The following is a 142,885-nucleotide window of genomic DNA, read 5'->3' on the forward strand; positions in this document are numbered from 1 at the left end:
CGTAAAGAGCATTAATTATCACAGACTCATTTAGTCCTTGGCATCTCGCTTTTGCCAGTAAAACCGCTTGTTGCTGCCTGTTGTGGGAGGACAGGGGTTGGAGAGTCTTCTGTGCTGTCAGGTTGTGCATACTCTGTGCTCTGAATTGCTCTCAGACAGTACAGCTCTTAGTCACTGCTGCCTTAGGTAGTTTCATGCCACCGGCCGTGTGTTTATAGTGTCAGCCCACGGGGCTCTTGAAGCCCTACCCTGAATAGAGCAGCTGCATGCCACTCTCTTTTCCTGCCCAGTCGCTGTAGTATCTGTATTGCTAGAAATAGTCATGGGCACCTTTTCCGGGTGTGGAGAGCACATGGTAGTATTGTCAGAGACATTCTGTGCTTCTCCTGCCTCAGAAAATGTTGGAAGGCAGTGCCAGTTTGAAGTCTTGGTAGTGCTGTGAAGTGCCAGCTGTAGTTTGCTGTGCATGTAGATGGGTCCCAAAGGAGAAACGAGGTTCGTAGCTCAAGTAGTTTTCACAACAAAAGCCATAGCAGTTGGTGAACTTGTAAAACATTTGGCTGTGGCTTGGCTAGGGACCCTACTAGAGGGTGGGGTGGGGGTGGTTTCTGGGTGGTTCTTTTAAATCCATGCTGAATTTCTTGTGAAGGATTAATCAACTGAAAGATTCTTGTTAGGACAGCAGTGGTGTGTATGTATTATCTGTATCACCTCATGTACTGTGTTCATTGTGTGCGTGTATTATACCATTAAATGAGAAAGGAGCCTGAGGCAGAGTCGGATGAAGTAGCTGGTCTTCACTGGGCTTGTCTGCATCTTAGAGCAGTACACTATGAATGTCTTAAGTTGCTGCTGAACAAGCTAATTCTGGTCATGTATTACAGGTGACTACACCAGACAGCATAATGTCATAGGAACAGGTTTGTGCTGCCCCTGAGATTTGGGTTGTATCTGCACAATGTTATGCTGCTTTATACATCTGCTAGCTTATTCAGTGTGTGTAGGGGCTATCTGAACCCTTCGTTGTGCAAGACGGACATGTCCACTGTATCTGAGGTGGCAGCAAGATTAATCCCAGACCTGGATTTCAGGTTTTCCTTGCTTGAGTACTGGGTAGCAACTGCTACTGAGGAAGCTGGGGGAAGAACCGATGAGCCTTATCTCCCAGCCAGCTGCTCAGCTGGCAAACTACAGATGTCCGCTAAGAGGAATGCTCTTGGAAATTTCGTATACAAACAATAATTAAAGCAATAAGCATTCTGAATACAAATTCTATTTAGAGATGGCTTTTTTTCTGCTGGGGGGGGGGGGAATGATGRGGAAGGGAAAATAATGAAAACTAAAACCATCTTTTCATTGAAAATGCTTCGTGAATACTTCTGTGGCTCTTTTAAAGGAATAAAGTGAGTCCGAAAGCCTAAATGCGAAGTGCTTTAATTTTTAAGTGAAATTATTTGATGCTCTTAATAAATATGAACAGGATGGCTTACTGGATTGGAGGAGAGCATTGGGAAGGGATTTTGGTTACAAAAGTCTTTCTCCTTTAGAAACTGTTCTTTACCTAATACAATTCTAACTCAAGCTTTTTGGAGTTGGAGCAACAGTAAGAAACAAGCAGATGATTCTTACAGTGTTTATGAAAATTGGTCAAGCATTTTCTAGGTAAGCTGGACAGCTTATAGCAAGTACAGCTGTTTGAGTGGCTGATAGTTCTTCCTGTAAGAAATCGGCTGCTGTGATGTGCAAAATGAGGTAAGGGTTGAGGAGCACATGGGAGAAGCAGTCAGCTTTTACTTAGGTTCGCTTTCTTGGCTGAGAAACACTGAAGAGAGGTTTTCTTTAAAGAAGTAAGGGCTCAGATCCTTCCATTCCTACTTGTGATAAGTAAGAAAAGCTAGAAGAGTTTAAAAAAGTCAGTATTCAGGTCTGTTGTATGTCTTAAAGAGTTTAGAGTGATCCTGATGTAGGAAAGGAATTCATTATACTGTGGTTTGATGGAAGCTCTGATAATCAAATTTTAAGTCACCTGCATGATCCCCTACAGGTGAAACTTTATTGTGTTTTAGGTCAGGTAAGGAACCCCCACCCCAGCAATCTCCTTGCATTTTCTAATGTGCAAGCTGGTGGAAGCCAACTAACAGCAAGTTGAAAGATAAAAGCCAATAGCCAAAATGTTCTCACAGGCAAGATTTAGAGCTGTAAGATGGGAATGGCAAAACTGCAATAAGGGGCTAATGTAAGAAGAATGGGAAGGAATTCAGACAAAAGACAAATTTGAAAACAAACAGGATGAGGAGAGCTTAGAAATCCAAACCAGGTTGTGATACCTAGGCAAATAAAGGAACTCCAGGGTTAAACCCTGCCACAATACTGAAGGATACAAAATCAAGTGCGACCCCCGTCCCTCTTCATCCAAGAAACAGCATTCATCGAGCTTGAAGGGGCTTTGGTTCTCTGTTTGGATGGGCTTTTTCTTAAAGCAACTCAAGAACGTAGATGAGAGTGAAACAGGTACTTAATTTTGCCTTTTACTACAGATGTAAAAATAAAAGGACAGAAATCAAGCAATTTTTTTTTTAACAAACGAACGGAAAAGACATTTGAAACTGTCTTGTTTTGCTTTTATGTTACCTCCTGGTCGTTCTGAGATGCACGTAGGCACAGTGTTTCCCCTCTAGTCTAGTGCCCCTCTATGGGCAGTGCTGTAATTGTATTCATGTATGTTGTTAGTCTAGTTCTGATGAGCATTGGATAACTACATTAGTGCGAGTAGTCCCAACTGTAGCCCAAGGGAGAATTGAAGCCTTCTTGAAAATCTACAAGATTTTGTTTTAATGCCTGTGAGCAGGACTTGGTATAAAGCCCTTTGGAGTCGGTGGAAGTTTTGCCGCTGATGTCAGTTGCCCAGGATTTGGCTGCTTAAATTTCTGCAGATAGTTTTGGCACAGCAGAGGTGCTGTGTGAGTATCTGTGTTCCTGTGCCAGACAAAAACTACTATTAGGCACAAAAGACCTCCATGGTTTTGGATTTTAAGTCTGAAGAGTAGGCATGTCACTCTTACTTCATGAACTGGCAACTTTTATATAAAAGACGAGTAGGTTCATAGATTCTCATGGCTAGAAGTGACCACTAGAACATCTAATCAGATGGACCTTTATATTTCAGTTAGGTTTGAGTCCAGTGAGTTGTGACTGGAAGTGAAGCTCATGGGAACACATCTACCTCCATTTTGAACACACTGAGGTGAGGAATCTATTACTTCTCTAGTAATTTGTTCTTGCATTTATTTTTAAGACCATTTTTCCTTAATTTAAAAAAGTCTAGTTTTACGTTTCATCGATTCCTGTTATGCCTTTGTCAATTAGATTGAGATCTGTTAGTACCGTGTAGCTTCATCCCATGAAGCTATTAACAATATAATCACATCGCTACTTGCGTTCTGCTTAAGGAGCTTACCAAGTTCAGTTCTTCAGCTCTGACTGCAAGGCATGTTCTCCAGTTGAAAAACTGTCTTGTGTATAGTGTCTTCAAAGTTGTAAGACTGTAGTTTAGACAGTGGAACTGCTTTCCATGCTGTGTTGTTCCTTACTAATTCTGTCTGCACAGGGCTTTGTTGCCTGCCCCAGAACTGAGGGACAAAATTGGACTTTAAGTGGATGTCGGTGAAGAAAATGGACTGCGGCTTCTAGTATGAGATGTGAAGTCAACTGGCCCCTGTGTTCTAGTCCTTGTGTGCTTTAGCACCTGATCACTAGATATAATGCATTTGTCCTGTGAGGGTAGACGGCCTGTGCTGTGCATATAGCGTAAGAACTGTTCACATACTGCAGCTATAAAACAAGCTGCCTTCTGACAGTCAGCTGGCAGTCGTTCCTCCGTGTGTGCTAGCCTGCCTGTTTTGTTTCAGATAAACCTATCTCAGAAAAGGCATGAAATGGTAAGAGGCAATGTAGCAGGCGGGAGATGCTAAAGGGCAGGCGTCTGACACTGCTGTAACGACACTGCTGATAACGGGGGAAGCTGCAGTTCAGCATAGTCTTCCCAAATGTTGCAAATTACCCAGCCAGGAGGAGAAGCTGCAGCAAAATTAATTGTAACCTGGAAAACAATTTCATGCTAGGCTAAACGGAGGGATTAAAAAAGAAAAAAGCTTTCTGTGGGCAAGTTCACAACCTGGACCTTGGTTTAAAATAGGAGGGCAGCAGGGGGAGGGAGAGAAGAAGAAAGTAAGGGGGAAAACAATTTATCCCAAAGTGTGATTGAAATCTATAAATAAGGCAAACATTTTGGGGGAGGTTGAACTAAGTTAACGTCTCCGAGATGGCTGCCTACAGATATAAATGTATTGGAGAAGCTTGCTGCGGTGGTTTGCTGGGGACATGTAGAACCTGGCTGCATTTGAGTGAGCTGTGAGAAAGGAGGGATTATGGAAGAGTATCGGAAGGGTGTGAATGGGAGGATATTCTAGTACCTTGCAGGTAATGCTGGAGTGTGAAAGACCCAGATGTGTATATGGGCATTTAAAATAACAATAACTTACCTTCTGGCTCTCCTAAGGGCTGTGCAGACCAATTCAGCCTGTGGCAGAGAACCTTTTTTATGTGCCTGGCATTTAAAGAAGTACACAGACGGAAGAAAAAGCTTTTTGAAATGTAACATATTCTGTCTATTAAAAGTTCATGGAATAGTGTTGGTTCTGGGGCTGTTCTCATGCTTACTGGATGGAAATAACCTTTTAAAAGATTTAGTAGGCTAATCTATGCTTTAATCCCATGCCACGGTCAGTTACTATAGCATGCTAGGTTAGGAACCAAACTGGCTGTCTGCAGAAATGTTTTGTTCTTGAAGATGAGGTCCTGAGTTATGGAATTACTTTGTGACACCGGACATGAGTTAAATTCCTACTGTGCTGTGTATATTTGTGATCTTAAAGCACTAGCAGAAAGGTCTACAGAAGCATTTAGTGTTGTATTTTGGAAGTGTAACGACTGAGTGTACTAGGAGTGTTGCTTCTATCTGGGGGGAGCGGGGGAGAGAATTCTTTTTTTTTTTTTTTTTTTTTTTTTTTAATCATACTCCAGAAGTGATGTGAACTGTTTGGTTTGCATGTCTGTCTGCACAGAATTTTCTGGACCCAACTTGCCCCATTAAAAATGCTGCCAATTAGATTTGTGTTCTTCCTCTTTAAATATGTAAAAGATACCTTTGAGAAATAAAATCCCAAGGCACTCGCCAGTGCTGCTTCCTGAATGGCAGCGACTCAGCACAACAGAAGGAACGCGGCTGTGAGAGTCAGCGCGATCTTTATTCAAAGGAATAGAATTGTTACCAGTAACTTTAGAGCTGTCTCTGAGGCAAGCAAAGAAGTTGCATTGCTTCAGTTGCTGATAACCAGACTAGATGTAGCCCTGGAAACTGGTGCATTGCCACAGAAATGCAATTTGAATTCCAGAAGGCAATGCCAAGAGCTAGCAGCAGGAGCTGTTGCAATGGAGAAGCGGGATGAATTCAAGTACTTTAAAATAACACTTAGAATTTGCTCAACTCTACCTGAAGGTCTCAAAGTACTTTTGTAATCAGTAAAGCTATTCAATGCATTGGTAGAAAGTAGAGCTAGAGAAGAAGGTAAAGGGAAATAACTATCTGTGATTTAAGCTTAGCTGTAATGATGATTTTGAACTATTTTAGTAATGTTATTTTGGAGGATCCATCACTACTATATCTACAACTAGTATTGCTGTCTTCTTCCCCTTAAAGAACAGTCCCAGCTGATGCAAATCACCTCTTCAGCTGCAACTCTACCTACATAATTTGGGTGGTATAAAGCTTTTGGAGATAAGTACTTGAGCATCTTTGTCCAGAGCTGCATGAAGAGTCAAAGCCAGAGTGAAAAGACAGGAGCCAGTGATAAAGGGGTTGAAGGCAGCATTTGCTGATGTGGGTATAGTTAGCCTTTGTGAATGTTCTTTTGTCCTAGTCCCTGGCTATGTGGTCTGATAGAGTATGAAAGCAAAAAGACTCTTTAATGAGATAGCATTAGTTGCTCACAGTCAAGCCCTTTGCACAGTAAGTCCAGTGTAATTAGAGGTAAGCACTTTACTGCTGTGGCAGGAAGGAGCACGTAACTAGACAGCTGAATAGCTGGCATGGAGCAGTTGAGTTGCACAGAACTCTCCGTGTTAAACTGCTTCCTAACCTGTTAATGTGTCCAGAAGGTTCTGTTCCAGTTCACTTCTCATCTGTGGAGGAGTGTATAAATCACAACCTTACATGAATTCCAACAATTCCGTATGTGAAGGAACAGTTCTCGGACATAGCTGAATGGTGGTTCCGTGACTATTTCTGACAGGTTCTGTGCTGCCTGCTGGGTTATGGTATGTTCCATCTCTGCAGTGGGTCAATATTTCACACTGAGTGTGTATATTGAATATATTTTTTTTTGCGTTTCAGTTAAATTCCCGGATGAAATAGATCTGGATTGAAGTTTCTCCCCCTGGCTGGATGGACCCTTCAGTTTAATCTGTCCTGTAAGAAGTCATTCAACACTTTTATGGGATCCTCAGATATTAGAAGCTTCTAATTTTTTGATACTCTAGCATGAAAAGAAAGAGTAATTGTTGCAAGTGCCATTGACAAGTTATGTGAGGTCCCTTAATATAACATTTGCAGTCTTTGATTAAATCATCAGCCTAATGGTGTTTTGAAAGGCTGGCTTTTTCTCCCCCTTATCCAAATTTCTCTTCAGTCTTTTTGAATTCTGTGGCTGGTGCTTTGTTTGGCCTTTATCTTTCTAAGCTTTGTCACCTTAGCTGCTGGTTTGGCCTTGGAAATCTCTGCCTGTGGCCAGTTTCCTGATGTAAGACCTTTTGTATGCTCTTGGCAGGCTTCAAAAAGGGTGTTTCTTTCACTTCAGGATGACAGGCTGAGTCAAGATTTCAAGGGGATACAATAGCTCCTTTAAGCTTTTCTGTCTTCTGAAAGAAAACAAAGAAAAACCACCACCCCCTTTATAACAGAGGCCTACCACATTTTTTGAGCCTTTAAGTTTTTTAAGGTATAATGATTATAGTGTGGCTTTTGTTTTAGTGGCTAATGCATGATAAACTGATTTTTGCTAATGAAGAACACATGCAGAACAATCTTAGGGGACTGGGAGCGCTTTCTAATAAAACTTCAGAAGTGTTTTTTCAAGTCAACAGCTAGTGGTGCGTTTCCTACCGTAGCAATCTTAGTTTCCAATAAAACATACGATTTGGTCTTCAAAAGAAAAGATGAGCTGGTGGTGTTGTGAGTCACTGAAGTTAATGACCCTCTCAGGACTGAGTGGCCCTTTCTGCACATACAGAAAGTAAGAATTTCAGATTGCCTGGACACCTTTCCTAGTTCTAGTGCAGTTCACTATTCTCTTTCCAACCTCCAGGCCTTCACACATGCACAGGAAGGAGGAGAAGCCACATCTCAAGCTGGCGTGCTTGACTGATAGCTGGATTTTCTTTCCCTGTCTACTCTATTGATTCCTTTGCACCTCGCACACAGTAACCCTGTTTTTCCCTGTAATGACATATTTCTTGTAAGATGCTTTGTAACAGTTTACTTCTGTCTTGTATAAAAAGGGAAACTTGGATACAAAAGTTGAAACCCATTTACACTGCTTGGGGTAGTGCTGCCTGCAGTGCAGCACTCTGTTTATTGGACTATGTTGTTATTGAATAGTCTCTGTAGAGGTGCCCTTCCTTCTTGACCACAGCGCACTCAAGCATGCTTGCCTGCAGGTTTACGTGTTCACAGGCTACTGTTAATCGATGGTTCCAATAGATCTATCTTTGCTTCCACCTCAGCTTTATTTTGCCCAGTGAGCATTGTACTCTATTCACCTATTAATACCTCGACCAATTTAGTCACCAACTGATGCAAACAGACATCAAATGTATGGAATCCTGCAGTGCTGGAAGTGTGTTTATTGGTCTCATTGTTTGTGTTCAGCAGAAGAATTTATCAAGGGATGGTTTTGGAGATGCTTCATTTAAGGTTCTGCCAATGTTTTCTATATAAACTTGCCTACTTCAGCTGTTCTATTGTGCTACTAGTATTAAAAGAAGAAAAAGTATGCCATGCCCACAGCAGCAAGGGGGGGGGGGAGCCTTATTGTCACACCATTCAGTAACAAGATTTTAAGAGGCTTCTGCTGTTTACAAAATAAAAACGTTCTAGTTAAAGGATATCAAGTTAAGATGAGGGGCAAAATGAATAGAACGAATGCTCATTCAGCACTGAATAAAGCTCTATTCTTGTATCAAAATGAAGACTTCAATCACTGAAAGAATCCTTCAGTCCTGCGATGAAGGAGGAAGCAGCATGTGGAAGTCTAGAAATACCAGCATTAAGAGCTTTATTAAGAGTTTGGGGCAGAGCTCATGTCTATGCCTGGGGCTGACACCGGATACTGGCAGTGCTTCAATCAGTGCTGCACCCTCCTGCTCCTAACCCGTCCCAGCAAGTTCTTCACCACTGCTCCTTCTGTTGTGTTCTCTGTGACTCAGTGATGCTGTGTCAACTTTGGGGGTGGGGGGGGTCCCTGTCTGACAAAAACCTGCTGCTCACGGGCGGAGAGCGCCTAGGCAACTTTGTCTAACCTAGATGAGAGCAAGTAGAGGATTGGGACGCTTGGAACTTTCTCCGGAGAAGCCAGCTGAGTGTTCTAGATCACAACGTGCAACCTGAGCTATTTTGCCTGCTTTTGCGCGAAGTTACAGAATCCCTGTGTTGCTTTTAAGGAGCGCAGGATTGACCTGGTGAACGATGCGGAAGTAGCCAATCCTGTTTATTATTCTGTACCCTCAAAAATATCTCTGTTAGTCTCTGCCAAGTTCTCTGTACGTTTGTCCCGCTTTCTCTAGCTAATTTCAGCACGAGGTTGGTTTGGCACCTAAGCATTAGCCCCGGGTCCTCTACGTTCATTTTCAGAAGTCAGCCTTTGTTCCCTGGGTTTGCGATGCAATCGTTCTGCTGAAGCAATAGGCAGCAGCAGTAAGTCAACATCCCTGATTACATTTTCATCTATTTATTTACTTTTCAGCAATGCACAAAACATTTATTAATTCCTCCCCTCAAGCGCCCCAGGTCCTATTTAATATTGCAGCAAGAGAATCTTCAGAAGGCAGCATTGTCAGCGTGATTTCAAATATTCCCCCTGACACCAAAGTTGTGTTTGATGTTAATCAGACTCAGGAACTGCAAGAGATACCAGAGCTGCCTTTGCTGGTTGGCAAAACAGAAAATGAAGTGCTATGGCCAAAGGAGAACAAAAGGGATTTGGGGATTTTGTATTTCTAGTCTCCTTTTCAGTAAGGAGAAGACAAAGAAATGCGAGGTTCTTGGCAATGTCTCACCAGACATGCTTTCATTGCGGCTTTCATTAACTGCCATGCAATTACGTAATCACTTAAAGGGTGCCGAAGTCTTCTCAGGGTGCAAATATTGGAGAAGGTGTCGGTGGAAGTATATCAGAAATGTAATGGGTTTCATGCACTTTTGGAAGCCTCGTCTTCACTATTGCAATACTGTGGGAGAGCCCTGTGCTACGTTTCCTAGTGATCTGCTTACCCAAAGAAAAGCTGTGGGAGAGTGTTTCACGAGAGGGATCAGTCTGTTCCTTTCTCGTTTCTTTGGCACATCTCACGATCTGAACGTTTTCTGGCAACCCTTGTCAAAGACAAGGATGTGCGATACGTGTTCTCACCTGATGCTAGAGGTACTAAAGTGTTTCGAGTTTGCGTTGGGTGTAGGACAGGAGATGGAACCAGTTACTTAATAGTGCACAGGAGTGGAACAGATCAAGCATGTTTTACATTTTGGGGCAGAAAGGAGTAAAGGTGTTTTTGTCAGCTTTCTTCACATAAGCTGGGAACAGCTATGGTTAGGACAGCTGTTTCCAGCTGAGCCTTTTTGGATGAATCCCTTCCTCTACCTTTGCTGATTCTGAATTTCCACGTGAATGCTGTAAGGATGTTGGACGGTGGCTTTTTGTTCTTCTTGTAAATCCTACTGTTCTTTTTCTAAGTTGAATTTGAATGCTGCTATTTTCTATAGCAGACTTGCGCAGTGTGAAATTTTAGCCCTACAGAAATCCAAGGGTGTGCTGCCTATGATTTCTGTGGAGTTAGGATTCCACCCTTGCTTTCTGCCCTCCTGCCGGTTCCCGTTGTTGCTTTATGCTGCCCTAATCCATTGGTCACCTATGTTATGTCTGTTAGAGCTTATTTTGGAAGCTGTAGTGCATCTTAATCCAGCTTTATCTGAAGGTCTTTCTCTTCTATGTCATATCGTGTAACTTCACTCTCCCTCAAAGTTTATTGCCTTTGTAAATTCAGCACTTTATTCCTACAGAGCTTACAAAATTAAGTTTAGCACGTAAAACAACATGCAAAGTAAAGCTATGGTATAATTTTACGCTGCTGTTTCACTGCTGTTGTGTCTTACAAAGGAGGAAGAACTTTCAGTTACCTGGAAGGGGAGACGAAATGTTGTCTGTATGTTTGCGTCCTGGCTGAGATGGTGCTTGCATGTATTTAACATGTCACTGAACTCAGTTGTTCCCTTTTGTCTCATGTGGTACAGCTTTAGGGCTGTGCGACAGGAAGACAGCATCTCTGTCGTTTCAGCATCTCTTAGTGTATCTGTAGGTTCTATACTGGAAAATATCGTTATCTTGTCACATTCAGCCCTGCCTCTTCCTCTTCACGAAGGATTAACAGATCCGTGGGATGCCTATGCAGCAGGGCACCATTGCAGCCCATAACTTGGTATGAATTACGCATATAGTTTATGAGTATCATTAGAAGGGACTTGCAGAGCTTCTTTTGACGGTGTTTGTGCGTGTGTGTGCGCATGCATATTTATGCGTGCATGCAAGAAAGAGGTAGCACTGACTGCAGCTCTGAAGGTGGAATTTTAATGTGTTAATCCACAGAGCTTCTGAGCAGCACTATCTGCATAATAACAAGGGAGAAAAGAGAGGGGGAAGCAAATCAGAGTAGACTCCATGCTTAGCCATCGTTGTCAGTCCTGCCGTTCTATGAGCCAACGTGCTCATTTTAGGTTGAAATTTACTTGCCGTTATGTACAAAATCTTTTGCATTTTTTGTTTAAAGTGACAGATCTTTTCCTTTTGTATTGAAGAGAATTGTCTATAAGCTCTTGGCAGTATTAAAAGTAATATGTATGCAAATAAATTATCTGAAATAAGTAATGAAACTACTCCAAATGTGTTCCTCCTCCCCAATTTTGAGTTCTTTGTGGCCTACACCCCTTGAAAGGACTTGCTTTGGGTGAAATGGGATTTGAAAATACAAGTGCTTGCATATTTTTCATTTAGAAAATGGTCATTTGAACAAGTTTGATGGCTGAGCAAAATTGCCTAAATTGAAACAGTAACTAATTTCAATATGATTGATCATAGTTTCTGCAATGTTAGCTGGCTTTCCTTTCACTTTTGGTTGTGAACATGTAGCCACAAGAAGGTATTTTTCCTGCTATAAGGTAGGTAGTGCTGGTTCTTATGTGCCTAGCAGTTGACTGCTGTTGGCAGTGAACCAAGCAGGACAGGTTTTTGTTGTTGAAATCGAGAAAAACGTTACCTTTCTGTTTTGTGTAGGACCACATAGTATTACGGGGATGACTGGTTTCTTCAGGACTGACCAAATAGTTCAAGAAATACAGGAACCTTCTCAAACTGTAATTGGGTCAGCTGAAGTGACAGTCAAGTCGCTGGTGGTAAGAGGGATGCATATGTCAGTTGTGGAAACCGGACTGTTTTGTTTTCCAGAGGAATGAATACATTGATACTTCGTAGTCATCAAACAGCTGCAACACCAAGAATTTAGCTGCGTATTTTCCTTGCTGGAGTTGTCCTTGTGTTTCTGTGCATTGCTTCCAGCATCCCAGACTTACAGTCTGATCTAGGTCTATTTGCTTCTTGACAGAAGAGGCTGAAACAATAGTAAGACCTTGTTTTTTTATGGATGGGAATAGGTAGCTGTGATTTACTATCAGTGTGAACTGTACAGTGTTTAGTTATGCTTTGCAGGAAGGATACTACTGTAAGTTTTCCTCATTTCTTAGAATTTTGTTTATGTAGCATGACTCTCCAAGAGAGGTACATTTTTTTTAAAAGAGTTACTGTTGGAAAGATAGTGGAGGTGAACTGGTGCAAAATTGCTGCAAATCCCATGGATATTGGAACCTGCATTGAGGGTTTATCACACACCTGTGAGTTATCTGTGTGTAGATCTGAGAATTCCATAGTTCATCAGGGAACAGAAAACAAGACAAAGTAAATCTAACCCCTTTTCTTATCTGTTCCTGCCTTGTATTGTCTCTTCCATCTCTTCTGAACCTTCTGAGGTACAAGGGGCAAGCAGGTCGAAATGGAAAGAAAATTAGAAGCAAGGCACTTGGCCTGGTGCCTGGCTTTACACTGTGTTGATTAAGTTTTAATTGGCAATTCTTGTCTGTAATATAAGATAATTGCAGAGATTTCCAGGAATTGTAGAATAGGAGGAAACAGACACATCTGAGTTCTACTGGAGGAGTTTAATTAAAGACTTCATACATAAAGTGCAACAGATGGTGCTTTGCTAGTTAGCAAGACAGGCGTGGGGCCTGTTGGTAGGAATTCAACCACAGTGGTTAGCGTTTCTGTTCCCCCCGGCTAGAAATATTCTGGTATAATCCTCGATAAAGGAGACTTGAACAGTTTAAGGATAAAATGCACTTTATGTTCTGGTCCAAGCTTTGAAGACATAGGGAATTTCACTCCTTAAGGTTGTCTATGTGCGTAGTGGGACTACCCTTCCTAAACTGAGCTTTGCTTTCACAGACCTCTGTACTTGTCCTCAACTCCTTTCTGAAAGTGAGGGAGCAAGTGAATAGCTACACGGGTTTCTTTGTAGAAACTTCAGTGCCGTGGGCGGAGGAGGAAGGTCTGTTTGTTTGCTGGACAGTGGCATTTGGTCCCAGTAATTCTTTGTGGGTCAGTGACCAACCTTGGATTGGCTTTTGCATCCTGATGGAATTGTGTCAGAGTGAAATACTGGCTAAACCGGGCAGTTCGCAATTACATCAGCCTGCTCTGTTATGTTCCACAACCGAGGAGGCCTGAACAGGGCTCCCTTAAGAGACTTCTACATGGTTCATTTTTACTGTGCAAAATGAATGGTGACTTGAGCTGATTCATACTTTGACAATAGAAAATACTGGCATGAAAGAATATTTTTCTAATCACGACATTTCCAAAGCCCTCAGCAGTCTGGGGCATCTGGGAAGTTCCAGAGAAAGTAGAGCAAAAAGAGGACATTGAAACTTAAAGAGGAAAAGAACGTCTTTTCTTTGCAGCCTTCATTGGAACAGGTGCCAAATCTTGAATTCTTCATGTTGTTTCTAAACGTAGGAGAATGTGATTTGTTTTTGTTTTTTTAAGTCATCTAATGTGAAACAGTATGTTCACGGTATCCAGGATATTATCTGCTTGTTTTGCTCTTGCGGTAGAACTGTGACTTCAATTTACTCCTCAGTGCTGTCTTAGCTTTGATGAAATTTTGCTAGGTGCATCATGAAAGAATTGTCTTAAAATAGGAAAACTTAGTTAGGAGGTAATGGATGTTAGAGGGGACAATCTTGCTTTGGCTTTAATGTTCTGGGAAGAACCTGAGGTTGCACACCAATTATCCTGCAAACAGTGAACATACCACCCGTGTTACAAAAAAAAATGTTTGTGACCTTACGGAGTAATCATGGCAAGATCACCTGGCTCGGCAGTCAGGGAGATTTGCAGGATGATGACAAACACACCTTCAAGCTCCTTGCCCAGTGAACGCTTGAAGGTACTCATTATCTCATGTTTAAGTACCTTCGCTCACCCTTCAGCCCTGTTAAGGCTACTGGGGAGTTTGCATGGGATTATCTCATTGGCTGTCTTTCCTTTCTGCTGCGTGGTGTTCGTTTCACTGCAGGCTGTATTGGAGAGCAGTTACCCAGGAGAGATTTGGTTACCTTTGGCTTCAACAAAGGCAATACCAGATGCTCAAGAAACAGTCGGAGATATACATATATATATATATGTTTTTTTAAACCTGTTTACTAGCCTCCATGGCTAATGCTTTGAGCTGGCTGAGCTTGTTTGGTAGCCTTGGGATCTTTCTGACAGGTGAGTTGATAACTCTCTTGCCTTATTGTTCTGTCTGTGTCTCCCTCGCTCGCTCTTTTTTTTTTTTTTTTGGATGGTGCTGTTGTCATTACCTTTGGAAAACTTTAAGGTGTTTAAGGTGATAGGTGCTTAACTAATTGTGATCATAAGCTGCACTTCTTCGAAAGGCACAACTTTTTTGGAGTTCATTGGAGGAGAAGACAGGCAGAGGAAGAAGAGGATGTGCTTTTCACCAGGTCATCTTAATTTTCTGTGTTTCTGTTTAAGAGAGAAAAATCAGCATGGCAGTGTTTTCATGTAATAATAACAAGAAGGTGCTTCTCGAGTGTGGGACATCAGATTGCTGATGCATCAGATTTGCTCTGCAAATCAGAGAAAAGAAAAGCTTGAATTTACAATGGATAAGGTATTCTATGAAGTTTTAAACTGAAACTCTTCTCCCCACCTTGTACGTTGTTTTTTTCAGTTCTTCAGACGTGGACACACAAGAAAAACTCTTTGTGAGGAGCTTTATGTGAAATCTTTGTAGTTGTTAGAGGGAAGCTCACTTTTCAAAACAGGATTTTGTTAGGGCAGTGGCACATTAGAATCTAAATCTGATAGACTTGCAAAACAAAGCTAAGAAATCTGAAAAGGGAAATAATAACTTAGTGCTGATTCCTTCCTTTAAGCTCAAGTTTCAGATATCTTATTACTCATGGAGCTGTTTATCACCTTACCCTTACAGAACGTTCTGTCGATTGACATCAGAAAAGGGGTGGGTAAAGTTGCCTTTGCTTTGTAGACTGGATAATTGATAGAGAAAGAGATGAAGTGTCCTGGTTGAGATTACACAGCAATACTGTCCTCCCTGTTCTTCCTGTTTTGACTGTTTGCATCAGATTGTGTTGTTTGTCCTCTATTGAAAACTCAGATTCTGACCTTCTGGCAAACAAAATGTGACCTTTTGGAAAGCCAATAAAGACATGCAAAAGTGTGGGTTTTTTTGTTGTTGTTTTTGTTTTCCAGCTCAGAGTGGTTTGGTTTTGTTTGATAATGCATCTGAAATTAGAATGAGTATCTAAAGGCTATTGGAATTTCCCCCAGAATTTGATGCTCAGAATATTTACTTAGAAACCTTAGTGGAACAGATTTTAGTACTGAAAGAGAAATGTTTGCTTAATTTTAACCACCACAACTCGAGAGTGAATGGGAGTATGGACAGGGAAGTAATGTTGTTCATTGGCAGAATCAGGAAGTTGTTTTATTTCTAGCTTTGGTGTGCTCTGTGGGACTTTGGGAGGTCACCTAATTTGTGTAGGTATAATAATAATGAGGTGATTATTTCAATGTGGAACATGAGACTCTGTGATTCAGAGTGTTGAAAAAAGATTCTTTTTAACAAGACACATTTTTTCTGTTTTTTTCTAATCGTTTCTAGTGGAGTTGTCACTACACTACCTGCGATGCTGTGATCTGTTTGTGAAGAGTGCTTCTCTATAAAGGCAAAGCATTGTAGCTAATAACAAAAGTTGTTGTATTAGTAGTATTAGCAGCGTTAACATCAATGATAAAATTATATAGACGTTCCATTAGGGCATTAATAACTGACAGTTCAGCTGGAGTCTTGAATCTTCATTGCCACCTTAGATTTCTTTCTTCTGCTTTCTCATAGGAACCTCTTCCCTCTCACCAGAGTGCAGCATAGACTGCCAGACCCGCTGTGTCATAGATTGCACACAGGGACATTACTACACAGCCGGCAACTGCTTGGAATGTCCAACTGGCTTTTAGTAAGTCTCCTTCCTTCCTTAAACATTAGGGCATTTGGGAAGTCATGCTTATGTTGAGAAAATACCGAGAGACATCTTGTAATGCAGTTTAGGAGGTGGAGCGCTAGTCCTTGACAGATGAATGATCAGCTGGCTAGGAGAGCATCCATCCCTGGCTTAATGAATCCATCCATCCTTGGGGCTTTCTGCACTGATTGGTGCTCACAACTCCACTTCAAGTCAGTGGGAGTGATTATGCTTCAGCATATTAATACCATAGTCTCATTAAAATATAGGACAGACTCTACCTTCCTGGGGAACATAAGCTTGACAAAGCCAGCTTCCCTCTGAGACTGCTTAGGGCAGGTTTTGTGTATTCAGCTTAGGAGAGGCAGGAATATTATCACCTGCTTCTGTAGCAGCAGCGAAGATTAGGTTGAGTTTCAGCTTACAAGGAGCACACAAGATGTCTGGCCCTCAATGCAGGGAATCCTCTATCCTGCGTTCTGGTTTGGCATTTGTCAATATGCCAGTGGAAAAATGTGACGTTAGCTAGGAGAGTCTGAGTGCAAAGAGCAGTGAGAAGTGTTACAGCGGTGGGTGGTTGCTTTCCAGAGGTGCTGAATCAGAGAACGAGGCTATCAGCCGACCCGAGCTGCATTCCGAGCAAGCCCTTGTTGAGTCACGTCCAGCTCTGGTGTTTCATCTGCAACTTGTTGTAGAACATGTTTGGCCTTCCTCAGGAAGGAGCTGTTTGGACTGCATTCTCTTGACACACATAGCTCATTTTAAATGAAAGTGGTAGTAGTCATCTCATTGTGTTCAGACACAATCTCAAAGCAAGATTAGGAAGACAGGTTTTGTACAGATTGTCTTGAACCCAAAGTTCAGGTTCCCAAACCTCCTATAGCAAATTCTGTCCTTGTACGTGCAATCTAAGCATTATGCGTTGACACTCTGAAAAACTAAAAATGTGTTAGATCCCACTGAGATTCTGGGGGGAACTGACTGAAAGCACCCTTCCTTGGCTAAAAGAGCATTTGTTTCAGCAGCTGATGATGGGATCGTTACTGTATCTGCACAACACGTGTACTGGTTGTTAGGGAATGGAATCCCAAAGAAATAGAAGAATTTATTTTTAAATCTTTTCGTATTTTGAATCCAGTTGTCCAGGGGGTCAAGCAGCTCCAAGGAAATGCCCGGTGGGAACAGCCAATGAACTTACTGCTCAAGCAGACATCACAGCCTGCCGGGTAAGCTGAAGGATGGGGACAGAAAGCAAGCAAATAGAAGCAAGACTTTCTATCTCTGCTCACATATATTTTGAATCATCTGATTTCAGCCTGCTTCTCAGATTTTGCAGTCTAACTTGAAATTTGTCAGGAAATTCTTCTGCTGTTTTTGACTTTGATTTGGCTCAGAGGAAACAGTGTTTCTGTTTTCCAGGTCCACCTCTGGGTGGACACCAAGCAGCGCTCTCTTGATTCATTATTTATGCTGCTGACGACAAGAAATAAGTATTAGGAGCTTTCAAGAGTACACAGGCCATATTTTGAAAACATTCCAAGATCCTTTCTTTTCTCACATTTGAGCTAGTGATGTGTAGAACTTTGCTGTTCTACGTTATTTATGCAAAGAATACATTTCTTTGGATCTGACGCTTAGTGATCTCGCTATAGGTTTGTCCCAATGGCTATCTCAGCCTGGGGAGTGGAGCTGGGTGCCACGCGTGTCCAAATGGCTATTCATGTGAGCCACGCAGTGGTGTGCAGCGGAGCTGCAGTCCTGGTCAGTATTCTCCAGAGGGAGAGTTGGAGTGTTGGGAATGTCCAGAGGGATACGTTTGTCCAGACGGACGGAACAGGCAGGTACAGCATAAGCGTGTTACTCTTCAGGCAGATTTTCCTTCTTTCTGACAGACAGGGCCTGAACATGAATGTATTGTCAAGACAGGACAGGTCTCCCTGGTTTAATAGCTGGATATAGGCCTTTCTCCAGCAAAAACAGCAGTTCAAAACAGTTTAGTGATATAGTAAATCTGCGAGAGTCTACAAGTGGCTTGTGTTAAGAGAAGTAGATACTATCCAAGTTCCAAGAGTGTTTGTGTTCAGAAGACCTGCCCCCATTAAAACCCTCAGCTGAGAACCTGAAGGAGTTCAGAGTTTGAGGCACCTTTTTGCTTCCTGAAATAGTCCCTAGGGAACAGAGCTGAAGCAGTGCGGGGAAGGGAGGGGAGTGCACCAAAGGAGGAAAGTCTGTGCTTTGTTTCTTGTACAGATTTCAGAGTCTTGCCAGTTTTCACCTAGCACTTGCTAGAACACTTTACTAGGCTTTATCCTGACTCAGGTCTCTCTGGGACAGAGGTTGGAGCAGCAGTGGTCCATTTGGTGGTATGATGAGAATCTGTTTCCTCCCTTTAGCGTTGTTTGGCAGGTCAGGAGCCAAATCCAAGCAGCACTCATTGTGTAACCTGCGCTCTTGGTTCTTTCTCAACTGAAGACACTCTGATCTGCCAGCCCTGCCCACCAGGTAAGTGCATTTCATGAGCATCACCGTCTTCAATTGTCAGAACCTGGAACTTAAAGGAAAAGACCATAATGACACTTTGCTCTGGTAAACTTAGTGCACAGTATGGGAACAGAGGTCAGCTCCTTTTGTCGCAACAAAATTTTGGAGATGAAAAAATAGTTCCTGAAAAAACAGATGCTGCTCAGAAGTGTTCTCATGAAAAGCAGAGAATAAAAAAAGAGCACTGGGAACAAAACAGCTGGTTTTGATTGTTACCTGTTGCACTGAGTTTATGGGAGATCCTGGTGTTGCAGCTTTGGGACATAAGACAGGATGTCTGAAGGTGTTGCAGGGCAGCAAGGGAAGCTTTTACTTTCTCATTCCACACTAAGAACAGTTTTCTTGCTCTGTGATTTTAACTGATCATCTGTAAAATTACTTCACACTTGGACATAGCTCTTTCTGCCTCAGGGTCTTCATTCACTGGCCAGCACAAATACCTGTTTATTGTTGCTGTATTCCAAGGTGACAACTGTAGACAATAAGGATCAAATGACTGAATAAGGGAACACTGTCAATCAATAGCAAAGTTGGGATTGGTAAAGGGTCTTAACTTTTGGATTGCTCCCTGAAGCCGTATGCAGTTACTCACAAAATTGGATATAGAGTTATTTCCTTGGGTGGTTTTTAAATTGGAGTAGAGAGTCCGCTTACTAACGGACTTGCTTTGACAGTAAATCAGTGAATTCTCCTTTCTCTTCTTTTTTACCCAGTTTCTCATTCGGCTTGATAATTCAATGAAATTCTAGTAATTCTATCATCAGGACATTGCAATGTGTCATTGTTGGAGGTGTCATGAATCCCTTAGTGAGATATTGATGCAGCATCAAGCAGGAGAACAGGCTAGGAGAGACTCCGTTTTTTGTTGTCAAATAATTGCCTATCAAAATTAAGAAAGGCGTAGGATGCTATCTCCCATGAATAATTAGCCAAAAACATCCTCTGAAGAAAATAATGGAGTTATTCAGGATGCCAACTTAAGTTGCATTTTATGGATATTTTCCCTTTGGGAATAGGCCAGACACAAAACCGGCAAACTTTATATTTGCCCAGGCTGGTAGCCTGCCACTCTTCAGTTAGAGTGCAGGTGATACCATTCCACTGCTGACTAGCCTCTTCGTGCACTTACCACGCAAGGGAGCAGAGGGAATTTTCTGCTGCATTAAATACCTGGGATGTCCCCTGGGCATGCTAGCAAATGAGCACAAGCCTACTGAGGATTCGGTAGCTAAAGGTTAGCTTTGTGTTCTGCTTGTTTCCAAGGCTCCCCAAGTAAGATCTGCTCCGCTATTCTATACACTGCTTGGCAGTTGGAAATGTCTCGTGCTGCAGGTGGCATTAATATCACTGATCTCTCTTCCACATGCTGTCAGACCATAATGCTTTTTCTATTTGATACAATGTACATTTGCTAGCCCAACAGAAATGTAGCAACACGCCCTTATTAGGATGGCATGAGAATGGTGCAAATGTGAATTTGCGGAAGTGAGTATGTAATGTCACTATAGGGCTGCAGTTTGCAACTTTGGTTCTGCCAAGCTTCTCTTTCCTCCAAGGCTTGTACTGCATATGAAGTGAAGTATTCAATAAGCAGCTCCAGGTGCCTCCTGCAGAGTCACTGAACCCAGTAACTTGATTCTTAGGTCTATAATTAGAATCCCTCTTATTAAATAACAAAGTGTTCCTTTATTTTGATTTCCTTCTGTGCTGCCAGCTAGAAGGAGAAATGGAGTAGTGAAAGAGATCGTGGTGTAGACCTCAACCTCCATAGTTTAGATGCAAGTATAACACACAGATGAGAGACTAGCTAATGGAGTTCCCCTTACCACAGAACCTGGAGAGAGAAAGTGAAAATCTCTTGTGCGGACAGTCAACAAGTTAAAGATTTGCAGAGTACCTCATGCTGAAATTCAATATTTCAGTGTTAAAATTTGTCCCTCCTGTGTTCTGATGGGTAGATTGCACGTGTTCTGTATCAGTTTCACTAAATCTGATTAAATCATCCAGCCCAATTGTAAAGATCACAGACATTAAGGAGTTTGAATACCATCAGAAGTAGGAGAGGCGCTAGGATTCACTGCCTTCTTTTCCACTGTTTGGCTGATTTTTTTAAAATATATAACCCAACTACTGAGTATTGAAAATATGTGAATAAAGTCATTGCTATGCTGATATATAGGAATTTATTTCAAGGAAGCAGTGGCTCTTCCATGCCACAGTTAAATCACTTTTTTCCCCACTCTTCAAATATTGATCTGGAGTTCAGTAAGGTGTTTGATATCGAGTCCTGCAAAATCTCGCTTGGAAACAGTAATTGATTCTAGCTAGATATGAGCATTGCATCACTAAATGTAAAACTGGCAGAAGGATCACAAGTGAGATGGGGTATTAAATTGAGAAGAGGAATGCGGTCCTCACAGGGGGCAGCAGGAAAACTTCAGCTGGTCTTCAGTTCCCATGATATTGGAGAAAGCAGAAGAATGGGAGTAGAGGGAGAGAATAGTTAAGTAGCACTAACTCAAATAAAATTAACTCTAATAATTACTCATTTTCCAAAACATGAAAGGTTTTGGGTGTCTATAATATGTTGCTTTTAAATTAAAGTAAGTGACCAGCTGCTTTCCTCAATTTGTTATATCTATGTGTGTCTGCTTATATTGCAGAAAGGAGCAATTTGTAGCCTTCAGGAGCAGATCTGTTGGTATTTCTGAAATGAGTATGCTCTTGGATAAAAGAACAGCCAATCATGTAAATGGCAGCCTTCAACAAACAAGAGCTGACTGAAATGTCATTGAAATTCAAGATCTCAACATATTCATTCAAATTTAAACAAATCCAGAAAAAATGCCGAAGAAAATCCATAGCCGCCTTTTCTTGTTTTTACAAGTCGCCACAGATGCTCAAAATGATTAATATTTTTAAATATTACTGAGGTGGAAAGCTTTCTTTTCAAAAATTTTTTTTTGGTTAGCTTAAATAGAAAGCTGTGCTCCTGGATTTCTACCCTATGCGGTTTCTGCTTTGTCTTCTCTAAATACAAGTACAGGAAAATGTTTGATTCCTGCCTTCCTCTGCCTGCGCCTCCAGCTTCGTATTAAGGTTTTGGAAGTTCAAGTGCATTAAAGCTCTTATAATGCCTTTTCTGGAGCAGCTGCCATTGCTTCCTCCAGATCGCCCTTGTCCCGACACGAAACAGTTTAGCTGCTGACATGTATTGATGCTGTGAGTAAAAGAGAGAGAAACAGAGTAAAAAGAGAGATGAATGGGCAAGACAAATCCATCTTTGACCTCAAATACTGCTTGAGTTCGCTCACTCCTACGAAACAATTTTAGAAGCACAGGCTATTGCAATGGCCTCCTTTCCTTTCCTTTAAGTGAATCTAGCATCTCATTGCCATTGGTTCTAAAACTCTTCTAATGTGTAAGATATCAGAGCCTGAAGAAGGTGCACTTACTGGCCAGCCATCCTGTGCAGGTTTTAGGCTAATTTCATCAGTCATGTACCACCTCACTCCATTCTCAGGGGTCGTCCTGGATTTAGCTGCTGCTTTTGAGCGCACAAAGCCTAAATAGCCTCTGGGATACTGTGTGCTGTTCTGTCACTCCTATACTCCTTGTAAGTTCTCACTCTGTAACTCCTCTGTTCTGTTTTAGGACACTACTGTCCTCATGTTGGTACTGTCCAGCCTCTGCCTTGCCCACCTGGTTCATGTACTAGTGCCCTGGGGCAGAGTGAGTGCCGAAGGTGCAGTGGAAGCTCTTGCTGCTCGGATGTGGTGGGTCCAGTCCAGCAGGAACGTGATCCCTCTGGGTCACCGGGAGTCCCACAGTGCCAGCACTGCCCTTCAGGTGAGCTGTGTGCTTTCAGTTCCATGTATCTCTCAGGTAAAAGTGAGTGCTCATAAAATATGTCATCCAGAATCAGCTAAAGCAACTCCTGCAGACTTCAGCAGGCTTCAATTCAGCTCCTAGGAGACCTTACTTGATAACATCCTCATGTCGTTTCTCCAGCATTTCAGTATGCTTCCATGTCTTTTCTTGGATTCCAAACTCCACTTGATCTTTATATGCTGTGCTCTGCAAGTAGAGAATAAAAACATGCATGATAGGTGAATGCTTTAGCAGTCCTATATATCACATTGTCCTGTCAGCTTGGTCAGTCACCACCCACCTTAGGAATGGAAAACAATCATAGGAGCATAATATCTCTTAACCTCACTTCTGTTATAGCACATTTTGATTTATCCTGTCACATCCTGTTCCTAAGGCTGGAGCTATGAATGGTCTTCCTGGAAAAAAATTGGTAGTCAAGTTGTAAAGGTCATTGGCAGCATCTTACTCTCATCTCCTAAACGTCACTCTGAAGCTCAGCACTTGAACTTCTCACCAGTATTTTGGAGTGGGATGGATGAGATGTTTCCAAACCATGCTCTGAGCTGACCAAAAGCTGTATGATTGCTTTAGCTTGACCTTGAGCTTGTGCCAGTAAGACCTTTTTAATTAGACAGTATATTAGCTCAGACTGAAGATCATGCTGACGCAATCAGTTATCTGAGTTTTTTTTAAAGTGGAGTTAGTTTTTATGCCACTAGATCAAAGCTTGTTCATATCTCCATTCAGGATGCAACATTAATGTACCCTGACTGGATTTAGCAAGCACATGCTTTTGTATTTCGATTGTTATCCCACCGACACACAGCAGCATGCAAGAAACCCATTACCTCCCTACTCAGAGTTGTCCCAAATGTAGTTTGTGAACCATATGTGTTGTTCTTTCCTTTAGGTCACTTTTGTGCAGAAGCCCTTATGGTCCCTCCTTGCCCAGCAGGGAGCTTCAAGCCCAGAGAGGGACTTCACATACCCAGCAGCAGTGCATCTTGCTTGTCAGGTCTGTGTCGTAATAGATCTTCATTTTGCACTATAGGGGGGAATAATTCTTGCTATAGATCACACTGTAAATTAGGTGTGCGTGCAGGGACTTACAGTTATCATGCTTATTTACTGTCCTGTGGCTAAGGCAATACTGGAGCTTGATGAGGGGAACACCTGTGGAATGTCCTCTGAATTGCCAGATCTATGATGAAGCATTCAGCAATTATTAGAATTTTTCAAGGTTAAATGTACTTGGGTTATAATTTCTCTGAAAGACATTTAAAATGAGATAAAAAAGGAGACTTAACTGAATCTCTAACTGTAAGTCTTAGGAATCGACATATTTTACTGAACTGCCTGACCATGGTGCATCAGAGCAGTGGAAAGGTCAGGAGGGCTTTGGATGCCAGACCTTCTGCGTATAACTGTCCCCTTTGTCCTGCAGCCAAGAAACAAGACCCAGGCTGGTGGCAACTGACATACTACCCTTTTCTGAAGTTTGGGGTGCAGGAGACTGAGAATCCAGCCTAATGTTAGTATCTGTTCAAGGCAGCTGAGTTAGAAGAGTGGTTACCAGAGGCTAGAGGCCTCTCCAGACAGTGGAGAGAAATGAATGTCTCATCAGGAGGTGGGCTTGTTTGTTCTCTGGATGTACCTGTCTCTTTCCCTTGGCAATAGTGGGAGCCAGCGTGCCAAACTGAACTCCACATCTGTCTCATTTAAGTGGAGTCACCTTTATATATAAGGCAAGAAGGTTATCTGCTGAAACTCGCTGTCTAACGTGCTGGGCTTTGAATTAGGAGTGTAAACCAATTACTGCTAGTTTTATCTATTGACTGGCAGGGACTCAGATTTCAGATTGCATTTCCAGAGTTTTTCTGCAACTATTCAGTACTTCCAGCTCAGAATTTCCTGGAAATGATACCACAGATGCTGATGTAACCAGTGGAGAAGCCACTGCCTTCTAGCACTGAAGTCATTTTTTGAGAATACATTTTTCCTGAAGCTCCAGCCACTCCTGCCACTTCACCACAGAGATTCTGATTAGTCCCTTTCCAGGTCCCCAGACTGCCTACACTGTTACAGATTTTCAAAGGAATGACATGGTCACTTCACTAAAACATTCTCAGCAAAAAAATCTGAGCTAGAAGTGGGTTCATCAGTGCAGGATACTTGCATCACCTAAGTATCAGTTTACAGGCTTCCAAATTGGGGACTGTGGAGAGAGGCTTTTAGAGTAAAGTGGCTCTTAGGTGTGGTCTGCTCCTGTCACTCAGCTGACTGGGTCTTCCGGGATATCTGATGGCAATGAATGCAGCAGAGCATGCATATTTCTGCAGAAAGGCTCTTAATGAGCTAAGGTCATAACCATGGAAGGCTGCGGAAACCCTGTCCTTAAGAGTTTAAGTGCCACTTTGGCTAACTTGCATGGAGGAACCTAGATTCTGATATGTATTATATGCAAGGAGGTAGGCACGAGGTTTCCACAGATTTCCAGCCCTATTTTCTGTGACATTTTATTCCAAATGGTTTATTTTTCTTTTTGGTTTCATTTTTTTCTAAATCAGCATGACTTTATGTTGCATACAGTAGGATGAGGTCATGCTAATGATTGGGAAAGCTGCTGAAAGTAACTGAATTTTGCAACTTAAAAAGTGAAGGGTAAATTCTCCCTCTCAAAGGATAGAATTAATGTATGGCAAACTGTGGTTGATTGATTTATTTTGATAATGGCTGTGTGATTTTAATTATTTTTTATAGTGTACCAGTGACTAAAATGTATTTTGGTGAAGATATTCCTTCAAAGTAATAGAGAGCTTTCCTGAAGTCTTTTCTGTTACAAAATCTTTGCTGAGACTATGGAAAGGGAGACCTGACATTCTACTGCAATGATCGCGTATTGCTCATGCCAACCTTGCCTGACTTTGAACGTTTCGGGGCACTTCACAGTGCCATCCAAAATACCTCTTTCACCTAAACAGTGCTGTACAATTGAGATGATGGAGTCAGAGAGATTAAGGGGATGAACTCAATTCACTAAAGTAAGCTTTGATTCAAGTCCAAATTGTTTTGTCCAGGCTCACAAACCACTAGATGCATTACCAGAAACAGAGCCCTAGAGTTCAGTTTCTCAGTCTCCTGTTACAACAGCTGGGTTCTTCACCTCACAGAGATGTGTATGCTAAGAAAATAATTAGCTCCTTCAAATCAAGTCTTATATTATTCTATTCATTCATTTCTTTTCTAGCAAGTAACTCAGCTGCTAAAGCATCTTGACTGATGAGTGATTTTTTTCCTTGCCAGCTAAGACTAGGATATTGCTGTTTTCTGCTCAATTCTGAAATTAAAACCAGGAATGCAATTACATGGTGCAGCAAGAAACAAACCTTGAATCTCATCAAGACAGCAGAATCTAAGAGGCAGGGCCAGAAGTACCTGACAAACAGGGTAAAAGCTACAAAGTAAATTAGAGTTAAAAACACTTTCAGTTTAATCGTGTAAGTGTTTCCTTGAGCTTTACTGCCTTACCTAGTGGTCCTGTCACCTATTCTAAGGAAAACATGGCAAGGGTAGGACAGTACTCAATGCGAAATAGTCAAGGGATGTAAAAATACCCTCTGGCAAGCCAGAGAGAATTTCATATACATTACTGTGAGGTAGATGATGATGCAGATGGTGTCAGCCTGTGTCTACCACCTGCACTACAGTACAGTGAATGTGCCATACTTACACTCAGTGAAACTGGCTTTGGAGGCATTGTATTTATAGCACGGCTGGTATATGGGCATAGCCTTGTTCTGCAGAATGCAGATAGTGTGCTGTAAATCCATATCCTGATTTATCTTGTATAAAGTCTCGAGGTAACCAGGCTCTTAAGTCTGTTCTATGCCTGGGTGAACGCTACCGTAAGAGGAGCCTCATGCCCCTTGAGTCAGGCCAGAAATTGAAACTTTATGTCCCCTCAGTCAGCTGGAATGGATTCTGATTATAAAATAGCAGTCCCACAGGGTTTGCCAAGGGGTGCAGATCCACATCATGAAACATTTGGCAGCCAGGGCAGATTTTGACAGTTTCTGCAGCTCCTTGAGGTTGCAGCCCACTGCAGGAGTGATTCAGCTCTTCCTGTGCCTGTGCTTTAAATCGGTTATGGAACGCTATCGTTTTGAGAAATCTAAATCCTGTACTACTGAGGTTTTTGAACCTTGTGTTTACCCATGCCATGTGGAATAAGCGCAAGGGAGAAGCGGATTTTTCTGAGAGGTGGGAATGAGTAAATGGGGGATAAAGCAGAGGGAGAGAAGTCCCTTAAACTGGCTTTGCAGCATGGCGGATCATAATCTGCACGTGCTTCTTCAGTCTGTGGAGGGAAAAGTCTAGATTTTAATAAATCCAGATCATTCACTTTGAGAATGCTACAAGGCTCCTTCCAGCATGCGGAGGCAAGTATACACTAGTGTATGCTTGCATCTAGCCGATAAGCATTTGGGAAGCAGCTGGGGTTCAGCCTGGAAGTACTCCTGGGAGCCATGATCTAATTAGCCAGTGTTTTTCCTTCCCATCCCAAATTGCTCTGTTTGCTTTCTGCTGCTAAAAATCCTGACTCAGGAGGACAGCAGCTATTCCTGTGCTGGATTTGTTTCCTTTTCACTAAGTAAAGCATTTTGGGATGCTTTGAAATGAAATGTGCTTTCTGAATGTAATAAAGCCAGTAAGGGATTATTGTTTTATTATGTGTTGATCATGCCAGTCCTCCTTTAAACTAGAATTCAAGCATCTTTTGTTTAGCATACGGAGTTTTAGAGGTGATCGCGGCTGGAATGTTTGTCATTCAAGCGGTATCCATGTGTTCACACTGAGTGTATCTCCAGTCTGTAAAAACCCGTTCTTCTCTCTCTGTATTCAGAACACAAACATGGAAACAGCTCAGCTTTTGTATAAACCACAGATTCTCTTTAAGACTGAGGCGCGGGCATTCTGGATATAAAATACACTGGGCTAGCCTGCATCACAGTATGTTTTCAGACTGAAGTGTTTATTTGTTCCTGATGTATTTTATTTCTCATATTATCAGCTCAGAACGCAATCCAGATGGTTTTATTGCTTCCAGGAGCCACTCTACTGCGGTAAAATTCAGCTAATCCAATACTACCACCTCCTGGCTTTGCAGTGACTTTGTTGCTATTATGTATGAACCTCCATCCTATTTTCTTGCTGTAGGTGAAAGCGACGGGATTGGATTTTGAAGGACCTTCTGTTTTTTTAGTAGTTCATGATCCCTTTGAGACTTCGAATGTCTTCTCTCTCTTTAGGAATTGGATTGTGTTTGAAATGCCCTGCTGGGTATTTCTGCCCTGCTGGAGCAAGTTTCCCAATCCCATGTCAGCCAGGTACATACAATCCTCTCCAAGGACAGGATGAAGCCACTGACTGCAGAGCTTGCCTAGCAGGGAGAGCTTGTACTCAGGCTGGCTTAGCCCAGCCTGACTCGGAGTGTGTACCAGGGTAAGCCTCAACTGTTTTCTGCCCTTGTTTTTTGCTTGTGTGTTTTGCCTCCATTGCTTTGGTTGTGTGTGGGGGGGGAGTGTCAGAGGGCACCATCTGGAGTGTCAAGATTTTATTACAGTTTCCAGTAAATCAGAGTGTAACCTAAACTGTTTTGACAGAAGAATGTCCTTAAATGCAGCAGGCATCACGGCCTGCTATTACCATAAAACGGAAAGTAAAAAAATAGTGAAACAGGCGAGACTGAAGCCCTGACAAACATTCCATGATTACAAGCAACGCAGCCTGGCTGAAAAAACCCACTTCTACTTTGGTGGAAAATGGTGTTACAGAAACAGTCCATTCAGTATTTCAGTATTCCGGCATTCCAAACTTATGTGGTTGTTAGACACAGGATTGAGTGTTTCAGCTTTCTGCCAGATGCAGGATTCATCCTAATATTTGGGGAGCACATGGAGTTTGTTTCCCCTTTGCATCAATGCATTTGCCTGAGCTAGCCTGTTGTATTTTATTAGGTATGTGTGCCCAGTGGGGTCATCCAGCCCTCATTCTCCGAGCAATGCCTGCCCTCCAGGAACAGTTGGCAATCAGTTCAACCTCTTTGATAAGTCCCAGTGTGAAATATGCCCTGCTGGATTTGTCTGTGTGAGAGGTGGGTGTCTTTATAATGAAGTAAACTGTGTTTGTTGGTACCCCTTACCACGGAGCCCTCCAGAAAGGACCAGAGCAAGTCAGTGAGGTATCATGGTGATGGTAAATGGGGGAGTTGCCATGGTGGGTTTAGTCTGCTGTGGAGAGAACTTTGTCTACTGGAGAAGTTGATTTTAATCTTAACCTGAGGTTTCCCCCTTATTTCACTCAGAGTTACAGTTGTCACTTCATGACCTGAAAGGAGACAATTTTTTCCATCCCCAAATCTTTTAGCTTATTGGTGGCATCTTCACCTTGATGTCCATGCCAGCTTTGGGCAGAGGCAGGCACCTTGAAAGATTCTTGAGTTGAAAAATAATTCCATCAGTAATCACTTCTGTGATAGAGCCTCTCATTAACAGGGTGGGAAGGCATTATTGTTATCCCAGTTTAAATATAGGGGAAAGGAACAGACTGAGGATGTGACTTATTCAAGGTCATCCAGCAGAGCTGAAAACAGACTAAGGGAATGGGATTGTCTGCAGCCAGAGTGCTATCTATTAGGCCACTCTACTTCGGGGGCAGGTTTAGCTCAGTTGGTTAGAGCATGGTGCTGCTGCTAATGCCAAGGTTGTGGGTTCAGTCCCTGTATGGGCTATGCTGAGGGTTGGACTAGATGATCTCTGGAGATCCCTTCCAACCTTACCATTCTGTGATTCTCTTAAAATTTTCCTTTGCATTTTCAGGAACGGGGGGGAGACGGAAGCCTCCTGCTCCATGTCCAGTTGGTCACTACTGCCCACCAGGCACAAAGCATCCAATGCAGCACAAGTGTGCCCCAGGAACCTGGAGCAATAGGACAGGCCTGGTCTCTGAAGAGGAGTGTTTGCTGTGTCCTTCAGGCTGGTTTTGCATAGGAGGAGCTCGTGTGCCTTCTGGGAGGTGCAGCTCAGGGCATTACTGCCCACAAGGTAGGCAGCTTTTCTCAGAATAGGGAAGAGTTTGTTCATTTCTATTTGGAAATGTTGTGCACTACGATTCATTCATGCTCTGACTTCATCAGCGTATGTTTTGCACTAAAGTATTTCAGCAAGGAGGTAGATAGCCAATTGTCTTTTTTAGAGAGTGGATACTTGAAATCTGTGCTGTTTGGATTGAACATGTTGGTGTCATGCTTTCCTTTACCTTAATTTGCAGAGGATTAAAATGCAAAATCAAGGGTCTGGTGCAAACATTTGCAATTTTAAATTTGAAACTTCCAGCAAAGATTCTGCAGTATTTGTCAAATGATGACCTTTTTATTATTTTAGTTTCTCGTTGCAGAATGGACTAGTGTAAATATTTATTGGCAGTGAAGAACAGAGGGCATTACTCCCTTTCTCTTTAAGGTTATAGTTAGAATTAGGATGATTTTCTGATCTGTTTTTTTCCCTTTTTCTTTCTTTCTTTCTCTTTCTCTCTCTCTCTCTCTCTCTTTTTTTTTTTTTTTTTTTTGGAAAGGTACACAGAGGGGCACCCAGTACCCCTGCCCTGCAGGAACATATAGTACCAGGCTGGGAAATGGCAGGGTGGAAGAGTGTACTGCCTGCCCTGCAGGGACTTTCTGCACCAGTGGGACCTCCAAGCCAGTTTTGTGCCCAGTGTAAGTACAATACATGGGCTACAATAGTTGTCAGTCTTGGACCCACATAAGCGCAAAAGATACCATTTCTGTGTGGCATTTCAGAGCACTTTTTATTGTAAGAAACACTTTTTCTGCACCAGAAGTGTTTGCAAATGAGGCTTCATTTCTGGACGCTCCAGGCAAGTTTTCTCTGAATCAGGCAGTTTCCACTTGGCTCCAGAAGTGGTGTATTTCCTCCACCCATTGTCTTAACGATGCAAGCCAGAGAAATTGTCCTGTTCTTGGTCACTTTGCTGCCCTTGGTGACTCTCCCTCCTGTTGTCTTTGCACCTGCAGAGGAACCTATCGTATGGAACGTGGTGCAAAGTTGCCTGCAGAGTGCATCCCTTGTCCTGGAGGCTATTACTGCCCTGAGCTTGGCACTGTTACTCCTCGAGCATGTGGTGCTGGCAACTTCTCAGTAAGTAGCAATGATTTTATCCTGACAACTGTTCAGTATAAGGACTGGATTTTGGCAGAAGGGGCAGCTACAGGATAAACCCCTGAAAGGAGGCACTGGAATGAACCAATCTCCATGCATGATGACGCTAGGGTGCTTGGGGTGCTTTTATACAGTACTTTAAAAAATTTGTACTTGTTTTGCTTGTACTGGCACCACAAGTAATGTGAGAAAGTGCTGGTCTAGTGAATCACAGAATCACAGAAACTGAGGTTGGAAGGGACCTCTGGAGATAATCTGGTCCAACCTAGAAAGGTACCTAGAATGCTTCAGAAGGTATTAGAAAGGTCTGGAGAGGCACAGCAGATCTGTCCATCTTTGGCTATCATTTTTTGCTCATTTAGTATTTTCACTTGTGTTTCTTGTGCAGGTGCAGATTTAGAAGTGGGATGAGGAGGCTTTAGTCTAGTGTGGGTGAATTACCACGTGCGTAGTTGGGCAGCCTCTTACTGCCACATAGATCAGGGCTGTGTCTGTCCTTTTTTACAAGTGGTACAAGGAGATATTCAGATAACGCAAGGGATATCTGTTGTATTTGGGCTGCTTCGGGAACTTCATTTTGTAGCAGGGGGGATCTCTGGGAGTTGGCAGAACATATGCAAAGTTTATTCACTCACACTGTAAGCAGTAATAATCCGTATCTGCCACATTCTTTCTGTGTTCTTTCTTTAGGGCCATGGTCAATCCCTTTGTAGGAACTGTCCAGAAGGTATGTTCTGCAATGAGACAGGCCTTGCTGAACCCAGGGTGTGTCCCAAAGGGCATTTTTGCTTGGCTGGAAGTTCCCTGCCTCTCCCATGTCCTGTGGTAAGAATCAAATGTGGTTATTTTTCATGTACTAACTCTCACCAGGCTTCCAGTGCCTTGGTAGGGATGATTCCTTGTTTCTCTGTGTTTGTGTAGGGAACTTACACAGACGTAGCCAGGGCAGGTTCCTGCAAGCCCTGCCCAGCAGGCATGTACTGCAGTGTAGCTGGTCTGACTGAGCCGGAAGGACACTGCCAGCCAGGGTATTACTGTGTTCAAGGGTCCATCAGCCCCTCACCTGTGAGTGCTGAACATTTTTCGTGGCGCCAGACGTTTTGGCACTGAAAAAGCTTTCATAAACCATATTTACCATCTTTTCTTTGCTTCAGGTGGGACTTCCATTTGGAGATTTTTGCCCACCAGGACATTATTGCCCTGCTGGCACAACACAGCCAAAAGAGATGCCATGCCCTGTTGGCACCTGGAACAAACAGAGAGGAGCCCGGGATGCCACTTGGTGTCTGCCTTGTGCTCCTGGGTTTTTCTGTAATATGTCAGGCCAAGATGCTCCCGTAGGACTTTGTGCAGAAGGTGAGACAAAGCCAGAACTTGTTTAGCCACTCAGAAATGCAGTGTCTTCTGTATCTTCTGCTAAGGGTTTTCCCTCTCCTCACATTCCTGTAAGTAAGTTTGCTGACAGAAAGGACTCAAATCTTTTCTGCTTTCAGGCTATTACTGCACAGGAAGGACAAAGACTGCAAAGCCTGAGGATGGTGTCACCGGAGGTATCTGTCCTCAAGGACATTTCTGCCCTCTGGGCTCTGCAGCACCTTCTCCTTGCCCTAGTGGAGAATACAGTAATGCAACAGGTCAGAAACTAGATCATTCCAGCTTCAGTGGGGCTTGGGGGAGCTAGAAATGCAGGTCATAGTTTATGCACATGACCAAGAATATCTTGGTAGGTGCTGTCCATTACGAGCATTCTGCAGTTTCACAGGATCTTCTTTTTTTAATGATATCACATGGAGAATATATTGCCCGCCTGCAGTGGATCCGATCGTAGGATTGTAGCAGTGAAGTGAAACTCTGTGCGCTGAAAGCTAGTGAGAAGTTAACCAGATTTCCGTGTTGTTTTGCCTGCCACCTAATGGTGAGATGTGGAGGCTAGCGGGACTCCTCCAGGCTGGTAGAATGGAGTTGAGAAGCTTACTGGGTCAGAATGCTTCTGGGAGAATGTGCCTGTTTGAAGAACAGTTATTCCAGGAGGAGTTGCAAAGCCAACTTGTTGTTTTGACGCTTTCTGCTTTAAGTGCACAGCCAGGCAGAGAGAAGTTGCACACACAGTATTTTTCTTTCAGTCCGTTATATTTTAATTCTTAAATTTCCTTCACAGGTCAAGACAAATGCTTTCCTTGTCCTGCTGGGTTTCATTGTCCAAAAGGGCTAAGACGCCGCTGTCCTCCTGGTTTCTATTGCCCTCAGAAAACTGGAGTCAATGTTCGTCCTTGTCCACCTGGAACTTACAACCCCTCCCATGGACTCAGCCAGGCTGAGAGGTGTCAGCAGTGCCCTGCAGGTAAGGAAATGACTGTGAACTGTGAGCATCTATGTGGAGCAGTGTGTGAGAGGGTGATTCCTTTGCATATCTCATCTTTTTAACCCACTGACACATATTTTACCCTTAGGAAACCCAAGCATAACAGTACAGTCAGAAGAGCGTCCTTGTACTGCTGTTAGTGCTCTACAATGAGCCATGTTTTTTTAATGCCCTGTAAGAGAGGAGCTTGATTTTATGCTCAGGGTTTCTCAGAGGAGTGCAGTTTGGACTGGAATGCTGTTTTGTCTCAGTTGTGATGTTGAGAGATGGGCTCTCTTACAGTCTCACCCTTTGCATTCCAAGCAGTGCATGCAGTGCATCAGCTCTCCTAATTCTACTCCCAAGAGAATGATACTCTTTTCCCTCTGTGGTCTTCCAGGAATGTTCTGTGGAGACTGGGGTTTATCCTCTCCGAATGGCCTCTGCTGGCCAGGATTCTTCTGCACAGCAGGTATTGAATGTAGCACTCACCAGGGGTAAAAAAGCAGTGAAAAGGGAGGAAGTTGTGGCCATTAGGAGTTGGGTTTTATACACAGTCCTTCCCTGGCCTCTGTTCCAGAGTGCCAGGGTAACCTTGAGGAATGAAGCTGTGTAATAAGTTTATACTCAATCACAACAGAAGTTTCTGTAGGCATATAACTGCTTTTTGAGGCCCATAGAATGACTTAAGAAAAAACATAAGAAGCAGACCCAGGCAATCCTTGTGCTATATTCTTCTAACTTCAGCAACCAGTGGTTCTAGAATATTTTGAGCCATGGTTTGCAGCTGGGATTGTCATATACAGTAATCCTCAATGAAACTACTAGTTAAAGCTGGTGTCTTTTTGAGTGCGTTTCTGCTTTTGGTCTCCATAGTGTCCTGTCGCTTTGAATACCATCAGTGAATTACAGAGTTTGTGGATTTGGCCATGGGAGGGTCCTACACCATGTAACTGAGAACACCCAGCCACATGACCAGGTTGCTGGTTGGGGTTTTCCTTCCTAAATTAGACAAGGAACAGGATCCTTTTAGGCCATTGGCGTTTATTTGGCTAGTTAGAGAGCTGTGGAAAGTGCATTATCAGCCTTTGGCAAATGAAATGGAAATTATCTGGGAGTTACCAGAGAAATTTGACTGTAGCGTGTAAGCAGGATTCTTGGCAATTTTCAGCTGGCATTCATACAAAATAGGGGGTGATGTTTGTAGGGACAGCAGACTGCAGATAGGCAGGTAACAGCAGTATTGCTCGATCCTTCTGCACAGTACTCAGTAGCACTGAATTTTCTGTGTGCTTTGTCTGTACTGCTGAGTGTTATAGTGTTTGATATTTTGATATGTTTCATAGACCTCAGACCCGAGCTTACGTGATTTAATGAGAATCCTAATATTTACTTTAATTTGAAATAAGTTTCTGTCCTTGAGTTTATTAAGGAAGGCCTGAAATGGCAGGCAGCTGCAGGAACTGAAGTACAAACGAGAGAGGCCCATGCACACGGACACACAAACACATATGTAGGTCTTGGGTTTTGACTGGATTTCACCCATAGAGATTACTTTCAGATCTTCCAACAATTTCTGGGCTCTCTGGAGGGCAGTTGTCATGAATGTTTTATTGAGAACAAGTCCAAAGCTAAGATATTTTTGGATGCAGTCCAGCTTAAAGAAGGTGCTTACAGCAAACTTCCCGTGCTGTTTACCACACCAGGGTGAGGATAGCTCGCATCAAAACCAGGAAGTCTTTTTGTTTCTGGCTTTCTGTTTGCCAGCTAGCGGAGACTGCTCTGAAACAGAGCAGTCAGCTCTGGGCTGATCGTTATTCAGGTCCGTGCTTTGCAGGGTGGGTGACGGCCCTTTGAACTTCATGGCTACTCCTGATTTTCACGTAAACAAAGTCGCTTCTGTATGTGCTGCCCCCTTCAATAGCCAAATGATTCAGGGTTTAGCACAGGGATGGGCGTTTGGGATTGATTACTTTTAGTCCTTGCTGCAGCAGTGGAAACTCGGGCAAGCTGTTCTCTTCTTGGTAACCATTTTCCTGGCTATACATTTGAGATAATGATGCACACCAGAGAAGGATTTTGTGAGCTATAGTTAAAGGTCACATCCTTCTAGGACGTGATAGCGTAACATGTGTCATCATCTCCTTCCTCCTTACGGTCAAGGCTCTTAGGTCTTCAACGGAAGAAAGTAAAAAGGCAAAGCATCCAAATGATTCTAGTTCCACATGGTGCTAGCTGTTAGCTCTTCCCTTCCGTTCTGCATTTTTTGCCTTACTGTCTTAAGTAGCAATCAGCCATTCTCATCTTCCTGGTATGAAAACTGTACTTTAGGCATGGGGGACAGACTGGTCTATGAATAGGAATCTCTGTCATTCGGGATACCTTTGGTCTATCTTTCTGATGCAGGAGCAAGTGTCCCAAACCCTAATGGAGCCACAAACACAAGCACTGGTGGCCCTTGCCCACCTGGACACTTTTGCCCAGCTGGCACAAGTATACCACAGGCATGCCCTGTGGGCACTTACTCGAACAGGTGAGCTCCTTGGTTCTGCTGCTGATTTCTTAGCTTTCTTCTCTTCTCCACTTCCACTGCTGCTTAGTATCTTCCTTTCTTGGATGTGCAGTCCTTTCACAACAGAGTGCGGTTCAGTAAGGCTCACGGGCGTATCTTTGTATCGATCATAAAAGCCTTATAGTTCTCACTTGGCAGGAGGTGTAGGCATTAAGGGTCTACCTGTGAAGCGCTTGCCCGCAGAAAGCCTGCTTATGTTTCTCTCCAGGCTGAATGTGTGGCAGGACTCCAGCTGTACTGTGTGCCCACCTGGCTCTTACTGCAGCTCTGCTGGCCTCACAGCACCCTCAGGACCCTGTTCAGCTGGGTACTACTGTCTGCCTGGAGCTTCCTCACCATCTCCGGCTGGTGAGTTGCACTGGGTGAACATCAATTTCTTCACCTGCCTGTGCCTAATAATTGGCAGTCTTGGCAACAGTTGTTTTTAAAACATGCTGCCCTTTTCCCTAGTATTCCTGCCTTGCCTCCTCTCAGTCATTCAAGCCCCCATATTAACTTTGTCTGGGCTATTTGTACCAATATATTCATGCTGAAGTTGCAAAAGCAGTCAGTTCAGTGATCTGTGTTATTGAAGGAGACACTTGTATTGAACATTGGGAAAGTTACGGGTACCTGCTAGTAAAAGACATAACCTTAGTCTTTTTTCCCAATTTATTCTGTCTCAGAAAGAATTATTTCCAGGGAAGTTTTAGTTCACCAGTAGACAATTCCATATTTTCCAGAATTCCTGGCTGCACGTGAGGCAGAGCACTTAGAAAACTTATCTACTGCAAGTGGTTTGCTATGGCTTTGCTTGTGAAGCATGGAGTGAATTGCAAACAATTCACTGTTTGCAGTGACACAGCAGTGAATATTTCCAGAGCTGAGATCCTGTGGTCACTGTATTTTTTGTTGTGCATCTTCTCGATCTCTCTTCTGGCATCCAAGAAACCTTAACCAAGAAGAGATGCTCATCAGTGGGGTCTTACCACCTCCCTTTGTTGGCTTTGTCTTTTACTTTCTGTGTTCTAGGTGTGTGGGAGAAAGGAGGCCCTTGTCCCACGAGCCATTTCTGTCCGGAAGGGACTGGCTTTCCGCTACCCTGCCTTGCAGGGACTTACAACAACCTCACCGGACAAGCTGCATGCTTCCCTTGTGCTGCAGGCTACTACTGCCCAGAAAATACCACCAGCTACAGCGTGAATCCTTGCCCAGCTGGCTTTTACTGCCCCAAAGGTGAGGTAGACTCAAAGAGCACTCATGTAGGATGTGCCAGGCCCTGCCCACTGGCCAGGCTGAGACATCCTTATTTTAAAGATAAGAAACAGTCTTTGTGAAGGAAACCTTGGAGTGTCCATCTGGTTCTTTTAGACCATAGACATGTTTTTAAACCATAGGCGGGCAAACTAAGCTGAGCCCAGAGGCTTGGCTCTGAAGCACAAGCTGTGCGTTATAGAGTTCAGCACTCAGATAAATGGACAAAGACAACGTTAAGTGATAGTGCAGGATTAATAGCCAAGAGAGTATTTACCATTCATGAAAAATTCTTGCTCTGTGTTTTCCACAGGAACCAAGTTTGCTACTGAGTTTCCCTGTCCTCGGGGCTACTATAACCCTGATCCCATGACACAGAGCTTGGATAGCTGCTTGCCCTGTCCCCCTGGGCACTACTGTGGGAAGGAGAACTTGACAGGTGTATCAGGCAAATGTGATGCAGGTGAGTCTGGCTCTGTTTGACTGCTGTATTGCACAGCACCAAGGTGGACAGTGTTTGGGAATTTTTGTGTTTACTTACTGTAGCTCTTGTCATGGCCTTTCTGGTCTGTTTGCTTGATTCTCTTGCCTGACTGTAGGCATCTAGTACCATTGAAGGCACCCTGGGCATACACTGACTTCCAGCTGCTGGTTCAGATGGGCACAGACTTCATGTAGGATGTGTCTGTCAGCCCTAGGCAGCTGTCTCCATGCTTGCCATTCTGAACCTGTTGAGGCAGCTGATTTGAGCCTCTGCTATCCTAGACCAAAGTGTTAAACTTAAGTTTGTAAGATCTCTTACCATCTTTACTGAGATGGTACTGTATAGATGCATCATTGCACGTACTGTTGCAGGCATATTGCGTGGTCTGTGACACCATGGTGGTGTTAAACTTGAGTGATATTAGCCTGTCCCATATTCCGCATGGTTATGACTGTGCTGTGCAGGTGTTACCTGCAAAAGCCATCACATCTGTTTTATTTGTAATAACCTCTGGGCTTCTGTGGTTGTCAGAGCTTCTCAGTCACGTTTTCTGTCCTCAGGTTGGTTCTGTGTCTCAGCTGCTTGGACCTCACAGCCTTTTGATCTGGATAACTACACCAGTGCCAACTGCCTCTGTCCAGCCACTGCCACTGGAGGGAAGTGTCTGGCTGGTTTCTATTGCCCCAGAGGAAGCCCAGAGCCCCTTCCCTGCCCTCCAGGGTTTTACTGCAATGCCTCAGGTTAGCATCTACTTTGGAGAACAAGAGTGATGGGAGTGATGTGGTTCAAGGAGAGTTGAAATGAAGGAATTTGGGGGACAAATAAATATTGCTATTCAAGAACACATTAGAGGACCCTAAAGCTAAGTTCTGCTTCTGAGTGGTAAACCTGACTTTGCCCAGAATTTGTTGCATGACCTTAAGTGAGTTCCTTGACTTCTTTGTCCACGTTCTCATCTTCAGAGGACTAGTATGAACATGCATCATTCTCTCCTCTTAGATGTGGAGGATTAGAGTCTCGTGTCAGACTCCTGTTGTACTCTACTTCTGCACAGCCTGCTGATACTGAGATACTGACTGCTACTTCATTTTCTCCCACTCCTTTTCTGTCTTTTCAGTACTGTTCCAGTATGCTAAACAGGAGCTGTTCTTAATCTGATAAATTCATAGGGCTGTGATGGTGCTTCCAAGATAACTTAGGTGTCTCCCTGGACTAGCAGAGAAGGGGGTTCGTGTGTTACCTTGTGATGTTAGCCCAGAGCAAAATCATGAGTGGTTGGTTTTTCTGCTTTTCTCTCACTATCTTGGCACTTTTGAGTGCTGTTATCCCCTCTGTCTTCCAGGTCTGTCTGTCCCCAGTGGGCAGTGTACTGCTGGGTTTTACTGCAAAGGTGGTGCAGCCCTCCCTCAGCCAACTAATGGTGCAACTGGGAATATCTGCCCTGTGGGGACATACTGTAGTGAGTATTTGGTGTCGACCAGAAGCAAAAATTACTAGTCGCATAATACCTGAAATACTGATGGGTGATTTTAACAGTGTAGTGACCAACTTGCTAAAGTCTCGCCAGTGTCCTGATTCCCAGATTCTTCCTCTATTCTTCTCTTGGCCTGTTCACTGAAAGTGCTAAGTGACTTCTGCATCTCAGTGGCCAGGTTGTCTGTCTTCAAAATGTAATTAGCTTCGCCTCTCTTTCCTTTTGCAGAATAGATTTGTTAGTATTGGTTCTCTCTAATACAGCACTGTGTGATCTGTGAATGAAAAATAAGACTTCAGAGATGCTGTTTCCATGCCACTCTGTGCTTAATCCAAGCCCTGAGTGCAGCAGTCTCAAGGACCTCTGTCTTGCTTCTATTCTCACAGCTGCAGGATCAGCAGTACCCAAGCTGTGCCCAGCTGGCACCTTTTCTAGACTGCCAGGGCGGAGGATGCTTTCTGAGTGCCAGCCTTGCCCCTCTGGGTTTTTTTGCAAGGTACCTGGTCTCAGTGCCCCCACTGGAGAGTGCTGGGAAGGTAAGCTGTGGCTGAACTGACTGCAAGGCTTTAGGGACGCGCTCAAAGTAATATGCTGCGTATTGGACAAGATGAAAATAAGGTCTGGCTGTGAATTGCTATTTGAGAGTGGAAAAGCCGAAGAGGGATCCATTTACCTGTTGGGAGTTGTGGCAGGATCAGAGAGCTTGTGTGAACTGTACAGGCAAACAAAATGGGAGTTAAATTTTTCACAATATCCATGGTTTATTCTGTGCGCCTGTCCTATAAGAAATGCCTGCTCATTATTGGCTCTTAAGCCTTCCTGGGACTGAAAGCCTTGAGACTTACTGCCATCTTGATGGTGGTTTGTTTTCCTTTCCTTATGGGGAGATCCTTTTCTGGCTCTGTGTGAAAAGGCTACATGAAAGCAGAAATGCTTACGTCTGCATAATTCTGAGTGGTTAAAACACAGGGAGGGGAAAACTCTGATGTTTAGGTGTTGTTCTGGAAACAAACAAATGAGTCTAATCCAAAACAAGTTCTGTGTGCCTAGGGATTGTTCTTGCTTCCTATTATCAGAAGGTTTGGGGGCTAGCAGTTTGCAGAGAAGATTCTTCTGCTCTGGGCTCCCAAATCTTTGGAAATATGATGTTTCTGAAGTATTCAGAATGCTCCCTAGCCTACTAGCTCTGCTGTTCCCCTTGGATGTAGCCACGTAAGCTGTAGGCCCAAGAGAGCCATTTGCTCCTTGATAGGTGGGAGATGCTGATGTCGAAGGTTTAGCTTGCTTACTTGCTAGGGGGATATGGGATACTCCCCCAGTCTTGGTGAAGTCTGGCAATCCATGCAGTTCCTGCAGTTTCCTTCACTGATGGTGAAAGAACAGATGACATGACATAACTGTCCATTTTAAATAATGGTGTGTGCTCCCGTGACATGGTCCAGGGGCACTTTGGTCTTACTGTCATAAACCTCTCCTCCACTGGCATCACATAGCACTATGTTAGGAACTGTAGTAATGATATTTTACGAAGAGAGTAGGAAAGTTTTCTTTGAAGGGATTTAGTAACTGGATGCAAGTAGGGAGATTGGTGCTACATCCCTGACTGCTTTCATACACCACCAAGTTTTGTCCTCTGGTCAGGGGACCATTGGGTGGTAAATTTCCTTCTTATGAGCGTGACAACTGGAAAGCTATTATGTGTATTTGTCCCAGTAGGGATGTCATTTAAATCAGAAGGAATGTAAGGTCAGCAGAAGATTTATTTCTTGAGTGACCAGTGAGATGCTTTGTATGCTTGAGGCAATCTGCTAGGAATCCTCTCAGTTAATGAGATGCAGCTCAGTAGCTAATATCTCTCAGTGACTAATTCGGCTTTCTTTCCTCTCTCTTCACTGCAGGCTATTACTGTGACAGCCAACAAGGACCGGTCATTGATTTTACCCTTTACCCATGCCCGCAAGGTTTTTACTGCCCACCAGGGACCCGCCACAGCACTCAGTACAGCTGCCCTGCAGGAACCTTTGGGCCAAGACAGAAACTGAAAACTATCAAGGAATGTCAGAGATGCCCACCAGGAAAATACTGTGAATTCTCTGGACTTGCTACCCCAACAGGTGTATTGCTCTTTTTCTGAACGTATTTGCTACTGCTAGAGAGTCATGTTGTTGACTGATAGCTAGTGCTTAGGATTGAAGTTAGGACTTTGAGGTTCTGATCTCAAGAAAGGTGAACTGTCCCATTTTATTTGTCAAGAATTTTTTGAGAAGGAATAAAGGTTCCTTCTTCTAAGCAGAAATAGTTGAATGGGTGAGAATGGAACTGCAGAAACATGCATCTAGTAAAGTATGTCTTTGAAAACCTTCCAAATGGCGAGATTTCCAGTGTCAGATCTGTTTGGCATCCTTTTTAGAACTTGTTTCAACCTTGCTCTTGAGGAATTAACCATTCATGTAATAGGTACATGGGTGACTAGGCTCAGCAGAGAGAGAGGGTAAAATACTCAGCACCGATTGATCTGCCTCTGGTTTGTTCAGGACTCTTTTTTTCAGACAGCACTGATGATTTTTCATTGCTCCTTGTCCTGTAGATAAAGGCCCAAATTCAACAAAGCACTTTCAAATATGTTTAGTGTTCAGCAAAGTATTTGAGCAACTTAAGGCTTCACTAAAGGATGTGTTAAATATGTACCTAAAGCAAAGCAGGTACTTAAGTACTTGCCTAGATATCCAGGCAGTGCTGAGTCAGAGCCACTCGAAGCACTTTTCTCTCTAGGAACTGTTGTTTTGGCATCTGCCATCAGCACTCCATTTCTTATGGTCAGAAGCAACTCTTCCACTGAAATATTGATGACCATTATATTGTTGATATGTAGACTGGCAGAGGCTCTGCATAGCATAGCAAGTGATTGTATTTCTGTCTGTATTCTGGAATTTGCATTTATGTGCCTATTGTTTTAATAGGTTGTGTATTTACTATATGTTATGCCGTTTTCTAGGAGACTGTGCTGAGGGATTCTGGTGCAAAAGTGGTGCCCAGGTAAGAAACCCCCAAGATGGAGAATCAGGACTGCCTTGTCCTCCTGGTCATTACTGTCCTGAAGGTACAGTTATTTGCTAAGCATAATTTTTTTCTTAATTCATGTGAAGCATGCGATGAGATTTCCTCACTCTGATGTAATCGATATTGCCAGGTGCACCACTTCCGTTACCGTGCCCTCGTGGCACTTGGTCTGACAGTGAAGGTGGTAGGAACTTGCAGGAGTGCCAGCCTTGCCCTGGGGGATATTACTGTAACAGCTCTGGACTGAGGGCCCCCTCGGGACACTGCAGCCCAGGGTGAGTAGAATACTGAACATGATGCTGTATTTTACATAAAGAGCGGGATTCTACAACAGCTAGAATCTTTATTTCTTTATTTATCTTGAAATAAGGAGAATACATTCCTGTGTTCACTGCTGCAGATATTACTGTGTTACTAAGGCCCAGACCCCAACACCCACTGACGGCCTCTCAGGAGCTCCGTGTCCTGTCAGACACTTCTGCCCCCTTGGATCCAGGATACCAGCTCCATGCCCCCCTGGCTCCTACATGCCACAGACCCTTGGAGAAGAGTGCCTCACTTGCCCAGAGGGTGAATACTGTGTCCCTGGTGAGAAGCCACAGCCGTGTCCCCAAGGTGAGTTAAGGATTGGAACCACTTCCATGCCAGGCACACTTCAGATTTTCCAAAGAATTTCCTGAAACCCTAGCATGTGAGAGACCGTTATGGCCTGTAAGCTCAGCAACAACTTACTCCTCTCCGAAGTCCTTCAGTGTCACACTCGGTCTAGACAGCTCAGATCACTGGCTGTACAGAGTCTATAAAGCTATGTGCATCCCATCACGAAGATACTGGCTGGTAGTTATTTGTCTCTGAAGCTTTTGTCCCATCATTAATGTATAAAGTATGAGTTTGTTCTTCTTTCAGGTTTCTACTGCCCGAGAGGAACAGGTTTAGACTGGCAGCCCTGCCCGCCAGGTACTTACAGCCCTGAGCAAGGACAGGGGAGCAGAAGCAGCTGCAGAGCTTGTGACGGAGGGAAGTTCTGCCAGTATCACAATGCAACTGCTGCGACTGGAGAGTGTTGGGAAGGTTACTATTGTGCTCAAGGATCTTACAGGCCTAACCCAGATGCCATGATTCAAGGTACCACTTCTCTTTTGCTAATGCAGTGTGAGTTTCTGCGGCTATTAAAGCTGGTGCCTTAATGGTAGCAACCACATCTGCAGAGAGCTGGACTTTGTTCCTGTGGTGGCTGTGTGGCTAGTTCATTGGCAGTGAGTTGCAGGTCAGCACCTTAACTGTTTTGTCCTAGGCACAGCAAAAGCAGTACTTAGAGTGGAAGGAAAGAACTCTTGAATTGCTGAGTGTTAAGTAATGGCTATATTTCCTGCTGCTACTGTTTCTAAGAGCCTTTGCGCAGCAGCTTGAGTTCTAACTTCATCTTAGACAGAAGTGAGTTAAAGACTGAGCAGTCTGCAGAGAAATCATTTCACGGCGTGAATAAATAAATCACAGCTATTAAATACCCAGTGCAGGTGATGAATGCCTTCACTTTTTCATACTGCTTTTGATTAATTGTGATCTTCCCTTTTAGGCCAAGCTGGTCCCTGTCCTGCAGGCCATTACTGTCCCCGAGGCTCTTCTGTCCCCATACCATGTCCTGTAGGAACTTTCAGCACAAGGAGCAGGTTGAGCTCAGAGGTGGGATGAGCTTGTGCAGTTTTGTGTAAAAGCTTTCTGGTGCAGTTAGGTCCTCTCTGCAGCCTTGTGGGGTGGTATTGTCACTGATCTGAGGTGAAAGGAAGGACTGAGTCCCAAGACAGGGTGGATGGGAGACCTCTCATCCAATTATGGATGTCCAGCAGTCAGTTCTGTGTAAATCTAAGGAAGCTACATAAATTCTTGACAACTTCAGAGGGCAGGTCATCTTTTTCTTGAACAGATACTGAAGATCAGCTGAATCACCCTCTACCGATGTCTCTCTCTCCATTAACTCTAGAAGTTGCTCAGATACTTAGCTTCAACTTAAGGGATTCTAATTATTAGCAAAGGTACAACTGGCCAGTCAGTAGTGGAGCCAGTCCTGAAGTCAACTTCAGTTTGTTGTCTCCTTGATCTATCGCAGACCCAGTGTTCCCCATGTCTGCCTGGGCATTACTGTGATGCTGCTGGCCTTCCAGCCCCTACAGGACAGTGTGAAGAAGGATTCTACTGCACACTGGGATCCATTCTTCCCAAAATCCCGGTTGTAGACAAGACTGGAGGCCCGTGTCCCAGAGGTAGGCTGTCATGGGCGCTTACCAAACTTGGTCAATTCGCTGAATGAGGATTTAAACTCCCAGCAGACTTCAGGCAGCTCTGAGACATTATGGCTCTTGAAATTTGTCAGGGCCTCAGGGAGCTGCAGTGTGGTCTATTTTAGGAGGCATGGAAGTGTCAGGCAAAATTGTCATCCTGCCCTGACCACTGGAAATACTGCTGATTCTGATCTGTTCTTTCTTTTTCAGGGTATTTCTGTCCCAAGGGCACAGCTGTTCCAATGGCTTGTCCAGCAGGGTCATACAATCCTTCAGAAAGGCAAGCCAGCTGTCTGCCCTGTGCTAAAGGGTAAGACTGAGACAATGAGCTTACTATTGTGTGAGTTAAGGACTGTTGGAAATGCTGGTGTAATCAGTGTGGAGCAGTGTGTGGTAGGAAAAATGACTTAGTTCACCACTGAAGAGTACTTGTCTCTGTACAGAAGCAGAGCAACAGTTGAACTCTGCTTAGCAACGCTGTACGATTGATTATGGGACATGGCAAAGGCCTAAACCGACGTGTGACTGCCTGGAAGGGAATATAGATCAGAAGGGTGTTCAGAGTCAGCATAGCAGGAAACTGCCAGCACCAGTGGCTTTTTTCATGTCTGAAGTAGCAGATGCTTCCCTTGACAACAGGTTGCTGAAGTCCTGAAGAAGGGGAAGGGGTCTTGTATGTCACCTGATGCTGAGTCTGGTTTTTCCTTAGGGGATTCATTTCCAATTACTAACCAGATTTGGCCTTGATTAGCTTCTGCGAGTTGATGAATCTCAATCTGAATATGTTATGACTCAAGTTAAAGGAAATTATGTCTCTGTGGCTTTTGCAATTATGCCATCAATTTGGCATATGAGGAAACAACTAAGAGAATATACTAATACACATAAGTAGGTTTCTTTTGTGGTCAATGCAGAACAGTGCAATAGCCCCCTTAGACTAGCCATTCCCACCACTGAGTCGTTGTTTAAGTATTCATGGACAGAATATTGCTAGAAAATCCCAGTTTGTTTTTATCTCTTATTTATTCTCTCTGTGAACCAGGTTCTTCTGCCCAGTAAATTCCTCTTCCTTTTTGGAGAATGAATGTTCAACTGGCCACTACTGCCCTGCTGGTACTGCTTCTGCAACTCAGTTTCCATGTCCAAGAGGGACTTACAACCCACAGATTAGAAGCAGCCTAATGTCTCACTGCACCCCTTGTGATCCAGGTAAGCAGCAAATAAATGTATCTTAGAATGATGACAGGAATATCAGTGAAAATGATTTTTGAATGTTCGTGAACATCAATGGTGCAATTTGCATGGCTCAGTGGGTAGATGACAGTCTGTAGTGTCTCACACCGAATTTTTTGTGTGAAGATGAACACAGAGCCCCATGACCTGCGTGGAGATCTGGTGGGTGCTGAAGCCATATTCTGAACTGGAGACAGAAAAGCTTGGCAGTTGCCTTGCGCCTTTCCATGATAATGATCTGGGTCAAGCACTTGAGCAGAAGGAGTTACTCCTTGACTCCACAGTGCACTGTAATGAGCTAAAATATGGAGAAATGTGGCAAAAGGAACTTGTCCAGGACATTGTCATCTCTGTGCTTTACTGATATATTACATAATGGTTTATGAACATAAAAAATAACAATGATCCATATAAAAGAATTTTACAAAGCAGTATTTAACACTGTGCAGAGGTACTCAAGTGAGACCGAAAACCAGAAGTAATATAGGCATGGTATCATGCTGTGCTGAAAAGATATGAAAAAACTACCCTAGAGTTCATTAAATCTGCTGTCACCAGAAACCTGCTGGTTGTTTTTTTTTTTTTTTTTTTTTTTTTTTTTTTTTTTTTTTTTTTTTTTTTTTTTTTTTTTTTTTTTTTTTTTTTTTNNAATCATGGAAATGAATATCCTTCTGCTTGCCACTACAGGTGTTTTCATGTTCTTCTAAGTGTGTAGCTTGTTCTCTGAAGTTTCTGTTTTCTTCTGTTAGAACTAATGACAGTACATTACTTTCTCAGGGCACTACTGTGCGTTTGAAGGGCAGTCGCGTGTTACGGGGCCCTGTTTGGCTGGATTCTACTGCAGTGGAGGAGTTTCTAGTCCAACACCCACTGATGGTCTTCTGGGAAACAAATGCCCTAAGGGAACTTACTGCCCTATGGGCGCTGCCTTTCCTCAGCCATGTCCTCCTGGTTATTATAGCAACTCAACTGGGAACACTGGGATTGAGGACTGTCTCCTATGTGATGCAGGTACAATACTGAAAGAACAGACTAGGAGATTCGAGCTGGATACCAGCATTTCTAGAGATCCTGAGAAACTGCACGTAGGAAATCATGAATAGCTGTTTTCATGGAGAGAGGTATTAAGCAGACTTTGGAAAGATTAATCTGTCCACTTTCCTGACTAAGAGGATATTCACAGTCAGGAGCAAGCTTCTGCAATGTGAATTTGCCTTTTCACTCTTTCTTTGCATGATTTTATACATAGAGATGGCACAGGGGATTGCTGCTTGTTTAGGTGGGTAAGCTCTGTATTGAAACTGTTCTGAAGGAAAATAGATGTGAGTGACATCAAAATTGGTGCTTCACTGATTATTTCCCAGCTTTATACTTGCTGTTTTCCATCTCATCTTTCACTTTCAGGGTATTTCTGCAATGGAACTGGACTTCTGTCTCCGTCTGGACTATGTGAAGCTGGATTCTACTGTAGTGGAGGCACTGTTTCTCCTAAACCCCCCAGGGTAAGCTGTACTTGTGATACAAATATTGCAAAACATGGTATCTGTGGAGTTGAAGACCATAAGGTCACCTTAGTTCTTTTGCGCCACATCAAAATTTTGCCCCTTCCTTACTGTGTTATCTTCTTTGTCAGCTATATCTAGATCATTAATACTGAGAGTAGTTAGAATTGCAAAATAGACCTGGCCTTCTTTCAGTTTTGCACCTAAAGGCTTCTCAATAATAGTTCTGCCTGTGTATATTGATACTACAAAGCAGAGTGGAACACCATATTGAATTAAAAGAGGTCAAGGGTGCGTAAGTTTGATTGGAATGCTGCATCTGTCCACCCTCCTCTTAGGCAAAATACAAGAGGAGTTTTTAAAGACTATAACTCAAGAAGGTGCTGTTTTATGCCACAGCTCTCTGCTGACTTTGAAGGAAGAAGGGGTGGTGCCTTCTGCCAGATTCCCAGCCAGAGCAGATTTGTCATGGGCAGAATTCAATTCCGATTACTTGTCTTAGGAAAAGGAGTATGCGGCCTTAAAGATAGAGCGATGAATGGCAGCCTTTTGTACTACCATATTCCTAATTCTCTTGACCATTAGAATCAGAGAAAGAGAGAGAAAGATGGGTTTTGGCGTGGGGGGGTTGTTTGTGTTTTGGGTTTTGGGATTTCTTTGCAAGGCCATCTTCTGAGTTGGTAGACCATATGGAAACATTTGCTGTAACAATGGTGTTTTCTTCGCAGACAACAGTAAGTGGAGGACCGTGTCCCCCTGGACATTACTGTGCGATGGGGAGCAGCAGAGCCCAGCCATGCCCTGCAGGGAGTTATAGTCCATCTTGGAGTATGGCACAGTGTTTGGAGTGCCCAGAAGGCTTTTACTGCAAGACTGCTTCCACAAATTACACAGATTGCCCAGCAGGTGAATCTGGTTGCATGTACTCACTCGTCCTGGGAAATTTCATTTAAGGGATTAGTGGATCCTTTTATAGCTATTTGAAGCAGACTAAATTTGTCATAGGACTGGGAGGCGTGAGACTTAGTTCTCTTCCACTGCACAGATCTGTGACAACAGTCAAATCACTTAGCCTCTTTGTGATTTGATTCCTCTGTCTGAATGCAGTAAACAGTAGACTGCAGCACACGTAGATAGTTTTTGTAGTATGTCTTTTTGACGTGCTTTGAAATCTTCTCATGATAAAAATCTGGATGCTTTTACAACTACTGCTGATCCTCAGCACTGATCAGTCTCACTTTGTGCAGCCAGTGTGACTGTAGCTGTCACACAGTAATGATAATTTGTAGGATGGACCCACTGTCATAGCTTGGGATCAGTCCTTCTTAGAAACAAACGAGAATGCTGTGTGCACACGCTGGCAGTTCTTCCCAGGCTATTACCAGCCTCTCTCAACCTTTATGAAATGTATCTTCTCTTTCCTAGGATTCTACTGCCCCAGGAGTACAGAATTTGCCACACAGTACCCTTGTCCCCCTGGAACCTACAGTGAAGCTTTAAATATCTGGGATGTCTCCAAGTGCCAGCTGTGTCCTCCTGGAAGGGTCTGTTCCAAGCCAGGCCTGGCAAGACCAGATGGACTGTGCATGCCTGGATGGTTTTGTCCACCTGGATCCATATCAAGCAAACCATTTTTTCCTGGAAGTCACTCTGGTACTAAGAGGAATTATAAAGCTTGATGATGGTTATTATTGAGGAAGTGGTATTACAGAACCAAAGGACCCAACCCAGGATCAGGATGGCTTGAATGTTTTAGTGTTCCCTCATTGCTTTTCTTAATTCTGTGCTGTAGTTCAGTTCTTCCTTCTTCTTCCTTTTTCTTCTTTTTTTTAAGATAAGATGGAACTCTTGCAATTTTTATATTTCACCTCAGTCTCTTTCCTTTTCATTAATAGATGCGACAACAGCAGCTTCTGGATCAGCTGGGCCGTGCCAAGCAGGAAACTTTTGCCCTGCTGGTTCATTTCTTCCTATTCCCTGCACTCCAGGTAGCAGAGGTGTAATTTTCCCTATGGGAGTTTTGAGTTTTGTTTTATTTTTTGGGGTGCATGCTCTTTCCTTTTTTGGCAGGTTCATTAAGCAATTTCAGTTGTGTGCTTTGACTGTATGAGCTCTGCTGCCTCTTAAATGAGGGCCTTGTCTCTTGCCTGCTTCAGGTTTTTACTGTGCAACTGCAGAGCTGGCAGCTCCATCAGGTCCCTGTGAGGCTGGCTTCTACTGTACGGGGAGCTCCTTACTCCCCAACCCCATGGATGGAGCAACGGGGAACATTTGTCCTCAAGGTCACTTCTGTCCTACAGGGAGCTCTTCTCCATCCCCATGCCCCCCAGGTAGGTTTGATGGCAGCTGCTAAATGCTGTTGTTTCTCTTCCCACAGCCCTGTGAGCTGCTGAGCCCATCCAGGTCCATGCCACTGTTCTGCAGCCCCTTGTTATTTTGTATTGAAGTTTGCCTTTTACACTGCCTGAGGGGCAGCTGCTCTCAGCACGAATGTTAGCCTCTAATCCGATGCTGTTGTATTGGGAGCATTTAGCCCTAAATGTGCATTCAGACAGTAACTGCAAAACTGCCTGTAGAGCCTCGGTCTGTGGCCTGTGTGCAGCTGCGGGGGGGGGGGGGGGGGGGGTGTTTTTAGCTGAGCCCCGCTGAAGGAAAGACTACAAAGCAGCAGAGAGCTGAGCACATGTAGGAGCCTCTGCTGCCCTCCCTGCACTGAGACAGCTGCCCTCTCGCATCACTGGTAATGAGCGCAAGGGTTAAACTGAACGAGAAGGACCTCAGGGTGTTCGGTTTCTATTTCTCTGTTAAATCTATAGGTATATTAAGCAAGTGGTTATACTGCTGAACCTGGACTAGAAAGAGAGAGGAGTTCACGTCAGTTAGCAGCCATCCATGCCCAGCTTCCCACAGCCTCCTGTCACAGGAAGGTTGTCCCCTACCCCCAGCAACATGCCATGCCTCAGGGTCTCCTGAGGGAGTGCCCGGAACTACATTCCTTCCTAGTCAGCATCCTTCTGGCATCTTCTGCAGGAAGAGGCTGGGGCTAGCATAGCTAGAAGGCTTCTGTGACCAGCTCCCCATAGCCACTTCCAGCAGAGTCTAGCATGATGTGAGAATGTGGTTGTGGTTGTGGGGGGGGTTGTTTGTTTTTCAGGCTCCTTTCTGGCTCATCGTGGTGGTCAGTCAGCCCAGGATTGCCAGGCGTGCTTCCCAGGGTGGTTCTGTTCTCGACGTGGCCAGAGCTCCCCGGAGGGTTTGTGTAAAGAGGGATGGTTTTGCCCAGAGGGCTCTGTGTCAGGCCAGCATTCAGGTAGGAAGGCTGTGGGGTGATTCTTTACCTACAGGAGCTGGAGGGGCAAGATGGTCTTAAAGTCTGTCTTTACTTACCATGCCAAGTACTATGTTGAAATGAATAGCTATTTAGATTAAAAAAATAAAAAGTTCTCCAAAATTTCTCCCCAGTGACACAAGTTAAGTAATGGGTAATCATGTGTAAATGAAGTGGTAAAAATAAATAGTGTTTACTGGGATCTTACTGGGGCAAAGAACAAGCTGAGAAGATGTTCCCAGAGGAGATTCCTCCTTGTGGTGTTTTCAACACTGCTGGAAAGAGAGATGTTATGTGTGGTTGACCATTCTGTGTATCATAAGGATGATGAAGGGACAGCTGCAGTAAAGGTTCTGTGTAACTCGAATCCTGCAGTATTAGGAACATACAGGGAGCTCTACAAGAAGAAAGATAGTGACCATGTGATAGTGCAGAGAGGCTACAGCTCTTCATCTTTCTGAAAGCTGCTGAGGGCAACGAGTCTGTGTGACCCTTCAGTAAAAAGCCCAGTTCAGTGGTGTATGAGGTTGGTGTTCAGAGCACAGTGTGTGAGCCTTTGCTGCTCAAATCTCTGCTCTTAGCAGAGCTTTTGAAAAAAACAGTTTTCTTCTGTTGTTTCTCTAGCTTTTCTGCTAGTTCCAGATTTGTAGTGATGGTTGCTCTAATAACGCTATGCAGCTGTCCATAAGACAGCTTATGTGCTGCAGAACATAAGCAGAGCAGTAATATCAAATGTATTCCATTTTTTCTTCTTAGACCATATGTGTCCTGTTGGTCACTATTGCCCTACTGGTAGCCCAGAGCCTACACCCTGTCCCTCTGGAAAATACCAGGACCAGACTGGTAAAAGTCAGTGTAAAATATGCCCAGCAGGAATGTAAGTGAAATGGATCCGCTCCTTCATCTTGATGCTTTCCTTGGGAATTAGCATATGTATTTCCCTTTGCTTTAGGCTGCTCTGTGTGTTGTATCCTTTGATATATTTGGCGGTTTTCTTGTTCCTGTTTTTGTATCACTGTTCCTTTTATTGTGTCATTTTCTGTTCCATAACCCCTGCAGCCTAGAGTTCCTGTCCTGTAGGTAAATCTGCTGAGAGGGACATAATGGTCCCAGAAATGACAGGTTCCACTGGACAGGCTACATCTCAACTCTTCGTTTGTTTCCTCTGGGGTAATCTATCTTCCTTTTTGTAGAATTTCAGACTGTCCCTGTTGTGCAGAAGGTGTTTATTCTTCAGGCTCTGGCAGAACTGGGCACAGTTCCATGGTCTGAGGCTGGACTTCAGTTTTTTACTTTTTTGGTAGGTTCTGTGCCCCCAAAAACCAGCCAGGAGCTGTCCAAGAGAACTTCTCACATGGGGTGGTCAAACCAATGGATTGTCCAGCAGGACATTACTGCCTCTCAGGAACAAAAGCTGCCAACCAGTACCCTTGCCCAGAAGGGACCTTCAGTAACCAGACTGGGCTGAGAAGTCCCAGGGAATGTAGGCCATGTCCTGGAGGCACATTTTGTGCCAGTGCAGGTAGGGGGTTAAGCATGGATTAGCTGTACTTCCTAGGCTGTGTTGGGTCTAGGAGAGTCAAAGTTCTAGAAGGTGGAGATAGCAGAGTTTGAGCTGACCCAAGAGAGGATATCTGTTTTTGTAAACCAGCTACCTGATCAGTTCTTTGAACTGAAATTTCTGTTTGAACATCAAGGTGGTACTTCATGTTTATTCCCAGGTTAAAACTGCCATGTTCCATTAAACAGAAGGTTTACCTACTTCCAGAAGTTAGTGTTCCACTGATGAGTGAAACATTCCTCTCTGTACAGTTCATATGACTTTTTTTATAGTGGTTGCAGTGGCCTCTGGGACTCATTGAGCAGAGATTCTTCATGACCACTGCAAGATGTTTACAAACCTATTGTTTTGTAAGTTTAATTTAAGAGGCAGATGTAGGGTGCTTTTGTTTTAGCAAAGATTATGAAATTGGAAGCCAAGCTGCACGAGTTCTAGGACTTGTTTGTTCTCAGTTGTCTGTTAGTGGTGAGACTGATATGTGGCCCTGATCAGCCTTTTCTGTAAAGGTGATCTAGAAAGCTGGTCAGACCCTTAACTATTGGTTATCAGCTGTCTAAGTAAATATGAAGACTACAGGTCTAGCTTTTAAACGCCAGAGTTAATCACAGGCCAGTAGACTCTGAACTCATCTTGATGACATGACTTGTCTGCTTTGTTTAGTCCAGAAGGTGTGGATTGTATAATGTATTGGCTTATTTGCCTTTATTTTCCTTCTCTTTAGGACTCATGATCCCAAGTGGTCCTTGTTTGCCTGGGTATTACTGCACTTTGAAGGCACGTATACCCAATCCTGTTAATGATGAGACTGGTGACCTCTGCCCAGCAGGCCACTTCTGCCCGCCAGGTAGCAGCAAACCAAAGCTGTGTCCCACTGGCACATTTTTACCTTGGTCTGGAATGGTTTTCCGTAATGCCTGTCTACCCTGCCCTGGAGGAAAGTTCTGCCAAGGAGAAGGTCTGGCCAATGTTTCTGGTGAGTATCGTATGCATCTTACAGTGAGACATGCTTGCAGTGCCATTTTTCCGTGGTCTCACCAGTCTTCGGAGCTAAGTTTGGTGCAATTTATAATCCACTCTGAGCCATATTTGAACTATGTGAGTAAGTTCAGTAAATGTTTGTGGAGTTGCAAACCTGATGTTCTGTAGTTGTTTAACCTGGCTACTGAAGCTTCTCTGTTTTGCAGGAACATGTTATGCTGGGTATTTCTGTGATGTTGGATCCACAGAGCCAAACCACAAGCGCTGCCCCCCTGGCTCCTACTGCCCTGAAGGCTCTGAATTCCCAATCCCGTGCAACCATGGAAGCTTCAACTCTGACAGTGGAAAATGGCAGTCTACAGACTGTCAGCTCTGCCCAGCTGGATACTTCTGCAGTGGTGAGTCGACTGGTGTATTTTGGGAACTGGGGGTTGCACGGTGAGTGAAGATAGTCACCCACCCCAGCTTTATTTCTTACAAGCTTCTCCATAGTGGATATAGCAAGAATAAACCCTGTAAGTGCCGCACATTTTCTTTGGTCATTGAATGGCAAGTAGGATGTGCACTAAGTGTAAATGCCCCAAGTCATTTGTCTTCCAGCACTTCTACTGGGCTCTCCCCAGCAGTCTTAAGTCACTCAGAACACTCCTTGTTGTCACACCATTATCTTCCCTGGCTCACTTGCACCTGACATGCCTTCATCCTCTCAGGGAGACAAAAACAGCTTGGCAAACAGGTGCTTGGTGCTGGCTAGCAGCCAAGGTGTCTACTCTGAGACAACTGTTCATACTCGGAGCTTGCTCACAGTCTGTACAAGATACTGGTTGCAGTATCTCCATGCAATGCTAGAGTATCTGAGGGCTCACCAGCAGTAATAGATTCACCCCTCTCTTTCCATGATATAAAGAGAGTTTTCTTGTCCTAGGCGGGGAACTGAAGCAACAGGGAATCATAGAATCGGTAAGCTTGGAAGGGACCTCTGGAGATCATCTAGTCCAACCTCCCTGCTCAGCAGGGTCACCTAGAGCATGTTAGCCAGGGTTGCATCCAGGTGGGCCTTGAATATCTCCAGAGAAGGAGACTCCACAGCCTCTCTGGGCAACCTGTTCCAGTGCTCCGTCACTCTCACAGTGAAGAAATTCCCCCTCACATTCGGACGGAACTTCCTATGCTTCAAGTTCTGCCCATTGCCTCTTGTCCTGTCACATGGGACAACTGAAAAGAGTTTGTCCCCGTCCCCTTGACACCCTCCCTTCAGGTACTTATACACATTGATAAGATCCCCCCCTCAGTCTTCTCTTCCCCAGGCTAAACAGGTCCAGCTCTCGCAGCCGTTCCTCAGAGGGCAGATGCTCCAGCCCTCTGATCATCTTCATAGCCCTACGCTGGACTCTCTCCAGTAGCTCCACGTCTCTCTTGTCCTGGGGAGCCCAGAACTGGACACAGTACTTGAGATGAGGCCTCCCCAGGGCTGAGCAGAGGGGCAGGATCACCTCTCTTGACCTGCTGGCAACAGTCTTCCTAATGCACCCCAGGAGACCATTGGCCTTCTTGGCCACAAGGGCACATTGCTGTCTCACGGTCAACTTGTCATCCACCAGCACTCCCAGGTCCTTCTCTGCAGAGCTGCACTTCTGAAGGACCATGTACTGCTAGCTATTACTGCCCATCTGGCCAGACTTCAGCTGCTCCCATTCTTTATCCTTGTCAACAAGGCTTCTGCTGCCTCACAGGATCTACCTCTGGTACACCTTGTAAGAATGGGACCTGTCAGTCATAGGAAGGGAAGGACGTATGACCTTCGACAGCAGGGCTCTTCTGGGAACAGCCTGACAAAAGTTAGGAGACTGGAGGAGGCGAAGTGTCTTCATAAAAAGGGATTCTGTGTCACTGAGAGCTTGAGTCTTCCTGTTAGATTCAGTGGGACAAAAAGGACTTTGAATGCTGAAGCATCCTTCCTTCCTTTCTGTTAAGGTTCTACTAAGTCAGTATAACAGGACTGGTCTGAATAGGCCAAGAGGGAAAGTCAAAACAGATTCCTATGAACATGGCATTGTAGTTGAACACGTAGACTAAAGCCAAATCTTTCTTCCATCTGGGAGAAGGAAATTCTATGCCCAGGGAAATACAGCAATATAGTAGCAATGAGGCTGTTCCTGTATGGAACCTCATGAATACAATAAACACTCAGAAAACTTCCCTTGTGAGAAATATGACTGCACAGGCATGATTGTACCCCCTAGGTGGGGGGTACTCTCACCAACCTTTGTAGAGCTCCTGTGTAGGCATCTTCATCTGAGCTAGTTGTCTAGACTCCCACTGCAGCCAATGTTGAGTAGGAGTCACTTCTGAGGTGCAGTTTATCTTTCTTATTTTACATGTCTGCCTAAGGATGAGGTGAATTGCGCTAGCAGTGCAGTTCTTCTGGAAGTGCTGTTTCTCTCCAATTACTCCAAAGGGAATATGAACAACTAAATCGGAAGTACACATGATTACTCCCCTGTCCTGGGTATAGCTAAACTAATACAGGAGGCAGGCTAAACGTGCTGGTGCAGAATGACCTTCACAGCTGTCTCCTGTAATACCTCTAGATTCAGATGCTGTTCTTTATGTCTTAGGTTCTGGAGCACATACCCCTGAGCTGTGCCCTCCTGGGTACTTCTGTCTGCCAGGTACCAACTTCAGTACAGAGCATCCATGTCCAGAAGGTACCTTTGGCCCCAGGGCAGGTGCCACTAGTGAGTCTGACTGTGAGCCCTGCCCAGCAGGTAAGTAGGGACTTGGCACAAGAAACCCGGGGGCTGTGCATGGGAAGGTTGATGGAAAATATGACTTCTCCCTTCATGTTACTGACTCCTCCATTCTATGCCAATATTCTTGCTGAGATTGCTTTTCTGTTCATTTTAGGCATGTATTGTTCAGCACCAGGTCTATCACAGCCTTCTGGGTTTTGCCATTCAGGTTATCATTGTACCAAGGGAGCCATCAGCCCAGCCCCCTTCAGACACAGGGTGAGTGAGTGCCAAGCAGCAGCACACCAAGCTTAGTGACCTGGGGACAGGGACTGAAACTGTTACAGCATCGTAGCTTCTGGTGTAACGTTTTCCAAGTGTCTTTGCTATGTCTAAGGTTATCCCTGCCCATTGCTACTGCCCTTCGTCTGCTGGAATATGTTTCTGATTGCCAGCTAATTCTGGCCAGGTCTCCTTTCTATAGATAGCGCTGGAGTGTGCTACCTTACATCCCTTCCAAAGGATGGCATCAAAGATTGCATGGCCTTGCCTCAGCAGCCAGTATTGCCAGTGCCCTTTTTATGCCAGCCATGGTTTTCAGTTAGTTTCAGTGGCAGCAGATGTGGAGGGCTTAGCTCATATGTGCCCATTCTATTACCTTTGTCTATAGTAGTAGGTGCTGTAACAATTGTTCCGTAATATTTTTTCTTTCTTTTTCTATTTGTTTTTCTCATACAGGTAGAATCTGTTCTCCCTGGTCTGCCTGGGAATGACATCTGTCCTGTGGGGCATTTCTGCCCCACTGGTACAAGGTATCCCATCCCCTGTCCTCCTGGATCCTTCTCTACTTCCCTGGGCCTGGAGGCAGAGGAACAGTGCCAGCCCTGCCCAGCTGGGCGGTATTGCAGTGAGGCAGGACTGTCCAGTCTGGCACAGACATCGCTCTGTAATGCAGGGTACAGTGAGATAGTCACTTGCCTCTCATTCCTCAGAAAATACAGCTGACTAGACTTCCGTAGGAGTATAGCAGAGCAGTGTCCAAACTCCAAAAGACACTTGGCCGGAATATCTTGTGCCTAGTACCCTGTGTTCAAATATTTATACACAAGACAAACTGCAAAGACTTTATTCTCAGCCCTTCAGGCCAGCTGTAGAGTGTCTGCTTGATGCTCTCAGCAAACAGTTCAGAACCATTCCTTTTATCTTTGTGTTTGCCTTGCATTCTTTCCCAGTCTTATACATACATTCCTCTGCTATTTTCTGGATAGGTTTGGCTTATTACAAATTCATTATTCAGCCTTATAATCACACTTGTTGAGAATATGACCTGGGCATCTTTTTGCCTTTCTGTGTTTTATCTCTTCTCCCGCAAGGTGGTGCAATAACAGATGACAGGGAGGATTTCAGGCCTGCATGATGCAAACAGGTGCTCTTTGCAGTATTTGTCCAGCTCATGAGTATGCCTCACAGAAGGGTAAAGAAGTTCAGTTTGTTTCATTTGTCAAAGAGAAGCTCAGAGGTGATTTCATTGTAGTGTAAAAGGCCTTTGTGGGGAAAGATTTCTAATAGCAGATGGCTCTTGAATCTGTAGAGAAAATCACTGTGGAATTTCAGTCCAGCTCGAAGATGAAGCTAAATGCAGAGGAGAAGTAAAGAGTACATTTGAAATGCTTAAGCCTCTCAAACAAACTTCCTGGGAATAAGAAGGATTTGCCATATGTCAGTCAAATTTCAGGCTTTCCTGAAAATTTATTTAACCTTAGAAGAATGTTATAGCCTGGCCACAACAGTATAAAGTAAAGTTTTCTGGGCTGAGGTATAAAGGATATTATGTGATTGTAAATGACCCTTGGCTCCCAAAACCTGTGAAGTTCTTACCCCCAACAGGGTACAATTTGTGCTTTGCGCAAACTGTTTTTTAATGTCACTGCCATGTAGGAGCCATTCCTGCTATTCTGCTGGTCAGCCAAATAGGTCTAGCTTCCAGGAAGACAAATGCTGACAGGCAGCTTTGCTGTTCTTTTGCTTAATGCTGTTCCTTTTGCTTCCAGTCCTTTATCTTAAGGGTTCTGAATTATTTCTTCTTCTAAACTGCATCCTCTGAATCCTTGTCTACAGCATACAGTGATCATGTCTCTCAATCATGTCTCTCATTTTCTTTTTGCTTAACTTTTGTGTACTATTTTTTATATTCCCTCATTTTTACTTACTGTGAGGGTGTTGGGGGAAGTGCTAAAGAGAAGAGTCAACATACATTAGGTGACATTGAAGCAGAGCTCTATATAAGCCTGGGAATAAAGAGAGACTAAGGAAAGACAACAAGAGCATGAACACTTAGACCTGTGCTTTGAACTAAAAAAAAAAAAAAAAAGCACTTTAGTTTTAAAAGGCTTTTCCTTCCAGAGTGAGAACACTTTGCAGACAGCTCTGTGGGGGGGAAAAAAAAGGCTTTTGCTTGGGTTTTTAGGTGGGTGATTGCAGAGAAAGAAGGAAAAAACAGATGTTTTGCAAAACTGAAATAAATTATGTTGTGTGCATTGTAAAGGACACGTTTCCTGGTGTGCTGACCCTGGTTCTTGGTCAGCGCCTCCTGCGTCTGTTGCTTCTGAGCAGGGCTGGGAAGCCTGTGTTTTAGGTCTGAACTCTCTCTCCACAGGTTTGTTTGTCTGGAAGGAAACTCTGCTCCATGCCCTACTGACAGAATTCATGGATACAGGTGTCCCAGTGGCTTCTACTGTCCTGCTGGCGCTGGGCTAGAACTGCCATGTGAGCCTGGCACGTTCAGCCCTATGCCTGGGGCAGGTGTCTGCCTCCCTTGCCCAGCTGGTATGACCTGCAGCAATCCAGCCACCGTAAAGCCGCTCCACTGCCCCAGAGGTGCGGAATGCATGTGTGCAGCAAAGCCCCTCACTCAGGATGGGAGCTGTGATAGATACTTATGCCCCTCTTCCTGTCTGAGCCACAGCAGTGAACGATTCCAGGGAATGGGGTGTTTGCCATTAACTTGAGCAAGCTCATCATTCCCACCTCTTCCTCATTCCTGCTATGAGCAATGTCTAATCCACTTCTTTCCATGTTCAGGTTACTATTGCCCTGTTTGGACTGCTGCCCCAGTGCCGTGCCCCGAGGGCACACTGAATGCCGTGGAAGGAGCATTTTCCCCCACTGCCTGCGAGCTGTGCCCAGTGGGGAAATACTGCAGGGGGGATGCCAACTGGGAAGCTGATGGTGAGTTTGCTTAATAGCAGTCTACCCACAATAGAGGAGTTGGAGATATCTGGGCTGAAGGAGGCAGGAAGTAGGGGGGAAAAAAAACTCAGCAAGCAAAGATGACAAAGGCTGTCAGAGGGCGTCCTCATACCCCATGTCTGTCAGTCATTGCATTTCTCCATGTCATTCTTTTAATGGAGCATTTGTTTTGGATCTGCTGTCTTCTCCTGTATTGATTTCCTTGTCTTCCTTCTTACTCCACAGTCTTCCTGTGGCTTTTTCTCTTGCTACTTTTTTTTAACCCTTTCATCACTTCTCTGTCTGACCTCCTAAATCTGCTGTCATTTTTCCCTCCTTCCCTGTCTCCCACTTGAGCACAGAGTAGTTGTTTGCTCGGCTGTGCCAAAATGTAAAGGGCAAAATGGACACATAAAGAGAAGAAAGGCAGAAACCTCTCATGGAAGATGAAAGCTGAGAAACAAGTTAGAGGAGTGGGAAGGCAAACAAAAGTCAGAGATGAAAGGAAGTGATAGAGGTCACAGATCAACAGGAAATAGGGGAGGCAAACCAGAGGTGGGTGGCCCAGGATACCGGCAGAGGGATGAAATGGGACAAGGAGGCGCTTAGCTTCTCTTCTCTGAGTTATCCTGCCTGCTTCTGAGGGTTTGGGGAGGTACCTCCATCCTTTGCGCTGACCGCAGTGCGATAGGCTGGTGCTTGCACCCTCTCTGTTGTCACGTGGCAGGTCTGTGCTCAGCTGGGTACTACTGTGAAGGAGGATCTACTGATGCCATTCCACATAGGACACCTGAGTTCCCACTCAGTGGGCCCTGCCCGCTTGGGCACTATTGTCCAGAGGGCACTCACGGTCCAGTAGCCTGCCCGGTAGGCACCCTGAACAACGCCACAGGTGAGTGTGACCTCTCCAGTGGGTTTCTCCTGTGCCTTCCAGTGATGGGAGGCGTCATTACTTCTGGCCGTTGTGAGTGGATACCCTTGCTCGCTGACAGGTACTGGTGCTCAGCCAAGCCTCATGATGGGAATATGTTTTCAGTGCACATAGATGATGATGTTGCCATGACTGAACTTTGGTCTTTCTCCCCCAACACTTCCCCCTTTCTGGTTTCCTCATCAGGTGGTACCTCCCCAGAGAGCTGTGTGCCATGCTATCCTGGGTCTTTCTGTGCCAGTGCTGGTTTGAGTTCTCCAACAGGACCTTGTACTGAGGGGTTCTACTGTCCAGCAAACTTCAGCTCCTTCAGCCCCACGGCATTCCTCTGCCCTAAGGTACAGCATAGTGACAGCTGGGCCGCAAGAGAAGTCAGTCCTAGCTCTGGGTAGTAGGCATTCGTTTTTCACTGTAGTAAAGTATCACATAGTCTGATCCTACATCAACAGGGAATGTTGCCTCAAGCTTTGGTTCTTCTGGGATTTGGCTTGCACACAAACTCTTGAGTGTGCCAGCAACTTCATGCAACTCTATTCCTTCTCTGTGTCATTCCTAGGGTCACTTCTGCCGTTCAGGAGCGGTCCGCCCAGTGCCCTGCCCTGCTGGAGAATACCAGCCGACCAGCGGTTCTGCGTCCTGCATTCCATGCCGGAGAGGATTTTACTGCCAGGAGGCAGTGACAGGAGACCCCAAGCGCTGCCCACCTCATACTTACTGTCCTACAGGTACGTTGAAATTGGCATAGCATGTATGCCAGAGACTGAAACCTTGTGTGCTTCAGTGTCATCCGAGAGTGGCACAAAGCTAGTGTGCATCTTCTGTAGGCTGGATGATGAGGAGGTGGCAACGAGTAAATCAGGCTCAGCACTGCCTTCCTCCTTTGGAATCGTTTTTGCTCTCTGATACCATTATAAAGTCCAGTCAGATCACAGTGATCTTCCTGGGAGTTTCTATTTTCTCTACTATCTGCCTTTCAGGCAGCCGGGTTCCTCACCCATGTCCAGAAGGCACCTTCACTCTTTCAAATATGACCGGTCTCTGGAGTGAGAGGGAATGTTTGGCTTGCTTACCTGGTCACTACTGCAGGTAATGATGATTCAGTTCAGCCTGGCATATTTTCCTCTTTGTTTTGTGCAGTTTGACACCCTTGTTTTTGCACTGATAAGCAGATGCTAAGTTCCTCCCAGCTTCTTTATCACATCTCTGCCATGCAGAGAAAGTAGGTTTTAGCTCAGACACAACTTTGGGACACAGAGGTGTTGATCTGGGAATTCAGAGAAGCGTCTTGAAGCTGTCCGATGTCGTTGTGCTGGTACAAAGAAATATCTGAAGCAGGTAGCATTTGTGAAAGCACAGAAATAACTCAGAAACTAGAGTCCAATGGTAAGTCTTAGAAAATTTTGTCTGAAGCAATTTGCCCATGTTAATGGAATTTGAGCTCAGAAGTGTCTAGCTCATTGCAAATCATCTGTGGTTTTTTTATAGGTGGAAAAGATGGATCTATTTTATTTCTCATATCTGTGTAAGAAGTTCTCATTTCTTGTTGCTGATTTGGGGGATCATTTCGTTAACACCTACACTGCTTCTGCATCAAACAACATTATCAGCAGTTCTTATTATCAATTCCTGCTGTTCTCTCTGCTCCAGACATGGACGACTGGCAGGAAGGTGTGCTGCTGGGTACTTCTGCCTTGCTGGGAGCTCTCAGTCTACTCCACAGGGCCACAGATTTTCCTGGCGCTTTCTGTCTGAGTGCCACTGGGGGCAGGTGTGTGCAGGGCTGTGCCCTGCAGGTAAGTGAGAATTTCAGCAATATGTAAAGTGTAGAAGAGTGAGTAGCTTTTAAACCATCTGGAGATTTCAAGAAGTGAGCATCTGTTATCTTCCATAATTTGTTGTGGCCCCTACTTTGAAGGAGTTGTCATTGCTCAGTGGCTTCTTCTGGTGTTTGTGACTGCTGAAAAAGAGATGCAGTTGGTAAAAAGTGCCACCTTGAATTTGCAGTGCTAGAGTGCTAGTCCAGGAAAGTCTGAAGGCTTCTCCTTTTCCTTTGGCTCTCTGTATACACAACATCCCAACAGCTGTGTAGGTGTTCACCTTACAGCAAAAGGAGACTCTTGCTGAGTCATAGCTCGCATCAGAGAGCTTTTGCGTTTTACTTCCTGTCTCTTCCCCCATCTGTTTCTATAGGTTTCTACTGCCAGGAGGGCTCTGAGGTGCCTATACCATGTCCTGCCAATACCATTAGAAACGTCCCAGGGGCAAAGCAGAGAGGAGACTGCCTGCCCTGCCCACCAGGCCACTGGTGCAAAGCAGGTTGGCATTGTGTGGGGAATGGTGAGGAGAGGGTATGAGAGCTGCTTTTCAAGGATGCCGTGCATGACCCTGAGTCCGGTCAGATTGGCTCTGGTGTCAGACAGTGCAATGTGGAACAGTTCAGTTCCACACATTGGCTCTACTGGTGAATACTAGAGTCTGCAGAGAAAAACAGTCACGTAACACTGTTCATGTGATGCGTTCATATAACAAAGTCTGGAAATGCAGGAGAGCTTGAGATTAAAGCCAGTCTCCAAATATCCCTATGTCACATCTGTCAGAAGTGAGACTTGGACTGTGATTGTGGATTGTGCCCGTGTGTATGGTAGTTCAGGAAGGACCCAGGGAGGAGGCAGAAGAAAAGAGTTCCAGTTACAGTGAAAATATCCCTTACGACAACCCTGTTTTCTGTTTTTTAGGGAATTCAGAGGCCTATCCATGTCCATCAGGACACTATTGCTTTGGAGGCAATGGTACTGATCACGGCAGTCTCCTAGCACCTCAGAAATGCCCCCCACGCACTTATCGGAAGTACCCAGGAGCTCAGAGCCTGGCGGATTGCCAGCCATGCCCTCCAGGCTATCTTTGCCCTTTACCGGGTAAGTGACAGGTGAAAACTAACTCTTGCTACCACTAGATTTTTTTACAGACTTCCCCAATATTCAGTGTCAGACTGTGATATGGGAAAAGGGAGAGGTAATTCATGGTCACAGTGAGCTAAGAACCCTTCTGTATAAACAGTTCTTGGTTGTCCAGCCTCCTTCATTCTCTTCTCTTTCCAACAGGTCTGACCAATTTTGAAGATCATCCCTGCCCCCTGGGATACTGGTGCCCTGGTAAAGGGGATGCTTTCCTTTGTCCACCTGGCACTTCCAGGATCCAGCCTGGGGCAACATCATTGGAAGAATGTGATCCCTGCTCACCCGGATATTATTGCCCAGATCCAGCACAGACAGGGCTACCGAACAGCCAAGGAGTGCCTTGTAAACCTGGCTATGAATGCCCACCAGGTGACGTAACCATGCTCGTTTGTTTTGCTTATTTCCACCTATCTCTGAGTCTAGATGGCTATACAGTGCAGAGCAGGCTCAGCCGTAGCATTTAGCAATGACTATAGCCCCATTCTTGCAGCAGCCCTCCTAGGTAATGGTCATTGCTGGAGTAACTTCAGGAGTGGATTTAGCCCTCTGAAGCCTTTTTCTGGCTTTTAAATTCCCATCCCACTGTTCCGCCTTCCTGTTCTAATTCAACTGAGATTCCTAAAGGACATGGTTTGGGCACAGGAAAGGAGCAGGAATCTTTCCTCATCCAGGCATGAGTATTCAGGTGTCAGCATTTCATGCTGAGTAGCAAATTGCTTCCCAGGGGATCTGGGTCTTTCTGTTGGCAGTGAGAAAAATAAAGTACCTAGGACAATAACATAAAAAAAAAAAAAAAAAAAAAAAAAAAAAAAAAAAAAAAAAAAAAAAAAAAAAAAAAAAAAGAACAAGAAGCCCCTTTGTACACTGTCTCCCCAACATATGCTCTTCTGTTCTGGAAGTATTACATAATCACTGGTTTTGCTTTTTTTCCAGGTTCAGTAAATCCAATTCCATGCAGGCCTGGCTCATACTGTGGTGTTGGCACAGCCATGCCTTCCATGTGCCCTGGTGGATATTACTGTCCTGAAGGATCGTCAACATACAGTAGCCCTGAGCAGCTGTGAGTACCTGGCATGCTTGATGGAGACAGTTTTAAGTTTCTGAAAATGCCGAATATTGTGAAGTCTTTCTGCATAAAACCTGAGTTAGTACTTCAACCACAGTCTTCGTGCGTTTTGTAAATGCAAAGGTATCTTCCATCACCACGGTTACCAATTTGGTGACTGCTAAGACTGAATAGGATGACTTAATTTGTACTACTTAGCCTGAACCATTCGTACTACTTAGCACTGAATTAACTATTGGCTTTTTATATTAGGAAATGTATCTATATTAGGAGCTGTATCTATATTAGGTGTATGCTGGGAAGATGTTAAGTGGATGTCTGTTCTCATAAATGACATCAGCATACACATACAAAACAGAATTTCTGTGTATGCCAGGGAACCTTAATCAAGAGCTGTGCCCTGGAGAAGACTTTAAGCTTGCTCACAAGTTTAGCTTTTCACATTTGATCTAATGGGTTAGGGTTGAAGTTGTACAGTGTAGTGGTTGTTTCCAGTATTGTGTCACCAGAGCAGCTCAAGGTCATGCTGAAGTTGTTTGTGTAATTCTCCATGTTCTGCATTGTAGACGTTTTTCCAGCTCACTAGCAGATAAATAATAATAATAAACCTAACAAAGATTCTTCCCAGCCTGGCGGGGGCAACTCAGAACATTTGCAAAGAACTTTCTTCTTGCCTTGTTTCTCCTTCCAGGTGTGTGTTTCCCTACTACTGTCCCCCAGGCAGTGCCCATCCATTGGTCTGTGAAGGAGGATACATGGCACTCAATTTGCCCAGTCCAAGGGATTCCTTTGAGAAATTCTGCAGGATCTGTGATGCAGGCACATACCGCAGTGACTCCCATATTGGAGCACCGTGTCAGCCCTGCCCGGCAGGCTTCATCTGCCCACAGGGTAAATGGGGCTGTATTGGAGGAGCAGGCAAGAAAAGAGCAGCTTAAATTGCAACCAAAAAGTTTTAGATTAGACACAGGCAAAGCTCTCTAGCTCCTAGGGCAATAAATCCCTGGAGTGGATAGTCACCTGAGTTTGTGGAGCATTTGTCATGGTAGATTGTTAGGAGAGATTAAAGAAATATGTCAAAGACCATTTGAATCTTAGCGTCCTTTCTCTCAGGAGATGACCTCTCTGGCCCCTGCACCCTATTTTCTCTAATACTGTGACTTACCTGTAGGGTCAGCAGTTTGTCTATTGCCGAAGATACTTAGGCGTAAGTGTTCAAAGTTTCCTTGGGTGACAGCCAGTGCTGCAGGGTAGGATTACTGGATTAGGGCACAGCAGGAAGAGCTTTTCAAGCATCTGAATGTCCCTGTTGACTAGGATCCTCTGTTAAGTTCACTGAAGTGTTAGTTCTTGCTGTATTGCAAGATCATCATGGCTACCTACTGGATCTGTCCAGTCAAATAAATAGGACAAATAGATTAACATTTGTAGGTATTGTAAGTAAAGTAAATTGGAAAATTTTGAAGTTTATTTAATTTTATACATACGTACATGTGTGTATGTGTATAAGTGTTAGTATTTACATGTGTAACTGGAAAAAAATAAGTGAGATTTACCTATCTCTAACACTTCCCTCGGTCCTTTAGCAGTGTTTGTGTCTGAGATAGCCCCATCACTTTCTCTAGGCAGTGAGAGTTACCACCAGCAGCCTTGTCCCAGAGGCTATTACTGCCCTCCCCTGGTGCCTGCCCCTCTGCCCTGTCCCCCTGGGACCTATGGGAGCAGCAACTTTGCGAAGCGTGTAGAGGAGTGCCAGGCCTGTCCTGCCGACTCCTTCAATCACCTTCCAGCTCAGCCTGCATGTTTCCCCTGTGGCAGCTCTTCTTCCTCTCCATCCGGTGAGTTGCTGTTTGTGAGTGAAAATTTCACCTCTGTTAAGAGAAAGACTGAAAACGCCTAGAAATACAATTCCCCCACATTATTTCCCAATAGACTGCAAGCTGGGGGATGCTCGTGGTGGTGTGTGTGCTGCCCGTGCCTAGCTGTGCTTCCTCTGTACCACCTAGGAGAAGGAGGATGCAATTTTCAAAGCTGACTTTTGTTCTTTTATGCAGTGTTAGCCAAGGGGGGTTTGGTCTCATCTCCTTCAAACAAAGAAGAAAGAGATAAGCAGCCCTATTGGTTCTTGCTCAAACATTACTTTGAAAGTAGTGGAGTTTCACAAAGAGTACCTTTGCCTGAATTGCAGAGCTTGCAGTAAGCATAGTTGAGGTTTGGGGCCAAAATTGGGCACTGAAACCATGTCCGGCTGGGGCCATGATAAAGTAGGAAAAGTCTAGGAGGAGTACAGCTAAGTGCAGTAGAAAGTGCATATTCCTTACTCCGTGCCTTGTGGAGTACTGTACTTAGATCCTTGATTTGCCATCCGAGAGCATTGAGGCACAGAGCCATTGCAGAGAGGTGTTTGACAGCCTTGATTGGAAAGCTTGAAAGATTGTCCTACCTAGTGGCTTAGTATACAAATTACTAGAGGGCTTGTCAAACTGCCACTGCCTCAAATGCCCAACTGGCTCCTCCTGTGTCTCCTGTTAAATGGACACTCCAGGAAACGGCCTAATGATTGTGTTGATAGAGCAAAAGGCAGGCTGGTCTAGCTGGCACTCCTATTGTACCAGCCCTACAGTGCTGGTGGGGCTTCAAACTGCAGATGAGTCAGTGAAGTGAGTAGTGTGCTTTGGCCAGAGAGTATTCAACATGGGAACACCTCCTTTTTTGTGAGCAGTTTCTGAGGACTATATTCCCTACCCTGATTTCCTCTCTAAATCTAAGCTGTTCTCTAAGGTGCTGCCAGCTGTACCTGCCATGGGCTGAACCGGGCTTTCCAGCAGTCAGATGCCTCTTGTATCTGCCAAGCAGGTTATGTTTACTATGATGAGAGGGGCAAGAAAAACCCTGACAGCAACAGTGATCAGGACTGCCAACTTCAGGTGAGACTTGGTTTGAGAACAAGGCTTTGCATGACAGGCAGGAGAGGAAGAGGTGTCCACTGCTTTAGGCACCGTTTCAGGGTGTGAAGGTGCTCAGTACGCTGGGCTGCTGCACGCTTAAGTCCTTTAGCTGCTTATCTGAGACTTTTGACCCTTGTAGGGTAATGGCAATTCTCCGCTTTGCCATAATCTTGTGAGGCTAAATTCATTTGGGGCTGGAGGCAAAAGATGTTTGCCTACTAGGGTATTGGGAACAGCTCAGTATCTTAGACAGATGGCAGCTGCAGAAATGTAAGCCTCAGCATTGTCGTTATGGTGCTGTTAATTAGAGCTGTGTTGAGGGAAATTGATGAGAAGTGAAATTGTTGTAATCTTTTCAAGTCTTCTAATGGCCACCTTGCATTGTCTTTGTGTTGAATATCAGCAGTGGGAGGGGAAGAGAATTCTAGGGAATTCTAGGCATTTCTGTTGATATGCTAGAGCTTACCTGGTTTCACACATGTGGGTGAGTGTTGTTGTTCCAGGTGGATGACCTCTGTGCYCCTGGAGAGGTCCGCCTGGCATCTACGCGTCAGTGTGTTTTTCCTGAGCGATATGACTGCTCTACTTCTTGTGGTCCTGCAGGTGGAGAGATTAATGCACAGCTGGGCATGTAAGTCTCAGTCCAACCAATGATTAAGAAACATTTCACCATTAGGTCTGACTGGTTATGTTGCTGGTCCCGTGAGATCATGCCAGGACAGGGCAGGGCTTGAGGGAAGTAATTCTGAGAAACTTTCCCATTGCTGGAGTTCCTCTGTTTGGAGATACTGGCCTTTAGTCTTCATCATGCACCTTGTTCCTCTGACTGGAAAGTGTGCTTCTGTTTCCAGAATGATTTAGTGGTTTTGGATGCTTGGGTGGAGACACCTGAATGGACAACAATTGGTAAGGGTAGGGTGGACAGTACTCACAGTTTTTGATAAAGGCCTTTTGCAGGTACATCAAGTACTCCCCATCTCTAAACAGATGATTGCTTTATTAGATGGAGACCAAAATTGAGGAAATCGTTCCTCACCCACCTTTTTGATAGTGACATGAAATGTTGGAGTTAGTTCTTGTCATACAATACTACTTTTTTTCTCTTTGTGAGTGAATTTCTGTCTTGCAAAGTTTCCTCCTGACCTGTAATAGAAACAATTGCAGAGCAGTCTAGTTTGTTAAAATTACATTCTCTGTTGCTTTCAACCCTTTTCTCAAAGCAGAACTTTTGAGAGGGATGTACACCCCCGATACAGGGATTGAAGCCCATCTCTATTAGGGACCGACAGAAGCCTATTACAGAGAGTTGAGTCTCACATTGTGGCCTTGATCCTTGTGCTGACTAAGAAGCACTCTGAATACCAGACAGAATGCTAGATGAGATGGGTTGTGAGTTTGGTTTCTCTCTCTGTTCTATGAGTATAGAGCAGGCCAGCTCACTGTGTAGATTAAAAGGTACTGGGGCTAGCCTGACCATTGGTATGTTGTAGCTGTTTGCTCAAGGCTCATAAGTAAACAAGACCTTTTCTCTCCTTAATAAAGATGTCACTGCAAGCAGTATGTCTCTGCTGAGGAGCTCTGTGACCAAGCATGTTTGCTGAGAGTCCCACAAATCTCCTTGAGATTTGGCATCAACAGAGAGCTGCTGCTGAGGATGGATGAAGGAGAAGAAAGGGTAAATAATGGAATTGAGGACTGCTCTCTGAGTCTGGAGAGAGCCCTTACAGATTACAGTGAGGTGAGGGGACTGCAGGGGGAGGCAGGGGCGCTGAGGTTACAAAAGGGTGCCAAGTTGCACACAGAGAGGAAGGAGGAGAGGAGGCTCTGTATGTCTCTTGACCTAGAGAATTGATCGAGCAGGAGGCTGGTGCACTACTGAGGAATGACGGTGCCTTGATGGTGGGAGAAAAGCTCTCTAGAGCAGTCTTGCACAGTTTAATTAAAGGTAGAAATAAGACAGATCACAAACCAGGATCTGAGTCCAGGGTTGATTGTATCAGTTTTCCCCTCTGTTTTTAATAGGAATTGACAAACATTCTGGGCCCAGATGAACATATTCAGAAGAGCCAGCGGGTGCATTTGGTTCTGTTCAGTCCCAGTGGAGTGCTAGGTTTCATTGTTTCCAGCACAGATGTTCTGGATGTATTTCTCACAGGTAAGGCTTGAGAGCCCTTTAAGGATGAACCCTTAGTCTGAGTCCCAGCCAGACTGAGCTATTAATTTCCTTCAGCAAGTTGGCACTGAGGGAATTTATTGTCAGCCACTACAAACTATTTACAAAGTAGGGAGGGATTTCATTTTATCTGGGAGTAACTAGTGGGGACCTGTGTTGGCTGCACTGTTAGCTCCCTGGGAACTGGTCAGAGGAGGATTGTAGGATGATTTTGACCTTCCAAAGAATTAGAAGAAAACTCCCTTTGCAGACAAAACTACTTGAGGTGCATGTTCAGTACTACTCTCTCTGTGGTTGCCTCCTGATACCAATTGCTCCTGATTTATGGTAGTCTCAGTGAGAGTAGAATTTGACCATGTGATCTGTAATCACCCACAGATGTAAAAGGAATGGTTCTGCATTGCTAAGGGTTAGGTGTTTTCCCATGCTGTTAATTTAGCAGAATTCATTGTGTTTTCTTCTATTGCCCATGGCAGGAGATTTTTCATCAGACACATTCCCGCAGAGAGGTCCTCGAGGCTGGAAGACTTTCTCCAAAGATATTCGTGCCTTGCCTCTTGTCCCTAACCCTATAGTATGTTTAGAAGCAGGAGACACCATCCTTTTCCAGCTTAGTATCAATCCCCACAGTAAGTGTTGTTGTTTGGGTCTGTGTGCTCTTTGCAGATAGATGTGTATCAAGAACCATTTAGAGTATATATGACTCTGCATTTGGTAGTACTGCGTGTCTGAGCACATTCTTTCACATCCGTGTCTCTCTTGCCTTCAGGGAATTCCTGATCTTTAGTCCAGGCTCTGGCAGTGACTCATCTGGTATTCTTATATTTGACTAAATTTCTGAATTCATGGAGACAAAATGCTTCCAGTGTTAGATGAGCGTAAGCCTTTTTTTAGGCAGTAGCATACACAAATTAAATGATTTGACACTGCATGTCTCCATAAAGCGCATACAGTCACGTAGCGCTTTGCCAAACCAGTGTCAGCTTTCCTAACTGAAGCGGCTCAGAGTTGCTGACACTGTGCTGAACTGTTCCCAGGTCGTGTAGCCAGCCATTACCCTGTTTATCAGAAGCTGCATCTTTATAACAGCAACCCAGGCTGGGATTTTGGGCCCTTCCGAAGGTTAGACCACCTCATCCAAGAGACTCGCCTCAACATCTCCTGGTAACATCTAATGTGACTAATAGCACATATGCTATGGACAGGACTTGAGTGTGGGTCTTTTGGGGGATCCTTGGCAGCCAGCAGTATGTAAAAATGCAAAGTAAAGTTCAGTGTGTTCAAGTCCTTGTGTTTAGCTGTCATCATTGCTGCAAGCTAAAGGATCCTTAGATCAACCACTGTCTTCCCTGCTGCTTACTTCTAGGTTTGCGCATGTTTTTCTGGATTCTGGGACATACGTTTTCCAGGACAAGACCATTCAGGAACACTTCCTGATTGTGACTGTGAATAAGGCAAATGTGAGCTGTGACCCCAGAGGTGTGTCCTTCCAGCCCTCTTCTCCCTTCCAGCTGGCCAGGCATGGGGTTCTGAAGCATCAGGAATTGAACTTAGCTCCTAACTGGTCTGCTATCACAGGTATAGACGAAACATTGTGACAGCTTGGAGCCTCATGCTTAGCTTTGGCCTTTCTTGTACCTATTTGAGTGTGTTTAAGCCAGCATTTCTTTGGAAGTACAATCAAACCGCTGGCTTTGTCAATTTTAATCCCCTTCTCCTGTGGAGCTCCCCTTCCCTAAGTTCACTGCTCTCTAGCCAAGAACCTGTCTGTGGTAGAAACTGAAAGAGAAAAAGGGGGAAGTAGCAGTTGTGTTTCTCTCCACATCCTGCTTGAAGAATTCAGGTAATTGAAGGCTTTGTTTCCCTGGGCATGAAAGCAGAAAGTGTCACTGTGTTTTCGTTGTAAAGTAAACTGAAATAACACGCATCATTTAAAAGTTGACTAAAGGTTTAAATAGAAGGACAGCTAAGGGCTTACTACAGAGCGTACCTCTGTATAAGTACTGTGCACATACCAGCCCCTTGTCCCTTAGTGAGATGACAGCAGAGCAATGGAAGTTAAAGCATGGCTTGCAAATAAGAGGTTCTGTTACCTTCAGCTACTGCTGCTGGAAACATCTTGCCTCCTTTCCCCCACACATCAGATCAGCAAGGGAAGGAGAAGAAGCCTGTGTAATAAAGGTGAAAGCAGCAGTTACTTTCGGGGCGGGGAGTGTTCAGTGATGTTTAAATGCTGTTTATTACACTGCTGTTGATACATACAATATCCTGTGTTTCTCACTTCTTGCTATTCCTCTTGACTTTTTCAGTGGTACTCTTTGTTCTGGGCTTCCTGATTGTGGTGTTGACAACCCTGGCTATTGTGATCCAGCCCCGCGTCCCCACCATTAACCCCCTGAAGAGTTGGAAGCCACGATGGAGGAGCCTGGGTGAGCCACACATCCCACCAGAGTACATCTTCGTTAAAGACAGGTAAACCCCCTCTGCACGGTGGGACATCAGGAGCTCAGGCCATGACAGTACAGGGGCCTGCAGAGCAGGAGCACTGAAGGAAATGGGGATCTTCTGCATATCCTGTTGCGCTTACTGAGCCCCCCAGTCCCTGGTGCTGGACTGCTCTCCAGCATTACGGTAGACTGGGTTTCCAACTGCACAGAGAGCTTCTTGGTTTTCCTCATGGGTTCCCCTATGGTATTCCAGTTCTCTTCTGATATAGTGTATGACACCTCTATTGTATCCTCTGCCTAGAGCTGTTACCTCCTTGCTATTGCCTGAATTATCCTGCCTCGGCTTTCCCTTCATCTCTTGACTTCAAGATCCAGAGAAGAAACCTATCCTTACACTTGACCTGGGCTAGAAATACTGCAGTGTCTGATTGTATTAGGCAGAATGAGCATGTCAAGTGAAGGGACATTCTTCACCCTCTCTGTCATCCCTCCCTAGCCTTCCATTCTATCAGGCACTTGGTCCACATGGTTCTGGAGAAGATGCTGACTTTGGAGAGAAAGGAGCTGCACAGCATGCAGGTAACTGTACCAGGCCTAGACTTTCTCCTGTTATTTTTTTCAAACTTACTCCCTATTCTGTTCTCTTTTGTTCCTCTCCAGTAGAGTATTTTGATACCTACTCACTTATAAATTCATGCACACATAGGTCTTGGTGACCTCACTGGCACTTTGGCTGCTGCATCCTCACACACACACACACACACACACACACACACACACACACACACACACACACCTGCACACATTTACGAGCATACACATTTCTACTCAGTGCTCATTTAATCAGTCTCTTCAGTTGGGAGCAGTAACTTCTGTCACTGGAATAGATTAGTGGTTCCTTTCCTGGCGGGTAGGAGGGTAGGTGGCTAGCCCTGAAAAGTCTCTTGGAACAGCAGAGAGCTGTTCTTCGTATGACTAGTGAAGAAAATCAAGATCTTCAAAATTGATGCTCTGAGTTCTCCTTTTTGATGTTTTGTATTCTGCGTATGTTCATAACTCATGGGCCTTTCTTGCCTTGGGGATCACCACATCTTGGGGATTTCTAGATGTTTGCAGAACTCAGCAAGTCCAAAGCCCAGTAGGTGGCACCATGCATTGATGCTGCAAACGACGTACAAAGAAACTGTCACTAAAAGTTACAAAGCCAGTAGAGAAGTAGGATCCTGACTGGTTACCGAACGAGTTAGGAGTTGATAGTAATGCTTGGTCATCCTCTTCCCTACTAAGAAACCAGGCATATCACCTTTTCTTCTGTCTCTTGCTTATCCATTTGCCTTCTTCACAGTACAAAAAATGCTGTTGCCTGCTATATATTGTCCTTTTGGGAAAGAAATGAGTTTGGATGTGCTGGCCAGTGGTGAGGCATGATACTTATCTTGTGTTTCAGAAGAACATTTTGCACTGAGAGATCTGGAGGATTTCAGTATTCGCACCGTGTATGATAAGCTAGAAGACCAGAATTTACACCTAGCATCTCAGCTGGCAAAACAGAGGATGGATGTGTCAGTGTTTTACAAAGGAGTCAGCCAGCAGATTCAAGGTCTCATGGTCAGTGGGAAGAAGCAACTAAGGGAAGGGAGCTTTAGAACCATGAAACTTGTAAGATAAATAATCCCCCTGAGGTGGGGTTTTACTGAGGAATAGATCTTACTTTTGGTATTGAAAGTATAATCTATGCTGTGCCCTATTTTGGCATAAAATAGTTTATGGTAATTTCTATTTTGGTATGTGAGGCAGAAGATGGGAGGGGTGGGACAGTGAGGCTTGCAGAGCATAATACTGCTGCTTTCTGCTGTAAACAGGACATGGTACAATCACTGGACTCTGAAAGTCTGAATAACTTTGCCAGGCAAAGAGTTTGTGGACATAAAACTTCAGGTAGCCATGGCTTTGAAAAATGTGATGAGGACTCTTCTAGCAGCAACTTTGAAGCAGTAATGCACACAGGTGAGAGGATCAGCGTGCAGAGCGGGAGAGAAGTGAGCATAAGGGGCACCAGTGGTATGGGTAAAAAAGACATGGGTCATAGATGAGAAGAGATTCCACAAGATCATGATCGTGTCATATAATTCTGTAGGATTTGACAGGCTGTCTTCAAGTGAATTAGGTGACAAGACGGCTCTGTCAAATTAGATAAAGGTAAGCACAGGGCTACTTGGAAATGTTAGAGCACCATCCTAAAATTACAAGAAAGCCTAATGGCTTGATGGCATGACTGGTCATCTTGGAGCCACCTTGTGGGATTTCCAGAGAAGGGTTCCTGCTCTTGATTCAGCTCTGGAGATAATTAGTTCTTCATGTGGTTCTGTAAAACTACATTTGAACTGCTTGTGGGATTCATTAGGTGCTCAGTGGCATGAGGCAACAGAGTTGATGAAAACATTGAACATCCTGCTTGAGAGAGCTCAGCATAAGAATGCAGCTGTGAAACAAAAGATGGAGCAGCAGGTCCCAGGACAGGCTGTGGTGGTGGAATCCAGCCAAACCAGTGAAGGTAAAGCAGACATGGTGGATGGGCAGGTGAGTTGCAGGTGTCAGTTGTTAGGCCATCTCTCATTTTTTTGCTGTTTTTTTTCCATGTATTCATTTCTTGAACTCTTGAGGCCTCTTTATTCTGCAGGATCCTGACCTGCCTCAACAGCATGAGGTCTTCTGTAGGAAAGGTGCTTCTTTCAGCTTCCCTGGGTATGAAGAGCATGGTAAGGGTGGTAGCTTAATTATGGGTGCCATGGATACTCTTAAAGATTGCAGTTGAAGACTGACTCAGTGAAATCTAGGTTAAGAGAGAATCCGTATGTTTGCAAACAGAGCAAATGTGTAACTAGTTTTCATACACATTTTTTGGCTGAGGTGGACAACTGAAAATTCCGCAGTTCAACCAAGTTACTTCTGCCACCTCCACTCCTTTATAAGGGAGAAGTCACAGAGTTTTGGTCTCTACAGACCCTTTATACCTATATGTTAAGCAACCACCTGTGGAGAAGAGACTGGGTGTCTCTACACTAATTAAATGCTGACATGGGGGGGTTAGAAAAATCCTGCACCATGAATTCTGTAACCCTCACAGCCTCTGGATAGGCATTCTGTTCAGTACAGGCTTTTCTTGTGGCAGCATGTTTGTGGTAGTCATCCAACCACAAAGAGCCCCTTCTTCTTCTAGGTCTAAAAGTGTCTCCTCCCATCTGTTTTCACCAGGCTTAGATCCCCAGCTGGCCTGTCTGACTGAGTTGGAGGTGGAGGGCCTGACAGCATCTTCTCCACTTGCCAAGACTCTGTGTGAGATCAAACAAGCTTTGGTGAAGCTACAGCAGCCTTCAGACCTCAGTATGACAGGTAACAAAACTTAGTCCATCTGCAGCTCCTGCTGCCCCATAAGGGATAAGATCCAGGATTACAAGAGCAGGTAGAGAGAGGAAATATGTCATCCTCAATGACTTGATAAAACATAAATAAAAATGATAATCTGCAGGTCATTAAAAAAGGAGTCACCAGAAGGTTGATATTACTGCAGACTGTAGTGCTTGACTAAGGCACATGCACATACTGTGAGAAGGCATACTTTGGCTGTCTTTAGTGGGTATCGGAGAGCTTTGAATGTGAAAGCATGGAGTGGAGGAGGATATACGAAGTGGTAGGCTGGGTTTCCTCTGCCAGCCTTTTCAGCAGACTCAGAAGTTGTTAGTGATGTATTTTGGGTGCTGTGCTACCAGCTCAGTTTCTAACAGTGTCATGATGGAAGGGAAATTTTAGGGCTTTGGAGTCTTCCACAGAATCAAGAGCCCAAGGTATGGCACAGGTCTGTTGCACAGTAAAACTTAGGCAGACTGCAGGGAAGGAGTGAATAGAAGATGGCAGAGGACTGTCAGGTGCAAGAGGATGGGATGGGGCATTCAGTTAGGATTGTTTACCTCAACAGCTGTTGTCTTCCTTTTCAGAGAAGTGTTTAAGTGACACTTCCTCAGAACTAGTCCCTGCTGACCTGGCCAGTTTGTCCCCTTACCAATTCATGGTGTACCGCTTTGGCTGTGACGTGGTTCGTCTGTTAATCAGGGCCTATTCATGCCCAGCTCTAGTACTTCGGCTGGCTCAGTCAGTTCCTGCCCGAAGTCCGGATCAAGATGTTCTCTCAGTCCTTGGAGACTCTCACTATGACGCTGTCAATAAGTACCTGTATATACATGCAGCAAGGCTGGAGGATGCTGGTGAATTTATTGCCATCTTACTGAACAGTGTGGCATGGATCAAAGCAGGTATGGCTGTGACAAGGAGTATGTATCCCATGGGAGCAGCAGTGCTGCTCTTCACGCTGACTCAGATCTTATATTGAGGTAGTCAATCACCTTATTCTTTTTGAGCTTTCCAAAGCAGTTGTTGCTTAGGCAAAATGAGGTTTACTTCACCATCTAGATTGATCAGTAGTGCTCCACATGAGGTCACAGGCTGTCTCTCTTCTTTTCAGATGTTGCCATCCTTTTCTGTCCCTAATCCTAAGCCCAGGCACAGGAACGGAGACAACTGCTCTAAAACCTAAGTTTCTCTCTAGATGTACTATTCCCAAAATAGACAAGAGTTCATGAGTTCTGTGAGGGCCAGATTTCCCCTTGTGTGGCAAGCAACTTGTGGATATCCTTGTGGATAAGGTGCTTCTTGTATTTGTTACTGTACAAATGCATGAAGAAGGATTGCCCCTGTGATCTTACCACTTAAAACAAACTTAATGTCAGCAGATATGACTGGTTCCTTTTGCTTTTCTTTAGGTTATACCTCAACTGGTATTGTTCATTCCTGCTTTCTAACGGAGCTCAACAGAGCTATTGCAGTTCTGGCCAATGCCTCTTTCCAGCATTTGTGGGGGGTAGCAGAGAAGGTAAGTGTAATGACTTCTTCTAACAGCAGTGACAGTCTAGGCTGCAAGTCAGTAAGCCAGGAGGTAGAAGCAGTATGAAGTGATATGGCTTGTTGAGGAACTGGGAAATTTTCTGGCCCAATCTGAGCATGATTTGGGACTTTCTTTAACGTTCTTAGTGTTTGGCTGATTTGATATGAGGTTAACGCTTTCAATTTCTGTGAAGTATCCCTTTTTAATACGCAAGAGAGAAGCTTTAAAAAATGAGTCCTTGTTAGCTGAAGGTGGCATTTCACAAATAGGTATCATTGGACAAATTATTTTCTCCAGTATGTAAGATGAATCTGTACTATCTGCCTTGCTCTGGTTCTACATCTAGTTCATCTATAGAGGTCAAGATTGAATACAGATGCACAATGTGAAGCAAAGAATGGAAACTTCCCTTAAGTGTACAGAATTTAAGTCATTCCCCCTTCAGATGGAGACTATCTACACTGCTTATAAACTGGAGTCTTGAACTGCGAAGAGGTTAAGGTCTATATCTACAGCTGGATCTCAGCTTGGCAGAGTAGATGATGACTAAATTCTTTATTGGGAAGTAGCTAGTTTGTATTAGTTCTACTTGTTAATTTCCTTGCAAAACTTTGCAGATAGTGGCTAGGGTTAAAACATCCCTGTAATTGTGGTGCTCCGAGTATTCTCTCTTTTCTGTTTCTGACTTCAGGATCCATCAGGAGGCAGCTTATCCACTACTTTTAACCCCCAGACAATGCTTAAAGATCTTTTGAGCATCAGATTATCACTATATCCCTGTGTCAAGGAGAAAGCCCTGGAGGAGAGGTATGGCGAAAGTACATTTCTACCTGTGAAATGAAAACATGCACTTGATGTACAATGAATCTTTTGGTCTACCTAGACAGAAGACATGTTACTCTTCTGTCTTGGGTTAGGTTATCACACTTTGGTTCTATCAAAGTTTGTTTGTGTTCTTTCTTCTCCTGAACTCTGGTAAGGAATCCAGAATCAGCTTTGTTGTAGTGATACAGATGGATCTTCCTATGTTTTAAGTGTTAGGCAAGTCGCTGACCTATACTTGCCTTTCCTCCTTGCAAACCTATTTCCTACCTATTTTAAATCTGGAACCATAATATTTAATTGATTAATAATTATGAACAACTCTGCTTATATGACTGAGTCAAGAGTCAGAAAGATGAAGGCTGTATCAGTTGCCTCTTCATCACTCTGCCAGGGGATATTTTCTGAGCTAAATTGACTTCAGGATTTCTGAATTGATGTATTTATAGTGAATAGAAACAGCATTAGCACCACCAGATAGTGGTGTGACAACCTCCTTTGCAAATGACAGTCTTTCTCACCATAAACACGAAAGACTGCTATTCCCATGAAGAGTCAGACATTACAGTAATAATGATATTTAGTTTTTAAACTTTTCATTTTATAGAAGAAGTCATATGCCACTAGAAAAATATAAAAAACATTTTGATGGAAATGTTTTTATATGTTCTAATACAGACCTGTTTGTGTTCTGCCACTAAACTATTAATGCAGCTGACACCCGTAACCTTTCATATGCTGTGTTCAGTTCTGATCAGTCACTTGGAATAATACCTGTTGGAAATATTCTTCAGACATATAGCTGAGGCAGAGAAATGTCTTTTGGGAATCTAGTAGACCCACGTTGGGGTATGGGACTGGACAGTTCACACTGTCATCCTGTTCTTCCTTTGTGCTGAAAAAGAGTAAATAAAATATAGGCTATTTTCAAGACTAGAACTTTTGTGATTCCTCTGGAAGTTCCCATTCTGTTCCTCTCCAATTTGGGTGTCTAGACTGCAGCAATACCAGTGCCTTCAACTGCCTGTGGAGTTTCAGGATAGGACAGAAAATTTACAGAAAACAGAAGAAAACCAGAATGAAGGCTCCTCTGATTTTAAGGTCAGTCATTCATTTTAGCAATTTTTCTCTTATGACTTTTCATCAACATTTCTAGAACTATCCGTGATGTTTTGAGTGCACAGGAAAAAAAAGCGCTCTTCTCTAGTTAAGAAATCAGGTTTTTCTACCTTCTAATTTCATTTTTCCTCTACCCACAGTAGTAATAGCCATCAAAGGTCTGAATTTAGATGTATTACTTCAAACATCTTCAAGGAATCTTAATTTCAGAAAAAAACAAAGTCCATATGCTGTAGAAATTGAATACTTTTCTAATGAACACCTACATTCTTAAAGATTTTTTTAAAGTCTTGTTCCACCTCCATCTGACAGACACCTTACATTGATCAGTCAGTGTTTGGAAAAGAACAACATCACTTCTGCATCTCTCTATCTTATAAATCCTGCTAAAAATACACATTCAGTGAGACATCTCTGTTTCTTGCTGGTGTGACTATGAGCTCTGTCCTCAGACTTGGCTTGTCCAAGTTTGGACCCATTCCAAACAGTGTACCCTGTTAGAAGATGTTGCCATTGCAGAGTGTATTTTCTGTATTCTAACTGACAGCACATCTTCATGATTATTTTCTTCCTCTACTGCATTTCAGTAATTTTTTACTCATAAGTCATGGGAAAGACATGAGAATTCTTTTTTCATATACTAGTAAACTTGGATATTTGTGTTGCCCTGTTCTCCATGAAGGTGTTCTGTGTTCTCTAGCTGAAGGTTGCAGAATTGGAGGAGATGCTGGATAAGTTAAACGAGGAGTTTTTTGAACTGACCATACAGTCCTTGAAAAGCCAGGAAGAAGGGGAATTGTTGGAGCTCAGAGTGCAGGAGTCAGCTAAGGTGAGTCATGTTTCATTGTATTGTCTTTAACCAGCCATAGAGGAGTGGCCACAGAAGCTCATCTTTGCTTTGATGCATGCTGTTGTGATTCAACTTTCTTGTATTGTAGAGGTAAAGGTAGGTAGGTAAAGGGCACACCATGAAACAGTTGCTTAAGCAAGTAAGTTATATTTGCATCTGAAGCCTCATTGTTTCCAACATTTTCAGTTCAATTTACTACACAGCAGAGGGTTATTCTGTTTTCCTCCTGCATAAAGATTTTTGTCACATAGTTGATTCTGTCAGGCAATATCCCATTACTTAAAATGCTCTTGCAAGGTAAGTCGCATTGTGCCTCAGTCTGCAGGTATTCCGTGTCCTTACAGAGTAAGTATCAAGTGGAGCTCAGCTGACATAAATGCATTCAGACAAATGAGATCTCTGCTAAACAGTAATGAGGCGAGGCAGCCTAGAGTTAAATGATGTGCTGCTTATCCAGAATCTGAGAGTTAGGACTCCTTTGTTCTCTTCTTATTTTCTGTTTCATAAGTCAGGAAATTTCTTTGTCTGTTAGTTTCTCCATTTATTTTTAAAAAGCCACTGTGTAACCTACGGTGAAATAAAAGTTCCTTAAGATACATAAAGAGCATCACAGCCTATCCTTGTGCTATACAGTAGTGAGGAGAGATACTGAGAATTCAGTAAACAGAATAGCAGGGTATTGAGTAAAATTAGTTTTTCTATAGGAAACAGTGGAGAACAGTCATTCAGCTATTGCACCTTTACTTTCTCTTGCCTCCTTTATTCTCTTGAGCAGGCACTTGTACAAACACAGGATTTTTGTTTCCTGAAAACTCATCTGTTAGATTGTGTTATTTTGAAACTCGGATATAGTAGGCTTTGCGAAGGCCTGAGTGTGCCATCCATAGGCACGTAGGCTATGCAGCTTGCCGCATGGTCTGGGGTCACTGTGTCAGCGCAGTGCTGACAGTGTAACCTGTCCTGTGTTCTGCCCGTTGGAGCAGGCTGCCTCACTGGTGGCATAGCTGTCCATACCTGTGAATTTGCACTGTGCTTTTGTTTTCAATTTCTGTAATAGACAGCAAGCATCAACCATGTGTGTGGAGGTCAGCGCTTTGCAGAGCTGCTGGATTCTTGGGCCACAAGAAGGGATGAAGCTCTGTTGTTGGAAACACAGAGGAGCTGCATTGCTCAGAGGATTGAAGAGACAGAAGCAGAACTGTTTTGTCTTCTGCAAAATAGAACTACCAGCTCACTTCCTTGAGGAACCTGGCTTACTCTTGGCACTGACTAAAAACTGATAGATTACAGGAGAGTATGTGTGTCCACAGACAAGGTTGCATTATCTGAAGTATCAGAATAGATGTGTATGTAGTTAGAGACATATTTGACCAAGTATATAATGATGAATCCATATTCTGTTTGCTCAGCCTGACTGAAATACATGTATACTTGCCATGAGTCATCAATATTATAGGCTCGAGAGAGAAGCTAACATTCATAACATTGTTTACTAATTTTATATTTATCGCTGCTGAGTCAGTAAAGCAGAAAACACAGGAAGCTGAGAGTGCTATAAGAGGCCCTACTTATCATTTTAATGTAATCTGTATATACTTTATGACCTCTGATATAGTTTAGAGCCATATGTCAGAGCCTTGTCCAGCATCCCACATTGTCTATGTGTGTTTTCGATATACTTACATTGACCTCAGTAAGGTCTCCTGCTAGCAGACCTTCAAGTTCTGTGGGGTATGATTTTTTTAGCAGAGAGCATACTTCAACCATTCACTGTAGTGATAACTGCACAGACTAGGGTAGCTGCCAGTGTCCAGTGCTCTGATAGGAACCGGATCTTTAAACTGAAGTTACAGTCTTACCATTCCTATTCTTTTCTCCTGCCTGTATGATGCTAAGACAGTGTGGCTGTGAATTGGGCTTAGTTTCTGTTGAACAGAAGTGGCATCAGAAGTTGTGTGCCATCTCTTTCTGTGCAGTATTCCTTAGCTCCAGATAAGTACAACAATATAAAATTTCTTGATTGTGAGCCAGCACGATACCTTGGCAAGCTGCACAGGTTAGGCTTCTGCGGGTTGCTTCCAAAAGCAAAACCTGTGCTCTTTTCTTTGTAATATTTACTCAATTGCTCATGCATGAAGGGATTTGTGAAGTCAGCCTTCCTGGTTCATAAAAACAAATCTGTGTTTACTCCTGCTTTGCATAACCATGGGCAGTGTTAGCAGGGAGAGACTTCAGTGCTTAGGAGCTAAGACAGAATCTCTGTTTAGCTTCCTCTAGCTGTTGTCTCTGGTGGATCCATAGGAGCTGCAAAATCTGTTCCCGTCATTTACTCAGTTTGGCGGTTCTGAGTTTGATCCCAGAAAACAGAAGTTCTTTTCTGATTCCTTTGCAATTCCATCTTCAGAAAATTTAGTTACTTAGTGGCACTTCAAAGAAACTTTCAGAAAATTAGGAGGATTTCAGGAAGCAAAACATAGCTATAGGCAAACACTACAATGCACTTGTAGATCAGCCTCTGCCTTTTCTGGACTACAGTAATGAAAAAGCTATCACTGCTCTCCTCCTTGTGTTTTTTTTTTTTCAGGTTTGTCAGCAGGTATATTTGTAACTACTACATGGAGGCAGGCAATTTGTCATTCTTGATTGATTGCAGACTCTGTAATACCCACAGAGAACAGTGATACGCAGACAGCTGGTAAAATTAACTCTCAGTGCTGTGTGGTGTGGTTCCAGGTTGTATTTGTAAAAGGCAGAGTGGAAAACAAGAATAAATAAAATTTGTCAAAATTGTTCCTTGTAACAGTTTCCCAGTGAAAAAACATGTTTATTTTAGATCAAAACAAAGGTAAGCACATAAAATTCTCCTCAAAGTTCTCTTTTTTTCTCCGGCTTTAGATTTCTTAGCAAATACACTTCAGTTATAATTAAGCAGGTTTTGGTTTTAGAAAATTGGTTTGTTTTCACAAAACCAAAGAATATCAATTGAAAAGTCCAGAGTTTCACACAGTGTTTCTATTCATGCTGTTAGTAGTTTTGGGGAAAGAGAAGCACAAATAAAAAGAGGAATGATGCAACTATATTTTTGTTCTGCTTCTGACGTGTATTTACAATTGATAAACTTTTTCTAGTGATCTCTGGAATCTCTTGGAAGTCCAGCAGTGTCTGCACTGAGTTGTGTGACCTATTTTTTTCATGACTGAAAGCATACGTAGTGATGCAACTTGCCCGACTGTGAGAGAGAATTTTCTGTACTCCTCAGTCTCATGTATGTAAATTTGCTAATCACAGTATTGAAGAGACTGTTCTTTTCCTTTGCAGATGAAGAAATACCCACAAACATAGATGAAAGTCGAAATTTCAAAAGAATTTTCATTTTGGATTTTACAGAATTTTTTTGGATTTTGAACCTCTGAGCTTCCTTAACTCCATACTCAGGAACAATAGGGCCTAAAGGTATTTGACACTTGCCAAAGACGAAGTTAAGATATCGGAAATTGGACATCTGAAATTGAAATTTGCTTTTGAAAACTATCTAATGGAAGCCAGGATTGCCCCCATGTATTATACTAATTTCCTGATAGTCAGCCTCAGGTATAAGCTCAAGAAAAAGGTCTTTCAAAAGTTTCTGGTTTAATAATAGTGCTTTCATTCTTCACAGGACATGAAGAACAACTTCCCAAGACGCTGGTTTTATACTGCTGCTGAAAGATCACAGCATTGTCACTCCAGATTTCCTGGGTAGGTAGCTTTTCTGACTTAGATGTTTCTGTAACCTCTTTTTCAAACCTGGATTGTGGTTCTTGAGGAAAGACTTGAGACTGTTGTCTCAGCTGTGTGCCTCAGGGATGAATAGAAGTCCAAAGCAGAGAAGAAAGCTTTTAATTTATAGTCCGAATGACAAGGAGTCTTTCTTTCCAGAACTGAAAAACTAAAAGTAACCATAAAAAAGAAGATGTTTCTGAATACTCTTTTGTTTTGGGGTGAGGTCCTTTAGTTGCAGATCAGATAGTGTGCACTGGGGAACTACAGGGATTATGTTTCATGTTTTCTTATCAACTGCTTTTTTTTCTTCTCTCTGCAGCTAAATTGGGGAAATGGGAATATTCAGAAGTATCTTCTACCAGAGCGAAATCTAGAAAATGTGGCAAAAAAGCAGCCTTGCATTTAAGTGTTCCATTCGCACAAGGTGAGCAACTGGCTTGAGCGAGATCTAATATGGTTACACTGTCTTTGGGCCCCCAGCAGCTATCCATGAGTGTGTCTTTCTACTACAGGCAAAGGGAGTCATTCACCTCAGGGCAAACTGAATAAAACCTTGGCTTCCCCTAACAATCAAACAAGGAAACTCTAATAATGGCAAATGCCAGGAGTTACTTGGTGCTGAGCTTTTGGAGGATGTCTGTATGCCTGTTGGTTTATTCCTTGATAGAACACTAATTTGTTGGGCTGTTTCCAGAAACCTGAAATACAAAATGACTCATTTCTGTGAGAAAAGAATGGTCTCACTGAGCTAGTTCATCAGTGATTCACATGTTTGAAGCTGGGCAAACGCTTAATAACTTTGCCAAATTGAAGCCTTAATTCTTTGTTTACTTTGTTTGCTACTGGCCCAGAATTGTTTTTACCCATAAAACAGGACTGTAGAGCTGCAATACATTCTGCAACATCTCTGTTGCACCTGCCACCTCCCTCGCTCTCCACCCACCCCCTTTTTTTTAATGAAGCTTAGTATGTGGATCTTTGTTCCCTGAGCAACTCCTGGAATAATCAGGAAGGCAAAGCCCCTATTACGTTCACCCCCATGTGAGCTTTCTCTCTATTCTGTGACATTTGCACAAGCAACTTTCCATTTAAGGCCCAATTTAGGACTACCGAGTCGAACTTTATATAATTATTGTCCCTTTGCTACTATCATAGCTAATGTTTAACCACCTCTACAGGTACCATAGGGATCTATTTCTAGATTTTTCTATTTCTATTTTTGTATGAATTTGGAGCCTTATTCTGATTTGTTGAATGTTTGGTTTATGTATGTATGCCATCTTTTTGTGGATTATTGTGCCTTTTAGTGTTGTCTGTTGGGTTAAACTTCAACATTTCTCAAAAGAGAGAAAACTATCGATTGCTTTGAATTTGAAATCTTTGCTCTTCATTTGCACTTTCAGTTGCCTTGGTAACTTCATTCTATATCCTTGGGTCTGTGGTTGCATGGCACAGGCAGTGTAAATTGAAAGTCCACTGCAAAGCTCAGGATCTGATTTCATTCTCCTTTGTGTTGAGTAAGCAGTGCTGACAACTCTAACACTTGAATTCTTGGAGCTCAGAGCACATCATACTGCACCTTTCATTCTGGGTTGATAGAAGACTGTACAGACCACTTAAATGATTTACCAGTATTAAACAGTAGAGGAGTAGCAAAACAGGATCCAGAAATCCTGGTTCCCTTTTCTGCAGTCTAAACTCCAATCTGTGCTTCTTCTCAGTTCTTGGCAGTTGCTGTCAGTAAAAGTTGGGAGTTTTTAAAACATCTTCAACACAGATCTTGTGTATTTAGTGTGCCTTTATCCGGGAACAGGATCAGCTTTTCTGAAGAGTGAGACGCTCAGCAGCTCCCATTTAGATCCTCACATATGCTCCAGTGGCAACTGGTGGATGCAGACTATTTTCCCAAAGCTGTGGTCATACGTAGCTGTTGAATTTGAATGAAGTGTGGTGTGTGATTTGAGGCATAAATCATGGATTGGAATTTAACACTGAGTATTTCAGTATGTAAGGAAGGAATTGTGCTTTCACTTACAGGCTTGTGACTACCAACTTGCTGCATTAGAATTATGGTTGGTTGAGAAAGTTTTTGTGCTTTCTTTTTTTGTTTATATAGAAGAAAGAAGGCTTTTACTAATAGTAAACCTTTTTAATAGTGAACTTTTTTTTTTTCTAAAAAAAAAAAAAAAGAAAGAATTGGTTCCTCTAAGAAAATGAAAAAGGAACAATGCTAGGAAAAAATGAAATAAACTGGTTATTGGAAAGGAAATATTTTCCTAGGCAACAACAACAATTAGAGCTATCAGAACAGTCATATATGTTTTTGCAGTTTTGTGGTTTTTAAGGCATGAGACCAGTTATGTTCATAAATGTGAGGATTGGTAGTACATTGCTGTTGCATGGATTTTTAACACTAGGATCATCACGTTTGCTTAGTCTGTTTTTCTCAAAAAGTGGACAAAGAATGATGTCCAAAATTCTGGGCTAGTTTTTGTTTTATGTAGTTTGTATCCTGGCTCACACAACCAAAGGTGATAATCTGACTGAAAAGTGGGTGTAGAACATTTCTATGCCAGGTTGGTAAAGCAACAAAAAAAATACAAAATATACAAGGCTATGTAGTATTTATTATGAAATGCAACTGAAGCCTCCAAAAAATAAATGAGGTTATATTAAAATAAGAAGTGCACAGTCTGTGCATGCAAGACAGTTGTGCTGAAAGTTTAAGTTGTAAGCTTCATGTCTTGTTGCAAGTTTAAGCTTAGGCAGCTCAGAAAGGAAGAACACAAAGAACCTTGGTTCTCAGAACAGTTGGAACAGAAAGGGGGGTCACTGTGTGGCTTGCTGTGATTACCATGTGCAGCTGACTTTTTAATAATTACCTGACAGAAAGCAGACGCCCTGTGAGTTAACACGTTTTCCAAAGAAAACACTCTCGTCACTGTACAGTAATTGAGGGATGTGAGTGGAGTTGCATTAGATAAAGGTAGAATTAGTGTTACGAGTGAAAAACAAAATAAGCTTTCTGCAGGAAGACACCGGGCTTGGCTACTTGGTAGCTGTACTGCATTGTCTTGGTGAACTCAGTCTTTTGAAACAGTTGCAACTTGGAGAATTCCGGCAGCTCTTGTTTAGAGAGCTTAAAGTGCCTTGTGTCATGGTGTATTATCACAATTGCAGTTTTTGCTTTGGACCCACTGAAATCCCTGTGCATACTGGGCTTCACAGCGTATCACAGAAGTTTGCAGAAGGGCAAAGTTCAGCCCCACGTATCTGCTTGTAGGATCAATCTTGTAGCTGATTTATCTTTAACTTAGTGCATTTATTTTTGGAATTGCTGAAGTTCAATTAATGTGTGTCCTTAGTACTTTTATATTGACTTTTACCTGACCAACTTCTATAAGTAGATTTTACAACTGCTTGCATGGCATGGACCCTGTCACATCTTCCACTTACTTATCCTGCTGATTTGCTGTACTAAGTACTTGTCTCTACAGGGCATAGTGAGAAACATAGTAAAACTGCTTGTAGTAGCTAAGGTGATCATGTAAAAGCAATAGGGTAACCTTTCTTCTTCAAGATTCCTGTTAAAAAAAAAAGAAAAAGAAAAAAAAAAACCTGCCATAAAACTTAATCAGTGAGAATATGACGTCCTTCTATAAAACACCCATTGAGACAGTGATCTCAGATTTAAGATAAATTCACAGTTTTACAGTTGCAAAAGTTAGTCTTATGGAAATCTTTCTTTGCTGAAACTATTTCAAATTAAACAAAAGGATCTCAGAAATACATGTGTTATTAACAGTGGTCCCCCAAAAGAAGAGGGCTGTTGGAGCTCTGTAATAAGGTTCCTGAGATGATGATGATTCTGAAGTGAATTCACCTTTGTCTGTTTATGTGAGTACTATGTGCCAGTTTTGGATATATTTAGCTGCTCGTGTCGTGGGAAAGTATCAGCCACATTTTGCACAAGGAACCAAAGTTCAGGGGAAAATCTTGGTTACTCAGCAATTTGGAAGCCTACTCTTGGCTTTGGAAGTAAAAGCTGCAGCTCTTCTCCATTAAGTTTAAAGGCGGAAATCTGAACACCCTACATTCCTCTGCTTTAAATCCTTTCAGTAGAACATCTACCTTGTATGTCTAATTATTTGTTGTGACAAATTTTAATGCATACTTTTGGATACAGTAGGTAGCACCTTTCTCTTGTGAATTTCTTGAAGAAATATCAAGATACGTAATACTATGGTGATACAGGACTGATAACTATGGTCATGTTACAGACACGCTGCATTGCTGATGGCAGTTGCCAGAGGCATGATGCCATCAAGCTGTGGGATGAAATTGTGCTGATATTTTAGAAATGTAAAAGTAGTGACTACTCTGGACTCGTGGAGATAAAACGTTTGTTGGAAGCCAGCATTTTTGCAAGGTACCATCAGAAATAATGGGCAGTTACTTCAGTGGGAAGTCTCCCTATTTTCTCTTGAAAATGCAGAATGCAGTGTTATCGGAAATCTGGAAAAATGAAAATCAGATCAAGAGAATTGTTTTTCATGGCAGCTTTTCCTAGGAAAGAAAATGAAGGTATCCTTGAAAGAGTAGCAGCTAGACAAAATGACTTCGTAAATTAAGCAGGAGGAAATCTTCTCTTAGAGCAAGTCGGGTATCCATTCCAGTCATCAGAGAAACGGGAAGTAACTTGAACGAAGCAAGAGAAAGCTTGTTTTCCTTCTTGCCCGTTACTAACTGACAATTTTAGTCCTTGAAAAATAGAGACCTGAAGAATCCATTCTAAATTACCAAAAGTAGCGGACGTTAATTCACCATCTCCCCCTCACCCATCTGTCAGCCACTGTAAGTTTCCGATAAATCAAAGCCCAGGATGGCAGAAAGGATTCACTGCTGTCTGTGAGAACTCCGCTGTAGCCTATTGCTTCTACGTCTTTAAGCAACAACAACAAAAAAAAAACTCAATTTTTTGTAGTTCTGTAAGCATACTGAGTATACACCTCTAATATTATTATTGAGACAAAAGCCACTACTAAACCTATTTCTCAGAGCATATCTATCAAACCAAGCCTAGATAAAGGGAATAAGGTGGTAGAGAAGACATTAAGCAAGCTGGTGGTGTCAGGTGCCTGGCTCCTGCTCGGTTGCGCTGAAGGGCTCCTGGCAGGTTAGCCTGCGTAAACGGTGCCGGGGAGGTACTAGCTGGTAACGGGGTTGTGGTGAACATGGAAGGCAACTTGCTGCACAGTCAGAGGCCTCTTGTAGTGCCAGATACTGAAGCCAGTTACCTTCTAACACGTGTAGGAAACTGTTCTCAAAAGCAGCTTGCCTGGAGCACTGCGCTCTTCAGCATCAGCAGACCGAGCATTACCGCAAAGTTAGAAAGCAGGAAGGGAGAACTGTGACAGTCCTGAGGGGGTAGCTCATGGGCTCACGGCTTTCTGCGAGACGTGCCGCGTGATGAATAGGCTCACAATTGGTAGCAGGGGAAAGATCAGAAATAAAAATGGATCCTCATGGTTTGGATTTGCATTATGACACTTTGAAGAATTTGGAAATTGGAACAATATAAAGACATGGCCCTCTTTTATCGCATGCTGCTTTAAAGTTGGGATTTACCTCAGCTACATGAAATTTGAATTTGTTTTGCTATAAATGAGGCTATAAATGTCAGATAAGTTAATTTTTTCTCTTCTAGCAGAAAAGTATTCTGCCGTAGGTAAACAGTCCTTGAACTTAGATCTCTTCTGGGGAAATATTTTTAAATTTAAGATATAAATGTTATTTGACTCATAATAAGTTCATCAGCAAATGTCTTCCATCAATGATTTATCGCCCTGAACAGTTTTCCTGTTGCATATTTACCTATGCTTTGTAGATCACCAGTTAATAAGAATGAGGAAAACTTTGTAGCATTATAAATCCCTTGCTTAGCTCAGCTTCTCCACCCTCTCTTAGCAAATTGCAGTTTTGAAACTCTTAGCTAAGCTCCAAAAGGAAGTATTCATGTTGCAGCATTACTCCCATTTGTTCTTCTGCCTTTCTTTTTTTTTTTTTTTTTCCTTCCTTCCACATTCACCTGCTGGACTAGGAAGGAATTTGAGACTCCGGTGTATATCCTGCACTCAAGGAGAAACTCGCCTCGTGGAGGAATCTAATCACAGTAACGAGCAAGCTGGATCTAGCTGCAAACCGAACAGGAGGCTGTGCAGCCAAGTGGCTATTTCCCCTTGGAGTTACTCATTCATACTTCATTGGGTGGCACTAAGTGTGTCGGGGGGAGAGGTTTACAATTCTCCTGCATCCCAGTTAACCTGCCCTGGTGTATACCCTGTTAAAAACTCAATTACAGCTGGGCAGCTGGGAACTGGGAGGAGATTTGTCCTGCCTGTTAAGGATGTAAGGAACTTACCTCCAAAGTAGCTCATAGCTGGCTGTTCCAGACAGAAATACGGAGTAATTCAAGTCTAATCTAGCAGAGCTGGCTTGAGGCTCCTGAGAATTAAAAGCAAAGTTTGGTTCTGCCACAGTAAAGAGGAGAAGCTGGTGCTAGGCCGGAGCCAGGTTGCTCAAAGCATGGCAGTGGAATGGGAAGAAGTAGGACAGGGAAAGTCCTACCCAGGCTAGCTTTGTGCTTTTTCTGGAAGGTCTGAAGAGTACTGCCTGGGTGGGAGAGGCCATCTACTCTCCTAGCAAGAGCTGCTACTTCCTACACCCTGACTTCAGCAGCAACAGCCAGTCTGTTTTTCCAAACGGTAGAGAGCAGAGCTGTGGCTGCTTGCTGCCGTTCTAGACAGCAAGGCTGTGTCCGTGATGCAGGATATTAATTTTTTCTTCTCTAAGGCCTGCATTCTTTTTTTTTGGCCAGCTTCAGCCATCCTAGCTGAGAGGGTGTTTTGTGATCCAGGTTTCATGCTTGGCATGCCTCACCGAGTCACGTGAGCTTCTTCCAAATCCTGCCTGCCTCCTTCTCTCTGTAGTGTAATAGTCTGTGACAACCAAACTTTTTCAGAAGTGATCACCAGGGGAAAACCAAACGTTCATGTCCTGTGTGACTATGTCACGGAAGGCATTTTATCCGTGACCTGGTTCACAAAGATTCTCACAAAATATTATCAGTGATTTACTGTAAAGAGAAATGGTTAACCAAGTTCTGCCAGTCAATAACCTCCCTTGTGGCATCAAATTCTTCACTGGTGTGGTGCTTTACCTGAAGCAAAGTGATAATGCCATTCTCCATGAGGGATTTTTTGGTATACTTTTGTATTATAACTTTGCATGCTTTTGTTGTTGCTGTTATTATTATTTCTACGTCTGTTTTGAATATAAGTGTCTGGGACTTTTCTTTGTTTTCCTCTCTGAAATCTTCCTAAACACTTACACTCCGTTGTGCCTGGTGGCGATGAGTTTCACAGGCCTGCTGTGTACTCTGCCGTGTGTTTTGAAGGAAGCGTTTAAAGCAGCTGAGATGGCTGTCATCTGCAATTCACTTTGTTAGATATTTTCCCCAGGAATTTCATCTTTTCCCAATTTTCAGTTTCGATTAGAAAGACAATTGAGACCCCATCATCCCAGGAAGGAATGAGGTCAAATACAGCTAGCCAGACTGATCACACAAAGCAGAGTCCTGATGTGAATTCAGGAAAGCTTTAAATTTGACTGAAATGGTACACTGTTGAGCTTGAGGTGTATCTGCTGCTGAGAAATCATATTGCTAGGACGTTATAGGTATCCTGGCTGGGATATCTAAAGAAGCAACTCCACTTTTTCACAGAACGACTGACCTGAATGCCTCGAATGAAATTGAAATAGAGCAATGTTCTGCTGCTGACTTGACGTGGGGACTTGAATATGTGAAGTCCATAAGCAGGTTTAATTTTAATTTTTTAATGGAACAGCACTGGGGAGAAGGAAGGTCTTTGTGAGAAATAGATTCCACATGCTAGGAGCAGTGCAGATTGTCAAACAAAATTGGGAAGTTAGAAAATTGCTGCAATTTAGCAACTAGCACCTTGAGAGTGGAATAATCTAAGAGGATGTCCCAGCGTTGGTTAGAATAAGGAACCAGATCTGCTGTTAATGCTGTCAGTGGCCAAGCTTTGCAAAAGCTTTCTCCCGTCTCCGAGTTGTTTTCCGCAAAACAGCTATAAAGCCTATTGTAGAAATTTTCCTGTGGAGTGGATATTAACTTCGTTTATTTCTGAGAGGAGCCTAAGCAAAAATCTGACATATGGGCACTCAACTGTATCTATTTATGGGGACCATGGCACTGGACTGTGCCCTCGCTTTTTTGGTTGTCTTGTTTGTTAATGAGAAACACCTCAGAGTTGACTGTGTGTTTTCTTCCAAGCCACAGTTCAGCTCACCTTAGGTATGACCTAGGTGTAACCACCGCATACTTTTTTTGTTGGAGTCAGACTGGTGATATTTTCAAAGGTTTTATTCTGATCTTTATGGTCTGTTGTTGCATCCTCTCAGCCTAGTTTGCCGTTGCTTTGGATCTTGCCCTTGTTCAGTTCTGTGTAGTGTTGTCCTTACAGTTCTGATCTAGATAAAGCAGTGCTTGGAAATCTGAATTCTCCTATCATGACACCCCTTCCTTTTTTCTGTTTCATTTTTTTCTCTGAAAAAACAGAAAGCTGCCAGGAAATAGTATTCTAGGCATCTTTAAAATCAGAAATAGCTTTGTAGTTTGTTCTTCTTTTGTCACGTAACTTCAGTGCATCTCCATGGCTCCTTCCTCCTCCCAGCTCTCCTTGCGGGCAGGTAGCAGAACTGAGCTCAATAGCAGAGAGATGCAAGGTACTGCTATAAGCAGTATCTGAACTTTGACTCTCCTCCTTCCTCCCACTTTCTGGCACCACTTTTGCCTGTAGGAGAAGTAATGTAGCTTCTCCAGGCAGCTTTCTGCTTTGGGGGAATACCCTATACTTTGTCTTGCACATCTTATCTACTTTCTTACTCAGTACGTTCTGTTTTCTCTATGTGCAGAACTTCTGATATGCTGCTGATCTGTTTCTCTGAGTCCATCCATTCAGCACACCTTTGCGTTCATCCCTCTGTCCGTCTTTGTTCATGGCCTCCTTACTGCTACCATGACACTGCGAAGTTGATTTTTTCCACTCTGTTTGGGATTCACAGATCAAACCTGTTCCTGATTTTTAAACCACTCAGACTTCTAGGGAAGTCCTTGGGAGCTATCTTGATTGAATGCCTAGAAAATAGGCCTAGAGACAGGACAAAGTATGCCAGGAAGTCTTCCAGCAGTAGGTTTACTTAGATGGTAACTTGAGATATGGATGTAACTCAATCCTCTCTTACTTTCCTTCAGTTCTTTCATTTACTTTTGTTTCTTCTCAGTTCCTGTCTTTCCATTTCCTTGTGTCTCCCTCCTCTGTCCTATGTTTTCCTAATTCAATTTTGTTTTTCAGCTTCTTGTTGACAATATCTGAATTATCCTCAGGCCTTTAAAGGCCTTTTAAAATCTGTGAAACACTAGAACCATGTTGGTCTGATAAATGAACTTGTACTTGTTTTTCATGTTCTCTCCCTAAGACCGTGATTATGATACTGGAGGTGGACAATTGTAGCCTTTTCTGAGCGATTTTGCTTAGTTTACCTCCCTACTTAACACACAGTTTTCTTGTCTGCCAGCTGTAGCTATAAAGATTTCTTCTGTGCTCCTGGGAACCTCACCTCTTCTGACTCAGCCTGCGTGACAAGGAGGGACCAGAGAGATGTCAGAGCCTGGGGCAGCAGTGGTACATGGAGGTGAGAGAATCTGCTGGTACCCGCAGAGAGAAGGGAGAGCGCAACCCATCTGTGCATACAGACAGTCTTTCCTTCCCTGCTGGTACCAGCACATTCTCCTTACTCAGGTTCGGGCTGGTACCTTCATTTTTAAAATTTTTTTCCTCTGCGCAGTATACTTTATTTTTCTGCTTAGTTGGAACAGCGGTTGCACCAGCTATTACAGTTGAGGAAGACCTGTTGGTGGGTGCCTTTTCAAAAACTAACCCCGTTCTGTCCCTGTCACCTTTTCTGCAAAAAGGCCAAAGGGGACAGTTACAAGTGTGAATCTTTCTGTATGCTGTTAGCCCGTGTGAATATTACTGAGAGCAGCCAGTCTAACATTAGGCAGCCTTAACTGAAGCTCAGTGCGTCTGGGGAAAGGAGAAGAGCTAAGTGAGAGATTCTTGAGAAAAAAAAGAGAGAACTTTCTTATCTGGATGGTTAATTTTTGTTTGGAATTCGTTTGGCATTCCTTGGTGTTCAGATCTTTTCACGGAGATGAAATATGGTGTGTTTTCTCCTATTCAGTCCTGTAAGCAGCCTACAAACTCTTCACCCGAGCGCTCAAAGAACGTACTGTGCTCATGCAAGGTTATCAAAACTCTACTGTGCCATTTTGTTGCCATCAAAGTGTAGTCGGTCGCAGATCTTAACAGTTTCTGTGTGTCTCCTTGAATCCACAGTGTTGCATATATACTGATGCTTCACTGGAGGCAGGAGAGAGGTTCCAGAGGGATGCAGCCCTGAAGAGCATTGCCTCTACCTATGAAAGAAAATGAAAAAAGTTACTGAATAAGTAAAGCAAACTAAGGTACTGGTCTAGGCAAGGCCAGCAGCAGAGATTTCTGCAGCTTGTGCAAGAAGCAGTCCACATAGGGATCAGCTGCCCCATCTTAAAGCCTGGTCTGGAACAGGGTAAAGAGTCTTAAAGGGCTTCAGACCTGGCAAACTGACAGTATAGGAATTTCATCTTAAGAGGCTAGGCCTGAACAGAACAATGTGGTTTTTCTTGTAGTTTCTCAGTTGTATTTCCTAAGAAGTTGTCTGTTTATAATTTTGCAAGAGTAGTGGCTGAAAAAGTGGAACAAAGCAGAAGTGCTGTGAGATAGAAGAATTCACATCTTGGAAAAATAAATAACGCGATCATCTGCAATATTTTTATTGTCAAGATAGCTTCAGATTAGGGCATTTCTTGGCTGCTGACAATAGGTTTCTGGTAAAGTACCGTTTGTTTTTCCCATTGAGACTAGAATGAGACTGGGCCAAATTTTTATTATTTTACAAGCAGGGTTCATTATAATGTACAAAAGGACCAGTTGCAGATTCTTTTTTGGAGGAACAAAAGCTTAGCCATATTTGTGTTGTGTGTAAAGCTTCAAGGCCGTGCTATTTGCGTCATAATTATTGGAAGATCATTACTTTTCTTTCTGTTTAAAGAAAATTTAGTTACAGTGAACAGACCTCAGGTAGTATGACAGCATATGAGTTTGTTGGCTTGCAGGGAAGAGACCCACCTTGTTCAATAGAGACATCTATTACTATTTTTACTGGTTTTTATCTGCTCTGCCTGTTGTACTCCTAAGAAATACGTATTTCTTGTCTTGAAGAATATTTATCATGTTCTTAGAAGCTTATGGGAACACAGAAACGTGCCTGCGTTTCGCAGTAAGGACAGCCAATGCCATGTACTCCAGTGTTGTGTATGTATGCAGGTTCAGTAGGACTATCCACATGCAGGAAGTTAAATGCAAGCTCCTGCAGAACTGGACACTACGTTTTCTTATTGCCTAAGTCAGCAGCATTTCTGCATCTTACTTTGTTTTTACTGATGTTTGGAATAGGCCTTAAGTGTAGTGCTTCTTAATTCAAGGGAATATTTTGTGTGTATTGATTATGAAAGCCTATCTTTCTTTGGTTAATAATGTGGACATTTTAGGAGTAAAAAAATACTGGAATATGTCTGTTGCAAAATGTAGTTATTTAGGAAAGCACATCCCTGAAGTCACTGAGAAGATTGCCCCAATGCAGTGCGCGCAGGACTGTGCCAGCCAGCCCTGGGTGCTGCTCCTGCGCTCTTCCCAGGCCGGCGTGGCGGTGGCCTGGGGAGCCGCAGCCCACCCTGACAAGCAGCTTGCAGCCAGCTGTGCACTGCCCCATCAGCGAGCATTGGGTGCAGGTGTGCAGGGCTGTTGTCCAGGCAGGCTTGGAGCTGTGTGCTGCTCATGGACTAAAATCCTTCATGCTGTATCTCTGAGTGGGTGAGGAATATTTGACTTGAGCAGTAAGTAGGATATTTGACTGTGCTGTGACCTAGATGTTAGATGAATTTCAGTGATTATGGGGTGTGCAGTGTTGCCAGAAAATAACTTCTCGCGGGGGGTCTTTCACTCTGGTGAGTCTGGACTAGTTTTTCAATCATTTTGAAATAATGTTTTAGAAAATGTTTATCAACCAGCCTAGTTAAAGCAGGTGTAACAAGCCATGACTTAGGAGATGGTGTTTTTCCTACATGAAAAGCTCTATTAGGAGAAGAAAGGATTGAAGGCAGATTCTCAGTGCCTGACTGTTTTGGTTAGAGTATAGGGTTGTAACAATTCATTGGGGTGTCTGTAATTCAGGTTGCCCTAGCCTGTGTAACACTAAAGATGTTTCTGAGACTATGTCAAGGCCCAACAGCTGCACCACAAAGTATTTTAAGAGTTTTGGTGCCATTCTGTTTATGGATCACATGTGCTTTTACATTTTACATTATAGACCTACACTAAGGCCTTTGAGAATTTGTTATCTCTCATGGGTAAGGTTCTTTGTGTGGCGGTGCACCAACGGGAATCTCTTGAATTACAGGAATAAAGAAGATGACTTATTGTGTTTTCCTCCCACCTCTAGCTGTGATTGAGGTATTTGTGGGCCAGCAGTGTGGTGATGTCTTCTGAAGAAGATTCCTTGCTCTGGAAGTGCTGCCGTCATGAAAGGTAATGGAAATAATTTCCGCCATATAATTTGGGTACGGTTTTGATTTCAAAATAGGAACCCTGCCTGTAAGTTAATGGCTGTGGAGGCACTCTCCACTCTGAAAGAATACAGTCCTCCAGTCCTCACTGAAATCTCTGAGTATCACAAGCTCTCGAACAATTCCTAAACTCTTGCATAATATGATGTGGTTAAAAACATAATACTGAGGTTTCCTTATTATAATTAGTTTTGAGGACAGATGAGTACCCTGCATGAGGTCTGCAGAACTGATTAGCACACAAGGGACATAAAGCAGTCACTAATAAGACTGCATTTAGATATTACACACACCTCTCCTACTCCTACCAAATCAGTTGCATATTTAAGGGAAAATTTATAGCTGCTAAGCGTAAGAGCTTTAGCTCTAACAGTTATTGCATAAAATATTACTATTTTCACCTGTTAGAAGCTTGACAAATCCCAAGATGAAGTGCTGATGGCTCTGATTTGTTCAAAAATCCTCATGCCAGGAGGTATAATATAAAATCCCAGTGTCTGTAGTATTAACAGGGCCGAGATACAGATCTCATGACAGAGAAGCTAGTGCAATTTGCCTCTCTACATAGCTTTACACGCTGTTTTGCAGAGATTCTTGCCATCTTTGAATTCTCTCTCCTTTGCCGTGGAGTAGCACTTTGCCTTAAGTCATTTCCCAGTTTTCATCTTGCTGCCTCTTGACCAGAACACAGGAAATGTCTAGTAACATAGTGTGGAAAAGGTGAAAGGTGTTAGTTTTTTCTTTTTTTCTGGGTGGTGGTGGGGAATGGTGAGAGCTGGTTTAAACTAGAGACAATTGCAAAGAAACCGTGGTTAAGGGGAGCAAAAGGAAGTAATGGAAAGCTGTGAAGTTCAGCATAGCAGGGACTTCTGACCCGTCTAGTCTGGCTGAGGCTGGACCGAGAAAGCACAGTTTAACGTTAAAGAAAAATTTCTCAGTTTATGAGCTAGTAACTTAACTCTAGACATGCTTGCAGCATAGTTGTAGCCAGAAAAGAGGCTGCTTGAAGGTATATTACTTCCCATTCAAAAACTGTTCCTATCCTTTGCATATCTTAGAGTTATTGCTGCTTATTTGACTGAGGGAAAACAATCTTATTCCTTTTGAGGCCTCAGAGCTGTCTTAAGGAATTTATATGCAGAGAACTCTGAGTGGAGAAATTACGTTTTCTTTTTGTTTTAGTATTTAGCACAGTAGAATCATGGTCCATTGCTATGACTTCTACATGCTTCCACCTCTCAAATTATAACAATAATAATATGCATGTAGCAGTAAGAAACCTTTTCAAAGTTGAAAGCTTCTTGTGATGGAGACTGTGCAACATTAAATGAAAACATAGAGTCAAAGAGCTGACCAGGAAAGTAAATTACCTTCCTTCCCTACTGTAATATAAAGAGTGTGCCAGCTCAGTTTTTCAGATTCTGAGTTATAGTGTGTGTGTCCTGCGCGTATTTTGAACTGAGTATCTACAATGTTTTTGGTTCAGGAGCCATTAGAAGATAAAGATGCCGTGCCGTAGTAAGTGTCTTTCATTTGCAGACAGCTTGGGTCCAGAACAGGTGAAACAGGAATAAATGATGCAGCAGTAAATGTAAGAATTGACGTGTGGTGTAAATACTGCAATTTCTGCAAACTCATTTTGAGATTGGAGGGAAGATGCCTGTGTGGTATTTGAGTTGCGGCGGGGTGTATATGCCTGCTCACCTTTGGTTTAGCTGCTCTTTCTTGATTGCGTAAAATAAACGGGACCTGCTGGATTGTGCCTTCGCTGCACTTTTCCTTGTGAGAAGTCTTAATGTTGTTTGCTAGGGAAAGCAACCTTCCCTGAGTTTATTGGGTTACATGAAGTCTGCGTAAGGTGAGTTTCATGTTCACTTGCCTCAGATACCATAACATCAGAGATGAGTTAGTTTTCGGTGGAGAGCAGTTATACTGGACCAGGAGGCATTCCCTGCTGTGTCACGCACATGCCGTTACGCAGTGGTCTGTGTTGTCCAATGCAGTAATTCCCAGATGCATTTGTTCTGACAAACACGATGTATGCCACTGAGTGAACGTAGGATTCATTTTTTACATGCTTGTGGCCTGTTTGTCACCCCCATTTGCCTTAATGCTCTCCAGATCTTGCGTAAAACTAGAAAGTCTCTTAAATTTAGAAACAGTGAATCTGTCTTCAGGCCTTCTTGGGTTTGTCATTCTTGGAAATGATGTTGATCTTTTGATTTCTTCATCTTGCCTTTTCAGTTTGTTACTTTGCCTGCAGCTGATTTGGACTGTCTGTTTAGACACTTGATACAATAAAATTGCTAAGATTGCTGAGTACGTCTTATTCCCTCAAAGAAAATAATGGCATGAGGGAGTCATAAGCATCTGAACTGTAGAGGAGCTGTTAGGCTACATATTGTTCTTAGCTTCTAAAGTGAGCTTTGAACTAAAATGACATGTTTAAAATGCAAAGGTGCATTTGCTGGTGACTCTTGTTAAAAGCAGAAATGACTTTGCTGGTATGAGAGCAGACCATTTCAGAGTCATCTGCTAGATTTGAGGTTTCTGCTCCAGACAATCAGCTATTTTATTTTGCTGTTACTGATCTTCTAGATGACTTTTGTTTTAAAACCTAAAACAAATATTCATGTGGGAATTTGTGATGCTGCAATTCCTCCCCACTCCACTGCCCAAAAAAACTTGTGCTGTGCTGTTCACCAGACTGGCTTGAGCACAGAGGGAAATGGAGACATACATTTACTAGGTTTCCAGGTATTATTATGACAGACTTCTTTTGCTTTTCTGTTACAAGCATATGCTAATGCTAAAAACGGATACATCTAACATTTAGGTTTACCTCTGAAATCCCTTTTTTTTTTCCTTATGCTGTTTTTTTTCCAGCTTGCGTTAATTTGTGTGTTTTTTCCCAATTTCCCAGTTTGATGCCTTCTCAAGCCCAGAACATCATATGTCAAAAGTTCCTGGTGACATGCAAGGACACATTTTGTCAGAGGAAGGCAGAATGATTTATAATACGGCAGGGAAGAATGTCCCCACTAAAATAACAAAGGGGTTGGACAGAATTTCAGAATACGGTTCTAATGATGTAATTTGGCCTTGAAATCCTTGAAAAAAATTCTCCCTTGCGGCTCTCTGGTTTTATCAGTCTCTTCTGCTGTGTTGTGAGATTGTGATGAGCAGACAGTCTTCCCTCCAGCCCATATGCCGCAGTCTCACATATCACATTCATCCCATTTTGACGGAGTTAAAACCATGCTTTTCTCTCTGTTGTATGGCCTGTTTGACTTCTCTTCAAATTCTTTTTACAGCTTCAGCAAAAGCTTTTCCTAAGAGAGCTTTCCAGATTGACCCTGCAAAGTAACAGCTTTGTTCTGTCTTTGTTTCTAGACTTGTGTTCTAGAAAAGTCATGAAAAAATAAAGAATGCAAAAAGATTATACTGTTACTGCCCATTTGAGAGCAAGGCCCTATCCTACATATTGTGCTTTTCAATATATAATTCCAGGTCACAATTACACGTGTCATTCTGGCATATCCGATGCAATTTTAAAAGTATATACAATTCTGTGAATATGTTTTTCTTCTGTATTAGCAGCACAAATGGATGTGGCCTGAGAGTGTAGTCAGAAGTGCTGACTCCAAGTGACAAAGCAATGCCAGAAAGAAAACGCAGCCACCTAGGCTCCCCACTCGCAATGTTTAGAGATAGCACTCTTCCATTCTTCAAGAGCAATTGTGTGAGGTGGTAATAGCAAGGATTTAGAGCCCAAGATAAATCTCTTTTTTGTAAGAGCTGTTTATCTAATTTGTCTACCAAATCTAGGTCTTTGACAAGCAGAAACCTTTGGACTCTTTACTCCTGAGGTTGTTCTGCAGAGCAGCCACTGGATTTCTCAGTGATTTTAGGGTTGGGTGTGTTCTGTGAGTGGACAACCTCTCCAGTTACCTTTTCCCAGAGTTTTCTCAGAAAAATATATTTTATACTTGAAGTAAAACAATCGTAGTTGCGTTGCTTCTTGGTTTTGTGCAGAAACTGTGCCCGCATTTTGCAGAAACTGCCCCCCCCTTTCTTTTATCTTTCTATCTAAGTATGAACAGGTAGTTTTGGCTAAGTATTCCAAATCTGTAGGTGGTGGAACTAGGATTATGTTGTTCCCCTACAGCTTTTCCTCATGCTTCCTGTATTTTAAGCAGAACAGAAAACAAATCAGTCCCGATGCCTGACAAAGGAGGAGGTGTTGAAATTGTGAGCTTGACACCTTACGTGTTGGTTCTTGGTGTGTTCTGACAAGGCTGCTTTGCCAAGAGATAAGGAGCACGCGAGGGCATGTGCCTGGAATCTGGACTCGCCCGCATAATTCATAGTTTACATACTTACTCTTGTCACTCTTCCTTCTTTTATAATTCCTCTTCTTCATCTCAATACGTGAAAAACAATACTCAATATAATTGATACTCAGTGTAATACCCAGCTGGATATTACAGGGAGGAGTTTTGAGGAAGGAGGCTTACAAAATGCAAAGTAGCTTTTAGCAGTTAAAGGTGGGGACGTTTGGAAATAGGCAGGCCTTAGGCTGGAAAACATTCTCCCGGTCCCCTCCCTCAATTCTTCTCTTGATTTCTTTCTCATTGGTAATCTCTCTTTCCTTTTGCTGCAACAGGAAGTTCCGTGTCTGTCCCTGTTTCTTTTCTAAAGCTTTTTAGAGATTTGTGTTTAAATGCGAAATAGCAGCATAAGTTACTTTATCTTGTCTTCTTTAAAATTTATAACGTTGTAGTCTAAACAGGGTGTGATATCTATCAATTCTTGCAGAACTGGGCATACTAAAGCCTTGGTTTCAAAGAGAATTTTAACTGAGCTTCTTTGATGCATGCTAAGGTCTGTTTTGCTGTATATGTTGTGGGCTGTGGAAAATATTAAAATATTAATTGAACCTCTTAAAATGCTTACATCACCTGAGTGTGCCTTGGTTTCCAAGATGCATTAATCAAAACTGAACAGGTTTTTGAGGTATGTTATTCTCAGTCAGTGAGAGCTGCACTTCTTTTCTCTTTCACCCTGGCAGAGATTAGATCCTTTTTGGTTTCACTTAGATGTCCTTAGTCTTTACAAGAAAATAAGGTGAAGAACTGTTTTCTGGAAAATACTTTTATTATCAAATTATTCCTATACAGCCTTGTTACCCCTGGTAACATAATTCAGGTTTATGCTTGCACTCGTTTGTAATTCAATTGCACCAAAGCAAAAAAATCAACAAACACCTCTAGTGCAAGTTAGTGCCTTACATTATTTGGATTTTGTCTTTTTCCCCCCACCCTTTATGTGTGTTTTCGTCTCTGGGTGCTCTCTACGTTCATCTTAGAAAGAGAGAAAATTGTACTTGTTACAAAAATAGATAGAGTTTCAATTTCTAGACAAGTGTAAGCTTTACAGTACAGTAGAAGGTAATTTATCAGCCTCTTAAGTCCTTATTTCTTCATGAAATTCATGACATGTCTTCAACTCTGCATGGGGCAAGCCCAAGTGATTATTGCACAGACAGGACGTTTAAGCAGCAGAGGCTGAATGAGGATGGAGAAGAAGGTCTCCACAAGGAGGCAGATGACCAATGATAAGGACTATTTCAATAATACATGTTCTTGTCCCACCAGCCTGCAGTATAAGAAAGAGGAAAAAAAATCAATAACTTTATTTTTCCCCCAAAAAAGAAGGTAATCACTAGAACCAAACAGTCCATTTCTAAGCAGCCCACCCATCCAAGGGAGCTAAGGGAGGTGAATGAATTAAAGGATGGAAAAGGACTCCTTACACTCAAATCCTAAATGCAGAAAATTCTACTTACTTCCTGGGTATCTCCTGATAAACAGCTTGCGGACTTCATCATAAACCCATATCAAGATGGCAAATGGTACAGCCACAAGCCAATACTGAAACCTGGGTGTGAGAAAGGAAGTTCTTATTCAGAAGCATCTAAGCACTCAGCTGTTTTTCTAGTTACGCTTCTCACTAAAAGAGAATGTGCCCTTCTTGGGTTTTAAACATTCAAGGAATTAGAAATAAAATGGTGTTCATGTAGGCCTCCCAAGCTTAAATAGTCACTTAAATTCTTTTATTCCAAATATTAGAAAAAAAAACTTGCAGTCTGTGAAGATGGCACAAAAACAGAATAGTTTGAAAGTGATAAAAATAAAAGTTGCTTCTCTAGAATTAAACAAAATACTATCTAACCTCTAAAGAATATTGAGGGAGTCCAGGGAAGATAATTAAAATGTTTATTCTACACAAGTAGGTTTCTGTATCCTTGTTAATAAGTCTAGTTTTTTTAAAAAAGGCATGTTTTTGTGGAAAATAGTAGCTTTTTTGGCTAAGAAATTGTTCGCTCCATTCTTCACAATGAGTATTCTTAAATATTTATCTTTGGATTGAGCTCTTGTTTGCCTGTTCCTGGCAGAGTGGTACATCCAGATCTGTTTATACATGAAGGGCAAGGGAAGTATGCACGCAGCAGAACTCACCTCAGGGGTGTGAAGTTCAGGGCTGTGACATGTCCAAGGCCATAAGTAAGAATCAGAGCAATTCCTATCTGGGAAAATATACCCACCCAGATGACTTTGTTCCTGTAAGAAAACCAAAGAGGAGAAGTTTACATGCTTCTGTCCATGTATGAAAAACTGATGCTGCAGCATAATGCAAAGACCATGACGTGTGCAGAGTCATGACCGTGCATGTGGTAGCCAGCTTCAACGATGTGCATCAGGTGATAAGGGCTTGCAAACGCAGTAGTGTGGAACAACTGGTAGGCTCTCTAGCATTCTTGTGTATCACATTCACCTGTATCTTCCCTGCTACTGTTCCTGTCCTATCTGGATCAAAGCTAGCTTGAGGGAGACCTGCAGTATGCTTTGGTCATGTCCTCGAGTTGCATTGAGAATGTGCACATTGTGACTCAGGTATGTGGGAGAAGAAAATATACATAGGTGTAGGCTCTGTGCCTGCAGATAAAGAAAGGAAAATAATTTGCTTTCCTATCTCTGAGGAAGAAAATATACGTAGGTGTAGGTTCTGTGTTTGCAGATAAACAGTTTGCTCTCCTATACTCTGACTAGATGCCAGCTTTTATACATGGCCTCTGTCTGTCCAGTTAGGTATTTCTAACTCCCTGGCTTTTATGGGTTTGAAGAATACAAATTCTTTTGCAGAGGGTAGCCAGGGAGTTTGACCAGCAGGTACCTCTTCTGGGGGAAGTTAGGAATCCCTGGGAGAAGACCACATTTTATTGAACAGAATGCAGAGTTGTTTTTTAGGGTGGTGCATCTTCAGTATAATGGTAAGAAGTTTTTGTGTAATGAAACCCACTAGTATGAAATAGGAAAGAGGAGGGGGGAAACTGTCATAAAACATTTTTCTGAGATTTGCTATTGCTTGAATCCAAATTCAGTCTTGGCCCAAAGACTAAATATCAGTGGTCTGAATCACTGTACTAAGCTTCTGCTAAAATTACCAGTGGACTGATTTATCCTTCAATGTGTCAGGTGAGGAACCTGCAAAACTTACCTGAAAAGACCTTGCTGGAAAATGGAGTTTCTTCGTGTTTTCCTGATGATCAAGTCTGCCACTTGCTGAATTGTGATGCTGACAAAAAAGGCAGTATAGCCAGTCCACTGTAGGTACATCCTCTGGTATTTAGTCTGCAAAGCAAAGAAAACAATAGCTGTGTTATGTCAGACACTCATCTTCTGCAAGTGACTGCAAACCTAGATAGTGGAATTTAAATTATTACGATATGAATGCAGAGTTATTGCAGATTTGGAAGTCTAAAGATCAGATTTTGGCCTGTTGTTCCAGTCTGCTAAGTTGCTATTGGTGAGTAATGAAGCAGGAGAACTAAGCTGGTATGGGAAGGAATGCATATTGATTTATTATTTTTTTTAATTATTTTTTATTAGCTTTTGTGTGTTGTGATTTCTGTAGAGTGAGAGAGGGAAGGTCAAGAATGAAAGCAGGAGGCAGAGTTTGCAAAGTATTTCAGTAGTGTTATTCAGAAACAGAATTGAGAGATTATGATGCTCAAAACATGAAGTCCAGAGAAGATGTATTTGCAGGGACTTTGAGGCAGAAGAAGGGAAACTCCAGAAGAATGAATAAATGGAGTGTGAATGGAGGAGCCAGGTGGAAGAAGCTCTAAAGAATCTATCCTGAGGGACCATTAGATGAAAACCAGCTCTATTTAAACATTTAAATGTTTCTTTCTTTCTCTAATCTTTTATTCTGGAAGAGTGCAGAATTTTTCAGAAAGCGTTGGATAAGAGACAGTGTGAGGGCATGTCAGTGGTTCTTTACCCATTCCTGTCCATATGAATCCTCAAAGTCATTGATGGCGTTGTTTTCCCAGTTGACTCGCACACCAAGCAACGTGGAGGGGAGGAAGCCTTGTTCAGCATACACTGTGAAGTAAGTTACAAAGGCTCCCACTGACTGCATGATACCTGCAGAATCAAAGAGGGAAGAATGAGGAAGAAGCAAAATCTAGGAGCACTGGGGTATTTTGTTGATTTAAGTGCTGAACTATCTCCTAAGCTGTGCAACTTGACGTGGCTTTTAATACAGTTTTACTGCTCTCAGTGCTCTTAAGCTTCTCGACCTCTGTAGACAGAAAGTGTTGCACTGGTACATAATGAGGGACAGAAAGAAGTTAGTTTATTTGCCTATGCTACCATAGTGAACTGTGACCAGAGGAAAGATTTGAATTTCAGATCCCCCTCTTGCTCTCAAGACTGTATGAAGCTGCCTCTGTCTTGCTCTTTTAGTGCAATATAGAGTTTCAGAGAACAGGCCAACCTACCAATGTGCAGATAGGAGTAAACAGCAAGTTGTTCGTTCACCAGCCTGTCTTTCCTTTTATTTCGAGGTCTCCTGTTCATAATATCACTTTCAGCTTTTTCATAGGCTAATGCAACGGAGGGAATCTACAAAAGAAATAAGCCATGAGAATCCTGGTGGCAAAATTTGTATGCTCCTCAGAGGCTCACCAGAAAAGTTTTACTTTTCAAGTGTTTCTGTTACTATACCTTGGTTTTTCAATATATACAGAGCAAATGAAAGAAGGCCTAATGTAGCACTGTGTTGACACATATAAAAGATTTGAAGGAAGGCAGAAAGTCTTTTATAGGTTTAATGATCATATGACAATCCAAAAGACTAGAGGACACTGAAAACATTAAAGGGTTCTCTGTATCTCCCAGACAGGGCTCTGATCGAGTGTCTGGTATTCCTTCCCTGTACTGACTGCAGTAATCTGTATGATCTCGTAATAATGGTTTGTCTGTATATTCTAATCAAAAGATGCTACCAAAAGTTCTGCTGGTCAGTGCAGAGAAGAAAAGTCTTTTCTTTCCACTCACCCCCTTTTTCTCTCTGCAGTTTTTTTCATCTCCTCCTCCTCCATACCCAGCAGTTTTCAGTCTAGTCCTCTACCCTGTCACTAGTTCTTTACTTGGTTCCATGCTAAAACAGCTAATTCTTCTAGTGAGCAGCACATCCCTTTGTACTCAGCCTCTCTCATTTATCATGATTTTTCAGTAAAAAGTAACTAAAAAGACACCAGTTATGAGACAGCAACAACTTACAATGTCTGTGCCCAGGTCAATGAAGAGGATGGTGATGGTGCCAATGGGCATTGGAATGCTGGCAATAATGTAGATGAGAAAAGGGCAGAGTTCTGCAATATTCTTAGTCAGAGTGTAGGCAATTGTTTTCTTCAGGTTATCAAAGATCAGGCGGCCTGGAGGAAAGAGAAATATGTCTATAAAAGCTAATTGCCAGTAGTGTTTTCAAAAACAAAAAGGAAATTTTTAACTAAATGAAGCAAAAGTATTTATGGTTTGTGTCTGCACTCCTCATATTATTTTTCCTTTTTCTTTTTTTTTCTTTTGAAACTATTCCCCTTCCTTGCCTTCCACCCTTCTGAAAATTCAAGGGGAAATAAAAAATCTCTTTCACTAATGATCTCGGGAGGAGAAAAAAAATCCCATCCCACAATAAGCTTTAGTGTTAATGGAAACTGCAATCTCTTTGCTGTGAGAGTGTGATAGTGTCACAGATGGAGTAGGGTGATGATGATGTGTGAACAAGTTACTGGATGAAAATGTAGAGGGAAAAACTTGGATCTTTGTGAGGCTCAGAACTGTATAGGAGCAAGTAAGATGGGACGTGCTTTTGTCTGGAGTTTGAAAAACCAAAGAGAGCAGACCGATGGCTGCTCTGCTTAACAAATATACGTAAAAGATAAGGGGAGAGAGGGATGATTTTCTTTCTGTCTATGAGCTTGTCATATGTCTGTGAATGAAATTAATTCCCAAACTCTTTTGAGTATTACAACTACATTTCCAAATCCAGGAAGGCAATGAAAGAAAAGGGAAGGGAGTGGGTGGGGATGGTGGGATTCACAAGGACCTGTAAGTCCTATGTGGCTGTCAGTAGCTTTCAGATGAGAAAGTAGATAGCAATGTAGCAACATTATTTTTACCTTCTTCCACTCCTGTGACAATAGAAGCAAAGTTATCATCCAGCAGTACCATATCAGCTGCATTTTTAGCTGCATCAGAGCCAGCAATACCCATAGCAATTCCAATATCTGCTTTTTTCAGAGCAGGGGAGTCATTGACTCCATCTCCAGTCACTGCAACCACTGCTCCCTGCAACACACAAAAGGATCCAGACATGATTTCTTGAGGAGATTGTGCTATCTTCTGCTAAGCAAGATCTCCTCTCGTCATGCTCCTTGTCTTTAAAGCTCTAAGAGAGAATGAATAGGTTAGTACTTCCTGTATTCCTGCATTGCTTTTTAAAGTTAATCTGTGCTGCTGGAAGGTACTCTGTGAACCATATGGATATGATTTTTTGAATCTTCTTCCTACCCACATAAAACATATCCGATGTTCAGAAAGACCATAGATAGGATCAGTGCAGCAGCAGCCTTCCGTGCTATAGTGTCTGTATTGTCTAGGCTCCCTTCATAGTTAGCAGAGAGAAATGGGAAATTCAGGGGTATGATTTATCTCTTTCTAAAGCAGACATCTGAAGTGGATGCATCTAAGATCTGGTTATTTCTTTCCATGCTATACAGCTTCCTGGCTATAAGGGAGCTTAAAAAGGAAGACATCTCTCCCAGTATATATAGCCTGTCCCTGTCTGAATTGGTCCGGGCACATCTGTGGGAGATTCAGTAGACACCACATGTTCTGTCCTCCTCTTTATTCTGACGTGCCTACAGAATGAGCCAGTTTTGGTATTAAGTGTCTATTACATAACTGTTCAGTTAGAGACTTCTCGTCTGACCCAGCATCTTTTGGTCACTACCAGTTTGGACTAGAGTTGTACCTAGTGACTGAACAGATGGAAAAAACTGATTCCTGCAGTCAATTTCTCTGGTATTTTGCAGAGAAACATCTACTGCAGCTAAGGGTCCTGTTCTAGTTGATGCAGAAATTCATAGCTTAATAGCAGTTCAGTGTGTTCTGAGTGGGAGAAAGCCTGGCAAACTGGCAAACTGATTAAAACGAATACTGAATGTCCTGTCCCTTTGAGGATTTAGCATAGTGTCATTACCTATGAATAATGCCATGTACAGAAGGGCTCATAAGCTCTCAGTATTAAACACAGCATGTAGACTGGCTGGCTTAGGGGTTGGAGGGGTCATTCCTCTTTATCCTTTAAAAAGATAAATCCACTAGAAGCGTGGGTGTCTAAGCAGCACAGAACACATTTACTCTATGTCAGCCAAAGGCCATTCAGAAAGACAAAAAAAAGGCAAAAAAGAGATGAAATAGAAAGATTTTATCCCCCTGCCCCAAAAGCAATTCAGGCTTAAAACCAAAGCGCTGATAATGATGATTGGAAAGCTCAGCTCTGGTGTAATTACAAAAATAAAATAATGGCTTGTGCCTGCATCTGCTTTGTTTGCATGTTTGCAAAATTTATGCAGGGCGGTCCTGTAGCTTGCAGTTCAGAAAATGTTGTGTCAAAGGGGAAAATCCTCTGATGACAATGTGACTCTTTTTCTGAGTGCAGCGCATCTCATTTCTTTTCCTCTGCCTCTTGTGCTTGCTGCAGTTAATACTACTTTACATAACAATAGTGCCTGCAGATGGGACAAACTCTCTTTAAATCCTGCCTTCTGTTTGTAAAGTTCTGTGAGTTGTTGTACAGTCTTTGGAAGTAATTACAAGGCTTGTCCCTGTATAAATCATGCTATGACATTTTATGTGATTCATACCTTATTTCACTTCGTCATTAGTCGTTATTTGGCAATCTAATAGATAGTGTCCTTGCACAACGAAAGAATATCAGCAAAGCTTAGAGTGCATTGCAAATTGTCTTCCATCCTCTCACCTAGGGGATGATACCTGAGGAAAAGCTACTGCCTAGTGAATGCCCTATAGCTGTATCTGTATATAACCTTTTACACCTCTTACTCACCTGTCTTTGGCAGCCTTCCACTATAATCAGCTTCTGTTGGGGCGATGTCCGAGCAAAGACTATCTCTGAATGGTTACACAAGACCTCATCCAGTTGCTGCAAGCTCATATCCTTCAGTTCCATCCCATTAACTACTGCTGCTGTAGCTTGCCTGCAATAGCCATGAGAAAGCTGGGTAAATTTTCGTATCAGAAGGTTTAGATAAAAACAGTGCACTCATACAACATATGCAGCTCAAAAGTGAGGAAAGCAGCAAATAGAGTTAATTTCAGAAGCTTTAGTTGTTAATCAGCAGGTGCTGAATGAAAGCTGAATGTGGAAATGCGGACTGTGTTACAGTTACCTAGATACAGAAGGAAGTAATTGAAGCTTCCTTCTGAGTAGACAGAAACAGCAGAAGATGATGGTAAAGAGGAGTCCAGGTGGGGTAGGGTGGAGTGGAGCAGTGGTGGTGGTGGAGGGGGCTTCTTTTCTATAAGAAGCTTTTATGTTTCTCTAAGTATGCTAATATTTTCACATTGATAAGAGAACTTGAACTGTCATCATCCAGCACTGCATGTGATTCTAGATTTTGCTTTTTGTAAGTGCATGTTTTTTCAGGTTGGCAGTGACAGCAAAGCCCAGCATGTTCTGCAGAGTTTTACTTGCTGGGAATTTTCAAGGGCCAGTGAAGGCTGAGACGCACTGACCTTACGTGCATAGTTATTTAGGTAGAGGCGACGCACTGCGTGGACACAACGGCTGGGAGTGTTCCAAGCAGCCGTAGTGTGGAATAGGCTAAAAGCATTGTGGAGGGAGAAGGCGTAGCTGTCAGAAGATGAGGCCGTACGTATCCTGCGTGTTCTGTCTGCTCTTACCGTCTGTCGACTTGCTCGACTGGAATGTTGAGGCGCTTTGCCAAATCTTCCACAGTCTCACTGGTGGCTGAAATGATACCTACGCTCTTGGCAATGGCCTTGGCAGTGATTGGATGATCGCCAGTGACCATGATAACCTGAGGAAGGGACAAGCACTTAGGGTGAGTGAGAAATGTGTATGCAATAGATGTAGAGAGATAAGATGAAATAATCTATTGTTGTAGACCAGGAAGCAATTATCCAATCTGCACTTGGAAAAGTCTAATGTGTACAGAAGAAAGACAAATTATGACTATTAATAAATTAGCTCTGTATTTACACTAGTTCTGTACCTCTTGTTGTTGGCCTTATTTTATCCGGGCTGTAAGGGAACTATTTATCACACCTAGCAAGGTCAGAATAATGCAGAATAAAGAAGCTTTTGTGTATGAATTTACATTACGTATACTCAAAGGCTTGTTAGAGAATCACGTCATAAACTGGACCCTTGTGACTCAAGTGTCCTGACAGACAAATCAATGATTTTTCTAAATATTTCTTGAAGAAGGGTTGCTAATTGCCATGTCTGTCTTCAGACTACAAAAAAATCAAGTCAGTGTTGGGACTTGGGATTCATCTAATCTGGGATCAGTAATTTTAATAGCAATTTTGCTTTATTTAGCCAGATTACCTCTGAACCTAGAGCTGAGAATTCATATGTGGGTCTCTTGGGAGTGAAATCAGAATTGGTGCATCAGGTCAGCTTGACCAGTTTTGAGATTTTAATGACTCCTGTGCATGAAAGTTCGTAACAAGTGTAGCCCTTAGAATCTGCGTCCTTATACTTTCTTGAGAATTATTTCTATTGCTTTACACTGTTTACAAATCATTAATTCTAGCTGGCAATGGTTTCTGTATTTTAGGAATAGATCCAGTGAGCTTTTCCAAATTTGGATATTCAGTCTCAGTTCCACACATCTTTACTGTGGTCTGATTCCCACATAAACTGATCTAAACCTTTATGGCTCTCCAGACCTTCAAGTAATTTCTTCAAGTTATAATTGCAAAACAATGTTAATGACTCGAGTGTTTACATCTTTTCATAGATGCCTCTAGAAAGATATTTAATGACAATGCAGTGGAAGACCTTATGGTTTTATTATCATGAGTCTTTTTGTAGACTCACTGTATGCTTCATTGTGGAAACCCTACCTTGATCCCAGCACTCCGGCATTTTGAGACAGCATCTGGCACTGTGGAACGTGGTGGATCGATCATAGATAAGAGCCCAACAAAGCACAGGTTAGAAGTGGGGAAGTTCATGGAATCTGTGTCAAATGGGTAAGTGTCTGGAAACTCGTTTTCAGGCAGATACAAATGACAGAAACCTGGAAACAAATTTAAGATGATGAAATGAACAGGAGATGGTGGGAAAAAGAGGAGAGCTTGCTAAGGGTTTGATTTTTTTTTTTTTTTTGGTCTATAAATCTGTAGTGAATTTAATGTATAGCTTTTCATGATGGAATTTTTAATCTGCTGCAGTAGCCTGCACATTGAAGTTTGTATAGACTTGGCATTTAGTGCAACAACGTGGATTAGATACAGATTTTTCTTAGCTATGCAGTGTGGCAGGACAAAAAAATCAATATATACTGATAAGAAGGTCTCTGCCACAGAGAACTTGGAGCATATCAGTGAGATTTTAACATTCTACTTGAGAGGCTATATGCTTTTCTTTTTTGCCTCCACTGCAAGAGGAATTAAGCCCAGAAGCACTGGATTGTACCAGGATTTGAAACCTCATTTTGCACCGCAGTGCCCCTGATTGTACTCACCCAGGACTCTCTCTCCCATGCCCCCCAGCTCCATGTATGCTGTTTGGAAAGCTGCTGCCTTTTCGCTGTCCAGTGGTTCTTCCTTGCCATTGATCATGATGGTGCTACATTTCTCTAGAATCCTCTCTGGGGCACCTTTCATCACCAGCAGAAAGCGTTTGTCATTGGGATCGTCAGTCTCGTGAATGGAAAGCTGCATGCCACAAACATGAAATAATTTGAAAGAGAATATATGATATCATCTGTCTCTGGTTTTGGTCACTTTGAATGGAAATAATGTTTCTTACCATTTTCCCTGAAAATATTGTTCTTTCCATGAAATGGGATGAGCTACATTCATTATAGCTTAAATTTCCCATGTCATTGCGTTTCCACGCTAAGACTGGCATGTCACAAATAGTTGAGTTAGACATGATAATAGAAACCGGTTGGAAACCGCCTGGCCTAATTTCCAAAAATAGAACACACCTGAAATTTGTTGGTAGAGTTGAAGGGAATTTCAGCCACTTTCTTGTTTCGCGCTCTAATATCCATGACGTCACCCAAAACTACTTCTGCAAATTTCAGCAGAGCTGTTTCAGAGGCATCGCCTACCACAACTCTCTATATGCACAAAAAAGAGGAAACAGTTTGTAGTATATATGCTTCTGCACTTCTACCAAGAGAGCCTTTATATTTTTGCAGCATTCTTCACATGTTTAAGTATCAGTGAACCTACATGAAGCAACAGTTGTTCTGAAAAATCATTACACTAACAGTTTGAGGCATGTTTTACAGTTGTTAAATCAAAGTTGTTGCAAAGAGATGAAATTAGTGTATGATTCTGAGAAAGTGCAAGATTTGTAATGACTTTCAGGTTTCGGTGGAAGCTTTATAATGCAGTTCTAGAGTGAGAGCAGTATGCGCATGCAGCTGAGCTAACAAATGGATAGAATGAAATGACTTTGAAGAAGGCATTGATGGAATAAATAGTAGAGATCAGGGATGTATATTGCCTATAGTCTAGTCACCAGACTATTCCACTTCAAGTGGTCATGGTAAAGATGTTAAGCAAGGCATGCTTACTTTTTCTATCTCTTGCTGTATTAAATTAATAGTGTAGTAGGAAAATTCCTGATACTTGAATTGTCTTTTTACTTATAGTGATAGCTGCTCTTGGTTTTATGTTTCCCCCCCACCCTGTTCTTCAAACTTTCTGTGAGTATGTAGCAAATACTAACTTCAAACCTGGGCACGTTAAAACTGAAGAGACTGGTAAAGCTAAATACAATAATCCTTATAAATTGTTTCAGAGGAAGAGGAATAAATTGATATGAAGTAAGTGGTACCTTCATTATTGGGAGGTTCTCCTGTCCTGGTTTGAATTCTGCTCGGTTGCAGAGAGTTACAATTTTTGATAATGCTATCCATGTCTGAGAACTTTGATCAAAAGGCTGGGCTGTGAGGAAGTAAAATAAATATTGTGTCCTTCAACATATTGCTTGATAGCATAAGAAGCTTAAGTTTGAAATAAAAGGGTTGAATTATTTGCAGAAACAAATTGCTCTTTTGATAGGTTCTGTTATAGAAAAATAATTTGACACAAACTTTTCCATCTCTCAACTAACAGTTCTGGCAAAGTTACTCTGTTTATTTCCCTACTAAATTTACTGTTGGTAAATGGATCTGGATTAAAACCTCCTCCAGACTTACTTTCTGTGAGTGGAATTCAGATTTTAGTTCTTTCTTCACATTGCTATATGACTAAGAAGGGACTTTGCTATCGCAGACTGCATTTTTGTGTGGCAGGGAGACATATCTACTTAGCTATTAAAAAACATCCCTATTGACATCAGTTCAACAGCCAGTGGATGTGAAACGCCATGTTCAATCCATTTAGTTTCCCAGATCCCCTGTTCCCGTTATTTACTTGTCTGATCTTCACTGGTGTCAGCTGAGTAGATCTGATCATCAAACCAGAGGTGAGCAACAGTCATCCTGTTTTGTGTGAGGGTCCCTGTCTTGTCAGAGCAGATGATAGAGGTAGAACCTAGTGTTTCTACAGCTTCCAAGTTCTTCACCAAACAGTTCTTCTTTGCCATCCGCTTGGCTGTCAGAGACAAACTCACCTGGCAGATGTAAAGAAGTTGAGCTGACTGTTAGTAAGGCATAGTTAAAGAACAACAAAATGAGGTTACAAGCTTGCTGTTTTTTTCAAAGCGAACTTCTTTTAAAAGACTTCTACCTTTTGGTTGACAGCAGCACGTTTTTTTTATTTGTAATGGCATTATTAAGATCAGAGGTTTGGCTGTAACTAGCAAAAGAACATATGTTGGAAAGAACCTGCTTGCATGCTGATGGAAATAGAGTGGAGTATCTAGTTAAGAGGCCGTTCTAGATGAAAGAAGCTATTTGGGAGGAGCTGCTGATTGCCAGCTTAATGAATTCTGAACTAATTCTCCTCATTATTGCAAAACTTCTAGTTGGTCTTGGTCACTCTTGGTGTACTTTAGGGCTAGTACTGCTTGGCTATTCTCCTGCTGCTTTTCAGCCACGGATTTTACTAGTGCTTTGTTTGAGTTAATGTCTAGAAATCCCATACACTCTTTAGGGTACCATAGCCTCATTTCAAACAGGAACAGGCTGTGGGGAAATGATTCATGTCATGCATGGGTAGCAACTGAGGCAGAATGGTGCTTAAATAACGTTCTATAGTAACACTGCCTTAGGATTTTTGTGATGAAGTTCTTAGGATAGGTGGCTGAGCTATATCAGAGTTCCCTGTTATGACCTAGGAAGGTGCCAACTCTGAAAAAAATCTCTTTGTGGTAATGATTTTAGAGTGGGTAGAAAGCTGTGTGTGAACACTAAAGCAGATGCTGTCAGTTTGCTACAAAACTGCTAAAGAAAGGGTCAGCAGAAACAGGGAGGGAGGGTGAAGTAAATCTGAATTTGATTTTTTTTTCACAGCTAGTGTAGAATTTCAGAATTCATTGAAATTTGAAGAAATGTTTATGTTTATCCTTTTGATTTCATGAAAAAAATACCCCTGTTTTTAACTTGACTCTGCTAAGTCACTTAATAGAGTGAGCATCCGTCCTGTTTTTCATCAAATAGTTTTACACCGTAAAGAACTTAAGAGAGATGAGGAACTGCAGTGGCAGCCAGTGGATTCCAACACAGACTTACCGTTACTGTGGCTAGCAGTCCCTCTGGCACATTGGCCACAATGATGCCAATGAGAAAGATGATGGAGTCCAAAAACTTGTTTCTCATTGAAAGAGAAATGATGAAGAAGAGAACACCAATGGAAATGGCCACTCCTGCCACCAGGTAGACAAAATGTTCTATCTCAATAGCAATGGGTGTTTTCTCGTTCCCGACTCCCGATGCGAGAGAGGCAATGCGCCCAATGATAGTGCGATCCCCAGTGTTGATTACAATGCCAGTAGCAGTGCCTACAAAGAAATAGCAGGCTGTCAACTCGAAGAGGGATTGATCCTGTCTTCTAAACACAGTACTGCTTTGACAGAGATCTTTCTCAGCCTTTGTGTGACTGAAACATCACCATAGGCTTATGTTGAAAATATGTTAGCAGTATTATGTAGCATCCTTTGCACGTGTCATTTCTGGACACCCTGCTCTTTGTACACACCTTCCACGCAGGTGGTTGAGTAGAACGCAATATTCTTAGTCTCCAAGGGGTTCTCGTGGGTGAAGTCACAGGAACGGGACTGTGGTTCTGATTCCCCGGTGAGTGAAGAATTGTCCACCTTTAACAAAACAAAGACATGCCTATATTAAAATTAGTAATATGTGATTACGTATTGCCCAGAAGATAAGACAGCAACACATTTGATAATAGATCACAGTGCTATCGTCTCTGAGTGCCTGTGTTACTGAGAGAATCTATTTCTGTGGGAATTCAGTTCAGTCAATGTCATCCGTCTGTCAAGGGGATTTAGGGTAGCAGCCTGGAAGAAAACATGATACGAAGATCTACTTCCAAGTCTGTGGAGACACTAGTATTGTATTGGTGTTTCTACCTCTTCCCTGTCAGAGAGTATTGCCAGAGTATGATATGGTCACAGTGGCTTATTTTGGTGTTCAGAAGGGTGGGGTAGTGCATGAGCTGGGCATCACACTAGAGCTTCTGCATAGACATTGTGTCTAATCAAGGATCTGATAATTCCTGTTAGGTGCTGAGAAATTCTTCCTGTGTAATAAAGCCTCTTAACCGTGTTTTTCCCCTCTCCCCACACCTTACGCATCATTATACCTTACAGCCCTGAGTAAAGATCAGACGGATGTCCGCTGGGATCCTATCTCCACCCTTTATTTCCACAATATCTCCAACAACCAGCTGGTCTGCTGACAACTCCTTCTTTTCTGCATCTCTGATGGCACGAGCTTGCTGTAAGACGAATGTACAACAAAAGTAAGCATTGCCCCGTCCTCCGAGTGTCTTAGAGCTAAATTCAGCTTTGTGCACAGAATTCAGGGTGTTTACTGCTCAGGTCTCACTGTTGTCATTTGAAGGTGCACTATGAGAACAAACTATCTCAAGTAGAGTTTCTTGGTTACTCTTACCTGTGGAATCATTTTACTGAAGCTGGCCATGATGTTTGTGCTTTTAGCTTCTTGATAGTAAGCGAAGATACCAGTGAGTATGACCACCAGTGCAAGGACTACACCAAGGTAGAGCTGATCAATGAAAGAAGGAATCCAGTTAATTTAGATTGTGTGTTCAGGACTACTTTCACTGGAATAAATTACAATTCTGCTATGTTGTCTCAGGAGACTCATAAAATGAGATTTTGGGCCAGTCTAAAAGTTCTTTAATTAAAAAAATAAAAAAAGTAGTTTCTGGTTTTGCCATATTAGTGATCAACTAAGGCTCCTTCGGTACAAAAAGAGGTTTTAATAGCAAGATTCCTGTCTCTCTCAAAGCCTTCTCCAAACTAAAAGCTGACACGAACCCAAATAAATTGTATTCCCAGCAAAATGTACCTCAAAAGGGAATCAAAGTCAAAGGCTCCTGAAGTCCTTTATGGCCTTCAGTATTCCTCTTACGAATACTCAAGAAATACGATTATGGGCAGTGGTTATAAACCCTTGGACAGGCACTCTTAGACAGAAGTGGTATGTCAGGTATTTGGGCACTTATCAGAAACATTCAGTAGCAGAGGCAGAGCGCTGAAAGAATAAAATGCCTCATTGTAGTTACTGAATAGCTATGAAGTAGTATTTAAACTACTTATATCGTCACAGAGTCAAATACTCACTTTGTAGTTATTCAAATACTTACGTTGTCAAAGCGCGATTCAGCTCCCTGAGCAAACTGAATGCCAAATGAAATCCAGGAGAAGGCAGCTCCTATCCATAAGAGGATGGAAAACCCTCCCACCATCTGCTTGAGGAACTTAACAATTTCAGGAGTGGCTTTGGGAGGACTGAGTGAGTTGGGACCATCCCGAGCCAAAATCTCTGCTGCTCTTGCACTGGAGAGACCCTGCAAAAGTAAATGACACCATTAAAATGAAGTCACAGAGAACAGATTTGTATGTCTCAACTCAGAACAAAATTTACATGTTGCTTGTTCCTTAAACATTATTTCTGTGATGGATCAGCTGCAGTAACCTGCATCTTTGATTCCCAAACTCTCTGATTTCAGGGTGGCTTCTATTAGAATCTGCTATGGAGAAACACTGATTTCTTTATTGGAGCATTGAATTTGAGGCAGTGTTCATTAGGAGTTTTCATTCTCTGACAGTTATCTGTCAAATATACATGTACTAAAAACAAATGTCTTCAACAATTTTTTTGCTGTTGTTTGGTGTTTCACTAGGAAGTCTGTGGTTCATGAGGTCCTTGGACTTACTCTGTGTACTCGGCACATGTTGCATGCTTTGATGTTCAAAGGCAACACTGTTAGGTGTCAGAGAAACTCAGTGTACAGTTTCTCATATCTACTGTTTCCTTCAAGATAAAACCATTTCCCATGTTCTTACTTGCTATAGATTGTTACAGACAGTGGTAGTGAGAAATGAATTGTGGTGATTTCTGAGCATCAAATAAAAACTTTCTCGATCTTTAAGGAAGCTGCTTAAAATATTGAGTTCAAGTTTTGTACAGAGAGTTAGATTTTAAGACAATAGATAAGACTCCTTCAGACTTGGGAGAAGCTCCAGGCTAAATCCAGGTGAGTGCTGCTGATTGGCTTGCTATGTGTTTGTAGGTTTTACTGGCTTTTTGTGTATCGTATTCATATATACGATCTATTGATTTGAATGCTTTCCCACTGCCTCTACGAAACTTTGGATCAGCCAGAGGTAAATGAAGGCACTTGATTCGAGCAGTTTCTTAATGATACCCAGTGGACTTACTTTGCTGATGCTTGTACCATACTTTTCTTCCAGTTCCTCAGTGCTGAGTTTGTGGTCATCCTGGATCCCCAAAAGAAAGAGAAAATGATAGTGAGCAGAATGTCAGGCTGTTAGAACTTGTGTTTCAGGGTGTGGAGAATGTTCAAACTGCTTTAACATCTGGGACTGTGGGTCCAGTTCCTACTGTGACATCCTAGCTTCATAGATAGACAGTGTGCATTTTTTCACAAAAAGCACGAACCTACTCTTTTCTATTCTCAACTCTGCTGTTTGCTTTTTTGAAAAAAAAATACCCTGCAAATCATTTTCACTTGACTTGAACAGAAATAAGAGGGATTTCACAACAAATGTGAACAAAAATATCTCATGTGGTGTTAAGAAGCTTAACTGATATGTGGAAAAAGGTTTTGGTAGATGCATTTAAGTACCTAAGAGAACACACTTCACTGGAAGATGGTAGCTACATTTCTCTTTTGGTTTTGGGAGTACATTTGTAAATATCTCCCTCCTCCGGCAAATCTGTCACAAGAACAGAATGATGCTTTCATGTTAATACGACTTACCACGAATAACTCTTCTTCTTTTAGATAAATAGTTCCTGTTTACATTCTTACATGCTATAAGACCCCAATATCCAGTGGCATAAGCAATATATTGATAGAAGAAAGGCTTTGGTGTCAGAATGTGTGTGACAATCTTTGCACCTGACTGACAGGGTAGGGTGTGTGGAATTATTTGCAGAAGAGAAGCAACAGGATCTAACCACAGTTAAAAAAAAGTGCAGGAGAGGGAAATCGGAACCGTTTTCTCCTTTCCCTGCAGTGACATCTCTGTGGTGTCGTTGTCCTACTTATATCTTACACTGAACAGGGATTTAAAAGCCAAGATATTTTAAGTTCTCACTGTTGTTTTCACAGAATGATTCGTTGATACCTGGCTGTGTCAACTAACTTGTCTGTGCTTTGGCTTCCCATTTGGTACATGAAGGTAGTATTACATCCCCTGGTGGAAAAGATGAGATGCACTGAGAATTCTTTAGCTGGTACGTAGATGGATCTTGGGAAGATGATGGGTGAGTTGATGCCATATTTTGGGGTTTCCTTGCCTTTGAAATACTGTCTAGCCCATAAACAACCTGTCTTGTCCGTTGCTCTCAAAGCAATTCAGAAAAGAGGTCAGTATAATTATCTTCATTTTCCAGACTGAGGAACTGAAAGGTATAGACAGGAAGCAACTTTTCCAAGCTCAGCCAGCAGGTCAGTGGCAAAACAGAAACAAAATATAGGTTTCTTGAGCTCCAGCTTAGTGCTCTCTTTTCCAAGTACAGTACAGTTTGTTTGAAGGGGGAGAGGGGAAGAACCTACTTCTAAAGCTGATGTATATTTTTGGACTGACTGGAAGTCTCTGAAACAAAACATATTGCATCTGCCTTTCCCTCTGTTTCCTCACTGACTGTGCAATTGGAAGTTCTGAGAAAACCTTGGTTGTAGTTATTTTGCCTGGGAAAGTGCAGACCTGTTTGGGGAGTAGAGAGGAACTGTTCTGAGCCAGAGCAGATCTTAGCATTCTTAGAATCATTCTTTCATTAGAGGCACTAATTCTACACAACTTCTTTTCTAGAATGCACATCTCAAAGAGTGTGAGGAAGCTAATCCTTCCTCATTAACCCTTCCAGTGCAACAGATCTTCTGTTAAGATCTGTAACAGATCTTTGCCCCTTCCCCAGGATTCCTTCAGACAAAGGCTCAGTGCAGTCCTGCCTGGTGAAATGTGAGCTTAGCAGCACTCACCAGGTCCAGTTCCTTCTTAAGGTCTTCTGTCTTCTTTTTTTTCTTGTTGCCTTTCAGGTCTTTGTACATAACCTCTTCATCTGCCTTCTCTGTTTTTTCCAGATCTTTTGTCTCATTGATCTCAATCGAGTAAATACCACACTTTTTCTGTTAAAGAAAATAAGGTTTTGGTGTTGTGATCACATGCTTTGACTTGAAGGAAGCAATAAGAAATATGACAGACAACAACTCTAACAAATCCACTTTTCTAATCTATCTATATGTTGTTACTGCCTCTTTTCCTAGCAACTGAGAGTGCTTGACCTGTCCTACCCTAAGATCTCCACAGCATCTATTACAGCACTCTTGGTCGGGTCTTCAGCAGACATAAATTACAGTGATTTCTGTAGAAATGTACAAAACTTTTAGTATTTTTTAGTTTGACACGCAGTGTAGGAATACAGGAGCCCAGGATCTCAGCACTGCCAGCTTAAACTATTAAACCATGTATCAGCTCCAAGGAAAAGATTGGTGTAAAATCAAAAGATTAAAAACCAGGAGATGTTAGTGAGCTATTTTCTTTGCATGTGCCTGGAGCTTTCCAAGTACATGACTTCAAGATAAACTTTTTTCTTTTCATTCAAAATTCAGATTTACGCATGTATATAATACAGTGAACGATCTCTCTTTAAAGAGCAAGAAAAACAAATGTTATTGCAACTTCAGCAGTTTAGTTGTGAAATTAGTGTTGCTTGATCCCATAGTGAGAAATGAGGGTAAACATCATACTGGTGGCCAAAGAGAAAGGAGTCTGTTTCTTCTCACAGAGAGCTCAGAATTGACAAGGTGATGGTGAACCCTTTGCTCAATTTTGCCAGTCCACTACCAGGTATATAGAACTTTTAAATAATCTAGGAAAGCTGCCAAGCCTGTTAAAATGTTTTGCTTTTACTAATAATCTATGGGGCTTTTTCCTACCTCTTAACTTCAAGTTAATATCATAGTCTAAAGGACAAACTTGCTGTGTTGTTAATTCACCAGCTTCTATAATCATAATGTTCTGGATCCTAATTATCTTGTAAACCACTTGCTGTTCCATGGAAGAGCTATTTGGTTGACCTTGTTTCTCACTGGGTTCCTTAGAGATTAACTGTCAGAACTTCATCAGAGTCATGCTTACCAGATCTTATCTGCTGGTGTGCTTTACTAGTGGGATGTGTGAGCATGCATGCTGTTGCTATTTGTCTAAAGAGTACATGTGCATTTTGCAGGACTCTTGTCAATGTTTGTACTCCTGCAGAGGTAATATTTCAGATGAGTTGAAAGTATGTATCTTAATCTTTTCTAGGATGGCATACAGACTAAACCAGAGAGCTCAAATGATTGAAACATCTTAAAACTTAGTCTTTTTTTGAACTCAGAACTGGCATCATATCCTCAGATACTCTTGAATTAGAGGAATGTTGAAGTCTTGACCTTAGCAATTGGAGAAGGGAAAAGCTAAGAATTTGTGGGTAGTTTGAGAAGGTAAATATCTGCAATCCTTCTCCTAAAGCACTTCAATTTGTTCGGTTATACATAACCCAGATAAAGGACATCTCTGTTACAAGAAGTTCTCATTCTTCTTCCTTGACAAAGATGCACAATCTGGTTTATCTGTTGGAATTTTTTCGTCACCCACCTCTTCCTTCTCCTTCCTTAACCATACCACCCAAAAATCTGTTCAGCTTTTCAAATCTCCATAAAGTAGAGAAAGACCAGGAGAAGGAAAACAAACAAACAAACAAAAAAAAACCCACACTATCTGTTTTGAGAACTTAGCAGATGGAGGAGAATAATAAAGAAAATTCAAGATGTTAATAAAATCTATTGATCACCTCTATGTACGATCTACTTTTAGCCTTCAGAGGAGGGCTGCTGGGATTCTTCTCTCAAGCAGAGAAACTGTCAGCTCTTGGCATTTGCAAAACAAATAGTGTTCGTGGAACTGTTGAAGAAGCAGCCAGCCATTCACAGAATTGTTTTCTATCCAGTCTGCTGTCTTTGCTTTTTAGGATTAGAAGCATACTCTTGTATAGCGTGAAAAAATCAGATGTTGCACTGGATGCACAACAATGTCTAGCATTAGTTCCAGTATTCACTTAGCTCACATGCATAATATACCTATGTATATCAAAACTTAAAAGTTAATACTAGTTCTGAAGAAGAAACCACATGTTCAGGAACAGCAATTTTGGTCAACAGTGTACTCACCTTTACCATCTTGGTGATTTTCTTTCTTTCCTGATGGAGTAAAGCAGACAAGGCAAAGTGTCTGGATGAAAACCAAAAACTCAACCAGAGAATTTAGTAGCTCCAAACAGTTTGGGCTATTGGAGTGCAAAAGCTCACAGAGGTTGTAGTTCCCTCTCAGCTGATGAACATTCGTTAGCTGGAATACTGCTCGCACTTTGACATCCTTCAGGCAGGACAGGTTTGTTGTCCAGAACCTGCGGAGAAAGAGCAGTGTTTGCTAGTGCTTTATAAATCAGCATCTTGCACTGCCACTCCACCCCTCCACTGCTAGGTCCAGCCCATCTTCTGTTTCACCTGTAGTAGGTGGAAAAATACCGCAGTAATGGGCATGTGGGTTTCAGGTCAGATAGTTTCTAATTACTCCTTTGTAGTGTTTGCTCGCAGCTGAGGAACAGGTGTATTATTCATCTTGCTAGAAGCCAAGAGTTTCCTTTAGAGACTTTCCAGAAGCAAACTCCCCTTATGATTTCTAGCTATCATGGCAATATATGGTGGGGTAAAGGAAGTCTTGTCCATATTTTGCCTCGCATAGCTGTTTACATGGCAAGCTCTTTTCCTACTTAGGGTCCCTAAAAGTCAGATGCCTGTGCTATTTAGATGCTAACAGGGACATGAGAAGTTTGTATGTCTCTTGTTAAGTGACTTCTAATAATTGACTGAAGCAGTGCTCCTTTCAACATCTTAACTTGGACTTCACTCTTTATTCTTGCATTGCATTTGTTTGATTTTGAACTGTCATGCCTGACTGAACAATCACTTCCCAATGTATTTTCAGCAAGAGCAGTTACCTGAACAGCTTATTTAAATTGTTTGTCTTCAGCAAATTGCAAACTTCCATACTGAAATGATAACAAAATTTATGACACTTTTAATACCTGACATGTCTCATCGGTCAGAAGCCAACTTAACTTTTCATTCTTCTTCTCCCTGAAGTTTGACTGAAGAAATTCTCAGTCAAATATGGTGAAAGTTTCTTTATACTTTTGTAATACTTCTGGGGAGACTGTCTTTCATCTGACAGAATGGGTCTCACTGCATAACATAGCCTTTCAACAATTAGTCTTTCACATTATATAACTCGGCACCTTCGAATTGCATAATTTGAGAGGCTGTGAGAAACCACAGTCACTAGCTAGTAATTCAAATTGCAATGAGAGACACAAAGTGTTAACAGTGATAAGCAATGTTGACCATTTCAAGCCATATTTGTAAGTTGTTAGCCTGGGGAAGCCAACCAAGAAGTATCATTTACTGTTTCAACAGGAGCAATTTAATATTCAAATTAGGGGCAGGTTTCTAGCAACTCGAATATCATACTTCCTTAAACAATGATTATACTGAAAAATGTAACTGCTTCTACTTCTCAATTGGTGTTTACTGGTCTTTTTTTATGACATTCTTTGATGTTGGAATGGTTATGCAAGATACAAGCACAAAAGCGTAGCTGGAAAGGTTTCATGTTGAGTTTCTTCTGTGATGAGTACTGGATTGTGTTCTAGAGCTTGAAAGAAAACTTTTCCTTACGTTAGTAAGCACTGGAGATCTCACCATATGTGCAATACGCAAAAGTAGTGATACGTTCACTGTATCCAGTGAAACTATATGTGTCATGTGGTAATCTATACTAAGATGGGTCGTCTATCCATTGCTGAAAAAGGTACTAGAAGTGATAGAAGTGAGAGGATCAAGAAATACAATGAGGCCATTTGGCATCAAACAAGACTGCTGAGGCAGGGATACATAAAATGAAGTACGGACTTGGAAACAGTGAAATGCCTACCAGGAAGACAGCTATGTTATCCATAAGAACTGTTAATAAAGATGGCACACTGGAAAATGTGGAAAGGGATTAATATACTTTTGTCTTTTTCATTTAGAGTTCTTAACTGGAACTAGGTCTTACAGTCCAGCACCCAAGAGTGATTGGTAGATGGAAAACAGGAAAGTATATCATTATATCTTGCTCTTCGCAGATTTGTAAAAGCAACTACACTCAACTTCTTAGGAATAGTTCCTGATATAGAATGTTATCTTGCCTGGTCTACATGCAGTATTTGCACTGATGCATCTGTTTTCTTAAGAGTGTATTTTGTAGCAAATTAATTAAACTGGGAAAGCTCCCTAGATTGTATGGTAGCTTTACAATATGTTATATTCACTTGATTTGTTTCCTGTATTTAGAAATCATTGAGCTGTGTTTGGCTGCTGACAAATGATCTGTATTGAGCTGCCAAACTCAAAGTGCACAATTGATAGTTTAGAAGTTCTGTGTCATGGAGTTCATTAGTTTGTCTACTGAATGGATCATTGGTTTTCCTACGAATTATGAAGTAATGATGGGAAGCACTGTAAAAAAGACTAATCCATTGTTCCCTGCGAACCGACATACCATGGTTGGACAGAATAATATCCCGCTACTAGGAGGAGTGGTCTTTGTTAGTGGCAGTCACTTGTCACTGATTCTCCCATCTGTCTGTCTTGTTTTTCTGTCTTTTTGCCCTGCTGAAGAGGTAACCAAAAGTGGGGCCCACATGAGAAGTCAGGCTGCGGTTCTGGACAAGTGCATATGCTGTTGAGTGCTGCCAATGAAGCGCTTGTCCTGTGGCTCGGCAAGATGTGAAATCACAGCATGCAGAGACAGGAATGTGGCTGTGTGTGTGCCAGAGCATTGTAATGCTCGTGTGTGTTTCCAGAGTGTCTCAAGATTTTTAGTGGAGCCCTCTTTAGAAGGTGAAGTGAGTAAGTATTGTTATGAATTCTAAATTTCTGCCTAGGAAAATAATGTCCCTTCCCAATTACCCTGTCTCGCTCACATCTTCACTAGAATTAAAATGTGCTTTGGTTCCATTCTAACTTCCTGTATGTCTGCATGCAAGTTCTACAAAAAGCAACACGGAGAATGTTTTGCTGCTGCTTAGTGCACTGAGACCATTTGTCTTAACTCATGCAATGTGGAGATGGCAGATCTGTTGTTAGTGAGATCAGCGCTCAGGTTCTCAAATTATGGTACAGCTCTGTTGCTCAGGTTGTGATGGGGAGATAGAAATGTTTGTAAAAGTTTTTGAAGGAAAGAAACAAAATCTAATGGATTTGATCTTTGCCTCTATTTTTCTGCCTGAAGATGCGTAACTTCAGAAAGATTACTGTGTTATTTTACGTTCCTCCTGTTGTGTCGGAAGTGGGACCTGTGTTAGGAAAAGTGGCATTTTGAGGCTTTGGAAGTGACTGAAGCCGCAGGAGTGAGTGGTTGGTAGGTCTGTACTTGAGTGTGCTTTCCCAAGGTGTGGTGCGGGCTGGCTGCTGTTGCCCAGAGGGACGCAGCAGCCTCCCTGCTTGGAGCTTTCTGTGTTCAGTCACTACTTTCGCACCAGCAAAAATACGAATTGCGAGAACAGAGCGTGGGTGCGTGGGTGTGTCGCGATGTCTTGGTACAGGCCTCTCTCCAGCTGTATAGGGACATGGGGTTTTTTTCCCCCTTTGTGACCAACTTTAAAGCAAAATCTGAACTTCAGGGGATAGTTTTGTAGCGTTAGTCATCTCTTGAAGGTAGACTAGAACTACAGTTCAGCTAGACAAGTACTAGCAGGTATGTACGTGAATTGTATGTTTTTGTTGCACTTTGCTGAGCCTTTGAAACAGGGCCTTGCAGCCAGTTCCCGCAGCCAGCCATCTCGAGGGGCTGGCAACGTGTTAGTGAAAGCAAGTAGAGGGGGCTGAGAATGTCCTCCGGGTTCATCCGTCAGCAGAGGCAGGAAGCTGTGAGGCCTCCCTGCTTCCTTGCACAGGGAGAAAGGAAGCTGCCCTCTCAGCAGAGAGCTATTGTTAAATCACCCCTTGTTCCCTCCTTACTTTAGCTTAAAGGATGTTAACCCCTAATTCACAGGCCACAAGTGACGAACACAGCACTTGAGTAGAGCTCTCGGGAGCCAAAGTGAAGCAAACACTAAGGCAGTATTTTGAAATGGATAGTTGAGGCGTTGTTCCTAAACCACTCCGCGTCTGAGTGTCTACAGCATGTATTCATCAGAAGAAGTGATAGTTAGGTGTGATAGGTGTGAGGGGAGCAAGTGATCCTGTTCTCTCAGACCTTCTTTATGGACTTCTATAGTGTTGTAGCAATTGGAATTCTGTCACCTTCGGATATAGAGAACTGTTTGTTCAAAGCACTTTACCATGGGTTGTCAAGAAGCTATGAGTGTCTCTAAATAGGCAAAACAGTCCTAGCTTATTTGAAACAGTGAGCTGGAGAGAGATGTCTTCCATGGTATGCTATCAACTGCTGATCTAGCTGGCCTCTACCTAAAGGACAAGAAGTGGGACATGCACGTTTCTTGCAGAGGTGGGGGGATCGTATTTAGAGACTGTTTTCTCTTGACTTTTGCTGTCTCTGAGGAAGAAAACAGAAGCAACAAGATAGATGCTGTATCTAGGACTTTTCTTACTCTTCTTACTATTTTATCTTCCTACTTCCTAGTGCTATTAATATGAACCATTACTCAATTCCTATTGACATGGTATTAAACAGGAGGGAATATTCATTGTCTTCCTGTTTGAAACTTCCTGGGGCTGCCCAGAGTACAGTCAGAATTGAAAGTTGCTGTGGAAACACAGTAAAGCTATCTCCTTTAAATGCAGTGATATTTTCAACATTTTATTTGCAGTTCTATGTGATTTATAGGAATTTGCACATTCTTGGCTTTCTTCCATGCAGTTGCTGTCTTGATGCTTTCAGCATTCTCTCACAGATAGGTTTTTGCTTTTAAAATGGAATCCAGTGTGCTGGTGTAGCGTGCCGAACTGTACATCTAGAGTTTGCAGGACTGATTTGTAGTTCACACGCTGAGTCTGCTCCTCTGAAAAGACCCCACAGCCTGTTAAGTGACGGAGGCAAACTAACTCTTCAGGTTAAATGGCAGAATGAAAAAGGGGATATGAATATGGGTCTTTGAGGCTCACGCTGGGCACATGGGAAGAGGAGACGGACAGTGCTGCCGAGGTAAGCTTATCCCAAAGCACTACGCAAATGCAGGAGAGGAAGTTTTGGAGCGACCTTTTGCTTGCGGGTTATATGTGCTTGCAAGATACCCCGTCTGGAAGTGGCACTCAGTAGCCACAGCAAAGGCTTCTGTTCTCAATGTCTTGGAAGGATGTTGTCCGTTACTTGTTAAAGTCACTCCGTGAATAGACAGCAATTATTTCCTAATTTGAGGTGGAAGCCAGGTAATTGTTATTTGGCAGAAATGCTCTTTTGCTTAGAGAACTTTTATATTCTACTTTTCGTTTTTGTGATGAAAAGCAGGTCATTGCAGGAATGTGACTGCACGAGTAACTGATAGCTGATACAGTAGGACTAGATGTTGACTGGCAAGATAATTCTCACTGGAAGATTGCTAAGATTCATACGGCTACATGTTTACCATCTGGATGACCTCTATTGGAAAGTGATTAAAAATGACTCAGTTGGTTGAATGTGGGTTGTTCAAACAGATGATCCCTTTTTTCCCTGTGATGGCCTTACGTTGCTGTAATGTCACACCAGTTCTGCTCACTGAAAATGACAGTTTGGCAGCAGAGAAGTGGTGAGTGTTTCAGCTGAGAATGCCAAGATGCTGGCTCACAGCTTGCAGCAGCTGCTAGCAGAGCAAGTCGGGATCTTTAGTCACAGCTTGCAAAGCCAAATGCTGAGACTGGCAAAGTGATGGCTCATGGTTTACAGAAGCTGGCAGCCCGTAGCCGTTGTTCTGATGAAGACTGACCTCTGCGTTTGATACTCCCATTTGTGATCTGCTAGCAGATTTGCAGGCAGGAATAAAGTTTAAGTGACCAGTAGTTGAAAAGGATGTTGAAAACTGTGGGCTTCAGCAGTTAATAGAAGAAAAGAATAAACTGTAAAAACCGATCTTGAGCTATTTTTTAAGTTTTGCCTTTGCCTTTTTGCATTCCCACAAGAGTGGGTAGAGTGTATAGGGCTGCTACAAGAGCAAGACAGTTGTCATCTGTTGCAAAATTTAATGGGGAATATTATGTTCTCTCCTTTTTTTTTCATTTAAATGTGGTATTGCTGTGAAATTCTGCAGGCTTCTTTAAAAGGCAGGGAGGGAGGAAGACCATTCTCTACTCAATTCTTTATATCTTCTGAGGTATTTCAGAAGAATCTGCATGTATTTCAGTTTTCATTTGTATTTACTTCTGAAAGTCTGTCCTCTAGTCGTAGAGACCATGCTTGTACATGGGAGTAAAATGCAGAGAAGGCTTCCAGCGTGAGAGAAGAGGAACCTGAATTAGTTCACGGTGTAACGCAACTGGGGTATTTGAGTTGTGATACGAAGTTGCAAACAGCCTTTTACCTCTGGAATTTGAAACTCCCCTGGGTTTGCTCACAGCCTAGAGCAGTGCAAAATCTTTTCTGTACAGACCTTGCGCTCGGCCTTGTACTGAAAATACTTAGGGTCAGGAAAAACTTGTTTTATATTTGTCAAAGTCATGTGAAGGGGCATGGCCAAGTCTCCCTGCCCTCGCTGCTGTTTTGGCCCTGCACCATGGTTGTGCTCGCTTCCTGGGTGGTCTGAGGACTCGCAGCTGGGGGACGAGCAGTTGGGGAGGTCGGATGCAGAACTAGAGGAAGCACCGCGTGCCCGGGAGTAGAGCCTTTGCAGGAAGAAACTCCCCCTGCCATTTCTCAGCAGTTTCTAGAAACCCAGTTGTTGTGGCTGTACGCTGCTAGATCAGGTTGCTTGTGCTTCGGCCCCCAGGCAGACCCACGCGTGCTGCGGCGTCTCATCGTGCTGCACGCTCTCTGCAGCGGGGGCGCGACACCGGGTGACGCTTCGGTAAGGATTCTGTGATACAGAAAATCACGGTAAAAAAAAAAATAATAATGTCCTGCCCCTGAGCTCCATCCAGGGAAAAAGGAAGCGGGATGCGCTGTGGCCAGGTGCCAGCGCGGGGTGGCCTCAAGGGTGGCCGTGGGTGGGGGGAAGGAGTCTTGGCAGCGCAGTCGGAGCCGCCCGCGAAGCCGGCGGGCGGGCGGCAATCCGCCTCGGCCCGGCCTCGCCGCGGGAAGCCCGTCCCTGCCCTCTGCGTGCGGGAGCCGCGCGTGCCGGCGGGAGCGACCCTAACCTTTCGCCTACTTCCCTCTCGGGAAAACGCCGCCGGCGTCGATTCGCCGCGGCGGAGGCCGTCGGGCTGCTGCCGAGAACCAGTCCAACCGCTCGGTCGATGCAGATTGGAACAAAGTCGGTTGAGAAAGAAATCCAAGTTCTGGGATTGGAGCGCGGCTCGAAGGGCTGCCCATCGCCCGCTTTCCCGGGGAGGAGCGGGGAGAGAGGGCCAAAGCGCATCAAACTGTATTCAAGGGCACCGTGTGGCTTGGCGGGGGGGGAGGTTAGAAACGGAAAGGTGTCAAATACCTTTGGGAATTTGCAATCTTTTCTGAAACTGTCAGAGATTTAGGGCAGTTACTGTTCAGTGGCTCACTGATCTCCACATAACGTGACTTAGGCCCTTACTCAGTACCTCATCAACCATACTTGAAGTAAGTGCATGGGGTGAATCCTGTCTTGAATTCGGGTCCTAGTTACTGGATTCTGCTCTTTGACACAGTGAGGTTTAAGTTAGTAACACAGTCTTAGTGCATTTTCTTACATTCTTTCCTCATTCAGTCTTTTCTTCTAAAATAATTACGAAACAGACTGACCAAATACACTCTGATTAATATTTAAGTAATCCAGTCTTGTGCTTTATACTGGCAAGTCACCACTAGGTTGCATACAAAGTGTGTTTCTGTGCTGCGCAGCATTATGTGAGCTTGTAGAAGTATTAGGTACTGTTGCAATAGGATGCTAGACTTGATGGAGTGGAAATGCAGAGATGATGTTACCATTTGTTTTGAAATCACTAGTTATCGTAATCTATTTGACTTTGAAAATGTCTCAGAATGCAAGGTTTTGCTAGATCTAGGACTGTTTTACAGTCCTGTTTTGGTGGAGCACTCATATTTAAAAGTTTTGAAATGTTATGTTAAATAGAATACGTGTTAGCTGGGTTTAAGTTTTTTCCTGTTACCTTTTTCCTTTTCAGAAGCCTGTGTCTGTGAAATCTGTTTCCTCACTGTGCTCAGCTTGAGGAATGTCCCAGAACTGGGTCTTTAGTGTCATACTTAAATGTTTACAAATCCCTGTATTTAGTGAGTAAAAATACCTGTGTGTGTATTAGTGGGGTTTTGTTCATCAGTAGATCTCAAAGTATTTGACAAAGGAGGACAGGAGCATCATCACCACTTACAGATGGAGAAACTGAGTCACAGAAGGACAGTGACTTGTACAAGATCACCCAGTAAATCTAGGTCATACTCTAGTATCCTGTCAACTTGGGTGTGCAAGCCCCTTAGTGTTTTCTCCTATTCCGTGTACCGACGGCCACCTCAAGCACTGATGGAAAAGGATGGAGTGGTAGCAGTGTTCTGTGAAGGGGTGCAGAGCGGACCGCTGTTTGCCTGGGGTGTCAGCCTCTTCCAGTGTTGTTACAGCGGGCCATCCCCACAGGCTCCGTGATAAAACCAGCGGCAGTGGCCAAGTCCCAGTGAAAGAAGGGGACTTGAGTTTTCTGCTTGCTTGCTTCGTTGGTGTCACCTGCCCATACGCTCTGCGTGATAGCTACAAAATGTAATAGAATTGCTTTGGACAGGATACAGCTAACCTAATTTAACTGTCTGAAAGTGAGGCCACAGTAATCACTCAGGCTGTCTTTATAGTCACAGGAAGAAAAGAAGCACCTCTAGGCAGCAATTCATCTCATTTGTGTTAGGCATATATGAGATGAATTACCCTATTGAGGCATGCTGTTCTCTGGCTGGAAAAAAGGAGGAGCCTGGGAGAATAGTTCAGATGAAATAGCTAGCTTTGGGGGGATGTGAATCCTCTTCTTAGGAACAAAGGTATATAGATGAGTCCGGGTGACACGGTTTAAATAGAGAAACAAGCATCTCCAAAGCTTGGGACAGGTTTGGATTTGTCTTTTGTGTACAGACATATCTGAGCTGGTCACAGATGCGGGCACGTGTAGTTCTTGGGCTTAATTTTAAAATTTTAACATAAACTAGGAATTGAGCTCAGACTGTCAACACTGATTTGCCATGGAGAAAGATTTGCTTTTAATATTGATTTTGCCAAGAGGGGATCTTGCCAGTCCTGTTGACGTTTGCTTTAAGAGTCGATTGTTTTGAATGCATCTGAATGCATTCAAAAGTGAGAGGACTTGTAAAAAAGCAACCATGAGTCAAAGGCACCCCATATCACCAAATCTGACTTCAGAATGCAAAGTTCTCTGATAAATATGTAGGTGGTGGTTGAGGTCTATTGGGAATTACGTGCAAATAAGCATAATGTTAGTATAAGCAAGTACATAAACTGAACTACACCTAGCGAGATAACTGTGCTTTTGAGAAGGAAGACAAATTGAGACTTATTAGTAGTGAGTCTGACCCAGGTGATTCCCAGGACTGACGAAGCTGTTTCTCTACTGGGAGAAGTGTAAAGTGCTTTAAGTCTTTGGCTGCAAGCGGAAAGTGGAATCAAAAGTGAACAGAGTCATAGGAGACACTCTGGACTCCAGCAAAGAAGGCAAAGAACTGTGAAGTGCAGCATAGGCATGATCCTGGTAATCCTGTGAGAAGATGGATAAAGCAAGGGGAAAATGCAGCATCCTGTCAAATGAACTTTTTTTCATCTTCCTTGCTGCTGTATAGCTTGTCTGCAAAGCTGTCCCTGCAACACAACTATCAGGAGCAATCTAAGTGTTGAAACTGAGCTTCATGCTTTGGAATTGAATTTTGATGTATTGCGGTATTATTCCAGGGACTTTCCAGGGCAGGATGGTGGAGATGGGAGTGTCAGAGCATAACTGTACCCTGCAACAGGATGCAGGAAGGGCAGAGACTGCTGGACTACTGGCAAATGAGCTAGCTCCTGAGCTGGATGCAGCATAGCCACGTCAGCGCCGTGCTTGTGTTAATAATAAGCTCTGGTGCACTACAGCGGTAATTGTTATTTGTATAGTACTTTGCAAATACGAAAGCATTGCTTCAGTGCAAATGATAAATGTGTCGGCTTCCAGACTGTCAGTACAGCTTACACTCTCTATGAGCTGTTCAGTGAGTTAGGCATTTGATTCAGGTTAAAATAAAAGGTTGAGTCAAATACTTCTTTTTGGTTTGGCTTTGGCTAGGCAGGCCTGTTCCTTTTAACCCATGTAGATGTGAATCCTTTTGTGTTTATAGACTTGTTCACGGGAGGAATGTGCAGCACTGGGGGGGGGCTTGATTCCAGGAGGCGCCCTGCAAGGCAAGGAGGCAGTAACGCTCTGGTTTGCTTAATGTGAGAGCCATGCCGTGATGAGAGATTTACAATGCTCAGTACCATAATACTAGTTTTTCTTGAGAAGTTTTCTTCATTTTTGATGTTGATGTGAATTTAAATTTGGGGATGTGTGTAATTTAGTTACTGACTTGGGGTTTTATTGGATACCGTGCATCTACTTCTTAGCTGGCAGTAGTGAACTCAGTCTTTGCCTTTTCATTTGGTTGTTTTAAATTGTAGCACAATTTGGGCAAGGCTGCACAGCGTAGATGGATCGTGCATTAGGGATGACTAGAAAAGGCTCCAAAACGCGTATCATCCCCCTCTCCCAAAAACACATAATCACAAACACACACACGCATGCGCGCACACACAAAAAATACCCAAGCTAGTAATTGCTTCGTTGGCATTGATCTGTTGATATTTCATGTGCACATAGTAATGCTTTTTTAGGGCTGTTTCAGAACCCTGAAAATTTGCACTACTTGGCACAATGAGGCTTTGTATTCATAGCTTGTAGAAATTTAGGTTACTGCAGGATTTTACATTAAATGACTCTTCAGCATAATATTCTTTAAAATGAGTAATTTCAGAAATTTCTGTGTATCTCTTCAAGAAGGAAGCTCCTTAGGACAATATTTGTTTGGGGGGTATTGTTGCATAAAATCAGGATAGCATTCAAGTATTTTTGTCTTGCAGTATCATCCTAAAGTGCATTAGAAAGCGTGTTTATGGAGATCATTTGCTTAATGGCCCAAGCACATGTTCTCTGTCTGCTGAACAACAAATTAGTTCTTTCTTTGCCGAGAGAGATTATATGGGTTATCCTAACCCAGAGGAACAGGGGAGGCCATGCCATGAAGCTAACAAGATCAGGAACAAAGTAGAAGCAGAAGATGAAAACTAATTTTAATGAAGAACAGCTGCAAATACAAGTGATCTACTGCAGCAACTCATTCATCAAGGGGATTTGACCTTGCCTTACTCTAATCTAAACTGAATCTAGTTTAGATTCCAAGCAAGGGATGAGAATTCTTTCCTGAACCGAAACAAGCCTTGCCACCTCCTACCTTTTCATTACTCATTCCTTAATTTGTTTGGGTTTGTTATGTAGGACACTCAGGAAGAATAGCTTAAAGCTGTGTGTGTCTGAGCTAAATACAATGTTGTAATCACTGCTTAGCTGTACATTGGGTTGATTTTTTGATGCTGTCAGAGCACCCAGAGCTGGCGATACGCCTCTGCACAGGGCCCCTGGGACCGTAGGTGTGGACCTCTTTATCTTCTTTCCTGCAAGCTGAATTACTTGCGCTGCTACTTGACTTAGTCTGGCGAAGCTCACTACAGTCTTAGGGCTCAAAACAGTTTCTCTGTTTTTTAACTCAGAATATCCACTCTGCCAGAGTCATCAGATTTATCAGTCAAATCCCTGCCAGAAGGAGGGACTGGAAGATAAGTTTTCTTCATTTTGAGATTTCCTGGTTGCTTACCTACTTTCTATTCTTGCATTATATGTTGATAAACAGCAAAATTCAGCCTCCTAGTCTGTGTATGTCTGGAGTGACTAAATGACATAATTTATTTTCTTTGGCTCCCTTGTCAGCACTCCCAGCATCTGAACCTGTGGTTCGGCCTGCGCACAGGGCCATGGCGACAGTCTTCATTCAGTGCTCTGTTGCTGATTGTTTCTTAACCTGTGCGCTGCATTTGTTCTGAGAGTATTTCTTGGGGGTTGAGGGGAAAGCAGATTTGGGCACTGATTCCAGCAGGGATTTCTGTAACATGAGGCATGTCAGGACGCTACCTTGGAGCGTGTCCCAAACCATCATGCTGCCTCATAATTTTCAGACTCCCTGTCTGCTCCTTTGGTGTGTGCTCCTCAACAGCTTGCCCCCCTCCTGGAAACCGATCCCAGTTCTGAGGCATTTACTTCCCTATAAATCCTCTGCCACCATATAGAAATCTCCTGTGATCCTGTGGTAATGTGCTTCGTAGTCTGGTCACTGCCACAGTGCCAGAAAGCATGTCATGCCTTGCATCTGTGTTTCCCAAACAACTAAATTCTGTCCTGCTTGTCGTGGACAGCTTGCCTAGGTCTGAACAAAACGGTGGATCGGGCGGGTTATTGGGCCTGAAGGGTAAAGGGTTTTGCTGCAAATTCAGGACATGGGCAAAATCTGCATGCAAGTGGTGAAGAAGAGATCACTGGAATGGGAAAATTGAGTGGGGAAACAAGGATGGTGAGAATGGTTTGGAAGGGCTTAGGAGGGATGCAGAATCTAAGAAATTACGTAGGTGTTGATGGGGCTGCAGGGACATGTCAGGATGCCACTGAGAATTTGCTGGAGGAAAAAGCAGATGGTAATTTCCCTGAAGAAGTTAAGGTATGGTAAGAGTTAAATGTTTACATTGAACCAAAGCACGTGTGATTTATATGTCTGAAGTCCTAACTGACAATGAGTTTTCTGCCCTGTTTATCTTCATGCTTATTAGGACTGAGTGCCCTATTTTAGTATTGTTCAATAGTTTCTGCTTGCCAGCCTCCCTTTGGAAAATATTATGAGCCACGTGAAATAAATGGGTGATAAAATGCTTAGTAGCAAACAACTGGAAATGGGAGTAAGGATTGTGGGAATGCTGCTTCTTTCCCACTTCCAAGAGCTGCACCAAAAAACAACGTCTGTCACATGTGCGTTGCTCTGTAGATCGCTTCAGGCAAGGGCTGGGAAGCTTTTGTTCTGGTTGCAGTAGGAAATTCCGGTCGAAACCAAGACTGGATTGGCCTCATTAGAGCAGGACACAGGAGGAAAAACATCTCCTATCCCAGGATTCCTTTCTTGTTGCCGAGGTGAGTATTGGGGTCTGCTATTTAATGCATCTCTCCACCTTTCATGGTATAGTAATTGTGCTCTCTTCTCCAGTCCCCTGCTTTACTGATGCCTTGTACTCTCTTCTCATTTTTCTCCCTGAAATTTTCTTTCTGCTTCTGCTTAGCGCTTTGCTACTGTATATCACATACATACCTCATGATACTACTGCTTTAGTATACTTGGAGGTGACAAGAATTTGCAGCTTGGTGTTCGGGGAGATTATTCAGGAATGTGGAAATCTCATGAAATAGCAATTGGTGGACATGACTGATGCTTTGTAAATTCTGGATTTTTACATTTTTCAGGGGGTAAAAATCATCATAAGTATTGATTACTGGTTAACAGATTTTTTTAAATAATTTTAAAACAGTTAGAAATAAGAATTAAGTGGCTGGCAGCCCTTACATGCTGCTGAACAGTTTTTCTACCTGCTCCAGTAAATGGCAGGCAATATTTTCCAATGGCAAGCCTGAGTTCTGCTCCAGTAGATTGGGCCACAGTGTTGCTGTCTGATTACTGTTGGTGTAGACTCTCCAAAATAAGCTCTGGGTTTGTGTGTTTTCTGTTAGTGGTTCTGTGTGACTCAGAAATGCTACTTCTGTTAGCTTAAGTGGATCCCTTTAACAGTGCCAACACTCAGGTCAAGACCGCAGTAGGTCATGGAGGCAGCGCTTTCTCACAGCAGCATGTCGAAGCCTTGATGGCATTTGTCTGTGTTCTATTTTCCAAATGTATTTGGAAGATTTCAACTTCCGAGTCAGCATTGTGGCTTTGAGACTAAAATAATGCACAGAAAAATCCATATGCTGCTGGAAATGTTCCTAACTGCATTAGATTTTCCTTATCAATCTAATCGTGCCTTTGGAACCGTGCCATGGAGGCCAAGCTTGTGCTCAGTGTTGCTCAGTTTCGTGCGTGCTGTACTTTGAGCGTGATACGTGGAGAGTCTGTGAAGGCGGCTGATGACTGTTTTCAGTGGAATGCGGTAAATTATCAGGAAACAAAATGAGTTTGTAGAGAACTGTAGCTGTTTGCAAATTTAGTGATTGTTTCCCCCAAGAAAAAAGTATGGGAAGAGAAGAATAAAAAAGCATAAAACATTTCATTCTGAGATACCACAAGAGGAAAGCAGATTTTATAACTGGATTTTAGTCAGTCAAGGACACTTTGAAGTTAAAATGGCAAAGTTTGATTTAGTCTAGATTGGCCTACTTTTGCTTTTGTTCCCCCGTCCTAATACAGTAATCAGTTGTCTCTTGCCTTCTACTGGAACTGTAGGACCTATCTTAAAACCTGTTGTTTGCGTGACATCTGCAGTGGAGCTCTCTCTGTAGCAAAGGATAAAGAAATTTTCGTGGCATATGTCGAATTAAGACAGTGTCAGATTAAGAATTTACAATTTGTGAAATGGTCATAATTGGATGATAGTTCATATAGGATTAGGAGAAGGTTTGGGAGGTTACGGACGGTATTCCTTAACATACCTTAAAGGGACAACTTGACACAGGCAAATGAACATGCTGATGTTGCTAACTCCATCGAAAGTGGACTTCTGTCCACTGTCCTCTTCTGTACCTGCCTCTCATGGTATTTCATTTCTTCTCGTATGGAAGAGTAGTGAGGGAAGTGGATCCGGTGTTGTGCTGCTGCAGTACCTGCCCTGCTGCTGCTTACAGAATTATTTAGGTTAAGAGGACACGGAGGATGCCACTGTTGCCAAGCAAACAAAGGCAAAGGCTTTTGATATTTCAAGTACTGAAGTGCTTCCTGTTTGCATGTTGGTAGAAAACTGGAGGAGGGGGCTGGGTGTTTCAAGATACACCATGAAAGATGCAATATGGGGAAAAGAAGGGGTGGCAAAGCTTTGCCTAGAAAGGGAAATGAGGTGAGAAGGTTTTGCTGAGCAACCCGCACAGGGGGAGGGAGAAAGATTTACATTGCTAAAGAAGCCGGTGTGCTCTCATGGGACAGCAATGAAGGCGTGGGGTCAGTGATGAGGCGGAGGCTGCGCAGCCCGGTCACTGGAACAGGAAACAGGAAGCGAAGGGCCCTCGCCTCAACCCCACGGTTAATACCGGCCCACGAGCAAATCGCTTCGCCTCGGTCTGCCTCTGTTTCCACTCCGCCTCACGGGAGGGGCGGTTTGATGCCTCATCCGTTCAGGTGTTAGAAGACCTCATTGGTTTATGCACATACGTATGCCGTAGCCATTGAAATCACAGGAAGGTGCGTGGAGTGCGGGCTTGGATCTGCTGGTTTGCATGGGCCTTCAAGTTCTGCATTTAGGGGCTCCACAGGAGTTGGAAAAAAAATACGCATCCTGCTTAATTTTTTGTTACAGACTTGGAGTGTTGAGCATTCGTGGTGTTCTAGATCAACTCAGAAATGCTTTTGGGTTTTACGTGTTTGTTAATCCCTTACAGTTAGTTAAAAAAAATAATAATAAAAGATTGCATTCAGTAAAACCTTTTCTGAGGTTCTGGCAGAAAGAAAGTAAGCAGTTACAGTTCCTCTAAAAATTCAGTTTTATTTCTGGTTGCCAGAGAATGAATGAAAAACTACTCTTACATATTTGAGAGAGAAAAACATTTCCTTCTAGGTTGAAATAAGCTCCTGCTTCTGTTGAGGGTATGTGAATTCACATTTATTTCTGCCTCAGTATATAGCTTCATGGCTTGTGCCTTCAGTATTTTGCACCGATAGGATTTATTTATTCTTTGCTTTTTAGAGAAACAACTGAAGTTGGTACTATTTGTAGGCTGTTGCTCTTAGATGCTGGGAAAAGGTGTTAATTTGAATGGTATGTGAGAAAAGGGCTATATATAGACCAGCCAGCTCCCATGGCTGGAGTCCTTGTGCTGTTTGCACCAGGGTGAGCGTAGGAGGAGGAAAGACTGTTGTCAAGGCATGGGGAGTTGCCCTGTGCGTAGCGAGCGGTCCGAACCCGCTGGGCGCCTTCCTCCGTGGCTCTCAGTGTGGCGTACTGCCGGGGCGGGGAACAGGTCGGTGCAGAAGACGGAGCACCCGGTCCTTACCAGGATGGAGCGTGCCTGAGTGCAGCTCAATTCCGTGTGGGTTGTGTTTTACAGTGCAAAGCGTGGTTCCTAATACAGTGAAATTTCTGGCAGAAAACCTGTGCGCTTTACAGCAAAAGTTAAATCCCTCTCCCGCCCCCCTGCCTCTGTTCAAAGACACTTTGGACAAAAGGTGGGCATTTAGACAACTTTAAGAAAAGCTGCACTTTGCTATTGCACGGCGTTCCGCAGGGGAAGGTTTCTTTCAAAGCAGTTGAGCTTATTGCACTAGCTCAGTGCTTCCTCTTCCTCTGTCCTGTGATCGTTTGCTCACTTTGCGTGCGGATCCAGAGTAATCGCTGCTTCCGTGAGGAAGGTTGAGACCCCCGGGTTTTCCTCCTGTGCGTAGCTGCGTACCGTGCTGAGATGCCCTTCCACAAACACTCACTACCATCTTCAGTTTGCGCTGTCCAGAAGCATGCTCTTGGTAAGCTCAGATTTTGTCGACTGGTCTCCTTGTCCTTCCTGCTGTAATTCCCTCCCTTCAGGAACGTGGCATCAGTGCATCGCAGATGCTCTGCTGAGCTGGAATCAGAAAGGCCATAGATTGACTTGACGGTATAAAATATTGCCCTGTTTTTACAATAAACATTGTACTTCCAAAAATGTTTTTAATCAAGGATTATTTACATTGCAGGACAAAAATAATAACTACCTGGTGTAGATATAATGGAGCGGCTTAAGCACGTGAGTGATCAGAATGTAATAGCCCCTGTACTGTTAGGGGCTGATGGTCATGTCTAGTGCTGCTGGAATGGGAAAGGTCACACTGCTGCGAACTGGGTCACAGAGGCAGCCTTTCACCTCCTTCTTACTAGGCGTTTGTGACCATAAGGGTCACTTCCACCCATACCCACCTCTGTATAGAAGGATGTTTGTGTATTTGTCTGTCTTGGTGGTGTGCATGTGCATAGTGTTTTAGTTATAGCGGTCTCCCTCTGATATGATCAGCGTAACTCCTTACCAAAATCAGTTGTTATCACTGGATAATTGCATCTGGGCAAGGATCCTGTGACGCTACATCTATAAAAATATGAAAGAAAAACGCAAAAGAGATTACAGTCCAAGTGGTTTCCTGTTTTATTTATTCAATTGTATGCATAATAAAAACTTAATAAGGAAAATGATGTGTAAGTTGCAGACAAAACTTAATTGTCTTCAGAAGAGCAAGCTTCTCTCTCATGGCTGAGGTAAAACAAATACCCTTTTCTTTTACTAGGAAGTGCTACAGATAAGAAGGGCTTTCTGGAAGCCCTGGGCTGAAGTTCTATATTTTGGCATGTGTGCATATAGGTGGGGAGCTTGCTTTGACAGTGTCCCTTGGTCTTGAGTTGGAGGGCGCTGTCTGCAGCACTGGAAGACAACTGTTTCTACTGCCAAAGCAGACACCCTCCAAAAAAGTTTGGTTCTGTTTTGGTTGGTATTGAGGATAGGCATGCAGTAATGGCACCAGGGCCATCAGGACATTCTTGAACTCGTTTCATCCTCCTCGTGGTACTGACAGTTGGCACTAATGTTTAGTCCCTTGAGCTGATGACCTAGTTTCAGCTCACCCTGAAATAAGCAACTGTTGTGACCTTCAGCCAATTACTTGACTCAGCTAGTTGGCCATCTTGTCTACTCTGTGTGGACCTAAGGGTGCTCTTGTCATGCTCTGTTAAGGGTTGCTGGTGGAATCAAATTATTCTCTGGGGTTCCAGCTTGTCTGATCAAATATTTTTTTGATTTTTTTTTTGATATTATTTTATTTATCTTAAATAACTGACTGTTATGTGGCAGGTGCACACTAAGCTCTGTGCCTGGTATCAGCAGTAAATGATTCATTCTTCTCAGAGCATCAGGTTTTTTAAATATAGCCAAAGCCAGTGTTTTATATAGTCCGTAACTTGTAATGACTCAGTGTAATTGGTTGCTGCATGCAACGCAGTCTATTTTTGCGTAGCGTCCCCCCTGCTCAGTGTAAACTGCTCTTTAGAGGCACCAGGGAGGAAAGAGTAAGCCCCCATCGAGGGGGCACTGCAAGGGGGCACAAGCAGAGAAGGCTTATGGATAGGGTACAGCCAAGGGAGAACGGCAGAGAAAGGAGGAGGGAGGGACAGGAGTTGGGCAGAGCGAAGAGCTGAACGGTAAGAGGTGAAGCAGGCTGGAGAGCGAGGAGGCAAGGCTTATGCTGAGCGGAGCACATGCAGTTCTGTATTCCAGGGTTTAGTCCACAGAGGACTTTCTGCGTCCCTCTTGCTTTTATTGTGTTGCAGAAATCTAATTCTGACGTCTTTATTGAGGGTACGACTCTCGCTGTGCTGAAGGAAGAGTTCCAGAAGGGCACGAGCCGAGCGTTGTGGCCTCTGTCTGTGCAGCGTACCCTCAGGTACACGGGCAGAACCACCACTTAGGTCCCGTATGGCCAAACGCTCTTAGAACTTGTCGGGTTCCAACAGAATAGCTCTTCTGCCGTCAGGATTTCACGGTTTCGCTTCAGACTTTCCAGGTGAAAGCGCAGCATTCGCCCCTGCGCGCAGGCAGTCCCACGGGCCGCAGGCGCCGCGGTGGGGCTGCGGCGCGGGTTTGCGCCGCCCGTTTCCCCGAGGGAACCGACGTGCTGCTGTAGAGCGCGGCTGGGCGAAAGGGGAGTTTCCTAGCGCGACTAAGAAACAAGGGGTGTCCCAGTCTGTCAGCAGACTACTGAGGGGAATCCACGCCAGAAAAAGACTGTCGCGCTGTTTTGGGGTGCAGCTCGTTGTGCAGCCCCCCCCCCCTTCCGAGGGGAGCTGCGGGCCCCACCGGCGCTAGCAGCTGGACGCGCGGACGCAGCAGCACCGGCACGGGAGGACGCAGAGGCAGTGACAGAGCGGCTCTCGCTCTGCGATCCCTGCTGCGTGAGGGCGCCTCGGAAGGGAGGCCCTCGGCTTTGCCCCTCGGGCCGGGCCGGGCCGGGCCGGGCCGGGCCGGGCCGGGCGGGGAGCAGCGGCCCCTGCCGGCCTGCCGCGCTCGCCCCCGCGCACCCCGCGGTGGCCTTTCTCCGCCCCTCGCCACACTCCGGCCTCTGCGGGCGCAAGCGGAAGATTTCGCTGCCTCTGTTTGGTTTCGCTGTTTCTCCTGCTTGTTTCTTCGCTTAAAGTTGGTGGAATAACTGCCAAGTTGAGCAAGCTACAGCAGGACACGAAGCCAAGAGAAGGGCCCTGCGCAGATTGTGAGGGACTGGCAGGACGTTCCCACCAGTGGTGGTTCTGCAGGAGAAAGCAACTTCTTACAGTTCCTAGGCTCTGTGTAGCCAGCTTTTTCGTACGCACCTGGGAGATGTTCCTCACTGTCAGATTTGCAACATTTGTCAAGCATGAAAAAAATGTTTTCTCTTTTGTGTGTTACCTAATGTGTTCCACGTGTGCTCGTTCTTTCAGATGAAACTCTGCTTTCCAGAGCCAGCCACAATTATGCAATCAGGAGGAGAGATGGAAACCCGCAGATGGAAGGTGTACAACATAGCCAAAGAGCAAAAAGTTTCTATTTCACAGTGGGAAAGTTGATTCTGCAAGAAAATGAGCATAACTGACAAAACATCTCCAGTATAAAAGAAATCTCAGAATCAGTGTTTCCATGGTTTCTGTGAAAACAAGTCTCCAGAGAGTGAGAAGTAGTCCACAGCCATCTTCTAGGGAACTTGAAAATGAACTTCAGGTTATATATCCCTGTTTATTGACAGCTCTGAGGAGGTTCAGCCTTGTGTTCACCATTTAAGAAAAAATGCAACATCTAGTACGTCGATGTAGTCAAGGTAAGATGGTAACACTTATTATGGAAATACAATCATTGCATGATGCTAAAATAATTGAAGCTGTTGATTCATTAGACTCTTTTACTAGCTGTAAGACTGTAGAAATTAAAAGAGCAAATGTGAATGAATATGTGTAGCTATTGGATACACTAATGGATTTTTATCCACTGCTGAAGTAAATGAAGTGAGGAGAGGCCTAAAAGCTTATTCCTGTGAAAGTGCCACCTCATTAGACTGTAGATTGGTAAAACAGCACTTCAGTTACGGCACACAAAGGCCTGCCTATGTGCCAAGCAGATACCCTCGACCTGATTGACAGTTCGTCCCAGAAAATAATACCTGGGGCAACACCAGGGCTCGATATTTCCAGGATGCATACAATAACACCTGTAAATATTGAGGCCTGTATTAAAGCTGTGCATGCATGTGTTTGCTTGGTTGTTGACCAGAAAGTGTTAGTGACATGCAGGAATGCAGCTTATTGAAGACAGAGGGGGAATTTTCAACCTAGCCTTTCAGAGTGCATGTCCCCTAGACCCTGCCCGTTCTCTGTGCAGGCCCAGGCTTTGGCTTATACAGCAGTGTTGGGCATTGGAGGAAGTATTTCTGTGACAGAGTACCGCTATGAAAAATCCTAAAGGCTTTCACGCAGCTCAGGCAGCCTGCTTGCTAGAGCTGTTTTTTCTTGTTCACAGAGGGGAAGACTTTGCAGTGTCCAAGGCTCCTTATTTTTAGTCCTGAAAAGAAAACGATTCTCAGAGACAAGGATAAATAGCAGCATGCTGAACAACCTGTGTTTTCTCTGGGAGATAAGGATGGTAAAGGGACTGTGCCTTGTGTGTCTTCAGTGAAATCAAAAAAACGGAGAGCAGCCAGCATTACTGCCCATCCGGCGGGGAGGCCGTGGCAGTTGGGTGGCCTCTTCCAGAGGCACGTTCTGAGCTAAGGCAAGCTCCAGTTGTAGCGGTAGAGGGTGGATGCCTTCACCTCTTAAATGCAGCACATTTAAATTAGTGGACATGGGGCTGTGTGACAGTTGTGCAAACCTTTACTGGTTACTAATCACAGGCTGCTCTGTAAGGCCAGCAGAGTCCAAGTGCAAAGGGTGATCTCATCGTTTTCCTTTCTGTGCTCTTTCTTCCAGCATATGTTGTGCATCAGGAGGTTGCACTGCTGTTACCCGGCCCTTGCTCAGCTCCAGTGGCCTTTAGACTGGGATGATTGACTCAGAGCAGTTGATACCAGCGGTGAGTCTCTGTTGGCTCCTGACAGTCAGGAGGGGCTGTGTGAGGAACAAGCCTTGCTAATACTTAGCTGCACAGTAAAGAGGACAGTTGCACTGAAGTGAGCCGATGTGATTGTGGATGGCAGAGAAATTGCTGAGGTAGCTGTCGCATGAGGGCAGGCATGTAGGTTTTGTGTCCCCACTCCTAAACCCTGTCTGAGAGACCGTAACAGTAAAGGTTTGGTAGGTGTGCGGATGCTGAATTTATTTTTTATCTCCTTGTCTTCCCGTGCCTGTGCAAAGGTGCCAACCTTTTTTCTTTTTTTTTTTTTTCCTTTCTTGTCTGTGCAGCATTAACTGGGTGGGTTGCCATAGCAACCCCTGCATGATAAGTTGGGCTGCTTCCTGCAGCATTCAAGATTTATCTCCCTCAACATTCACTCCCCTTCACCATCCCCCCTGGAGTGCCAAAGTGGTGAAGGGTTTTGTGGTGCAGAGTATCCTGTGCCCTAAGGATTACACCTGTCCTCTAGCCTGTGGGGC

General features: G+C 43.1%; 3 protein-coding genes across 3 annotated transcripts in view; 2 read left to right on the forward strand and 1 right to left on the reverse strand.

The window, feature by feature from the left end:
- The first annotated feature begins 14,146 nt into the window (after positions 1 to 14,146).
- Positions 14,147 to 80,133, forward strand: LOC146589106 (uncharacterized). Its single transcript, XM_085316730.1, has 81 exons — positions 14,147 to 14,204; positions 15,859 to 15,976; positions 17,121 to 17,208; positions 17,635 to 17,823; positions 18,376 to 18,484; positions 22,178 to 22,372; positions 23,307 to 23,411; positions 27,706 to 27,898; positions 28,414 to 28,550; positions 29,275 to 29,499; positions 30,029 to 30,170; positions 30,489 to 30,612; positions 31,324 to 31,458; positions 31,555 to 31,698; positions 31,788 to 31,989; positions 32,127 to 32,267; positions 32,792 to 32,974; positions 33,375 to 33,446; positions 35,381 to 35,507; positions 35,755 to 35,894; positions 36,558 to 36,761; positions 37,093 to 37,242; positions 37,824 to 38,003; positions 38,606 to 38,722; positions 39,124 to 39,273; positions 40,636 to 40,851; positions 41,733 to 41,837; positions 41,928 to 42,072; positions 42,198 to 42,412; positions 42,704 to 42,754; positions 43,374 to 43,480; positions 43,905 to 44,058; positions 44,287 to 44,386; positions 45,119 to 45,285; positions 46,087 to 46,320; positions 46,714 to 46,811; positions 47,540 to 47,717; positions 48,237 to 48,464; positions 48,707 to 48,799; positions 48,968 to 49,141; positions 49,966 to 50,121; positions 50,896 to 51,016; positions 51,444 to 51,661; positions 52,422 to 52,673; positions 52,885 to 53,076; positions 55,297 to 55,446; positions 55,586 to 55,689; positions 56,149 to 56,366; positions 58,067 to 58,287; positions 58,492 to 58,638; positions 59,366 to 59,530; positions 59,756 to 59,907; positions 60,126 to 60,298; positions 60,551 to 60,655; positions 61,217 to 61,362; positions 61,760 to 61,885; positions 62,305 to 62,484; positions 62,671 to 62,895; positions 63,460 to 63,586; positions 64,284 to 64,483; positions 65,218 to 65,430; positions 66,374 to 66,519; positions 67,044 to 67,171; positions 68,083 to 68,215; positions 68,563 to 68,695; positions 69,190 to 69,342; positions 69,751 to 69,877; positions 70,080 to 70,291; positions 71,023 to 71,185; positions 71,657 to 71,739; positions 72,608 to 72,768; positions 73,023 to 73,167; positions 73,565 to 73,740; positions 73,841 to 73,919; positions 74,416 to 74,553; positions 75,156 to 75,470; positions 75,978 to 76,087; positions 76,791 to 76,906; positions 77,917 to 78,022; positions 78,741 to 78,878; positions 79,948 to 80,133. The coding sequence occupies exons 1-81, from the start codon at positions 14,147 to 14,149 to the stop codon at positions 80,131 to 80,133; spliced, it is 12,432 nt and encodes a 4,143-aa protein (XP_085172856.1).
- A 20,959-nt stretch (positions 80,134 to 101,092) lies between these two features.
- Positions 101,093 to 118,922, reverse strand: ATP12A (ATPase H+/K+ transporting non-gastric alpha2 subunit; the record flags this gene model as incomplete). The annotated part of the gene is made up of 22 exons (XM_085316897.1): positions 101,093 to 101,121; positions 101,312 to 101,403; positions 101,985 to 102,086; positions 103,024 to 103,157; positions 103,810 to 103,955; positions 104,312 to 104,435; positions 105,096 to 105,250; positions 105,995 to 106,163; positions 107,947 to 108,097; positions 108,804 to 108,940; positions 109,995 to 110,170; positions 110,618 to 110,810; positions 111,086 to 111,220; positions 111,946 to 112,055; positions 112,527 to 112,725; positions 113,786 to 114,054; positions 114,252 to 114,369; positions 114,876 to 115,010; positions 115,187 to 115,300; positions 115,905 to 116,108; positions 116,983 to 117,042; positions 118,773 to 118,922. Coding segments are annotated over 22 exons (3,102 nt in total), but the record flags the coding sequence as incomplete, so codon positions are not given.
- A 21,809-nt stretch (positions 118,923 to 140,731) lies between these two features.
- SCN3B (sodium voltage-gated channel beta subunit 3) overlaps positions 140,732 to 142,885 on the forward strand; it is a 13,879-nt gene continuing 11,725 nt past the window's right edge. Inside the window, exon 1 of the mRNA XM_085316801.1 lies at positions 140,732 to 141,117. Coding sequence (XP_085172927.1) covers positions 141,087 to 141,117 — 31 coding nt within the window. The 5' untranslated portion in view covers positions 140,732 to 141,086. The remainder of the gene's footprint in view (positions 141,118 to 142,885) is intronic.

The sequence above is a fragment of the Rhea americana genome, unplaced genomic scaffold (genome assembly GCF_003343005.1).
Source record: "Rhea americana isolate MKP2758 unplaced genomic scaffold, rheAme1 scaffold_48, whole genome shotgun sequence".
In the NCBI taxonomy this organism is placed as follows: Eukaryota; Metazoa; Chordata; class Aves; order Rheiformes; family Rheidae; genus Rhea; species Rhea americana.